Source organism: Mytilus trossulus, chromosome 4 (genome assembly GCF_036588685.1).
Source record: "Mytilus trossulus isolate FHL-02 chromosome 4, PNRI_Mtr1.1.1.hap1, whole genome shotgun sequence".
NCBI lineage: Eukaryota > Metazoa > Mollusca > Bivalvia > Mytilida > Mytilidae > Mytilus > Mytilus trossulus.
In genome coordinates this window covers 37,483,918-37,616,368 of record NC_086376.1, presented here as the reverse complement: position 1 = coordinate 37,616,368, position 132,451 = coordinate 37,483,918, and the positions used below count along the sequence as shown (strand labels likewise).

At 32.5% G+C, this 132,451-nt stretch overlaps 3 protein-coding genes and 1 long non-coding RNA gene across 6 annotated transcripts in view; 1 reads left to right on the top strand and 3 right to left on the bottom strand.

Moving 5' to 3' along the window:
* Window positions 1–6,957, bottom strand: part of LOC134715243 (uncharacterized) — an 8,251-nt gene extending 1,294 nt beyond the window's left edge. The window contains exons 1-2 of the mRNA XM_063577295.1: window positions 6,324–6,957; window positions 4,312–4,602 (exon numbers count right to left, since the gene is read on the bottom strand). Coding sequence (XP_063433365.1) covers window positions 4,312–4,602; window positions 6,324–6,956 — 924 coding nt within the window. The 5' untranslated portion in view covers window position 6,957. The remainder of the gene's footprint in view (window positions 1–4,311; window positions 4,603–6,323) is intronic.
* Window positions 6,958–11,624: 4,667 nt separating this feature from the next.
* On the bottom strand, window positions 11,625–60,277 carry LOC134716589 (uncharacterized). Its single transcript, XM_063579600.1, has 38 exons — window positions 60,271–60,277; window positions 59,491–59,541; window positions 58,803–59,017; window positions 54,678–54,825; window positions 54,230–54,328; window positions 53,519–53,533; window positions 51,856–52,178; window positions 50,270–50,414; window positions 49,542–49,643; window positions 47,671–48,312; window positions 47,379–47,447; window positions 46,448–47,095; window positions 45,721–45,750; window positions 43,968–44,603; window positions 42,137–42,943; window positions 40,692–41,480; window positions 39,233–40,039; window positions 37,711–38,520; window positions 36,166–36,984; window positions 34,172–34,861; window positions 33,663–33,767; window positions 31,852–32,354; window positions 31,293–31,379; window positions 30,020–30,448; window positions 28,746–28,822; window positions 28,419–28,482; window positions 19,761–20,075; window positions 19,405–19,507; window positions 19,054–19,162; window positions 18,454–18,584; window positions 17,657–17,775; window positions 17,032–17,184; window positions 16,214–16,397; window positions 15,411–15,616; window positions 14,527–14,760; window positions 14,058–14,172; window positions 13,388–13,544; window positions 11,625–12,517 (listed from the first exon to the last, which is right to left on the bottom strand). Exons 1-38 carry the CDS (start codon window positions 60,275–60,277, stop codon window positions 12,394–12,396), a joined length of 11,067 nt encoding a protein of 3,688 aa, XP_063435670.1. The 3' UTR covers window positions 11,625–12,393.
* LOC134713896 (uncharacterized) lies at window positions 20,583–22,073 on the top strand. The gene is made up of 3 exons (XR_010106413.1): window positions 20,583–20,866; window positions 21,541–21,629; window positions 21,962–22,073. It is a non-coding gene; the product is annotated as an uncharacterized LOC134713896 (long non-coding RNA).
* Window positions 60,278–90,966: 30,689 nt separating the features above from the next.
* On the bottom strand, window positions 90,967–113,960 carry LOC134715242 (uncharacterized). Of its 3 annotated transcripts, none has more exons than XM_063577291.1 (10): window positions 113,773–113,960; window positions 109,034–109,546; window positions 108,207–108,273; window positions 106,040–106,124; window positions 101,181–104,430; window positions 100,494–100,617; window positions 100,029–100,112; window positions 99,340–99,496; window positions 96,670–96,760; window positions 90,967–96,248 (listed from the first exon to the last, which is right to left on the bottom strand). In XM_063577291.1, exons 2-10 carry the CDS (start codon window positions 109,316–109,318, stop codon window positions 96,126–96,128), a joined length of 4,266 nt encoding a protein of 1,421 aa, XP_063433361.1. In that variant the 5' UTR covers window positions 109,319–109,546; window positions 113,773–113,960; the 3' UTR covers window positions 90,967–96,125. The 3 variants fall into 3 exon arrangements, with proteins under 3 accessions (XP_063433361.1, XP_063433363.1, XP_063433364.1); XM_063577293.1 differs by lacking the exon at window positions 113,773–113,960 and adding an exon at window positions 113,699–113,724; XM_063577294.1 differs by lacking the exon at window positions 100,029–100,112.
* Window positions 113,961–132,451: the final 18,491 nt, after the last annotated feature.

Here is a 132,451-nt window from a genome sequence, read left to right as displayed (position 1 = left end):
AAATTGAAGGCTTTTATTCTATGAAAAATAGCATAAAATAAAATTAAATTAAATAAAATTAAAAAAAAATAAAATAAAATAAATTAAAAATAAAATAAAATAAATAAAATAAAATGTCCCCCACGTTGTTTATATATCCAAAATACAAAGCCAATGACTAAAAAAGCAATTTTGCTTTTGTTTTCTAATTTTTTTCTTTTTATATCTTAAGAAAAATAAAGGTTTCAGGGCAAATGCAGTATGGTTCTCATAATATTTTTTTTTAAAAGAGGCACAACTCATTGACAATACTTGATCACAACTTATTTTCGAAAGTTGCAAAGACATTGCCAATTTAAACACATGATAGAGGATTCATCATGTTCTAGCAAGAATTGAATACATGAAAGCGATATCATTACAATGTTCCATATAATCAATATTTTCAAGGGGCATAACTTTTTAAAACAAAATAATAGATCAACACTGATTTAAAACTCTTCAAGATATTGCTGATATTAATCTCTCATTCAAGATTCATTAATATACAACAAGGATTGTAAACGTGAAACCGTAACAAGATCAAACGCTTGTTTAATCATAATTTCAATGATTGAGGGTTGATACTCATAAGGATTCTTTTAACCCAAAAATCCAAAAAAGTAAATAGTCTAAATTAACATACTCCTGGGGAAGAAAAGCCTTAGTATTTCAAGTATTCAAAAGTTTTGTAAAGTACGAAATACTTATACTAAATATAAAAACGTAAAAAGTAGAATAGACATGATAGAGAATGGTGGTCAAAATAAAAGAAGAATAAAGAAAATGCTTAAAACTTTTCAGAGAATACGAGTTAAAAGACCCCATTTCAGACTCTCATGAACTAATAAAAGGAAAATCTTTAATATTATATTCTATATTTTGAGAAGAGCGGACCACGTCTATTCACATTCCGTTATTTTTTGCCTGGAATGCATTCACAGTGTACTTTATACTTGGTTTTTTTTTAAACATTCACTCATGCTATGTTTAACTTTAATTATGTTTAGTGACAGTTTTTACAGAACATTAAGTTAAGGCGAATGTCCTTTTTCATATTTTGAAAATATTATTAATTCAAATACACAAAACATACGCTGACAATGATGAAAAAACAGGCACGGACATAGGACACGGAACAATTAAAGATTAAAATCACACAATGCAAAACGTAACACATTTATGGTTACCGCTTGATATGCCAATACATTCGAGAAATCGGTACCAAGAGCTGAAGGACTCGGACAAAACAAAGAGATCAAATCTAAGGCTGCAGTATAAAATCGTCAACTAAAACTTTTACCAAAAAAGAATATAACTTTTGCCAACCAGGGTTTGAAAAGAGGTAAAACATATGCGGCGGGTTTTTTTCTTATATAAACGGATCAAAAATATCTCTCTTTGATTGGACAGAGGTGAAATATAAACATACCATTACGATGCATAACAAAACAAGATAGAAGAAAACCGAAGCGTAAATCAACAAAAGGGAAAAAGTTTAAAAACAGAGATGGCCAATTTTCACATATTAGAACAAAGTTATGCTGTATATGAAAACACCGTCTTCGTAAAATTGGGATCAACTCAAGTTCTACGACAGGCCAGGATAAGCAGCTTTAAATTCTTATAACACACTTGACGTGATTCCCATGATATGTATGCCTAGGAATGGATAAATGTATCAAAAACAAAGGAACATGGGATCAATGTCTTATTCTTTCGGACCGAAAACAACTTTTAACAGTCAATTATTACAATAAGTATAGTGAAGATCTGTTGAGAAGTGCATCTTGCACGATGTCAGCAAGTGTGTTTTGAACGCGTTACGGACAGAAAGATAGTCCCGTCACCATGTCCTATCCGTAACTTTGAATCCACAATAGCTATTTTTTTTATTTTTTTTGTTTTTAATTATATCACATTCAAATCAAATATGTAGCGCTTTGTTCATGTTACATGTGTTTTATACCTGGAAGTTTTGGGTTTTTTTTGGTTTTTTTTTATACGACCCTCTTTTTCTTTTGTAGCATGAAGGTGTCATTAGTCGGTGGCGAGTTATTAAAAAGCCTTATATGGTTATGTAATTTATAAATTTTAAAATTATAAAGAAACTAAGGTTTCAACTCCTTCAGGCAAATACAAAAAAGAAGATATGGTATAATTGCCGATGAGACAACTGTCCACATGAGACCAAAATGACACAGACATTAAAAACTATAGGTCACCGTACGGCCTTCAACAATGAGCAAAGCAAAGCAAAGTTGGCTTTAGATGAATTTGGCTATTTATTTCAGGTATTTTTGACATAAAAGAGGGACGAAAGATACGAGAGGGACAGTCAAACTAATAAATCGAAAATAAACTGACAACACAATGGCTAAAAATGAAAATGACAAACAGACAAACAGTAGAGCAAATGACACAACATAGAAAACTAAGGAATAAACAACACGAACCCCACTAAAAACTAGGGGTGATATTAGGTGCTCCGTTAGGGGAAGCAGATCCTGCTCCACATGTGGCACCCGTCGTGTTTTGGACAAATGCTCCAGAAACTAGTTTTCCTCATTGTTGAGAAGACCGTACACTTGCCTTTTATTGCTTACATTCACTTCATTTGAATTTAGTGGATAGTTTTCACATCGGCAATTATACCACATATACTTATTTCTATATTAGTAAACAAGGTGTATTTGGTGTATATATCAATGAGATAGCACATAAACAAAAGGCATGAATTAATGCTACTTTATAACTAGAGGCTCTAAAGAGATTGTATTGTTCACTTGATATTTTTCATTTACTAGTAACTGATACAATATTTTGAAAATAATTCTAAAAGGTAATAGCTACGAAGTAAAAAAAATGCTTCATAGTTGTAATTCAATGTACACAACTCCTACAGAGTCATCTTAGAAAATCCTTCATGTTGATTAATAAGCAGTTATTGTCATGCTGATTTAGAAAATACGGATGTATACAGTAACCGATTGTAAACATATTCTAAACATTTCGCCAAAAAAAGACCTTTACAGGGTTATTATTATATGAGGAAGCCATAAACAGCTCTGTTGGTTTTTGATGTATTTGTCAATCTTATATTTCTGATATTTTGCAGTTTACGGTTTCTTTCTGCTCACTATAATTTCTGCAGGAACACAAAAATAAGAAAATAGTTTTTTAGGGCAATAACTCCTATGTGAAGTCGAATGACAATTTTGCCAAAGCTCGCCTATCTAAAAATCTTTTTCGGATAGAAATATTGTTGTTACAGTGTACATGTACATACTAAAGTTATATATAAATTGGCAATCAATGTATTCCAAGTTCAACAACACATAAAATGATGTGACTCGCCATTTTTACAATGTTTGACTTATTTGTAGTGGATTGGTTATGCTGGTGTAATTATTATTTTTTCTTGGTTTTTTTCGATTCTTTCCAGCTACTATGAGTACCAAAAAAGATAAAAATAGGGTTGAATAATGTTTCAAGGGTAATGACTTCCATTAGGGTTGTCATACCTAAGGAACTTATCCTGCTGATCATTTGTGTCATTTATAGTGTCACGTCATATGTAGACGAAACGCGCGTCCGGCGAACTATACGTATTTAATTATAATCCTGGTACCTTTGACAACTATTTGCTCGTCTATTATCTTGTTCAAGAAAAATTGCCAAACTTGAAAAAAGGTCTGGTAAAAGACGTCAATTAAGGGTAATAATCCTATTATAGTCCAAATGAGTAGTAGGAAATCTTGTTATTCTTAACATTTTAACCACTGTTAGATCTATTGCAGTTTTAAAAACAATGGACGATACTTTCTTCTAATCCGTGTGCTATTGACGGATGGCAAGCAAGAACATGGACCACATTATAAAAATTTAATCAAAAAGAATAATTGTGGCCGAGCTTGGTTCCAATTTACCAAAAGAGGAATTTTTTTTTAAACATTTATCAGACGATGAAGATGAATATCGCCATGTAATGATAAAAAAATACTATATCAACACGCTGAGTGATTTAAAAAGAGGCTTGTATAAAGTGTTTTATATAAAACAGCATGATATCATCCAAAAACACTACGAGCTGCAATGTTCTGAACATGAGACCCCTGCTTCAAAAATATATTGCTTTACAAACTGCTTTGAATAAGAAGTCTACTAGCGCAGCTATGGGAATGCGCTAAACAATCAACTAGGTCAAGGAACGCACCACTACACTTCTCCAACAGCTAGTTTTTAATGAAAAAAAATCTCATTCAATTATTTTGCTTCATGTATAAATATCACCTGTAATGCATCATTTATCAGAGGAATTTCTTGAACAGCTGTTTGTATAGATGAGTTCATTTCTTGAAGAGTGGTCGTTATCCCTTGTACTGATCCACCCATGCCTTGTACGGTAGTGTTAACCAATTGTACTGATCCATCAATGCATTGAAGTCTGTTGTTTACCGCTTGTACTGATCTATCTATTCCATGAATATTCCCTCCTATACCCTGTAATGCAGTACTAATGCCATTGACATCCGTTCTCATCCCTTGTACAGACGTATTTGTCTCTTTGAGGTAAACTTCAAACTGATGGTAGAAAAGACAGATTATTTCTTTAAACTTTGCATAGTATGTGTTACATATGTTTATTGTACAGCTGTCAGTAGAAACACAAAATGACACAGAAATTATACAACTATATGTTACCATACGGTCTTCAAAAAAGAGAAAATTCAAACCGTATAATCAGTGATAAAAGTGAAAAATGTTAAACAATTCAAACGAGTAAAACGGCATAATATATGTACAAAATAATGAACGAAACAGAAATATGTAACATACATGTACATGTAGTTACAAACGACAACCACTGATTGTAATGCAATTTAATTTTGTTTGTAACTAAAAAATATTTTAAAGGAGTGAATTCCACGTTCTACGAATCTGTAACTAATAAAGTCATCATTCTTAATTCTGATATTTATTTAATTTTTTTTTTTTTTTTTTTGGGGGGGGGGGGTATGCTATATCTTACAGAAGTCACATTTTGAGCCTCAAAATATTCTTTTTGTCAATGTTGAATCCATACTGAAGCGTACAAAAGGTATAATAATGTACAGTGTTCATGTGTATATGTTTGACATCGTGAGTATACATATGACATCACATTGTTTCGTTTTAAGACAATCCAACAGTTTCGCCGACTTTTTCATTTATGTCATCAATTTATTTAAGGGCATACGATACAGTTTTGATCCCTTATGTACATTTGATAAAATAAAAATGTCCATATAGACTATTTTTACTTGATTGAATCAAATATGTAATTAAAAATATACCTTCATGTGCTAATTTTTAGTCAGTAGAATCAGGTCGACAAATGTTGTATATTTGCTCAAAATTCGGATTTTTTGCCGTATTTTCTCTTTCGATAGAAAGACATAACTTTTTTGTTTGAAAAGACAAATACAAATTGTTTTTTGTTAAATAATTTGGAATGTCTATATTTTATAGGCATCTTAAAAATTTATACATTTTTTATTCAGAAATAAGTTTTTTTTTATCAAATGTTCATGAATGTAGAAAAAAAAACATATTTTTTTGCTGTATATTTAAAACAAAAAGCACTATTTATGAAAATTGGCACACATAATCTTCTCGCGTAATCAAACTTGCATTTTAAACAAGAGGGTCCATGAACTCGTTTTCAAGTTATATAAGTTTATATGAAAAAATTCAGTTTAAAACTGAATCTTTTCCCGATAAGTCATAGTTTGATGTCGCGAAAATAACATTACAATTTACGTAAGCAACGTCATTACCTCCTCTGTAGATGTATCGTATGCCCTGAAGGGGTCAGCTAAAGCCCATCTGGGGGAGCGAGATTTTCTCGCTGCGTAAAAGACCAATTAATTGGCCGCGCACTAGCGTTAAATTTAATTTGCATACATGGATATCATTTTGGGAATATAAACTTGTATAATTCGAAGTTAAGTATGACGTCCATTGTCACTGAACAAGTGGGATTTTCTCGTTACATTGAAGACCTATTGAGGATCTTCTGCTGTTCTATGATCTGGTTGTTGTCTCTTTGCCACATTCCCTATTTCCATTCTATATTTTATTGAGGTTAAATGTTTGAATACTTTTTTTTAATCGAAATTTTTAAGTATTTGTTAGACAAGAAATAAATATTTTTTGACAGAAAGTTATTGCAATAATTGAAAAAGCTAAGTGAATTTGAGCGCCGAATGCGCTATTAATAAGTAAAAATATGTTTTTATCAACTATTGCATAGTTGTAACTACCTCCTCAAATCTCTTGTTTAAATCTGACAGGTGTATGTAGTATTGTTTACACAGTTGTTCATCAAGAGGTCTGTTCTTCATTTCATCAAGGTCACTCTGTCTGGAGGGGTCAAGCTGAAGGATATGATATGTCAGATCTGGCCACAGTGAGTTGTACTTTGGTTCAGTTATACCGCCGTTTGTGTTATGACTAAGATAATCATTTTTGTACTGCCTAAGAGACCTGACTGCCTGCTCTTCAGCTGGTCTCAAGGTGAAGCAGTTGACAAGGATGAGTGCCATCAAGGTGATATCAAGGTCATCAAGTTGGACAGGTTTAGCTGTATATTTACAGTGACAGTGGTGTTTACCTGGTCCAGGATTCTCTGTATACAATAGGTTCCATTGATAGTTGTTTAGTGGAAGTTTTTGTCTGGCAATACAGTTTGTGCTATCAACACAGCAATACCATGTATATCTGTGATTTAAATGGAACAAAGTGTGAACTACAGGTTGGTTGTTTATGAAATCATGCAAGCAACTGAATGCAGCTTTAGAATAGTTCTTTTCTAGTTGTCTTCTAAACACAGGAGTCACAACTTCTAGAAACACAGACCCAATAACAAAGAATCGTCTACGGTCTTCTCTGTCCATGATTTCTATAATTTACATATATATACAACAATGTATATGCTTTTGCATGATAACAACATAATAAATCATAGATATATATTAGTTATCAAAATTAAATTATCATTTGGGTGTAGTCGTTTCAAGTTATCTCGATAAAAACAAACAAATATTTATATGACAATCAGGATCATCAGATTGATAAATATCAAAAGTATGTCGAATATTGTATTAATAAAATTGAGAATAGAAATGGGGAATGTGTCAAAGAGACAACAACCCGACCATAGAACAAACAACAGTGGAAGGACACCAACAGGTTTTCAATATAGCGAGAAATTCCCGCACCCGGAGGCGTCCTTCAGCTGGCCCCTAAACAAATATATACTAGTTCAGTGATAATGAACGCCATACTAATTTCCAAATTGTACACAAGAAACTAAAATTAAAATAATACAAGACTAACAAAGGCCAGAGGCTCCTGACTTGGGTCAGGCGCAAAAATGCCGCGGCGGGGTTAAATATGTTTATGAGATCTCAACCCTCCCCCTATACCTCTCGTCAATGTAGAAAAGTAAATGCATAACAATACGCACCTTTAAAATTGAATTCAAGAGAAGTCCGAGTCTGATGTCAGAAGATGTAACCAAAAAAAATAAACAAAATGACAATAATACATAAATAACAACAGACTACTAGCAGTTAACTGACATGCCAGCTCCAGACTTCAGTTAAACTGATTGAAAGATTATGATTTCATCATATGAATATCAGGCACAATCCTTCCCGTTAGGGCGTTTAGTGCCATCCTATCATAACATATGTGAGATGAAAAGACCCTTTAAGTGGATCAATAGTAACGCCAAAATATGCAATTTTTAATGACCTTACAACAGTATCGTAACTATATCCCTTCTTGATAAGTCTATTTAAAGGTTTTGTTAGTTTCTGGGGTGAATATTGACGTTTTTGTGCTTTATAAAGAATATTTCCATAAAAAATTGGATGTGAAATACCTGAACGTATAAGAAGTCTGCATGTTGAGCTATATTTAAGAATGATGTCCTTATACCGATGATAAAATTTAGTAAATGTTTTGACTAGTTTGTGATATCGAAAACCCTGGTGTAATAAGTTTTCTGTAATACATAAATTTCTCTCGTTAAAATCTAAAATATTGACCCCTTTGTCATGATTATTGATTTAATTGTCTTACATTTGATATCAGTATTTCATTTGATATCAGTATTAGAATAAATAAAATGAGTTAAGTTCATGGATGAATGGATGGATGGAGAAATATTCAAAAATTGCAGGGCTGATAGAACTTAGCATAGTGAACGTTATTTCCTAAATCAGATTTGCTCAAAATGCTTTTCATTTACACATTAAAAAAACTCTAATAAGTGGTCGTTAAGATATAAGCCACCAACTGCTTTTTATCCCTATTGTCACTTGGAACTCTATAAAAAGTGACCCCGGGGTCAAAATACTATTTTGAAATTTGACCTCGGGATCATAATAACGCATGATATTTTAATCCGGGTGTCATTTTTCCAATATGGTATTTTGAATCCACAATGAAAAATTAAACCCCTCCGTTTTAGATAAACAATATTGTAGTTTATTATATGTACAATATGTTTGCTATGATTTTTTTTCTAAATTGAAGGTCTATAGTTAGGGGGTTCAATGTACCATGGCAGGGAATTCAAATACCATGGCTAAGTATATAAAAAAACATCTATATAGCATGTTAAAAACATACCAACAACCTATTGGAGTATTACTACTATCCATGGTATATTGATCCCTCTTATTTCAAAAGTTCTAACAATATGTATTCCTTTACATTTTTAACAGTCTATTGAATTCGTCGTAATTATGTATGTAAATTCTATGTACTATTATCTACCCGTAATTGGAAATATATTATATCTTATCATAGCAATAATACTCAAACTATGTAACATGCTATGGTATTGTGATCGACCTCCCCTACCATGGTATATTGCCCCCGCCTTTTACACCAGCAATTTCAAAACTTATACAGAGTTATATGCCAATTAGTAGGTGGTGTGAATTTAAAATGTTGGAAAAGATGGTTGAAGAATTTTCTTACGCTATGGTTTTTGACCATGTGCTATGGTGTATTAATCTGCACTTTTATTCTCTTAATTTCAAAAGTTCTAGCTGTTCTAACTCCTTTAAACATTAATAATACTCTAATAAGTGGTTGTATGCCTTTAACAAGCTAGGGAAAATGTTTTGAAAATTTTACTTCACCATGGTATGTTTACCCCCTGCCATGATATATTGAACCCTTTATAGGTATAGATCTCTATTTTTTTTTAAATCTAACTATCAGAACTCTTTACATAGTTATGATACTCCAATATGTAGTTGACATCTTTTAATCATGCTTGGAAAAGATTTTTGAAAATTTTAATTAGCCATGGTATATTGAGTTTTTATTGACCCCCTAGCCATGGTATATTGGCCCCCTACTATAGAACATTCCAAAAACTGTAGATAAAAGTACTCCCTCACACAGTTATTATTCTCCAATAAGTTGTTTGTATGTATTTAATGTGCAGGAAAAGATGTTTGGAAAATCTGACTAAATCATGGTACTTTGACCCCTCTGTCATGGTTTATTGAACCCTCCTACTATTGTTGGAGTATAGACCTCTTATTTCAAAAAAATCTATTATCAACACTCCATTACATTGTTGTAATACTCCAATAAGTAGTTTACATCTATTTAAAATGTTAGAAACATTTTTGTATTTTGACCCCCCCCCCCCCCCCCTTTTTTACCATAGGATACCAAACCCCGTACTATAGACCTCATATTTCTAAAAAAAAAATCTAGCTAAAATAACTCCTTTCCATAGTAATAATACTCCAATAAGTAGTTTGTATGTATTGACCGCGCTGGAAAAGATTTTTGGAAAATTTGACTAAACCATAGTTTTTCTAGTCATAATGCTTCAATAAGTATATTAAATGAAATGTTGTTCTGAGCACTTATACCAAGCCATGGAATTTTGTTCCTCCCATGGAAAATTTACCTCCCAATTTTGTCTGATTTTCAATCTATAATCAGCTTTATAATAATGTATAATGTTCTAATAGTTATCTAGAAGGATAATAATTGAGATGTTAAATTTACCATGGGGGTAAATGTTCCACACATGGTTCAATTTATTATTAGGAGATTTACTTTACTATAGCAGTTTTATGTCCCCTGGGTCAATTTTCCATGAGGTTCAAAATACCATATGACACTCTGATCTATTTTGTTATATGGCGGCCATGTTTTTAGTGAAACAGAGAGATAAACACAATCTTTATTCAAAATACCCTAAGGATCATTCAGCTAAAGTATGGTTGGAATTAGTTTAGTTGTTTCAGAGAAGATGTTTCAAATAATTTACACTGGTCGAACAAAAATGGACAAGGACAGACACAAAGTGATGACAAAAGCTTATTTTTCCTTTTAGGAAGGTGAGCTAAAAACTGCAAATTGTCCTAAAAATTACCAATTTAATGGCAGCAACCAAAAATTGGATTATTATATTGATCTAAAAATGTCAGTGTAATAGAACTTGACCCATTAATAAACTTTTTATCAATGTCAGATTTGCTCTAAATGCTTAAGATTTTGAGATATTAAATAAAAACTTGATTTTACCTCTATATTTTGTCTTTAAGATACTCTAGGAACCATTGAGCTAGAGTTTGGTGGAATATGTTCAGTAGTCTCAGAAGAGAATCAAGATGTTTGAAATAGTTTACACCAGACAACTGACAAAAGGGTGACGAACGATACCAAAGGGATAGTCAAACTCATAAATCGAAAATAAACTGACAATGCCATGGCTAAAATTGAAAAGACAAACAAACAAACAATCGTGCACATGACAGAACATAGAAAGCTAAAGAATAAACAACACAAACCCCACCAAAAAATAGGAGTGATCTCAGGTGCCATGGAAGGGTAAGCAGATCCTGCCCAACATGTGGCACCTGTCGTGTTGCTTATGTGATAACAAATCCAGTAAATATTCTAATTCTGTAGGTCACATTCATAAAAGGGAATGTGATTGTAGTTACAACGTAAGAAACATATCAGATATCATTTGTGAAACAGTGATTCCATAACGGTCAACCAACTCAACAATGGACACCAACAGACATAGTGATGGCAAAAGCTTAAATATCCTTTGGAAAGTTGAGCTGAAAATTAACTAATGAAACTAATAAAACAAAATTCAAATTAACTAGGATGGTGGAAAGAATATTATTTGTATACTAAGAGACATATACACCACACATATGTGTATTTAACATCCAGAGGCAGTCGGTACTCTTGCATCTGAATTTGATAAAGTTTGTAAAAGAAGGTTTGTTGTCCTCTAGATGTTGATTGGATTTTTTTGTGTTGACATTTACTACACGTCTCCTTTGAAACATATTCAAATTTTTTCAAATCATGAATGTAAAATCAAACTTGCTCAGCAGTTATTGATTTTCACACATTTTTCTAGCAGATAAAATAAAGAAATTACATTTATCTGCTACTTCCATGTTAAAAAAAAAAAAAAAAAAAAAACAAGTATAAATGAAAATAATAGTTTATTGTGCCATTTTTATTAAAACATAATCACAGATATTTAGCAAAGAATTGACATCAGATATATTTTTTAACTGTGTACATAAGGGTATAAGACACATAGTCCAGTCCCAAGTTATTTTTATTTAACTTTATTTCATTTTCACTAATAACATCTGACATGTGCTTTTTTAAAAGGTTGTACAACTATATAATATAAAATCATGAATATACTTTTCTGATCAAATACTGTTGACAGTTGATCAGAAACAAACTTATTTGTCCTAAGTTTTCACTATTTTTATCACATAAAGTTTGCATTTTCAATTTATATTTATTCTTTACTAAAAATTTTAAGACTAAATTCTATTTCAAAACAAACATGATATATTGCACATATAAAATTTATTAAGGAGACATCTTTACAAGGTTCATTTGACAATAGTGGAATCAAGACACACATACATGAGGTATTCTTCTTTTTAAATGACACATAAAATCAGAAACAGATATAATAGTAAAAAGATTTTAGCTCTATGATATGGTTGCTTGTTAAGAGGAATATAAGAGACAAAATAATATTGAATATGTTGTACTTGAAAAAATTTTTTTTTAGTATTGTTCAAAAATGTCTCTATTACAAAGTATAAAAATACAAAATTTTTAATTAGGTCAAAAGACCATAAGTTTTTTTATTTGGCACATTATTAAATCATAGAAAATTGAGTTGCAAAGAATAATTAAGTTTTTACAAAAATACATTAAATCACATTATATCAAATATATACTTTAATCTTTTTACATGATAATGAACCAAATCTCTGGATAAACCTTAGTTTGATGTTACATTTTAACATTGTCTGATTGATCGTAAGAATATCCAGGATTTTCATAATTCTTTTTCTGTGGAAGGTTGAAAGCATCATCAGTGGCATATTCCTCTTTACGGTATAGTGACCTTTTGGACCTGAAAACAAAATATAATATATAACACACTGCTTTTTTCTGTGAAGCTAATACAAAAGTTGTAGTATGATTTAAATATACACATGATCAAGCACATGGGAGAGGTGTACACAACGACTTAAAAATATAACTATCAAAACTGTTCCCTGAATAACATTATAAAAAGCTGAAAGAATTCTGGTTTCAACTAATAGAAAAAGATATCTTTTCACATTTTTTGTTGCTACCCTGGTGCGACCTATCACATGCTATCAGTAATATGACAGTTGTTATCCATTTGTTTGATGCGTTTGAGCTTTTGATTTTGCCTTTTCATTAGGGACTTTTCTGTAATTTTGTGGGTTTACTTTGTAAATGTACTAATGCATTATTGACGGCTACATGCTGTTCTTTCAATGTCTTTCAATTTACTTTTATTTTATTTTTTTTGTGCATTTGAAATCTGAATCATTTGTAAATAAGCAACATCCACTATGTATAAAAATTTGTTGTATCCTCAAGTTCTTGTTGTTATTCTGGTTGTTTTTAGCATGGTATTTCTATGCTTCATGGTCCTTTTCTTTTGGATAGTATAACATTTGATGAACCTGAATTTTCCAGAACATTCAATTTTATATTATACAAAATTGCTGTTCATGATTGTATGTAGACATTTTCTCAGTTTTTTTCTGCATATTGAGATAGATGTTTTGTTTGCCCTTTCAGTCCATGTACCTACAAATCCTTCAAAAGTGGCTGATCCAGAAATTTTTATAAATAGCGGCACACTTGTTGCCTAAGATCTAGTCATGCTTTAGTGATTCCCTCTATAATCAATCAAAATTTTCCAGGAGAAAAGGGGGGGCTCTGTTCACAAATTAAGTGATCTTACCTGAGTTTACAGTTGTAGAATAGTGATACCATTGTTATAAAGCACAGGATTCCTATAACAACAGCCAAGATAGTCACAGTCTGTTTATTATATACACTATCTTCCTCAGCTCCTACTTTAGATACTTCAGTTTCACTGCTACATTTACAGGATTTGTCTGTAGGAAACATTTATTTGACTGATAAATAACATGTTCAATTATTTTAAGTACTGTGGATTCATTTGTATTTGCTGGACACCATTTTTCAAAGTATAATAAGATATGGATTACTAGTCTTCTTGTTTGAATTGTTTCTCATTTTGATTGTCAGGGTCTTTTATAACCGACTTTAAAGTATATGTTTCTCATTGATGAGGCCCTACAGTGATTTTTAATAACTTACTGATACATCATTTAAACTCTGGTGCATAGTTTTCTCATTGGCAATCAAACCACATCTCCTTATTTGCAATCATACCAAATCTCTTTATTTTTATATCAAACACAACAAAATAGTTAGATTTATGAAGATGTGGTATGAGTGCCAATGAGACAACTCTCCATCCAAATCATAATTTGTAAAATTCAATATATGTTTTACTGTTATAAATAACAAGCTCATTTGGTGAATATAGGCATAAGGCTGTTATAATTCTACTACATGTAGTTGTAACATTGTGGGTTTCATACCTGAGCTGTCTGTCCATTTGTTGTCACTATTAGATGAATCACATGATTTACACTCGTCATCTGGTTTCTTGTCATTAGCAGCAAAACATTGCCCATTTATTATACAAGTAAAGTTCTGTAAAAATCATTATCAAAATGGTTATTTTTGGCTTAATTGTCAGTCTGGTTGGCTAATTCTCCTAGGCATACATTTTGACAAATTGTTTGGTCATATGACTTGAGCTACATAGATCAGGTATGTGCCTTTAACTGAAAACCCCTTATGAGCACATGAGCAGAGCATGTTACAAAAATACTTTTTTTTTTCTCAAAATGATCCATTAAGTATCAGTTTATAATATACAGCATAATATCTAAAACATGAAATATAAATATTAAACTATCTTTAACGCTTATACATGTACTGCCTTGGTAATAAAACAATTTGATTCAAATTTCCAGTTTTGACCACAAAAATATTGATCTATACCTTTCTATTATATTGTATTGCTGGTGATGTTTGTCCTGATGATACACAGTCAAAGCACACAGAATCATACACAGTGTGCAGATACCAGTCACTACTGTATCCCTGTCCATTGTTACTGATGGATATGTACACCCCATCATTGACCTCTGGTAAAGTACATGTGACCTGGTTAATACTGACATATTGAGCTGTAGCAGATCTACCAAGGGAAGCTGGTTTACCAAAAGCTGGTCCCTGTTAAAAATTCAGTTTTTTGTTAATCATTACAAGTTATTGACTTTTATCTTAATTTTTCAAGGTTTGTTTCAAAGGTATGTTTTGTTAAATTGTTTTACTGTTCTTATTCTCAGACACTTGAAAAAATATACAGTGACAGTATCTAACTTTTGTATATTACTGTTGAAATCATTTGGTATTTTCAGCATTGTATAATGTATACAAGACTGAAATTGTCTTAATATACAAATCTAAGATGAGTTCCACTTGTTAAGCAGGATCTGCTTACCCTTGCACAGCACCTGAGATCATCTTCTTTTTGTTTTGGGGGGGGGGGGGGGGGTTCATGTTTCTCAGTGTTATGTTGTGCTTTATATACTATTGTATGTCTTTCTATCATTTTTGTTTGACACTTTTTGTCATGTTGTTGTCAGTTTGATCAGATTAATGAGTTTGAATTTTCTTTGATATCAATTGCCTTTCTTTTAAAATCAATGAATTACTGGTTGGTCAACAAATACAGAAAAAAAAGGTATTACTTAAAATAAGAATTCTTTGACCAGAAAATCCTAATACTTATCTATGTTGTGAGGTAAATTAGGCCAATCCTTCATAATTTCTAAATACATCTTTGCATACACAATAAAGTGTACACAATTAATTTGTACCTGTGTAAATTCATAATGGCATGTAAGGGTAGTTGACTCCACAAAATTGTCTCCATAAACTGTGACAGTATTACAATCATCTGTGGTCCTTCTGTCACATCCACAACTTCCTGTCCCAGCAGGCTGTATAATCATGGTGGGAACAGTGTCTTCTGCTGATACATCACAGCTAAGACCAGAGTATCCTGCTGCACATCTACATACACCTGAAATTCAGAGTAACATATGAGTAAATCTTATTTGATATCTAATCTCTTTCTCTAATTATACCTAATAAGGCTCAGTTCACTGCAAGGTATTCATGTCTACCTCTTTATCTCAAAAGCTTAGTTTAAAATATCTTTGGTATTTTTGGTATTCATCAGGTCCTCTGTACACTCCAATACCAGAATTTTGAAAAATTCATTTGTTTATGATATTCTCAAAAATCCTTTAATTTCAATTAAAATAGTTACCCCCTTTCATCCCAATTACTCAGCCCCATCACCTCACTCATACCATACCCATAGCCAGAGGGGGTTCGGGGGGTTCGGACGAACCCCCCTTTGAAAACAAATAAGCACTGTTAAAGTTAATGTTCTATTCGAATTGTGACTGTTAAAGTCGAGTTTGTGAGTCCAAAGAACCCCCCTTTGGAAATTCCTGGCTACGGGCCTGAATACTATAAGCCAGTTTCGTGGCAACTAAAAATTAGGGAATTCTTTCATTCCTTCTATCTGCATGCAGTGTTCTCCCTCCCCTCTAGTCTCATTAATCCCTACCCCCTTTTTACACCCCCTTCCCCTGAAGGATGATACATTTACCTTCAATACATTCTCCATGTTGTCCACAGTCTTGTTGACAAAGTTCAGTTGTATCAACAGCTTCAGTGTCATTCGGTTGCTTAACAGTGCCATTAACAATTTCTTGCTGGTTAGCCAGGGTATTTAGACATTCCTCTACAACATCAGTGATATAACCATTGGCCCAAACTTCATCTCCAGAGTCCTATCAGTATAAATAAATATTATTAAAACAGTTTAACTTTAAAATGGTATTATGCTGTAAGCCAAAAGAAAATTGCTATCAATTTAAGTTGTATGTGTATATAGAAAGTTTAGAAAATTGCATCGACAAGAATATGCCCATAGTACATGGCTGCGGAACTTGTATTATTCTTTTCTATGTTCAGTGGACCAAGATATTGGGGTCAAAACACTAATTTAGGGTTACAATTTTAAATAAAAGTCATACCTTAGGGAAGTAAATGAACATGTGCACTTAGTTTCTAGTTGATTGGACTTCAACTTCATCAAAAACTACCTTGTCCAAAAACTTTAACCTGAATCTGGCACTATTATTTTCTATATTCAGTGGACTGTGAAATTTGGGTCAAAACTCTAATTTGGCATTAAAATTTGAAAAATCATATTATAGGGAATAGGTGTACTAAGTTTCAAGCAGATTGGACTTCAACTTCATTAAAAAAATACCTTGACCAAAAATTTTAACATGAAGGGAGACATAGGTCAAACTTTGGAAAGGGCCTAATTTTATGCTTAGAATACTGAAAATATAAGTACTCAACTTGTATACCTGTAATAGATTTCAACAATAAAAAGAAACAAGTAGAAGTATTTACCACTAAATCAGCGGCACAGTTTTCCATACTGGTATTGAAGAGAGTGTTGTTTACAGTACTCCAACACGATTGTACTGCTTTGTTTTGTTCTACCAGTTCTTTGCATCTATTATAGGCTTCAGCAGAGGTATAATTGATGGTTGTGATATTTGTCTACAAAGAAAAGCACCTTAAATAAGTATCACAGATTGCTAATGACTATATACATGGCTAAAGCATTATACAATATTATTTGATAACACACAAACCAAAACAATCTACAACAAATCATTTAGTAACAACTTAAGTTCCTGTTTTCGCCAGATAACAAAATGTGTTATACTAGAAACTATATACTCTGTCCACAACCATTAACGGTAAAATTAAAATTAGAAGTGAATGAAATAAAAAATAATTAACTACTTTTAATGCTTAACTCTTATGACAAGAAACATTTTTATTTTACTTTAAACAAACTAGTGTTTGCGACTTTCATCATGAAAAATTTAAAACCTAGTTCTTTCCTTATCTATTAACTACATTAAGTAAATATGAAAATAGCAAAATTAAATTGCTCTGCAATAGGATAGAAAATGTTAAACCAGAAATAAAGTATCTGCTAAATTAATTTGGTAAAGACACCTACCTGAACAGGCATAACAGTAGTAGTAAGTACTGTTTCATCCTCAGCAACATCTCTTCTGTGTCTGTGACCAATATTTGGTATCTTAGCTTGTCTTAGAATTGTTGAAGTTATGTCATATCCTGATATAAATTAAACAATTTCATTTAATGAGTACAACAAAAGGCAGGAATTGTTGAATGACAGCCGTTATTACACTGATAAAAAAAGTCCAAATGCTAAAATTAATCTTGTAACAACCAGACAAAACCAATGTATGTATTTTTGATTTAGCATATGTAATGATACCATGTCTACTACAGTTGTAGCATTATGTCAAGGGGAGATAACTGTTATTTAACCATGAAACACTAAGACAAAACCAAGCACTTGTCATGATACCATGTCTACTTCAATTGTAGCATCAGGCCAAGGGGAGATAATTATAATTGTAACATGAAACAGCTAGACATGTGGGGTCCTGCTTTAGCTTACATTTTTAACCCTGTCACATTATGAATAAAAATGTATATGTGTCTGGCCTAAGTCAGGAGCCTGTTATTCAGTGGTTGTCGTTTGTTGATGTGCTACATATTTGTTTTTCAGTCATTTTTAGGATATAAATTAGGCTGTTAGTTTTCTCTTTTAAATTGTTTTACATTTGTCATTTACAGCCTTTTATAGCTGACTAAGCACATTGTTGAGGGCCATACAGTGACCTATAGTTGTCAGTTTTTGTGTCATTTGGTCTCTTGTGGAGAGTTGTCTCATTGGCAATCATACCCCATCTTTTTTTCTAATGATAACCAATATATACATACTTGATTTAGCACATGTCATGATACCATGTCCACGGTTACAGAACACTTCCTTGTTTTGTATACAGCTACAGAAAGTATTTATGTAGTTATACTTCTCTGCAGAGACGCCATAAAATATAGTCTTGGGTTCTCTGAAAAATAAATATGCAACTAAAATAAGTTACTGTAAAAGCAAAAAGTTGGGATGTGGTAACTTTCTTGATAAAAGTCTCAACTTAATTCTAATAGCCCTTATTTCTCATTTTTCTGTATAAAATTCAAAAATTTCAATAATAAATGCACAAAGAAATTCCTGAATTATGATAAATCAAAGAGAGAGAATATGAAGACTGAGATATCAAAAACATTTACTGATATTTTATTCATATTTGTAAAGGGTTATCAAACATAACATCTATTAAGAAATGTTCAAACTTATCACTGTCAAGCTGCTGCTCAAAGAGAAATTAAGCCTGTTTAGAAGTCCAAAGTGTGACAGAAAGTTTTAAAAGATGAAAGCCAAAAAAGAAATGTGATACAAATGAGACCCACTCATTGAAGGAGTGTATAAATAAAACAGTATAACATGCAACTAGGCCAGAGAATGGATTTTATACTTACTTCCATTTCATACAGAATGGTGTTGGATTTTTACTATTGTCTGGTCGATTATTATGGAGAGGAAAGTAAACATCGTTGTACCTGTTTCCATCATAAGATCCACACAATCCTAAAATGTTAATGTCATAATAGTACATGTACATTAATTGTAACAATTCTCTTATAAAATCTTACTTTATATTTTCTCCACAAATGGCATTTTATCCCTACTTATGACAGTTTATGTTCATCTGTATCTTGATTAAACTATTTGCCAATTGTGAAAGAAAAAATTGTTAACAAAAGGCTAACTTCATTAATATTTGATACAAAGTAATGTAAAGTTTTTTATATGCCCAAATAACATTTTACCTTCAGTTTGACCTCTATCAACACTTGATGGATTTATCCAAATATTAATGAATTGAGTTCCGCTGGACTGAATGGTTACAACAGTTCCGGTTGGTAAAATCACCTGTAATGACAACCAAGAGATACAGATTAAATTTCAAAATATTTATCAAATTCTAATCCTAATTAATCCAGTTTTGAACAATTTTTTTAAGCCTTAACAAAATTTAATACTTTAAAAAAATTCAATAGATTTAAATACTAAAAATTTAATGCTCTACTTCTTTGATTGAGAAATAACATTCTCTTTTTAACAAAATAGTTATAACTTATTACTTCACTTTTTTATTTTATCAAAATAAGAAGCTCAAACAGACCTGATATTTCTGGCCACACCCTATACGTCGGATCTCAGTACCAGGTGTCAGTTCACCATTTTTATACAGCTCGACAGATATCCTAGCAGGTGTACTGTGATGGTGATGATCATGGCCGTGTCCGTGTCCGTGTCCGTGACCTGTTAGTCCATTGAATAAAAATCCCAAGATACCTCCATGACCATGTCCTTGTCCATTATTTCCACTTCTCTGACAGGTTTGGAAGGTGATGACATCATCACCTGATTTAATGGCTGCTCCACAGTTACAGTAGGCTCGACCTCTGCTTGAACATTTTGTGTAAAAAGCTCTAACCTGAAATTTTACAAGTTGAATTGAAAGTATATATCATACAATCAAGAGCACCATTTAATCTAGTTACCATGGAAACGAATCTGGTGACATGATATCTTCAACTCAATTTTTATAGAGGCCATTGCATAATATATGTATGCAAATTTAAAGAAATATTCAATGGTGAAAAAAAAATTGCTATATCTGTAGGTAATTAGGTATTCAACTAAAGATTATTTTGGAATAATAACATTTAGCTTTTTTACAAAATTGGCCTGAAGCAAACCCATGCAAGCAAACACAGATTTGATTTCATCTAAATCTTTAAAGAAATTTATATTTATCAAATTGGTATAAAAACTAGAGGCTCCAAAGAGCCTGTGTCGCTCACCTTGGTCTATGTGAATATTAAACAAAGGACGCATTTGAATTCATGACAAAATTGTGTTTTGGTGATGGTGATGTGTTTGTATATCTTACTTTACTGAACATTATTGCTGCTTACAATCATTCTATCTATATTTAGTCCAGAGAATCTGGGGTTTAACCTCAAACAAATTGCAACAGAATTATTTTTTCATGAAAAACGAAGATTACAACTATATTATTAACATATCAAAAATCGGCAAAAATCGGATCACGGCAAAGTTGTATAATTTATGAGAATTTAAAAGGTAAAATTCTACTGAATTTCATGCAACGTAATGCGCGCCATACGTCAAAAGGGAAATAACTTGTACACTGCAACTACAATATGTCAACAAGCGGCATTTGTTTTTGACTTGGATTTGACCCAGTGGAACTTAAAACTGGTGAGTAACGCTTGACTATTATAATAAATGTATAAAAATAAATACATTTATCATGTTTTGAATTTTAAAAAAGTATTTGTTTCCCCCCAGTTGCATTATTTTGCCGTATTCCCCCTTCACTTGTCATTTTCAATTCCATCATTTTTACATTGATTTATTACAATAAATCATGTTTCCTAGTCTTGGAAATTGTTTTAAATGTATAATAACTGTTTACCAACGCTTTTCACTGAAAAAACGACATTTCATGGGGAGGTTACGTCAAAAATAAAAAAAGTATGGAACGCCGTTTGTGACACAAAGAATGAACGAGTAAAAACAAGTATTTGTATTTTCATTCCTATAAATGCTTTTGTAGTAATCTTTGTTGTTGTTTTTAAGTATCTTATAATGACCAGCTGTACGCACTGTGGTGTTAGGCGTTCTATTATCCTTGGTTGGCCGCCAGGAGTACAATTTATGGATCATATATAACTTATGTTTAAATTGACCATTTTTTAAAAATTTTAACAGTGTGGATAACATTGTTTTTTACTGTATACTTTGCAAATAAAATATGAAATACCTTTATTGTTTTTAATTAACCTGTTCATTGGCTAATAATGTAATTTTACTTTTAATCAAATTAAATTTTTATATGGTTGTGATAGAAAAATCAACACTTTCTGTTTCAGGATGAAATGGTGATCGAAGAGAAGTCCGAAAAAAGAAAGCAATGGTTATTTATCCGTTTATACCACTAGAGCAGCAAAATTGAGTGATAGTAAGTTTCATGCAAATATATATTTCTTTGAAGTTGAATGATGAAGCTTATTCTTTTTTATATGACCATCCGTATGTTTGCCCACGCGATCATGTTCACTGTTAAGCAATTAGAACATAATATAACCGTCAAACAAATTTTGAAAAACTGCAGAATTGAGTATTAAAACTAGCGAATTCGATTTGCATCCAGTTACGAACTGCAGTGATTAAACATGACATTATTTTAATGATATCAATTGTAAAGTTTTATTAACAATGTGTAGAGCGTGAACTAAACAAATAATTATTTTCTTTGCTTTGAAACTAAATTATATTCCTTATGCATTTCAGATGTCTGGAAGTAACTGTGTGATATGCAACGAACCTTTGGAGAATGGGCAACTTCTGATAACGATAAGAGAAAAAGGTGCAAAAACAATCAATGAAGTAAGCAGCAAACATAGACATCAAAACGTATTTGTTGCAGCCGGCCAAATACTACACCAAGAATGTCGAAAAAAATATACTAATGCTAAAGAGATTCAGAAAATTGGTAAAGAGAATGCTGATAACGATAGATTTGATCGACTCACGCGATCATCACAGTATTTTGATTTTAGAGAACACTGTTTGTTTTGTGGACAGTCAGCGCAAATGTCAGATAGAAAATATGGAATAGAAGTATATCCAGTGAGAACTTTTGAATTCCAACAGAAAATTGATGCAATATGCAAAGACAGAAAAGATTCATGGGCTGCTGACGTTTTGGCAAAACTTGAATATGCACAAGACTTACCTGCAGCAGATGCTATTTACCATCAGAAATGTAGCGTCAACTTCAGGACAGGGAAAAATATACCAATTGGTGGAACACCAGAGCAAAAACGAAAAAAGCAAGGTAGACCAGATCACACTGAAGCAAATACAGCTTTTCTAAAAACCATGGATTACTTGCTAGAAAATGAAGAAGACCAATTGACAGTAAAAGACCTCGTTCATCAAATGACACAGTTTTGTGGAGATTTGGCATACACAACAGTACACATGAAATCAAAGATCAAAACACACTTTGGTGATGAAGCTTTTATTACCGACGTCTGTGGAAAACCAAATGTGGTCACTCTTCGAAAAACGGCATCTGTTCTTCTGCAAGAATTTCATCAGAGTCAAAAAACTTCCGATCCTGAAACAGAAAAAAGAGATATTATCAAAACAGCAGCTAAACTTATCAAATCTGATATAAAATCAATGGAATTTTCAAGGGCGGTGTATCCATCACCAGCTACAATAGCATCTTGTGAGGAAAACATCGCATACTTACCTGACAGTCTTAAACAGCTACTTGGTGGAATATTTTCTGAAAAAGATTGCGATCTTAAAGTGGCAGCCATTGGCCAGTCTATCATGCAAGCCACAAGACCAAGATCTCTGATTGCCCCTTTACAGCTAGGTCTAGGAGTTCAAATGCATCACCATTTTGGTTCAAAATTCCTTCTCGATACCTTATACCAACTTGGCTTTTCATCATCTTATAAGGAAGTTCAAAAACACGGCGTGAATTCTGCTCTTCAAGGTGATGATTCTCCTCAAGACCTTGAAGGGAGATGTATTCAACACGTGGCAGATAATGTGGACCATAACATCAGAACACTTGACGGTCATGGGACATTCCATGGAATGGGGATAATAGCAGGCATCACACCAGGATATAACCACAAAACTATTGTGCAGAGATTAAATGTTTCGCTTGACGATATAAAACAAATAGGGAAAATCGATCTCCATCAATACAACTTTGACCGAACATCAAAACTTAGTTTAAAATTCGAATCACTTGCAGCGCAACAGTCGGGTGCGTTACCTGATAACATCAGTCTTCTCTGTAGTACTCTTTGGCCAAAGAAAAGGATTGGGTGGTCAGCAATGTGTAATTTAGTGCAAGATGGAGCATACCCTGGTAAATCGACAATTGTATTTTTGCCTATGATAGACCTTGAGCCAGGAAACCTTTCATGTATCTTTTCGACCATGAAGTTCGTATGTAACGAAGCGTTTAAGTACAGAGCTAATCCCATGCTTACATTTGACCAACCGCTTTATTGGAAAGCTCTTACAATTATTGACAACGAACCAAAGGACAGCGACTTGAAATCGATAGTTCTAAGATTAGGAGGTTTTCATCTCGAAATGAGCTTTCTTGGTTCCATTGGTAATATTATGAGCGGATCTGGACTTGCAGAGCTCATGGAAACTGTCTATGCACCTAACGCTGTTACGCATATGTTTACCGGAAAGGCAGTTGCGAGAGCAGTGCGTGGTCATTTCTTGATTTACAATGCTTTAACTTCATTATTGTTGTGCGAACAGTTTCATGTATCTTCCACTGTCTTGAAAGATCATGACACAGAAAATGTAGAACATCTTTCTTCTCTTGAAGACTCTGAAATTCACAATGAAAACACTTTTATCCAGGATTTAAATAAATTGAGTTATATTTTTGATGAAATCCTAGAACGACATCTTCCAGTAGACACCCTTGATCAGAATGAGGTATTGAGAAAAATACGCGACAGTATATCAACTTTTAGAAAATCACATATCGAAAACCGGACAGCTCGACTATGGTTTCTATATATGGATATGTTGGACTTGCTGCGTAATTTCATCAAAGCTGAAAGAACTGGAAACTGGATCCTTCATCTTCAAACCATTCAAAAGATGTTACCATACTTTGCTGCTGCAGGACATAACTTATATCTAAAATCTGCGTATGTTTACCTGCAGCAAATGCATGGGTTATCAAGAACAAATCCTGCAATAAACGAAGCTCTCTTGTCAGGCTTCCATGTGATGAGAAGAAGTGATCGGTTTTGGTCAGGTTTATCATTGGATCTGATCATAGAGCAAGTTCTGATGAGATGCATTAAAACAACTGGAGGTCTCACCAGAGGTCGAGGGATGACAGATGCGCAGAGATCATTGTGGATTTTGTCTATGCCACAGTGTATTCAGATGAATGAAGCCATGCAACAAGTAACTGGTGTAAATTTTGAAACGAGCGAACAGCACAAGGAAATGTGCATTCCAAGGAAGGTACGGGATACCAAAGACACAACAACATTTCTTGACTTTCTTGGAGAAAGAAGTCCATTTTCTATCGATAAAAATCTGAGGAACATCGAAACAGGAGCAACTGGCGACAGCAACGTAAATTCTGACAATGCACTGGTCATAGGACACAATATAATATCGTCAATGGAAGGTAAATGTATTGACGAGTTTGTATTCAAAAGAAAAAACCAAGTAACAACTCTATCTTCAAAATTAAATATCAAAGTAGATAATGAAGAAATATCTGTCGATCCACAATTGTTGTTTCAACGACTAGTTACTACTGCTAATACCATGTTTCCAGATGTATCTCAAGTCTTTAAGTACGAACTAAGCGCTGTACCAGCTGCTTTGTTTGAACCGTCTGGTTTGATGCGACAGGCACAGAAATCAACATTGGCAGATGAAATATGGAACACGGGAAGTTGTGTATTTTCAGATGACCTTGGTACCGATGTTCGCCACGTAATCGACGGTGGTTCCCTGATACAGCGAATCCCATGGAAAAAAGGTGCGACATTTGCAGAAATATGTCAGTTATACATCGACCATATTAATAACAGATATCCCATTCCAATAATTGTCTTTGATGGGTATGGTTCCGGACCAACGACAAAAGATCATGTACATGAACGGAGATCGAAAGGTGTGACTGGTACACACATCTCATTCAAAGATAGCACACCGTTTAAATCAAAGAAGGAAATTTTCTTAGCTAATGGAGAAAACAAGCAAAACTTTATCAATATGCTTTGTAATAAAATGGATAATGAAGGATTTATTTCTCTTCAAGCTACTGCTGATGCTGATGTTCTTATTGCATCAACTGCTGTACGATATGCATCTTGTTACCCTACCGTTGTCGTTGGTGAAGACACTGATGTTCTCATTCTACTGCTTTTCCATGCAGAGGAAAATTCTAAACCATTGGTTTTTCAATCCGATAAAATTCGAAAGTCTAAAGTATGGGATATTAAAAAGACTAAAGAGTTGCTTGGAAATGAAATAGTCGATTTGTTACCATTTATTCATGCTATCACAGGGTGTGACACGACATCTAGACTTTACGGTATAGGGAAGAAGGAAGGATTAAAGCGGTTGCGTGAGAATGCCTTTTTTAGAGAGTTGGCTTCAGTATTTTTAAAACAAGATGCAACGTCAGATGATGTTATACAATCAGGACAGTCAGCTCTTGTTATATTATACGGAGGTGAGACAGGAGAAAGCTTAGACCAGTTACGCTACAGAAAATTTAACCATAAAGTTCTTACCAATTCTTTGTCTTGTGTACATGTTCAGTCCTTGCCACCTACCTCAGAAGCAGCGTCTCAGCACTGCAAGCGTGCATATTATCAGATCCAAGAATGGACAAATGACTCTGTCCATATGTTAAGTCCATCAGACTGGGGATGGGTTCTACAAGGTACATCACTTTGTCCAATTAGAACAATTTTGCCTCCAGCTCCAGATAATTTATTGCACGTGATTAGATGTAAATGCAAATCTGGTTGCGATACACGCAGATGCACTTGTAGAAAAAACGGTCTTGACTGTAGCTCAGCATGTAGCGAATGTAAGGGACTAAACTGTTCAAACTGTAAAGTACTTGAGATTCACGAAGACGAGGACGATAGTGACATTTAATTCTAACATATACATGATTGGTTGGTGATGTGACTCTATAACATTTAAGCAAAAACTTTGAACGAAATTTTGTTTTTATAAGATTTGACAATGTGAATTCAGAAATATTGTATTTGGTCTCCCTCTTCTGTAACTGTGTTTTTTATTCAAACTACATTAATGTGTCAAAATAATGAATACGATGTTTCTGTTGAAGTCTAGTCTTTCTTTGAGGGATCAAAATTCTTCAAGTTAATATTCGAGATTTTTTTTTAATTTTTAGGTTTATAAATTTTCCAGTTTTCAGCGATTTTCTATTTAAAATCAGCGTTTTTTCTCAAAAAAAAACTTACGGCTATGCATTTTTAAGATTTCATCACGATAATACATATAATTGCAACGTTTCCGAAAAAAAATAGGGACTTCGAGTTAAAATTTAAAAAAAATATATTTTTTTCCAGTTTTCAGCGATTTTCTATTCAATATCAGCGTTTTTTGAAAAAAAAACCTGAAGACTATGCATTCTTAATATTTGATCACGATGATACATATGATTGAAACGTTTTCTGAAAAAAAATAGGGACTTTGAGTAAAAATTAAAAAAATAAATCATTTTTTCCAGTTTTTAGCGATTTTTACATAAAAATCCCTATTTTACCCCCAAAACACAAATTTCCCGTGGTCTGTGAAACGCCGATTTTTAATATGTCACTAACAGGTATCCAATGAAACAAAATTGATATAAATTATTTCTGTTGCAATTACTTTGAGGTTGAGCCATTTTTCACCTCAGATTCCCTGGACTAATTGAACTTGGCCTAAGAGCTTCAGTGGAAAATGTTAGTTAAAATTTACAAATTTTATGAAAATTGTTAAAAATTGACTATAAAGGGCAATAACTCCTTATGGGGTCAATTGACCATTTAGGTCATGTTGACTTATTTTTAGGTGTTACTTTGCTGTACATTGTTTCCCTTTACAGTTTATCTCTATCTATAATAATATTCAAGATAATAACAAAAAACGGCAAAATTTCCTTAAAATGACTAATTCAGGGGCAGCAACCTAACAGCAGTTTGTCCAATCCATCTGAAAATTTCATGGCAAATAGATCTAGACCTGATTAACAATTTTACTCACTGTTAGATTTGCTCTAAATGCTTTGGTTTTTGAGTTATAAGCAAAAAACTGCATTTTACCCCTATGTTCTATTTTTAGCCATGGCGGCCATCTTTGTTGGTTGGCCGGGTCACGCCACACAATTTTTAAACTAGATACCCCAATGATGATTGCGGCCAAGTTTGTTTAAATTTGGCCTGGTAGTTTCAGAGGAGAAGATTTTTGTAAAAGATTACCAAGATTTACGAAAAATGGTTAAAAATTGACTATAAAGGACAATAACTCCTAAAGTGGTCAACTGACCATTTTGGTTATGTTGACTTATTTGTAGATTTTACTTTGCTGAACATTATTGCTGTTTACAGTTTATCTCTATCTATAATAATATTCAAGATAATAACAAAAAACAGCAAAATTTCCCTAAAATTACCAATTCCGGGGCAGCAACCCAACAACAGGTTGTCCGATTCATCTGAAAATTTCAGGGCAGTTAGATCTTGACCTGATGAACATTTTTACCCCATGTCAGATTTGCTCTAAATGCTTTGGTTTTTGAGTTATAAGCCAAAAACTGCATTTTACCCCTATGTTCTATTTTTAGCCGTGGCGGCCATCTTGGTTGGTTGGCGGGGTCACCGGACACAATTGTTAAACTAGATACCCCAATGATGATTATGGCCAAGTTTGGATTAATTTGGCCCAGCAGTTTCAGAGGAGAAGATTTTTGTAAAAGTTAACGACGACGGACGCCGACGGACGACGACGGACGCCGACGGACGACGACGGACGCCGGACGCCAAGTGATGAGAAAAGCTCACTTGGCCCTTCGGGCCAGGTGAGCTAAAAAATATCTGAGAATCAATGAACTAATACTCTTATATTGCATTTCTTCATCATTCAGCTTTGTATTGTAGAGCTCTGTCTGGAAGAAATTTGGCAAAAATATATATCTTACCTCATAAGGCAAAGAGGTATGCTTGTACAGGGTAAATTCACCACCATTATGGTTGTCATAACGTCTGCAAAATAAAATGATGTATTTAAAAAATAAATGCCATTTTGTGTTAAACTTTCTAGACTGACTACTGTTAATTCAGAAATTATTCCAATGTTTTCATATAAGAGAAAAATGCGATGGGATTACAATCGCAATTATGTAAACTAGCATTTTGATTTCAATTTTAAAGAAAAATTTCAGGAATAAATAATAAATGACACTTTCCATTAAATAATTATAAGTTGTCATGAGGTTATAGCCATTATAACTATCATTGTACTTTACCTTCCATCAAATGTTGTCATGTGTGGGTCATTGAGAGATTTACATTGAGCATGGTGGTCACCATTATTTGCGGTTATCTGAAAAATCAAAATAAACGATGACCATAAGGCAATAACCTGCAACTCAACCTTGCTTTATTATTATGAAAGATTTCTTAAACAAGGGAAAATTGAATAGTCAAAATGACATACACTAATTGAAAAAAGATAACATGAAAAGGAAAGAGTTATTTATAAAGAAACCACTGTCTTTTAAATATTTCCGTTCTAAGAAAGTTGAAATTGAGATTATGAGTATTATGAATTGTTTGGTTAAGATTAATTATTTACAGATAATTCTACAGGTTAAAGAGTTGAAATAGACCTAGTCACTGACACACAAACTTAACATCAAAGTCATTTAGTGAGTGAGTTAATAAGCCGAATATATCCCATAACTATTTAGACAGTAACAGAAGTCTAAAAAAATTTAATATCTAAAAAGATAAACTATGGTTCTTATGAATATCCGGTAAATTAAATACTCAATGAAAGAAATAAAACACACTCTTTTGTAGTTTCACTCATTGTGCATTATCAAATTTCAAGATAAGTGTTATAACAAAGTCACATGCCTTATAAGTACAATTTATCTATTTAGCATCATTTTATCTATCATGACAAAGGAGTAAGTTCGGTAATAGCCATATTTGGCCCCAATTATAAAGTTCATAGTTACAAGACAATAAATGTTTAAAGTTGCCTTACAGACATGGTAGAAAGTTAAATTGAACTGTTTTTGTCAAAGTTTAATTCTAACACCTTGATTTTTACATCCAAAAAGGTCAAGATAAGGGATTTTGGTGAAATTTGACAAAATCAGCTAGATTTCAACCAAATAAAGGACAAGAAAACATAGAGGGCAGGTGTGGACAAGCCTTAGATTCAAATACGACATGTTAAATGTCTTCACAAACATTATTTTAAAAGATTTTTGTTTGTTGTCGACGTATGCGCTCTATGTTTCCTGACACATAATCTATGGAAATTTACCCATTTTCATTGACTTTTTCGTGAAAAGTCAATATGGGTATAACTTGTGACGTCACAATGAAACGCAGAAACGTAAAATTTTCAACAAAATGGTTTATATCCTAGCTAGTCAATGTATTAGCTATAATTTATCGTGATATTGGTCGGTAAATCCGAATTTGAAATTTACGCTAAAAAAGGGGGCCATTTTAGGACCTTATTGAACATACTCCTTTAAACGCAATCATAATTTAGTGACATTACCTGTACTTGTCCAACATTGAGTGTATGTGGTTTAATGGTGATCGATGGCTTAAGCTGGTTAACAACATGGCCCTGTACAGTAAAATGATTGTGTGTGTTCCTGTCAATACGCCCATCCACAGTTGCTTTTACTGGAATTTTTATGATCTGTTGCCATGAGGATATATGTGTTGTCTGGGAAACTGAGGTACCACACTGGTTCTTATTTGGTGACTGTGAAGTCCCCGCCCATCCAATGACTACCTCTGGGATGTACTTATTGGAAGTACATCTTTGGTAAAATCTCTCATGGTTAGCATAGGTTGTTATGGTAACCTTACAGTTTCCTTGGCACCCTTGACAACAGAACATTTGAGGTGGAGCTGTGACATTAACAACAAGATGCTCTGTTTTGTTTCCCTCTGTTAGCACTAAATTACCTGTAACTATCTACAAGTTAAGCAGAACAAATTGCATTGAGTTAACAAGTTTCAAAGTTAATATGTTTTACCCATTTGGGAATTGCTGTACAGACAAAAAGGAAGGTATTTTCATTTACAAGAAATCTTCTGTACTTTTTATATTGTGATTATATTTCACCAAAAAAAGTGACATATTATTAGAATTGATAAACAATAATCATTGAAAAATGGGGTGACCTTGAATGACCTTGTTGGAAGACATCATAAACCTTTTGTTCTTATATATCTGATATGTTTGAGCTTTAAAAAAAATGTTATCAGACAAGTGAGTCATTGTGTCTTTGTTTTGGAAATACCCCATATACAAGTGCTATGTGCACCTTAAAAACAACAGTCTTTAAACAAAGTCATTCAAAGTTACCACATTTCTTAGTGATTCTTGTTCAATAAGTTGGTGAATAGGCCTAGAATAAGTTGTTGTTGTTGTAAAATGATGAATAAATCATTGTATGAATAAAGTTAAAACTTAAGTTTACATCATTTTTAGTTACATAATTAATCTTACATCAATCACTGTAATTAGCATGCATTGTTTAATTTTATTATCATTTGTGATATATGTCAAAAATAAGAATGGCCATTTCAAATTTCTTTATATATAAAAAGTTACAAATTGTAACAAATGGGAAATGCACTATTTCATTTTCAATAGGAATACAATGTTGTTGCTAAAGATATTAGCAATGAAAGCATAAAAATCCTGAAGTAGCCAGTTCAAACAATTTTTTGTAAGTTATAATAAAATATATTTAACAGTGGCAAAAGTCTTGATAAAAAATTTCACATATGACAACATTGTATTTATTATATACCTTTATATCTGGAGTTATGCTATTACTAGTCTTGATTGGAGTGAGTAGACTATGACCTTTCCATTTGGCCTGTACTGTGCAGGTTATCTGTGGGAGAGAATAAAAACTGAAAATAACTATTATGTCACTAATCTTAAATTACACTTGAAATCAGCTAATATAAGAAAGACTTTCATCTTTTTTCGGTTTTCTAATGTTCTTACTTTTTGGTGACATTCTAGACATCATCACTGGTCCATGCTTCATTTGCTAGGCCAACATATTACAAGGTTTTATATCATTCATCGTAAATTCAATTTTCTTATACCTTTCACAAGTGTTTGTTTTAAAATCCCTTTCATTTACAGTTTCAAATTGTAACTCTTGGTATCTCGAAACTTTTCATATCTTCTCTAGCCAAGGGTATATTATACAAATCAGATATCAGATATCAGAATGCTTGTTCTTATCATTGCGATTCTCACCTTATACAATTAATAAAATCTTCCAATACATGTAATTTCTAAATTTAAGTATGTCAATTCCTGATTAGATTTTACAAGTAAAAGAATAAACCAACCTGTTTCCTAAACAAGTTCTGGTTGATTTCTACAATGGTGAATTTTACTTCCTGGTATGATCCATCTACTAGCACCGGTTTCGGACATTTCCCATTAATCTGGAGACAAACTACAAACTCAACGTTTGGCTGTTTAGACTTTTCAAACTGACAACTAAAATAGGCTACTCCTGTATTGCTGACCCCTGGTCTCAAATGTGGAATGGTGACATAACTTGGTCTGGATGGTCTTGGTGTTGTAGGTTTAGGAGTGGTTGGTCTTGTAGTTGGTTTAGTTGGTTTTGGAGTGGTTGGTTTTGGTGTGGTTGGTTTTGGTGTGGTGGGTTTTTTAGTTGCTTTAGGAGTGGTTGGTCCTGCAGTTGGTTTTGGTGTGGTGGGTTTAGTTGGTTTAGTTGGTCTAGTTGGTTTCTTTGTGGGTGAATTGGTTGGTTGAGTCTGTTTCAGTGTAGTGGGTTTTTTGCTTGGACTGGTTGGTTTCCATGTTGGATGGGTTGTCAAATCATCTGGAAGATATCAATCAAGAAATATACTAACAGTAAGAAATTTTAATTGAAAGACAGACAAAAAACATGAAGTAACAAGAATGTGTCCCAAGTACACGAATGCCCCACTCAAACTATAATTTTCTATGTTCAGTGGACCGTGAAATTAGGGTCAAAGCTTTAATTTGGAATTAAAATTAGAAAGATCATATCATAGGGAACATGTGTACTAAGTTTCAAGTTGATTAGACTTCATCTTCTTCAAAAACTACCTTGACCAAAAACTTTAACCTGAAGCGAACGGACGCACAGACGGACGGACGAACGGACGCACGGACGGACAAACAGACACACAGACCGACGAACAGAGGCACAGACCAGAAAACATAATGCCCCTCTACTATCATAGGTGGGGCATAAAAAGTGCTACTGTGAATACCTCATACTTTTTTAATGTGAATTGACTATAGGTATTGTCACTTTTCAATTTTTATTTTCCAATTGTATTGTCAGTTTTACAATCTAGTTGAACAATAGATGTAGGTAAAGGGAACTACCTACAGACATGTCGAGATGTAATTTTGCTTTATTTTATCGCCCTTGATTTTATTGGGATTTTGTTGGTTAACATTTTTGACCACTTGGAACAGTTTGGTTTGATAAATTGCAATTGGATCAGAATGTTGAATAAACTGCAATAGGTGCATGATAAGCAACACCTTCAGACTAGTCATATGAAATTATGAGTAAATAAAATAAAATTCAGTGGAATTTCATGAATGATCTTGAGGCATTAATGTCATGGCAAAACATGACATCATATGAATGATAAACTATCAAGCTAAAGTCTTCAGTGATTTTTAAGCCTCAAATTTTGATATATCTCTTTAAACTTAAGTTTTTAAGGTTGGTGTTAATTCTTTTTAGATTCTATTGTATCAATTAAAAGTTAAAGGATTCCAAAAAGTAAAGTCTTAGTTCTGACATGCCAATTATGCATTTGATGGTAAATATAAAGGTGCCAATAAACATGTAATTGTTAATTGGAAATTGCAAATGTTTGAGTTAAGAATTATAAGAATAAAACAACTTTTTTCTAGAGGTTATTGATGTGTATATTAGGTCCCTTACTCACAAACTAAACATAAAGTTCTTTAAACTTTTATTATTCCATTTGTGAGTTAAACTTTCCAGATTACACATCAATAACCTCTAGAAAAAAGGTGTTTAATCTTATTATAAAAATCATTTAAAGCTTTTGGTTTTTAAACTAAAAAATCATGAAAAAATCATAAACAAGCTATGTTCTTACAAAAACATTTGTCTCACCTTTACAAACATATCCTGTTTGACAGAACTGTGTAGTGAGAGCTGGAGCAGGTGAAGTAGGGGGCACTGTCTTCACTGGAGTTGTCACTGGTACCTTTGTGGTTTCTTAAAAGAGTACAAAATATAAATATTGCAATACTCAATGAAATTACCATCCATAACAAAATATTGCCTAAAATAGATATAAGTACCATTTACCATAAGGAAATCTGTATCAAAAGTTGAAAATTGATGTCAATAATTCAAAATCTCAACAAAAAATAAAAGTTCCCATATATTAAATATTTTTCGGATACTTGAGAGGTATTGAGTCAACATTATTAACCTTAACAAATATCTTCAAATAATATAAATTAGTTTAACCATATACAAGGTATAATAGTTGTCTCGAATCACTAAGAACATCAGTTTTTTTTTTTTATTTAAACCCATTCTTATTCTAATAATTCTATATAGATGAAAGCTTATTGTATATTGACTTTGAAACTACATGTGAGGGTAAAATTTACCTGGTATAGGTGTAGTTAGCTCCCCTTCTCCAACTATATTATCTATCCAACAATGCCAAATAGTAACTGAAGACATGAAATAATTGCAGGAAGTTAATGACTTGACGGTTGGTGTATTTCCAATATACATGTGCTCTGTGAAAGATTTTATAGCTCGATGTTTAATGGATTTGGTCACAGAGCTGATCACATAATTGTTAATAATGACCTTTAACCCATGAGCAGGGGACCATGTTATAATCACTTGGTGAACCTGGTGATAAATAAACCTTTCACGGCTGAATTCAGTAAACCATGAATCTGTTGCCGTGGATACCATACAATGGATTTGTCCATAACGATAAACCATGGCTAATCCTGTTCCAGTAGCTTGCTCAGCCCCACTAGATATAATAACAGTATTTTCTTCTAGTTTGGTAAACATAATCGTGATCTTGATTGTCAGTCCACACGAACAGAGACTCAGGTTTCCAAAACATAAATCACTATGTACTCCAAGATCAATGTACTGGTTTGTATTATTGAAGTTAAATCCTAAGGAAGCATTTACATTGACAGATCCATGTACAGTGGCATTGAACATCGACCCAATGATGGTTTGACTGTGTGGTATTTTCACAAAGTTCCATTCAAATTTAGGAATGTCCATTTTGGTTGTAGTTGGTGCTAATGTAGTAGTTGTTGGCATGGCTGTGAAAAAATATCAACATAGTTTAATGGCAACATAATTATACATATTTACAAAGCAATCAAATTTGATGTGTCCATATCTTGACTTTTTTCATTAATTTATCAAAATTATTCATATAATTTGTCCAAATAGAAACGTAAAAAATTTCATCCTTTTTTTCTTTTTCTTTTTTAAAGTTTCAACACTTTTAAATTTCATATATTCTAATTGCAGTAAACTCAAGTTTTCTCTATAAACATATGTTGAGTTGCTCCTGTTAACAAGGCTACAGTAGATAATCTAATTGTTTATAAACATAGGTTATTTTTCACTTCACAATGGTAAATCTATAATGTCACTACAATTTTATTTTAATTTTTCAAAACATTGTATGTCAAATAATGCATTAAGCAGCAATGAATAAAGCACCTGTTAGGGAGCAAACAAGGCAACTAGTTTAAAATATTTAAAACAAAATAAATAAAATCTGAAATAAAATTGAGTGCATATGGTACTTGAACAATTATATCAACAAATATGTATAAACTGTTTCATTTGCCCTTTATTAAATTCTGTATTAGGTTGGCAATGATTATATAAAATAATGGAAGTATTTAATACAAAATAATGATACAAAAGAAATGAAAGTAAGTACATAAACACAGCTGTTACATAATAGCAATACTATTTCAAACCATGCTAAGATTAGAGTAGCTAAATATATAAAAGTTTAACAGTGCAGTTAAAAGGAAAACTGGTCAAAACATTCTGTTCAAAGATACCATATTTTCAAAATAATTACTTTTGCATGTAGAGTAAAAAATATATTAAAACATTGCATTTCAACACTCATGGCCTTGTGTCCCACTGGTTTGTCAACACTTGATCTGTCAGCATATGTTTGTTCTGCCTAACAGAAGATCCCCCTTATAGAAACTTTTGTTATAAACAATGATATAATATCTGCACCCATTTGAACACTCTACACCCTGCACTCTATAAGGAATAAATACCTAAATACTTTATCCAGAAATAATAAAACAGATATTTCTTCCACTTGGAACTTAAATTATAAAAGACTTTCATTTCATGAAAAAATCAACTATCTTATCATAAAAGTAGCTTTTCTACATGATAAATTTCTTCTTCTTTGCATTAATTCTATAGATAAATCAATAAACAAACAATCAATTTCATGATTTTATTTCATTCAATATCAGGAATATAGTATCAAAATGATTGTAGCTAAAAAGCAAAAACACAATTCTTCTAAGTATAAATATTCATACTGCTTATATATGAGGAAGCATTCACACCTCAATACCTGTAGTATGAATTCCATGCTGTATGAGGACTTGATGAGATGCCTGCCAGATCGTTAGTCCTGTCAATTTCATTGATGTTGTGTAAGACACTGAATGTAGTTTTCCTATTGTCAAGGTATGATGAATAAATGTGTATTTGTGGGTTGTGGCATGTGTGGTAGTTACCACCTGGTGGCCATCAATAAATAGTGTCAAACCATGAGCCACACTCCATGATATCTGGTATTTATGCCACAAAGTGAGGTCTACTTTATATTTGTACTCCACTTTCCAAGTTTGGTTGTGAGTACTCATGTACCCATATAGGTGTCCATTAAAGAAGTACAGTGCCATACCAGTTCCATTCAGATATTGGTTGCTATTGGAGATAATAACTGTCTTCTGCTGTTGGTTGATCTTGATCAGACTGACATTGACCTTGATAGTAAATCCTGTCTGACAGACAACCAGGTTGTTCAGACATCCAATGTTTGAATTATTACTAAATTCTACAAATTGGTTGCTTCCATTCAGGACAAGAACAGAATGATGCTCCAAATGTGGACTTCCATGGACAGATAAATTAAAGGAAGATGTTGTTAAAATATTATGGCTGATAGATATAAAACCAAAATGATGTGTCTTGATGACCTCTGAACTTGTTGTTTCTATGGTACTTGGTATTGTCATTTTGATGGGAGTTGTAGAAGAAGAGGATGTTAGCGTAGATGTTATACTTGACGATGATGTTATGATCTTCTTTGTGACAGAACTTATTGGCAGTGTAGACCCTAGTGTTGTTGTAGGAGTTGTAGTTGGTGTAGAATCAGTAGTATCAACTGTAGATACACAATTATTGAAGTGAGTTCTTTTTAAAAAAGAAATTCAATGAAGGTAAGCATTCAAATTAGAATAAAACAAATACTATTAAAATTATTCTTTACAATTTTTTTTCTTTTAAAAAGAACTTCTTGTTACTGTTTCTCTCAATCATTTCAAAAGCATAAAGGAGAATGACAACATGAATTAATTTGAATAATTAATTTTGAGTAACTTCTAGTTATTAATTTTCCAGAAGTAACAATGTTAAGAAAAAGAAGAGCATTGATGTTACGACTATACATACACTAGTTAGTATCTAACATGCAATTTGTATTTACAACTGGCTAAAACTCAAAGGTAGATAAAGGCTCCAAAACAGACAAGCCAAAAAAATTAAATATTTAACCATCATAAGGAAATTTGCTTATACAAAATGATAAAAGAACATATACTGTTTTTGTACAGATCAGTAAGTTTTATTATTTCTTATTTTTACTTGTTAAGATTTCAAGTCCTATTAAATGAAAAGAGATCTTGATTAAATGTGATTAACTGTACAGTTTATAGATCACAGTCCTTTGTTCTAAAATTCCACAAAGTAAAGAGGTTTACAAATACTGAACTAGCAAAATTGAGCTGGCCTTTTTGACTGCCATTTTAGAGCCAAATACCACCTCAAAATCAAAAGCACTTCTATGTATGTTTTTTTAAATGCATATATTGAAGCAATCACACCTCAGTACCTGTAGTAAGTATTCCCTGTTGTATGAGGACTTGATAAGATGCCTGCCAGATCGTTAATCCTGTCAATTTCATTGATGTTGTGTAAGACACTGAATGTAGTTTTCCTATTGTCAAGGTATGATGAATTAATGTGTACTTGTGGGTAGTGGCATGTGTGGTAGTTACCACCTGGTGGCCATCAATAAATAGTGTCAAACCATGAGCCACACTCCATGATATCTGGTATTTATGCCACAAAGTGAGGTCTACTTTATATTTGTACTCCACTTTCCATGTTTGGTTGCGAGTACTCATGTACCCATATAGGTGTCCATTAAAGAAGTACAGTGCCATACCAGTTCCATTCAGGTATTGGTTGCTATTGGAGATAATCACTGTCTTTTGCTGTTGATTGACCTTGGTCAGACTGACATTAACCTTGATAGTAAATCCTGTTTGACAGACAACCAGGTTGTTCAGACAGCCAATGTTTGAATTATTACTGAATTCTACAAACTGATTGCTTCCATTGAGGACAAGAATTGAATGTTGCTCCAAATGTGGACTGCCATGGACAGATAAAGTATATGAAGATGTTTTTAAAATATTATGGCTGATAGCTATAAAACTGAAATGGTGAGTCTTAATGACTTCTGAACTTATTGTTGCTATCGTACTTGGTATTGTTGTTTTTATGGGAGTTGTAGAAGTTGTTCCAGAAGTGGTTGTTGGTGGTGATGTTGTCATCTGTGTTGCTTTTAATCTTGATGTCTGTGTAGAACTTAGTGTTGTTGTTGAAGTAATAGTTGGTTTAGAATCAGTAGTACTAACTGTAGATAAATATTATTGAAATAAGATTTTTTTCAAAATGAAAAAAGTGGACACAAACATAACTATTATTTAATTAGATTTAGATAAAACAATGAAATTAATTACTATTCTTTACATATTTTTCATTTAGCCTATACTTTGTCTTTTGGACTAATTCAGTCATATTATAATTATTTCCAGTTTAAAGTTTCATTGAAATGTGAATTAATTAGAAAAAAAAACATCTTTCATTTACATTATGTAATTAAACATGAGTGGTATAAATCATGTAAAGTTGAATCAGATCATTCTTTTCTAACATGCAATGTAAGATTACAAATAGCAAACACTCAATAGTAGGGAAAAGCTCATAAACAGACAACATGCAAACATCTTAAATGTATACATCATGTGGAAATATGCTTACATTAAAAATGAGAAAAAAGCACTGGTTTTGGTTTAGCAATTTAGTATGTTTTCTTTTGTTTTCTCTCATGAAGATATCAGGTCAACAACAAGTGCTTTTCACAAAAACAAACATTTTTTACAATTATCTTTGCAGTTTAAAGATCATTGCCCATAGTTATAAAATTATCTCAAAGTATAGGGACTTGACAAATTAAGCTAGCATTTTGACTGCCATTTTGGAGCTAATTATCACCTTAAAAGCAAAAACACTTCTACATATATAAAATATTTACTGCCTATATTGAAGCAATCACACCTCAGTACCTGTAGTAAGTATTCCCTGTTGTATGAGGACTTGGTGAGATGCCTGCCAGATCGTTAGTCCTGTCAATTTCATTGATGTTGTGTAAGACACTGAATGTAGTTTTCCTATTGTTAAGGAATGTTGAATTAAGGTATATTGGTGGGTAGTGGCATGTGTGGTAGTTACCACCTGGTGACCATCAATAAATATTGTCAAACCATGAGTCACACTCCATGATATTTGGTATTTATGCCACATAGTGACATCTACTTTATATTTGTAATTCACTTTCCATGTTTGGTTGTGAGTACTCATGTATCCATACAGGTGTCCATTATGGAAGTACAGTGCCATACCAGTTCCATTCAGGTATTGGTTGCTATTGGAGATAATCACTGTCTTCTGCTGCTGAATGACCTTTGTAAGACTAACATTGACCTTGATAGTAAATCCTGTCTGACAAACAGCTACATTGTTCAAACATCCTAGGTTTGAACTATTACTGAATTCTACAAACTGATTGCTTCCATTTAATACAAGAACTGAATGATGCTCCAAATGTGGACCTCCATGTACAGATAAGTTATAGGAAGATGTTGTTAAAATGTTATGGCTGATAGCAATAAAAGTGAAATGGTGTGTCTTGATGACTTCTGAAGTAGTTGTTGATACGGTACTTGGTATTGTTGCTTCTATGGGAGTTGTAGGAGTTGTTCCAGAAGTTGTTGTTGATGTTGATGTCAAACTTGGTGATGGTGGTATCTTTATTGTGGTAGAACTTGTTGGTAGTTTAGAACTTAATGTTGTTGGAGAAACAGTAGAACCAGCTGAAGATACACAATTTTTGATGTAAGATCTTTTACAAAAATAAAACTAGAAGACAAACTTCACAACTTTTCAAATTTAAATAAAAAAATATGAAATATATCATTATTCCATAATTATTTTTTTGGTTAAAAGAAGACCTTTATTTCTCTATTTCTCTTGAACATTTCAGTATGCATAAAGGATCATGGAAATTTGTATTAATTAGAAAAAATACATTTTTTCATTAACATTAAGTAATATATCAGAAAAGTTAATTTACAACTATAAAAAACTTTTTGTCTAACATGCAGTTTATGATTATAATTTGCTTAACACTCAAAGGCAGGGGAAAGTTCCAAAACAGACAACTATATACTAATAAAAATGTTCATCATGTGACAAAGTTGTAACAATACACATTTTTTTTTAGCAGCTTAGTAAATTTCATATTTTAATCATAAATGTACCAATTGCTTTTTAATGAGACAACCATTTAAAATAACTATTTACTGCTGAGTTACAGTTCTGAAATTTCAATAAAGTATAGATGTTTGCAAAATTAAACTAGTACTTTACTGCTGTTTTGGAACCAGATATTTCTTACAAAGCAAAACCATTTCTATGTATATTTATATATTTAATGCATATATTGAAGCAATCACACCTCAGTACCTGTACTAAGTATTCCATGTTGTATGAGGACTTGATGAGATGCCTGCCAGATTGTTAATCCTGTCAATTTCATTGATGTTGTGTAAGACACTGAATGTAGTTTTCCTATTGTCAAGGAATGTTGAATTAAGATATATTTGTGGGTAGTGGCATGTGTGGTGGTTACCACCTGGTGGCCATCAATAAATATTGTCAAACCATCAACCACACTCCATGATATTTGGTATTTATGCCATATAGTGACATCTGCTTTATATTTGTAATTCACTTTCCATGTTTGGTTGTGAGTACTCATGTATCCATACAGGTGTCCATGATAGAAGTACAGTGCCATACCAGTTCCATTCAGATATTGGTTGCTATTGGAGATGATAACGGTCTTCTGCTCCTGATTAACCATGATCAGACTGACATTGACCTTGATAGTAAATCCTGTTTGACAAACAGCCAGGTTGTTCAGACAGCCTTGGTTTGAATTATTACTGAATTCTACAAACTGATTGCTTCCATTTAGGACAAGAACTGAATTCTGCTCCAAATGTGGACTTCCATGAACAGATAAGTTATAGGAAGATGTTGTTAAAACATTATGGCTGATAGCTATAAAACCGAAATGGTGTGTCTTGATGACTTCTGAACTTGTTGATGCTATGGTACTTGGTATTGTTGCTTCTATGGGAGATGTTGGAGTTGTTCCAGAAGTGGTTGTTGATGTAGATGTTATCTTAGTTGTGGTAGAACTTGTTGGTAGTTTAGAACTTAATGTTGTTGGAGAAACAGAAGTACCAGCTGTAGATACACAATTTTTGATGTAAGATCTTTTACAAAAATAAAACTAGAAGACAAACTTCACAACTTTTCAAATTTAAATAAAAAAATATGGAATATATCATCATTCCATAATTTTTATTTTGGTTAAAAGAAGACCTTCATTTCTCTATTTCTCTTGAACATTTCATTATACATAGAGGATCATGGAAATTTGTATTAATTAGAAAAAATACATTTTTTCATTAACATTAAGTAATGTATCAGAAAAGTTAATTTACAACTATAAAAAACTTTTTGTCTAACATGCAGTTTATGATTATAATTTGCTTAACACTCAAAGGCAAGGGAAAGTTCCAAAACAGACAACTATATACTTATAAAAATGTTCATCATGTGACAAAGTTATAACAATACACTTTTTTTTTGGCAGTTAAGTAAATTTCACATTTTAATCATAAATGGACCAATTGCTTTTTAATAAGACAACCAATTAAAAAAACTATTTACTGCTGAGTTACAGTTCTGAAATTTCAATAAAGTATAGATGTTTGCAAAATTAAACTAGTACTTATGTTTACTGCTGTTTTGGAACCATATATTTCTTACAAAGCAAAACCACTTCTATGTATATTTATATATTTACTGCCTATATTCAAGTAATCACACCTCAGTACCTGTAGTAAGTATTCCATGTTGTATGAGGACTTGGTGAGATGCCTGCCAGATCGTTAGTCCTGTCAATTTCATTGATGTTGTGTAAGACACTAAATGTAGTTTTCCTATAGTCAAGGAATGCTGAATTAAGGTAAATTTGTGGGTAGTGGCATGTGTGGTGGTTACCACCTGGTGGCCATCAATAAATATTGTCAAACCATGAACCAGGCTCCATGATATTTGGTATTTATGCCACATAGTGACATCTACTTTATATTTGTACTCCACTTTCCATGTTTGGTTGTGAGTACTCATGTATCCATACAGGTGTCCATTATGGAAGTACAGTGCCATACCAGTTCCATTCAGGTATTGGTTGCTATTTGAGATAATCACTGTCTTCTGCTGCTGATTGACCTTGGTCAGACTGACATTGACCTTGATAGTAAATCCTGTCTGACAAACAGCCAGGTTGTTCAGACAGCCTAGGTTTGAATTATTACTGAATTCTACAAACTGATTGCTTCCATTTAGGACAAGAACTGAATTCTGCTCCAAATGTGGACTTCCATGAACAGATAAGTTATAGGAAGATGTTGTTAAAACGTTATGGCTGATAGCTATAAAACCAAAATGGTGTTTCTTTATCACTTCTGAACTTGTTGTTGCTATGGTGCTTGGTATTGTTACTTCTATGGGAGATGTAGGAGTTGTTCCAGAGGTTGTTGTTGATGTTGATGTCAAACTTGGTGATGGTGGTATCTTTATTGTGGTAGAACTTGCTGGTACTTTAGAACTTAATGTTGTTGGAGAATCAGTAGTACCAGCTGTAGATACACAATTTTTGAGGTAAGATCTTTTTATATAAAACTAGAAGACAAACTTTTTAACTATTTCGATTTAAATAAAATATGAAATATATAATTAATCTTTGATTTATATTTCACCAAAAATAAAACCTACTTTTCTATATTGTTTCTCTGATATACTGTGGATTCATTATTATTTGTTGGATACCAATTTTTCGTGGGTTTAGTTGGTACAGGTGAACCACTAATTCAAATATTCAACAAATATCAAATTTTAATAGGCTTAATATACATATATTATCAAAACCATGAAAACAAACATCCACGAACATGCAAGTTTTCAGCAATCCACAAAAATTGATACCAACGAAAATTAATGAATCCACAGTATTTCAGTAAGCATTTATAATCATGGAAATGTGAATAATTAATTAAATAAAAATCAACTTTTATTTACATTAATTTAATATTGAAACATCAACAGTCATTGTCTCAAGTTTATTTGAGAACTATACAGTCATTACTGTCTAACATGCAATTTAAGATTATTAATAATAGCTATAAACTCAAAGGTAGAGAAAGGTTCCAAAACAGAAAACACTGATGCCTAAAAAATAACATGTGAAAATGTGCTTACAGACAAAATAATTAAAGTCTAGATTCTGTTGGTTTAATGCAGTGCAGTAAGTTTTCCCAAGTTTAAGTTTTCACTTATTCTGATTTTTTTCTTCATGCTTGAAGTTCATGACATGTGCTGTTTACGGAGACACTTGTCACATCAATGTGAAGAACTATGCAGTTTACAGATAAATATCCACAGTTCTTCAAATTTCTCTATAAAGTTAAGCAAGTATTTTTGACTGCTATTTTGGAAACAAAAAATCAAAATCACATCTATTGATATATGTACACTGCCTATAATTTAGAAAGCAATCACAGTATATCTTTCATACTGCTTTGAAACAAAATTTCACCTACAAAGCAGTCAAATCTAATTATATATATTATGCATACATGGTAAAAAGCAACCACACCTCTATACCTGTAGTAAGTGTTCCCTGTTGTATGAGGACTTGATGAGATGCCTGCCAGATCGTTAGTCCTGTCAATTTCATTGATGTTGTGTAAGACACTGAATGTAATTTTCCTATTGTCAAGGAATGCTGAATTAATGTGTACTTGTGGGTAGTGGCATATGTGGTAGATGCCACTTGATGGCCATCAATAAATAGTGTCAATCCATGAGTCACACTCCATGATATCTGGTAGTTATGATACTTATTCAAATCTACTTTATAATTGTACTCCACTTTCCATGTTTGGTGGCTAGTACTGACATATCCATACAATAGTCCATTGAAGAAGTATAGTGCCATTCCAGTTTCGTTCAGATATTGGTTGCTATTGGAGATAATCACAGTCTTCTGCTGCTGATCGACCTTGGTCAGACTAACATCGACCTCAATGGTAAATCCTGACTGACAGACAGCCAGGTTGTTCAGACATCCAATGTTTGAATTGTTACTGAATTCTACATACTGATTGCTCCCATTAAGTACCAATATTGGGTTCCTAGTGAAAGAGTGATGCTCCAACTGTGGATTTCCATGTACAGATAAATTGAAAGCAGTTGTAGTCATAATATTGTGACCAATTTTTATAAAGGTGAAATGGTATGCTGTATAGAAGATAAAATTACATTTGATTTTAATGCAATTGTTTTTTAATAAACAAGTTTTTATTAAACAAAACAACAAAACAACAAATTAATAATGAAATAATACTCACCATATGAGAATTATATTAAAAATAATAAATGCATCCTGAAGTAAAGTGCAACCAATAAAGTGAAACCAATGGGTATCTAAGTTTTAACAACTGCAAGACAACCTGTATACTTCTTTGTTGTGAAAATTTAGTGCATTATTATGTATTGATGTTGGCATTGTGCAGGTTGAGAATATATACATCATGCAGAATATATTGAATTAAATGACAATATTACAGAAGTAAAGTTGTGTGTTGTGATGTAGTTCTATTATGCTACCGATAATATTATTCTATTGGGTTACAACACAAATATACTCCTAACCATCTAAACAGTTTTGTTATTTATTTAAAAACCAAAGAAATGAGAAAATAAATTGTATCAGAAGAACAGATATTTTACTTTTGAATTTGATTTGAGTTTGTATTTGTAAATATTTTTGGAGCTCATATTTGTACTTTTTTGGTAAAGTTCTCAATGTTAGTTAATTTGTGACTGATTATCATTTTAAATATTATTATATTTGAGATATAGCCTGTTTTAACAAATTCAAATTGAAAAGGAAATCTGTAAATTATTTACATGAAACATAATCTATTTTTTTTATCTTTAAATAGCTTCATAAATTTTCAACATCACTTATTCTTTCCTTTCTCTAGAGATTTGATAGATTAATTTAAGCTTTGAATAAAAAATTTCAGCTCCTTTTTTAATTATAATTTGATCAAACAAACAAAAAATAATAGGTACTTGAAAGATGACTATACAAAGAGGATGTCTTCAAAGAGAAAGTTTTAAAACTTATTGTTCTGTAAAGTTGATTTTGGAGAAAACAGAAAATAAATTGTTTTAAAAACATATTGAAGAATAACAGATAATTGATATTTTCCCTTGTAAAATAGAACCAAGACTACCATATGCTACTGTGAAGTAGAATTTAGCTTGTGTGCCCACTACAGTGTAGAGATGTAAAATATTTTACAGTGAGAAAATAAACATGCCATGCTTTATTATAATAAAATCTTACCAGTTGTTGTAGGTGGCACTGTTGGAAATTCTGGAGAAGAAGAAAAATAGATTATCAACCAACTCAACTAGGGGAGATAATTATTTCTTTAGCTCTTAGACTACAAAATAATATCGAAATTATCTCCCTTTGTTAACTGGTTCAGACAAGATAATTGAATTGCACACCTACAAATATACTAAATTTTTACAAGTGATATGAAAGCAAAGACATACAAACTTATTCAAAGCATGAGACACCCTGATTTTTGGGCAAATTGGCCTGTTTATTGCAAAAACTTACAAAATTTGTGGATACATAATTTAAGTTTTACTTTTCTTTCTTATCCTGGTTTTAGTCTTTAATGCCCTTTAAATTTGTAGTATATTGCGCATTTAATTTATTATTCCAGCATCACTGTTGACTCTTTTGTTGATGAAATATGTGTCTGGCATTTGAAACTTGAGACCTGATATATTTTGTGAGTTAATTTCCTTGTTTTACTTAACAGCTTGGTTTCTAGTCCCAGTAATGAGTCTTGTATACAAAGTGTGCAGTTAACCAGTTAACAGTTTCTAATAAAGTTGTGAAGAAACTATTATTTCTAATACAATAAACCTAACAAATTCTTTGTGAATTAATGTTTAAGAGGTTGGAATGGAAGTTGGCTATGTTTGATTACAAAAGTTCTACTGGAAACTCAATCTATCTGAAATAATTTCATTATACTATAAATAGCTATACATACCTGTTATACAGGTGTTGTTAATTAAAACATCCCTGGAAGCAGTCCAGGTGTACAGGTTTCTTACTTCCATCAATGATGTCTCATTATAACCTGGAGTTGTAGCAATAAGTAGCGGAAATGTCCCAGGTTGTGCTGGATTAGGGAACTTACGAGTGTGCTTCATGAAGATATGTCCATCTAAATAAACCACGAACCCATCTTTCTTGTTCCAGGATACCTGATAGGAGTGCCAATCTCCTTCTTTCACATTCAGCTTTTCTTTGGCTGTCCAAATTATGTTATCCTTCTTTGCAGCACAATAGAGTTCTCCGTGCCACAAATAGAGAGCTATGCCAGAGTTGTTGACCTTATCCGCCCCACTGGAGAAAATGTACCTTTTATTGGTAGAATTCATATCCAGCCATTTAATTTCCAAACTAAGTGTAAATCCACTCTCACACTTAGTCATGTCTTGTATACATTCTATACCTTTGTTGGGTAGTTCTACATATTGACCTGTTGTGTTCAGAATGAGTACAGCATGTCCATTATTTTCTGGTCGTATTGTCGGGTTTTTGTACACAGTAAAGTTATACTCAGGTGTTACAAGAACATTATCTTTAATTGCCATGAAGTCAAATTTTACTTCCTTAGCTCCACATGAAAACTCTGTCAGAAAAATGGCAAGAAAAAAGTATATAAGATGAAGAAGAGATATTTATTGATAATTACAATATGTTTAACAGAGTGTTAATCTTATGGTGCATAAAGATATATATATGTATTGTAAAATTTTCACCTAAGATCAAATGTTAAGTTATTTCAACTTTTTACTACACATATGATTTCACTGCAAAAATGTAGAACATGAAAAAATCCATTGCAAAAGTTTGTCCCTTTTATTTATGATCTATTCCATTTATTAGTTAATACTGTATGTATGTGAGTATACCTGTTGTCATTTGGTCAGTTGTTGCTGTAGTGGCTGGTTCTTCAGTTGTCATGGAAACCATAGGTGCAGCTGCAAATACAATTCAAAAACATTATAAGAAAGAGAAAAATCAGTCTGGTTCATTGCTGTTAGAATATATAGACTTCAAATGTCTTAATGGTTTTTTTTGTGCTGTTGGTTTGCTGTCTAACTGACAATTAATAGCTTTTATTCATCTTTGTTCAATTACTAAAAGATCAATATACAAAAAAATACTCAATTAAAATCTAACTGTCATTAATGTGTATCTTACGCGTGACTATTCCTGCTACAACTAAACTAGCTCTGTTAGCATCAACAGTTTTAAATCCCTCCACCTTCATTGAGATATGAGTTGTTGACTGTGTATACCCATGTCCAATGGCTATCTGTTGTACAAGTGTGGCATGGTGAGGGACTGGCTGAGTTACTGATCCTACCAATTTACCATTGTCTACCAGTTCACAGCCGAGATTTTGATTCCAGGAGAGTTCTAAATGATGCCATACATTCAGAGTTATTTTGTGTGGTATAACCAAATGCCATATTTTAGCAGATGTACTAACAACAAAGTGAATATTTCCACTTAGGTAGTATAGTGCTATTCCCTTAGTGTTTGGCAAGTTCCCACCACTGGATATTATGTATGTGTTGTCTGTTATCGTAGAGTTAAAATGGACATTGGTTGTTATTGTAAAACCATTTGTACATTTATCCAAATTACTCAAACAAGAAGTGAAGCCAGTTTTGTCAATGATTAGGTATTGGTTGCTACTAGTTATGTGAATAGCTTGACCAGTTGCAGTGGTTACCAGTGCTGGGTTTCCATGGACAGTAAACTTGATAGTGGTTGTTGTCTGCAGGACCTGATGTACAATTGTCTGGAATCCAGCATTCAATGTCAGTAACTGGTTGGCTGAAATAAAAGGGATTTCAATGAATTCTAAATTATTGTTTATACTTAAATTAAAAACATAAAGTTAAACTGAAATCTTGATTTTCAAAGCCTTGCCTAATTTTCACTAATTCTCTAAAAATCGAGATAGCCCCAATAAAATCTTGATTTGCAAGATTCATTCATTCATCACATGTTTAAGATTTGAAAAAGAATAAAAAAATTCTGCAGCTTATGGCCATACAAAGTTTATCTTTTCCATTAATCTAGTTTGTGGGAGAGAGCTCAGTTCTTTATTTGTCCCACATTGGGAACCTTATCAATGACTGTCCTTATTAGGGGGTGGGGGTAGGAGAGGTCCTGATCCCCAAATCCCAAGGTCCCAAATTTAATTCATTTTAAATCCCGACATCCTGAAATTCTAAAAAAAAGAGTTCCTTAATCCTGAAAGGGTCAATCCCAAAATCCTAAGCATAAAAACACCTGATCCTGTAGTCCTGATAAAGGTCCTATCTCCCTCTTAGTAATTTTTTGTCCTTCTGAACATCTGGTACTGAAAACTGATCCTTAAAAGTCTGTTACATTCATTTGCAACTTTCAATATTTTATCATCCTGAATATGCATGAAGTATTTTCCACTGGTCAATCAATTAATCTAGGCTTTGAGCAATTTAGGGCTTGACACATTGTATGTTGACAGTTGACAGTTTTATTGGTTAAGATTTTATTAATTTTGTGCTGTTGTTTTTGGTTAATAATTACATTAGATGTAAGTTTCATTATAATACGTTATTCTGATTGGCTAACATGTTATTCCGTAAACAATTGCATCAGACAATAACATTTATCATGCATGATGACACGAGGTCCGACAAAAAAGTGCACAGGTGAATTAAATAAAACTGGATAAAACTCGTGTTTTCATGATTTAAGCTAAAAAAATGTAATTATAAGTATTGAATACTTCTTTTTGAAACTTTATAGGGTTGTAAAAGCGTTGACCGTGCGTACATTTTTAAAATGAAGCGCTTCCGCGCTTCATACAAAATGTACTTCGGACAACGCTTTTACCACCCAATAAATTTACAAAAAGAAGCATTCAATTCTTAAATATCCCCCTACCCCCATCTTCTTTTATTTACAACCAAAGTAATCCTGTGTGAATAGACAGTTATAGTAGTATATGTTTACACTGGTTGCCATAATACCTTGTTTACAAACACCCTTTGCACAATTGACCTGTATTTTACCTGTATGTTCACATCGAGCTCCATAGTAACCATGTGTGCAGAGACATATATTTTCTCCCATGCAAAATCCACCATTCTGACAATAACCAGCTGAACAAAGTCCTGTAAAATACAAAGATGAAGTTATAATTGTGTATAGCACACTTTATTTGGTTGTGAACTTCATCCAACTTTTTGATAAAACTCTGATTCAGCAAACCTCTTGTCTAAAACTTCATTTCAGTTTAAAAAGGGCACTATTCTTTTTATTTAAATTATGTAAAGGGAATCCACATTTTTTGCATAACTCATTCTACTGCTTAATCAATAATTCCAATACCAAAGTTTTTTACACCTTTTCCTCAATTGTGACTCTACATACATCCCCAAAAACAAATAATCACAAAATGTGTATCTGTCAAGATCAAATCAATTGGTGCCATGAGTAGAATGTCAACCAGCCCACCATCTAAGAAGCACCTGATATCACTCAGATTTAGGTTGAGGTTTGCATTGATCAATCTTTCTATGGTGTATTTTAAACTTGTATTTCTGTTGTATTTTTTTTTAAATATTGTATGTTTGTTTTTCCTGGATTTATGACTTTTGAATTGTCCCTTTGGTGTCTTAGATTTACTGCCTCTTTTCACAGTGATGATATACCATACACCATCATTTTCGTCACAATTTGAAAGACAATTTTTTTTCTTGTTATTGATTATAATTAAGAATATTCATTTTCTACATACCCTTTGGATCACATCCTAAAACTTCAAATCTAATGCAAGGTTCCTTCTTGTATGCCAATGGTAAGATACGTATAGCATTAACTACAATTGATGGCTGCAGACTGATTGAGTAGTACAGAGTGTCATTGTAAATAGAAGGAACATCCTAAAACCAAAGAGAATGAGTTTGTATTAGCCAAAGAAATAACTAATTGTTTTGCTTAATACTTAAAATACTGCAAAAACAATAGGCAAGATTGTATGATTTGAGCATATCAAAATCAGAATACTGCTTCTAAAGAAGTGAAAAAAAATATATGCTGTAATTTGAATTAATATCATATGAACAAAGGAAGTCACAGGTTATCTTAAAATAAAAAATAAACATTTACCATTAATGTAAATGGATAAAGATAGTAAATAAGTGATTTTAATGGTGCCTTTTGACACCACCCCCTAACTCCATTAATAATGAACCCTTTTGAGGCCTGTGTAGAACTTCGGGTGAAACACTTTGACTTCGAAATGTCTGCTTCATACTTGACAAAACTTGTATCCAATATGAAAAGGATATTCATAAGAATATCTCACTCTAATTTATTTGATGAATTTTTTTTTTTTGCAATGCCTCAAAACTTTAAAGTGTATTTTGAGAATTTTATAAACAAATCCTAAGTGAAAGAAGGATGCAAAAAATAAAATCTGTTGAGGAAAGGGTAAACATTCAGTGGCAGATAATTAATACAAATCTTTAAGTATTAGAAAAAATAAAACCAGCATTAATTAGTTTGGTTGGAAAAGAGAGTCTAGATCAAAATTGCACCTTTAAACAAGGGAACTACTGACCCACAATAGAGTCGATGCAGTTTGCGATGGCATGGCATCATCATACCATTACCACAATAAAGGCCACGTCCACTTGTATTTTTTGTCTATCAGATGAGTTAAGCCTTTTTCAACTGATTTTTATAGTTGGTTCTTATGTTGTACTGTTATACCACTGTCCCAGGTTAGGGGGAGGGTTGGTATCCCGCTAACATGTTTAACCCCGCTACATTATTTATGTATGTGCCTGTCCCAAGTCAAGAGCCTGTAATTCAGTGGTTGTCGTTTGTTTATGTGTTACATATTTTTTTTTCGTTCATGTTTTTACATAAATAAGGCTGTAAGTTTTCTCGTTTGAATTGTTTTACATTGTCTTATCGGGGCCTTTTATAGCTGACTATGCAGTATGGGCTTTTCTCATTGTTGAAGGCCGTATGGTGACCTATAGTTGTTAATGTTTGTGTCATTTTGGTCTTTTTGTGGATAGTTGTCTCATTGGCAATCATAAACATCTTCTTTTTTGTAATGTTTCAATTCATACCAGTATCATATCAAATGTTTCATTTTATTAGATGTGGCTCTGTGTTTATACATCCAAAGCAACACAGCCAAACAAACTAGCACATAATAAGGTTCATACTGCTGAACTAGTGAAGTCAGATAACATTACTTCTATTTCTGATTTACTTCTTGAGGTCCACATTGAATAATTTATGCTGAAATATATATTAGTACATATAAATTTGAGGAAATGATAATCTAAATTTCTCACAAATGTATACCTTTGCAAAAGTCCTCCATGACTTAACAGGATCAAGAGCTGACCAGAATTGTAATTCAAAAGACTTCATATATTCTGTTGCAATAGTTCCTCGTGGATACCATGGGAAGATAAAGTCAAGAGCAGAAACTGTTTGTGGTTTAACAAAACTGACTTCATACCAAGGATTTGTATCCCCAACAGCAGGACACCAGGCTCCGCCATTTTGTCCTGAACAACAACCATACCTGGCTTTCTCTTTACCATGACCTGGTTTACTGGAGGACGCAGATAATGCACTGTCTGGTATTCCACTATTAGCCATACCAAGTGGAGACATACATGCTTTAAAGTAAAATTTAAATCATTTAAAAATCTGTGGAATGTGATTCTAATAGATAAACTCATCATAGATATCAGGACAAAATTTTGTATATACGCCAGATGCGTGTTTCGTCTATAAAAGACTCATCAGTGACGCTCAAATCCCAAAAAGTTAAAAAAAAAAAAAGCCAAATAAAGTATGAAGTTGAAAAGCATTAAGGACTTAAATTCCTAAACGTTTTGCCAAACACAGCTAAGTTAATTTATGCTTGAGGTAGAAAAGCCTTAGTATTTCAAAAATTCTAAATTTTGTAAACAGTTAATTTATAAATATAACCATATCAATGATAAATCATGTCAATTCAATTTTACAAAAAACAGGCAAACCAAAAGTTTAACCTACTAATAATTGACATGCAGAGTACAGTAGATATCTGTAAATAAAAGTAATTAAGACATTTTAACACTTCCTCAGGAAAAGATTTAAGTCAAACAATAAAAGTACCTGATATAAATTCAACCAAGGTTTAAAATTCAATATCATGAAAATAATTGATTTTCTTTATTAAATCAAGGTATTATCTCTTATCTCAGTAATAAATATATGTCAAGAAAAATTGATATGTTCATCTTGACTGGTACTTGCATATAAGTATCTTGAAAAGACTTAAAGCATTTACAACACAAGACATTTGAATAAATCACATTTATTACTTGCAATACTTATATGCATACTGGAATAATCCAGGTTTAAAGCAATCTTTTAAGGAAGTATCCTGTGTCACTTTGCTAATGATACCTTTATAGATATAAATTATCAATTCTACTAAATTATCAATCGCTTTCCTTGACAACTCAAAATAAATAAGAATTTTAAGCTGCTTTTGGGGTTTTTACTCTATCATGTATATGGTAGTATTGTTTTCTTTTTATATTCATATACAATATCAAAATACCATGTTTGTGGTTAATACAGTCTGTTAAACTCCATGTATATTATACATGTAAATATGAATACAATATTTTGGGTGATTCCTTTTATTATCCCTCCTTATGTATTGCTACCATGAAATATTATCACTCAGCAGTAAATCTTGATAGATATCATTTCATTGTGTTCAAAACCATTTTTGCAAAGTTCATGCCACTTAAAACTTATCCTTGTGTATGGGTCAGTGCCAAAAGTCACTGTGCAACACTACATTTTGTTGATTTTTGCTTTGTGAATGACTTTGGTAAATTTCAGCTTCACTTCTTTTCACAAAAGGTAATTACCAGTAATCATATATATAGGACAGGTTTATAGATTCAAATTTAATCCAACATAAATTAACGATTTCAAACCTTAATTAAATATTTACCTCCACTGTGAGAAACTGAAAAGAAATCATTTGATTGATTACTATCCTGATAATGCAGCTAACACCATCTTGTCATAAAGAAGACAGTATGTCCATGTTGGATTCATATACTGTGGATTCATTTATTTTCATGGGTATCAATTTTCGTGGATTGCTTAAAACTTGCATTTCTGTGGATATTTGATTTTGTGGTTTTGCCAATCTCTGTATACAAAGATCTACAAAGCCTATTGAAAATATGTTAATCATTGAACATTTGAATTCGTGGTTCACCTGTAGCCCACGAAACCCACTAAAATTGGTATCCAGTGAACATGGTGAATAATAATGAATCCACAGTATCATTGATGATTTATTTCAAAATTATAGTTTACAATAAATCGTCAATGATTTTGAGTAATAAATAAAATGAAACGGAGGGTGATTTATAAGGTCTAGGTGACTATTATTACAGAAATTGTTCGTTCTGAGACTGTTTTCAGAAAAAATGTCCTACTTTCAGATATATACTACCATGGGCTCTTTCTTACAATAATGAAGTTTGTCCCTAACAAAAACATTCCAAATCTAACCAATCAAAAAATAGTCTAGATCTTATAATATACAAAACGACAGTGTAAATTGTCTTATTCCCAAGCATGTAAATTCTTATTCATAAAATTCAAGAGAAATAGAGTGGTAAACCTAATACAAAGTGTATACAAAACTTACTGGCTTTCTCACATAACTGTCCTTCAAAACCTCTGGCACAGGCACAAATCTCTTCATAAACACATGCACCTCCATTCTGGCATCCTGGAGGACACAACTCTACAAAGATTAGGTAATTAATGATATACAACTAGTAGTATGTGCTGAATCAAAATTTCAGGCATTCAAAATTTACTTAATGTATTTTATACATCATTGAGATAGGAGCCATCTCTGTGTTAAACTTATTCCCCAATTGGCAACAACAAAATATCAACCTAATTAAATGATGAAGTAAATTATAGTTTGCATATTTATCAAAGAAAATAATTACCTCAGGCAGGTCATTATTTTATACCTTGAAGCCTATTTTATTGATACATGGTACAATGTCGGGGTTAATTCATCGAAAGAATGACCTTTCGTTCTGAAAAAAAAATCTCCATCTAGGTATATAATAAATACTTACCTTCAGAATTAGTACATCCATGTAGGTTGATTTTGATACATGGTTGTTTGCTGTAATTTACAATGTTGATTCTAAACTTTGAAACAGCAACACCAGTTAATGATATTGTTGAACTGCCAACTTGGTCATTTAGTCCTGTTTTGATTACCTGTAAAAAAAAAAATGCACCATATATTTAGCTTAATAAATAAACAAGAGTCGCAAAAAGACTTTATCACAGCAAGAGCTTATTCAAATATTTTTGAAATACCTTATTCTTTTATGTTTTCATAAAAAAAAAAAAAATCTCTTTTGGCACTTTGGTATTCCACTCTTACATTAAAGACCCTTACACACCACATGAAACCTAAACAATATTGGAAACTGTTACATTTACCTATGCAATATTATATAAAAATATATGAAAAGGTATACATTTTTTTTTTAAATCTCAATATGAAACGGTGGGGTAACAGAACCCCATGGGCATCCCCTATCAATTAAGTATTGAAGTAGCCCCCCCCCCCCCCCCCCCACCCCACTTGAGCATCTCATGATAACCACTGATTACAAGATCCTGAAATGGCCAGGTGGATACAGAATATGGTGAAGTTAAACATGTTTGTGCATGCTCACATCTCCCCCACTTTAGTAACAATCAAGGCTTATGGATGGAAACCCTTTTTTTTAAATTGTCAGATCAGCAAGAGAATATACAAAATATTATTATGTACAGTCCTCCAAAATTAAGCACCACCTAAATATAACTGTCAATATTTTTTAAACTGCTGCGAAAATATTTATAATTGGTGTTATGAATTATCTAGATACCATGATCTACCATACACAAAGATAATTCTCTACGACCAAAAAATAATACTCTGATAAACATGCAAAGCAATTGTTTTTACTTTTACAAATACACTATTTTATGGCTTTTCAATCATCTTCATACTGTACTGTGTACAGATGAAATTTGACCTTCACCAACTCACTGTGAAATATGGCAAGGGCATAAGTTATCTGTGGCTGAACGTTGACAAGCAATTGACATGTCAAATGCCAGTAGGAACACTAGGAGCATAGATAACTGTTTCAATGTCATTGTCAGTTTTTTACAACGTCGTGTTGACATAGGAACTGTAAATGATAGAACACGGTCTGGAAAAACCCTGTTTAGCTACCTATCCTGATAACAGACTGCTAATTGGTCATGCTAAAGCCAACCCATTTACTCCTACCCCACAGCTTATACACCACTGGCCTCCTGGTTGGCGTTTGAGTGTTCGAACATTGCTTCGTTGACTTCATGGAGGCTAAATGTACATAAGAGCACTTTGCGGTTTCAAGTGAACTGCCCTAACAGCCACAGCAAGGTACTTAAATCAGGTTTCAATGGGCTTATGACCATCTACGCAAATACTTCACTGGAACATGAGAAGCTGACAAAATGTCCATTGGTCAGATGAGAGTCGGTTTTTGTTACAACCAATCATTATTGAACCAATAGACCATGTAGACAGCAGAATATGAGTTTGGCAAGAATAAAACTGCCCATGACCAAAAACAACATTTGCCCATCGACTGCATTCATTGCTGGTTTGTTACACTATAGGGATTCCCCTCATACTGTTATAAGCTGTGTATGCATATTTTGCTAGGTAACATAAACAGACAAGACAGACATACATGCAGAATTTGGTGCTAAGAAACATTGCTGTCCCTCAGTTTAATATTCATCCACTTGCGTCAAGTCCCTTGTGGACATGGATGACAACACCGGGCAAGGATTATAACAAAGTACAAAGAGCAAGAAGCTATTGAGTCGACACTATCCTTCTGCATTCCATATCTCCAGACATGAACCCTATTGAACATGTCTTGAATACCATTGGCAGAAATCTCAGTTGCAAAGATCCACCTTTGCAAAATCTGAGTGATTAAAGTCATTAAAGAGGGACCATTGTTAATAATTGGAATATATTTGCTCAACTAAGGCTCTGGATCAGCACATGTAATGTATGCACATCAAATCAGGTTAATCCATGGCAATATAATTAGTTTTTTTGCCACTTTCTTACAGAAGCAGAAGCCAGAGACATACAAACATGTCTCCAGTTGTGCTTAGACACAGTGTACTATCAGGCCTAAATTGAGCGGTACCACGATTTCCCGAGAACTACGAGAACAACATAATATCCCGAAAACAAGATTATGTAGCCCGAGAACAATTTTATTTTATGTTATAGGTGTTTTTATTGTGTTTTTACTACTTTTTACAATAATAAAGAATACTAATAAGAGATAATACTCGTTTTTATTCAATACAAATGCAATTTTAGGTCAAAAATTCGATCTCTATGTCTTGCATGTCTTGTATGCAAAATCCTTGTTGAACACAATATGGCGGACATTCTTAAAAACAACTTAAGAAAATCAAAGTATTAGAAGATCTTAGAAGAACTGACAGAAAAGAAAAGTATCAAATGTACTGAAAGAATAGATTTTATTAAAAAAAAATGTTAAAAATTCATATAAAAACTGACAAAATATAACGTCCGCCATATTGTTTTAAGGAATAAGGAATTTGCCTCATACAAATCTATTTTCTGAAGATTGCGTGTACTTTTATTAATTATGAACGCCATAAACCTTAATCATTGTACGCTGTTACACTTATTTAAGCAAAAAACACATATAACACCATAAAAAATCTTGTTCTCGGGATATATAATCTTGTTTTCGGGATATTATGTTGTTCTCGTAGTTCTCGGGAAATCGTGGTACCCTAAATTGAGCAGCATCCCCGACCCGTATTCTTTTATTTTAGTAAATTTTCTTTGATACGTTATTTTCAACTATCAATGTGTTCCCGTCCTTACCCATAGTTTTTCCCTAGACTAATCTGTAGCGTGTTATTGTTTTCGGTAGGGTCCATATGCTTCAATGAATCGACTTTCAAACCAACCGCACAGGGGAGATCCGAGACAGGGAAAAGCAATTCGATGTTCGTTGTTAAATTATCCTTGTTAAAATATGTATGGCACCTGGGACTATATTTAAGAATTGAATGCTTCAATTTGTAACTTCATTGGGGTGTAAAAGCGTTGATCGCTGTACATTTTGTATGAAATATTTAATTTCAAAGCATCAATATAAACTCAATTACAACATTTTACTTTATTATGCAAAACATTTTATATTTTTTAATTTTCGTAATTTTTAAAAATTGTACATTTTTCAATCTATGTCTTGTTGTAAGTTTCCTCCTGTGACATAATCTTCAATTTGTTAGAGGCAGTCACTATATGGTAGAATAGAATAGAATAGAAGCGCAGAATACTAAAATTGTCACGGCTGATAGGGTCCTACTAAAATGCGCCCGGGAGCGCCCGGGTAAAGAAAAAGCGCCCGGAGAAGAAAATATAGCGCCCGGGGAACAGAAAAAGCGCCCGGGCAAAATATTTAGATATTTTATTGACATGAGACAACTTTGGAAATTATGGACATTGATTTTTTTTTTAATTTTAGACAAGTAATTTGCAAATTCAGATAATAGACATTTTTAATAAAGCACAAAAGCAAGTATGAATATTTCTATTTTAACAATAATATATGAATACTATTTCGAAAGACTGATAATAATATTAATGGATCACAGTTTATGCGGAAGATTTATAACATGTAAGACATCAAAAGACATGTTTCAACATGCAGTTTCGAAAATTATAGACCTCAGGCACCGAATATTTTTAGTAACCGGCAAAATATACATTTTGATCGGGGACAATGTCTTTAATGATTCTTCTATATACTCTTATTTATATTTATTTACTTACTTATATACAATTTTGAAATCTAAAATGTAAAAGTACAACAACAATTTAGATGTAGCATCGTACATATCCCCATTTTTATTAAGGACAAAACAAGCAATGATTAGTAATTTTTTAAGGAAAAAAATATTATTATGAATTATTATTATTTTCTTCTCCCGGGCGCTTTTTCTGTTCCCCGGGCGCTATATTTTCTTCTCCGGGCGCTTTTTCTTTTCCCCGGGCGCTTTTTCTTCACCCGGGCGCTCCCGGGCGCATTTTAGTAGGACCGGGCTGATATGTGACTTGTCATATATACAACTGAACTCACCGCTGCTTTATTCGTGTTATTAGGATCACTCCCGTAGTTTTGTAGAGTCTGACTCTGTGGTCCAACGTAGTGGATATTGAAGTCCGTTACATAGCCTTGCATAGAATTTGCTGATTTTCCAATCACTACTTCTCTGATCCCTACATATGTTTCGAAATCAAATTCGACCCAGTTGGCCTGACCTTGTTGTCCACACCATTCACCATTGTTGACAACTTATAAATTACCAGAGATATACAATTACATGAAGACGGACGGAAATTATTAATTTAATCATTAACAATTGCAAAACAAATTACAGAAACGAATTAGCGAAAAAAGATGAATGATTGAATTCATAAATGAGGGATTTAGATATTGCAACTTGGAACATTCATATCTAAAAACCATTTTATGTCAAGCATATGTTTTTCTACTAGGACAGATGGCTTGTAATTTAAAACAACTGGCAATTATAAATCTTATGATACTAATTACTGAGGGTCAGTCTCAAATTCAAAGAGAGCAAGTTTTATCTATTAAGTCAAGAGATCCAAATTTGATTTTCCTGTACCAATGTAACGTAAATTATCAAAATCTCATGTTTTCTTGATTTTTCAAGGTTCTTTCTATTCTATTCGATGTATTCATTTTTCGTTAAGAAAAATAAAAGGGGTCTGACACTGCAGCTAAATTTAATTTATCTTACCTTGAGAATTTGAAGTTAACGTTGTTTTTGCTGTTAGCGGCAACTTACATACTGCAAATAACATCAAAGAAAACAAGCATAATAATTCAGTAAAGGACGCCTGAATTTCTATATATATAACTATCAATAATTACTCAATTACTTTCACCTCAGATTTTCACTGAAAAATTATTGAAGGCAATTCAAAATTAAGACGGTGATGCTTATGTTTATCAGCTTGCAAAATAGTATCTGCAAACTCTCCCATCATTAATGAACACCAAGTAAACTTGTCTTGAATTTTGAAATATAGCTAGTACTGCATTCATTTACTCAACAAAAAAATCCGACCAAGGGTTAATTTTTATCTCTGGTTTTATATGATAATACAGTTACTTGTTTTTTGTCGAGCCAGCGACGACGGAGGCGTTACCAAACTTCTAAAAGCTGAGAATTTCAGTTTGTAGAAGACCAGGGTTCCTTAAACTTTGTAACTAGATACCTTATTCTATGAAGTTTCCGTCTGTCGTATTTGTATGAAAATATTTTATGATGCACATGTCAGTCATGCAATGATATTCTTAACATGACCTCATTTTCATGGTTCATTGGTCAATCTTAAGTTTTCCTGCATGGTTAAATTTGTTTCTTATAGACTATATGCTTTTCTTGTATATTATGTGATACTAGTAGTTATAGTAAAGCTTTATTTGGGACTATCAACATAAAATCAATCATCAGTAAAGGGGAGACATTTCAGCGTGTGTACTCTTGTTATTAAACATTAAATATAGAATTTACTGTGCATTACTCTAATATTTTAGTTTTGAAACAAATGGGAGTGCTTTTTGGGGAGGAGGCGGAGGGAGCAATTAAATCCAGCTAGAAACACATCAGAATAAGTCGGAAGGGAATAGAATTCTGTATACTGATATAACTCGCTCTCATACAGTCGGAAACCCGGTTGAAATAGAACAAAAGAATCGAAGCTCTTTGTAAGAGAAGGCGGCGATAAATGCTTACTGTAATGTTTGCTATAGTAACAAAAATTTTAAAAGTTAATAGAAAAAATAAAATGACAGTTTTCTTCCCAATAACGAAGTGTTTTATTTCAAAACACCATTTGCATAAGTTTTTAATTTATTAATTTATCTATTACATAGTTATCAAGTTGACGACATGGTTATCTATCAATGGATGAAGAAAATGCATAACCTCCGATTTAAAAAAAAATACCAAGGACGGAGAACATATCAATCTATTTGTGTCGTGTCTGCCCTTCCATTATGTGGCTCAAACTAAAAAATCCAAAAAATGGGTAACAATTATATCGAAAAAAGAAAAACCTTTTTATGTTATGGCATGTTTGAGTTGAATATTTTATCTTGAAATCGTACAAAGCAAGAATATTTGATACATCATCTCGCTTCAGATTATATCATTTTTATACTAGTATTTCAAAGATACAGGTTGATTTTATAACTTAAAAAAATCACAGTACTAAAAGATGAAATATATATATATATATGGGTTAAGTGAAATACCTATTAAATGAATCACAAGCACAAAGTAGGTGTGTTCGAATAGCTATTTTTTTTACTAAAAGTACTTGACGACAGTCTTTCAAGTTGGATGATGAAAATGCATATCTTCGAAGAAAAAAAATCGAGTGTGATAACTAGGGTTATAGTCTTCAACCACTTAAAAAATCTAGTCTGTCCTTCCACGAAATGATTAATTAGAATTTTTTTTTAAATGTTTATGAACTTTTGAAAATTCCACCTGACAACCGATCAGACAATAGTTTTAAGTTGAACCAATGAAGATAAGATCATTAACTGATGCTCATTAGCTAGTAGATACATTTGTCTTTTAAAATACAACTGACATTTAAGGATCGTAATGGTGCTATGCGGATAAATTTATCGGTTTTCAAGAGCAAAATTGGCAGCACGTATAATCCTTACAATGGCTTCCATTTTAACAAAAATAAGAAGATGTGATATGATGGCAAATAAGACAACTAATCATCCGACTGAAGTATGCTGTTTCCTTAAGCTTTTGTTTATTTGTATTTTAATCTACATTAATAAAAAATACTAAGTCTACAAATGTGAATTAGTTATAACACTTGGTTAGAAAGTCAACATGATGATAAGCTCGTCACCTTCACGAGGGCACCTTAGGATAAAAAGATTAACATACATGTAGTTAGTTGTCAAGGATCTTTGTTTCAAGTCAAACCTATTAATAATTCTAATATTATAAATTACTTTACGTCACTAGCGGCAGATTCGGTGGTTGGTCCCAGACTAGGCATTTCACCATGCTAATATGTGTACATAAAGTCAAATTAAATGAGAAGATTAACCAAACTAATCAAAATTTCACCTTGAGTGAAATAATCTAGGCGTGAGTGAAGCATATTAAGCTTTTACCAAAAAAATGAAGATAAATTAAAATCTAACTGGCTCGGCAAATATTGACAATTGTTTGTTTATTCATATCAGCGCCATTTAAAACCATTCTACTTTCTTTCCAATTATCTACTGAGGTAATAACAATTTTAAATTCCAAAGATTAGAATATATTGAGCTCCTGTCACCAAGACTTGCTTTGAGATTTTAGATTCATTTAAAGGGGCGTTGTCATGAAACATCGTTTAATAGATAAAATTTTGATAAGATTTATATCTATATAAATGCAGAAGTACACATACATAAATCTAACTATAAACAAATAGAAATATAAAGGTTCCTGGGCAGAGTTATATAAGCCTACTCTTTAACTTTGTATTTGATCTGGCTTTCCAAATGTTTTGATTCGAGCGTTATTGGTGAGTCTTATAAATACGAATCGCGCGTCTGCTTGACATATGATACAAAATCATAAGCATAGTATCTTTGAATAGTTTGAATCAAGACATCACACAAAAATACAACATAAATAAAATACCAAGTAGGTTGTCTCTTAACATTTAGGCAACCACTACAAAGCCTTGATCAGAAATGTCGCAAAATGTTAATGCATTCTGTTAAGCATTTTATGACAAGATGTCGACAGTATTCATATTGCAGAGTAAGTGAGGTTGGATAAATTTCGCTGACAGTTTATTTCACTCCATGTAGGATCATTTATAAAAAGTCTTCTGATCTTTACTGAAATTCAAAATATTATTAAAGCTCTGATCCATATCAACTTGTGTGATCGTATATATGAACTCATATGAGTATACATCTTCGCTAGCTAAGAGTTACGATCCACTCCCGTTCTCTTAGCAATTGCCAAAGATGGGGAGTTTAACCGGAAATCTTCAGACAATTATATATGAATTAGATTGTAACATTCACAGTATCCCAGTTGCCGCAGGTTTGCTTTCTTGGATTTTCACAACAATAAAACATATTCTAAAGATATAACAATATTCAAAGCACATAACTTAAATAAATGGTTAGATTTTGGCAAAAAAGAAATTATTGAATTAATAATGGTCAAAGTGTTAAATCTGAGTTAAAGAAAAAAAATTAAGAACATATGGCTGACCCGTGTTAAGAGAGCGCCATATCTCTTGCACGTTAAAAACATCCTTGTAGATTTCGAAAAAAGGAGTAGGCTAATGCCGCTATACAAGGCAGCACTCACACCCGCAAAGTGGAAAGGGATTATTATAAGTTTCAAAACTTGTTTCCCAATACACTATAAATAAATAATATGTTTAAACTAAACTCATACCACATCTCCTTATATTTATATATATATAGTTTTGCATGTCACAATAATTTCAATTTGTTAGGTTTTCTATGAAAATAAAGATTTTTGTTATTACTCTGAATGACTTGAATATGTTTTTTTTTCTCGATAATATCAATATCTGGAAATATTTCTCTGCTTGTTTTAGATATCGATTTCAGTTGTTTGTACTGGAACTCAGTGAAATATAAAAAGAGATCTTATTTTGTAAAGAAAACACTTTTAAAAGACTTCTGGATGTAACAAACGAGATCTCTGTTTACAATTATTCTGAGTGCGTGCCTTATTGTCTTCGATTCTTAGAACCCAATAAGACTTTACGTCAGTTTTATTCCCAGAAATCAATTAACAAACCGTCCATATTCTTAGAAAACAACATAAGTCCTTACACGTTTTTATTTATCAATTTTAAACCGCAAGAATTAACCTTTACATTTGCATACATTTATGTTTTTTTCTCTTTTTCAATTTCACATTTAACAATTATATGACCTCAATTTGAATAGTTCTCAAGTCCGACGTCGGAGTAAGAAATTGAAAACAACAACTTAGTAATTTCAATGCGTTCGAAGCATATCCCGCGTTCGGCATTCGGACAACTTAGTGGAAGTACGTAAACACCATAAAAACACTGTCAAACACATCTTTTCTGATTTTATTTGTGCCCCATGGTAACTTGACACGATATCATGGCCCTTTATTCATAAATTCAATTTCAAAATACATGATCTCTTCGTATGAAACCGGGATTTTAAAGAAAAGGACTTAAGCCAACAACTTTTTTCTTTTTTAGTCAAAAAGGACAACGACAAAAAAAGCCAACAAAGTACAAATTATTAAGTACTCGTAGTTACTGAAAGCTAGTTCAAACATACACCTTCACGGTACCACAATTTGTCGATCCTGTTTTTTGGCATTGCATGCAGTTCATGCACTTAATCTATAGGATGTTTGATGTGAACTGATTGATATTTGTCTTAGAAAAATGATTTTTTTTTATTAAGTTTTCATTGGCTTTGCACGATCTGTGAGCAATTGCGAGTAGTCTAATATCAGTACTTTGTGTCATTTTTGTCGTTAGGATATATAAATACCCTGCTACGTCCAGTCAGTCTGTTTGTAAGATACATGGTGAACTCATCTCAATAATGTCGGCTACCCCTATTCTTGCATTTTTATGCCCCACCTACGATAGTACAGTGGCATTATGTTTTCTGGTCTGTGTTCCGAACGTTCATCTTTCCGTTTGTTCGTCCGTCTGTCCTGCTTCAGGTTAAAGTTTTCGGTCAAGGTAGTTTTTGATGAAGTTGAAGTCCAATCAACTTTAAACTTAGTACGCGTGTTTTTTATGATATGATCTTTCTAATTTTAATGCAAAATTAGATTTTCTACCCTTATTTCACGGTCCATTGTACACGTAAAATGATAGTACGAGTGGGGCATCCGTGTACTTGGGACACATTCTTGTTTAGTACACCAATAATTTCAATGATGAAGCAGTTTACCTATTTATTTCGTTGGTTTGTTTAAGAACGGTCATTGGTTAAAAATGACACAAAAAACAATTACATTTCACGACTTTGCTTTTCATATTGTATAGGGCAAAAATGCTTTAATATCACCATTTCGCCCTAAAGAATAGGAATGGAGAAAACGCAAAAACGCAAACAATGGATTAAACCGACCAACACAGCTGGTTGTTTCATTTGTGTTCAACCCCACCCATGATCCCTGCTTAAACAAGAACAGCAACATATAACTATATGACCTTCATTTAGTTGTCAGTAACAACATATCAAAATTTCAAAAGCTTTGGTTGAACGGTTCATGAGTATAATGCACGGACAACATTTGATTGCCACCCGCCCGCCCGACCGACCGACCGCTCGGCCGCCCGCCGTACATCCCCAAATCAATAACCGACTTTTTTGTCCCAAAAATCCGGTTAAAAAGGTGTGACATGTCCTGTATGAATGCATAAGAATTGATCAATACATGTATGCGTTATTAATGTACTTTGATATTAATCTTACTAGACCTCCCAGTGAGAATTATTACGCTTAAAGCTTATAATTGTAGAGAATGGATGATACACAATCTTAAATCAACAATTAAAAGGACATATAGTTTTATCAACATTACACCAGAACATCTTTTTTTCTTCAATTTTTATCAAATATTGAATAACCGCTCCTATCACAGGTGTTGTAAACTACTGCATGACATTGTTGTTGGTTAACGCCCAACTCTAAGACTGGGATGTTGCAACTGCCTAAGTCAAAGTTTTACCAATTCGGAATAGTCCATGAACTAAAGTTGCAACTGACTTAGACAAATTAAATTTACTTTTATACAGTCTTTTGCAGGTTCTATTTAGGACCAATTTTCGACATAATACATACTCCCGTACGTTTAATATGTTAGTGTTGACCTTATCTGAAGAAAAACTCAAGCCCAGCTGCTTAAGAAACCCATTGCCAAAGAAACTACGTATACATTGTCGAATAAAATAAAATTATTGGTCTGACCTTAAGTGGGTTATATGAATATATATACGCAAACATAACGCTTATAAATCCTAGTAGAATGAGTGAAATGAGTAGGTACACTATTTTCTATTGGTTTCATGGAAAACCTTTAAAAATGAGAATTTTTTTTTCTCATTAAATTTATAAAACTATACCTGTGCGGTAACAGAGCAGGATAATATTTTAAACTTGTTTATAAAAAGTAAAAACAAAAAAATACCGAACTCCGAGGAAAATTCAAAAAGGAAAATGCAAAATCAAAAGGCAAAATCAAAAGTTCAAACACATCAAACGTATGGATAATAACTGTCATATTCCTGACTTGGTACAGGCATTTTCTAATGTAGAAAATCGTGGATTGAACCTGGTTTTATAGCTAGCTAAACCTCTCACTTGTATGACAGTCGCGTCAAATTGCGTTACATTGTCAACGATGTATGAACAAAACAAACATACTCAAAGAGTAAAAATGTCAAAAATAGGGGCACAGCAGTCAATATTGTGTTATCATCTTAATATCATTATAAAAACAACAATTTAAATGTAACGAAAAAGCACAAAAAGGCTTACATAAAATTTAACATACTCATTTTGCTTTTCTTATACGACTTAATTTATCTATGTAAAGTCTACCCGTAAAGTTTTTTTTTTCGTTTGTGCTTGTATCATATTTTCACTCCGGTTTATATGATCCATTCATCCTATATTGACTCTTAAGAATCAAGAGTCTATCTTAAATTGAGGGAAAATATTGGCCTTCTAAATACCACTTCGATCCCTAACATCACTGAAGAGACATTTATTGTCGAAATCCGGATCTGGTATACAAAAAAGATATTAGCCCCTTATGTTTGTGGCATAACATCTTGGCCACAAGTTTATATTTTTCTGTTTAGTATAAGATATGAATTAAGATCAATTTGTTTCATCTTATGATCAATTTTATTTGGCTATCGCCAATGGCAGTCAGCCGGGTTAAAGAACATTAGTTGTTCGACCTGTTGATCAATATATACATTTACCATCTGTAGACATATTCTGCTGTTTTTTCACATACTGGAGTCTGCAGATTGGCCAAGTATTTTTATGAAAACTTGTTAAAATTATAATCTGCTGGTGTTACTTCATACAAAAGACACTACTAAAAATAATGACCAACAACGACTAGTTGAAAAATCCTTTTGATTATAATGTTTAGTCAAGTATTTTAAGGAAATTTTGGGAGACGATTTCATATTCCTATACCAAAACGTCCCAGTTGTCCGGGGGGGGGGGGGGGGACTGTGTGTGCTTTTGTTACTATATATGCAACATCTACCCTAATTTGGAATTGCCAAATAAGCATTTATTGTATCCTTTACGTCTAAAGAGGTTGTTTGATACACAATCGAACATAATTTTAAATGTCTTCATAAATAATAAGAAATTCGTAGAAACACGTTTCATTTTTATATTTTCTATGTCATTCAAAAAAGAAGTTTTCAGTAAATAATATTATATATTTTTTACAATGGTATCTCTAATACGTCCAATAAACTTTTATATATTTTCAATGACACAAATTAATTTCCTCAAATGATTAAAACTGATATCATTTACTTCTGATTTTATAAAATTACGATTAAACGTTGCCCAACATGGTTGAATTTCCACTGTTTCTCAGACATTTTGTTTAAAAAATAAATTATTCAAATAATTATGACCACACCCGTATATGTCCGTTTTTCTGCGTTCCGGTATTTTAATTTAAAAATATATTACAGTTTATTTTCTTTAACGTAAAGTGTTCTTGCTATTGCTTACATCTAAATGTAGCAAACAGAGGCCGTGCATATAAACCTAGTCTATATATGATCCATAGTAACTATTACGTTGAAGCAAGCTGGTACAATGAACTATTCAAGCTACAAAAGAAAAGGGAGAAAAGGGTGGCCCACCAAGGGAATAAATCGCTTTATTCGTAATTAGATATCGGAAGATGTGGTATGAGTGCCAATGAGACAACTCTCATAAATTCACTATTAACATGAGATTATAAATTATAAATGTAACAACCGGACCAATATGTAAAAAGCCTGAAGTTAAAAACTTACATACAATTTTTTTCTTCTTACCACTTGGATCCAATGCAGAAGAGGCTAATCCGAAAACAATATGCAGCAGCACGAGTACTAACAGGGACGGAACCATTCCTTAAATATGAAGAAGGAATTAATATACAATTATTAAGTTATGATATTGTATATTTAGGAGTACTCATGATAGATGAATGCATAACAACTAAATAAAGAAAGAAGATAAACTTTTAAAGTAATTCTTGAACCTCGCAAGGATCGTTTGACACCAAAGCCGTGTGTTTACATAACATGACAGTTTAGTTTCCTTTTAATTGCTATCAAGGGTAAAGTAATCAGCAATCAATGAAAAAACAAAAATTCAAGAAACTAATCAGATGGCGACTTTGTTAAAAAATATATACATGAGAATTTTTTTTGTATTTTTTTTTCATTTTATCTTTTTTTTTATTAGACTTATTCTATTCAAAATCATTTTTGACCTTATGGGAATAAACATACCTGATATTTCTGTTGTTAAAGTCAGAGTGGACGAATGGATTTTTATCAATTTTATTTTATTTAGGATTTATCACAACCCCGCCTACGCCATCACCTTGTCTAGTTCCTAAGTTTGACCTGAAATTACCCGTTCACCAGGACTTACAATGAAAGGGGCTTAAGATATATAGTGTACATATTGTAAATCAGGTGCTGTCTGATATCATAATATGCACATATACGTGGGCTGCATGAATGCGAGTTATCACAGTACATGATGAGGCACAGTTATATAACTGTTTGCATGTGGTCAACAGTTGCGTTGGGTGTTGATAAAGCAGAGGGATACTCCCTAAAATGAAACTTTAGTGTCAGATGGTGATCGTTTTAAACGAAATTCTCAGTCATAATGTAGAATTTGTGAAAACTGGAAAAAGGGGGATGAAAAGCGAGCACCTTTCTGCTGGTACAATCGGAAGGATGAATAAGATTTAGTATTCACGAACGAATTTCACAAAGCGCTAGTATTTAAAACACACAAAACATTATACCAGTTCTTATCCATCAATCAAATAACTGAATTGGACTTGAAAAGATGTTTGATTCATTTATTTTCTGCGCCCCACCCCCTCTTTTGCTTTTCATAAATCATGGAGTGTGCCATCCATGAGTTTTTATTAAATTATCTTTTGTGTCCAGTTTTCAGTCGACTTTTGAAATCTTCTTTACAGTATTCACAAATTTCTATTCAATATAATAGTCCTGTGTCTATAAAAGTAACGTTTACAATACACAGTAACTATCAAGACCCGTCATCGACAAAGAGCCAAGGATGCAGCACCCTAAGCAATTTACAGCATACCGTCACTCGCTGAATACAGATATCTTTCTAATTTGAAATAGCCAAATTCTGTAGATATCACTTTTAGAATATTTAAAAAAACAAAATTGATTTGATTAGGATAGTCAGCAGACATGGGAATTACAGCATACACAGACATTTCTGTTTACTAGTAGATACCATGGGAATTACAGCATACACATACATTCCTGTTTACTAGTAGATAACATTTCAAAGACTTTTGGAACTAATGAACAATTGAAAACAAATATGATAGAAAAAAACGGTACTTTTGAAGTTCTAGTTCTATGGTTGGAATCTGCTATCTAACATTAAACATAGCAGCAACACAGTTCAGTTTAGATCTAATTATTTAATCCTTTTAATATGTAATACTAGTACATGTAAACTTGTGAACTTTGTGCCTATTATCATTTACAATTTGTATTTATTTGAGAATTCAATGAATTCTTTGGATTTTTTATTAGCGTATTGAATCATTTTTAAAGCTATCATCGATACCAATGTCCCTAAATAAAAAAAAACCAACACATTTAGATATTCTAAAACAATCACTGACAAAGGGTTCTGTGTGAGTAAGAAGAGACACACGAACAACCTAACGATACATAAACCCCCTGTTTCCACACAATATCAATTGTGTTGTCTTTAAACTGGTTTGACATACGTCATACCGGCATTACATTTTACTTACAGTGAACAATATCTTATTGATCAAATACAGTATGTATTAGTACACATATTTCAATTTGATTAAGAACTGACATTCAATAAACATAGTTTTGGGCGGATGCATGGAAGTATTTAATATATAGGCCGATAAAATGGTCATACATACTTCATGTTAAATTGACATCAAAGAATATTTGGTACTTCGTTCAAATTTTAGTTAATATAACGCAAAATAAATTCAAAGAATCATAAATCGTTATCGAACGAAATTGGATGTTGCGATGGACAAATAATTTAAATATTTACCCTTCATGAATAAATATGTACATTGTATATGATTGTAGATTACCGATGAATGGCCATGAATTGCATTTATGCAGCATGAATTATTGCATGAGTTACTAAAATAGTATGGTCTCAATTATTATATAGTTAAAACTAGTTTAGCTCGGATAAATTGTCTAATTTCTCAGTGACGAGGAACAAAATATATATAGTGTTGCGCAATTTTATGATCATACCAATTTTTATTTTTTTCATATTTAAAAAAATATATTTAAGTTCATTTAGATTAGTTTTATCTTTTTATTCTATAGGGTGAAAACGCGAAATTGCGAAAACGTGATTTTTTTGTTTCCGACATCAAATATGCCTTGAAAATCAGTCTAATCGGTGAACATACTGCTAATACCCCTTCAAGACATGTGTTCTTGTCTCGGGAAATAATCAAATATAAATGTGTTATGTCTCTGATGGACCGGGATCATGACGCCTACCGAGCTAGACTCTCATGGGTAGTCCATGTTGTCAAACACCCGTTCATAGTAGTGATTATGGTTACTTAAAACACACGTTTCCAACTTTGTCAGATTTATGATGTTTATAACTTCTTTTGTTGTCAAAAGACAGTCATCAACTATGACTAGAAGATTTGATTGTAATATGAGTCCGATGCTGATTGTTTTATTATGTCTATAAATGTACTGCATATCAAGAATTACACGAACATTTGAAGCCATTACTAAAATGAGTCAGTTTACTGTACATCTCCAAATATTACTTTTTGTAATTTCGAGTCAGATTGCTGATTATAGTATCATTATAAGATTATTACCTGTCAAATCTGTTGTATCGAAGTTTAAGTATCTTATAGATACTCACGGTTTTTAAAGTGGAAAGACAGAATTTTCAGGTTTTTGTCAGGCCTCTGACTTTTGTCGCAGAAAGCTGTACGTAGGGATAGTGATCCGGCGGATGAGGCGTTAGCTAACCTCTTAAAACCTTAATACTTCAGAAGGTAGAAGACCTGGATCCTTCATACTTTGTTTATAGATGGTTACTGTTATAAAGTGTTCATGTCCTACGTCCATTGTCCTTGAACTCATTTTCACAATTAAGCGACTACTAGGAAAAAAATTGAGATGTAAAACTCTCCTTTAATGAGTAATAGGATAACTATACTTGGTGTGTGCGTACTTTGCAAGGTCCTCATGCCAGTCAGAGTGTTCATTTGACCTCGACTTCAGTTCATTGATCAGTGAACAAGGGTAAGTTTTCGTGGTTAAGTCCATATCTCAGATACTACAAGCAATATGTTTCGTATATTTGGTGTATGGAATTATTGAAAGGTGAACATGTCCAACTGGCAGGTGTCGTCTGACATTGATCTCATTTTCAGGGTTCAGTGGTTAAAGTTAAGTTTATATGAAAAAGGTCAACTATATTTGGTGTAAGAAAACATTTTCTGGTGTACATGTCAGTCTGGTATGTTTTATTTAACCTTGACGTAATTTTTATGGTTCATTGGTTAATTTTATGTCTTCCTGGTTTAGTTTGTTTCTTAGATACTCTATGCAAAAGGTGAACTATTTTTAAAACATGTAATGATTGTAAGATGTACATGTCTGTCTGGCAGCGTTTATCTGACCATGGCCTCATTTTCATATTCATTGATCATTTTAAGTTTCCCTGGTTTAATTTGTTTCTTTAATGTGCAAGAGGTCAACTTGATTTTAAGCATATTTGGTGTATGACCTTGACCTCATTTTCTTGGATCATGTTAAATTGATATGATAGTTGTAGTACAGCTATGGAACGCGGGAAGCACATTAATAGATAATCACAGTTTATCGGCGACAATGATAGATTATCGGTCGACCATTATAGATGTACGGCGTAAAGTATACTTTACGGTCGACCATCATAGATGGTCTAATTAATGTGACTCGCGCGCAGACAATGGTAGTTACTTCTTTGATAATGCATTAACAGTCGATAAGGTGAATTGTTTCGACAATGATAGTTAACCTCGACCAAGTGAATTAAAACACAAGTCGTAAATTTGATAATTTTAGATAAAATCGGAATTGCTAGCCATTTGTAAAATCGATTTTGATTGGCGGTCAACTTTTTTCTTTGGAAGTTAATTCCTTGAAGTTAATTCCTGAAAGCAAAAGTTACCCTTTCTAAAACATGTTCAACAGGTGTTTAAAAATAATAAATTTCGGACAAATTGAGACATCCTTGTATTAACTATGATGGTAAAGTGCATCGGACTATTCGTGCAACAAAATGGACACAAGAGAAACATATTTTCCAATTTTCAATCCACGAATATTGAAGCTTCTTGAAGAATAAATTGTAAAATTTAAAAGTTCCACACTTAAACAAGTTTTGTTTTCTCTATCGTTTACAAAGTAAAATACCGTTTATTATCATATACATGTATATTTGTATTTTTTCTCTAAAAGGTTTGATTTTACAGGTAAATGCATATTACAGGTGTCTAGATTATCACAGGTTTACCTGTTATATTGCTAAAAGGTGTCAGAAGTTAAATTTCTATAACAACTGGCCCCAATAAACGTTGACATATCAGGGGAAAAGAAATAAAAGTTTTTTTTAAGAATGTTATAATCAATAATTAATTCGTGACTGTTCAACAGTAAGAAACAAATTTTCAACATTCATAAACAAGAAATCTTTAAAGATTTATTTTCTATGGTTCTTTTTTGTGTGTGTAATTATTTGGGTTTTTCTTATTTATAGAAATCTATGTATCATTTCATATATTATTTTATGAAGTTAGTGTGCCTTAACACTGATTAGGACTCCTAAGTGCACTAAGGACTTATACTATGACACTCTTGCCAAGAAGGAGTACTATTACATGTAAAAAATATCGTGTTATGTTAGAGATTAATATTTAATGCATAAACTCAAAATAATAAAATAAACAGAATAAAAAATATTTAAAATGAAGTATTTAACAATGTTAAACGTGCCGGTTTTGCTATGATTTTACCGAAAATCGATGAACCGCAAGACATGGGTCAAATAACATATCTGATTACTCTATTCTCTTAAATTTTTTTTTTTTAAATATTTGAATAAGAAAGTATCTCGGACATTATATATGTTTACCATAGAAAATACTTTGAGATTCTGTGATTATTATTTTTAATAAGACATCAATCGATAAAAGCTTAAGGAAACCTTGGTGAATTCAATGTTGTGATGTCACAGCAGATCTGAGAATACAGAAAGGTGTTACATGTACTTATAACGATATTTTTATGAATTGACAAAAACAAAATTTGTACCGAGTAACCGCCCCTCCCCCCTCTGTGATTTGGTATTGCCGAAGTGGGAGGCTAACGTTTAAAAAAACCTGCGACCTAACAGACTATGGAACAACAGACAGTGGATACAACATTTTCTATGTTTAAAGACACCGTTGGACACAAAGTGATTGCAATGGACAATTTCAACTACCACATGATACTCTATGAATTAATTGACATACTTGAACTCGTCTTAGGAATACATTCTCAGTGAACAAAAACGAATTCAGTAAATGTTTACTATACAAACAGGCTTTTATTATTTAATTCATTGTTAAAGCAACATTTGATCGATTGTTGGTGGCTTTACGTCCAGTGGCAAACATTGCATGCTAATTCTAGACGAGAAGTAGTTTCAGAAATTATTAGGTTTAATAAAATTAAAATGCTCTCATCATTTTGCAAAAGGATATTTTCTAAGCTATTAGAATTGATACGTCATATATTTCTCTGACAGAATTACATATTTTGCTCCAAATCAACACATACGGTTTTGATCATGGACGTCAAGTTGGTTACTTATTCCCTATTCCCTATTCATTACTTATTCCCTATTCCTTATTCGTTACCTATTCGTTACTTATTCCCTATTCCCTATTCGCTACCTATATATTCGTTACTTATTCCTTATTCCCTATTCTCTACCTATTCGTTACTTATTCCCTATTCCCTATTCGTTACTTATTCCCTATTCCCTATTCTTTACCTATTCGTTACTTATTCATTATTACCTATTCGTTATCTATTCGTTACTTATTACTTGTTTCTTATTCGGTACTTATTCGAATTTTGATATCCTTCCCCCTTTTAAGCTCACCTGGCCCGAAGGGCCAAGTGAGCTTTTCTCATCACTTGGCGTCCGTCGTCCGTCGTCGTCCGTCGTCTTCCGTCGTCGTCGTCGTCGTCCGTCGTCGTTAACTTTTACAAAAATCTTCTCCTCTGAAACTACTGGGCCAAATCAAACCAAACTTGGCCACAATCATCATTGGGGTATCTAGTTTAAAAAATGTGTGGCGTGACCCGGTCAACCAACCAAGATGGCCGCCACGGCTAAAAATAGAACATAGGGGTAAAATGCAGTTTTTGGCTTATAACTAAAAAAACAAAGCATTTAGAGCAAATCTGACATGGGGGTTAAAATGTTTATCAGGTCAAGATCTATCTGCCCTGAAATTTTCAGATGAATCGGTCAATCGGTTGTTGGGTTGCTGCCCCTGAATTGGTAATTTTGAAGAAATTTTGCTGTTTTTGGTTATTATCTTGAATATTATTATAGTTAGAGATAAACTGTAAACAGCAATAATGTTCAGCAAAGTAAGATCTACAAATAAGTCAACATGACCAAAATGGTCAGTTGATTCGTTTAGGAGTTATTGCCCTTTATAGTCAATTTTTAACCATTTTTCGTTAATTAAAGTAATCTTTTACAAAAATCTTCTCCTCTGAAACTACTTGGCCAAATTAATCCAAACTTGGCCACAATCATCTTTGGGGTATCTAGTTTAAAAAATGTGTGGCGTGACCTGGTCAACCAACCAAGATGGCCGCCACGGCTAAAAATAGAACAAAGGGGTAAAATGCAGTTTTTGGCTTATAACTCAAAAACCAAAGCATTTTGAGGAAATCTGACATGAGATAAAAATGTTTATCAGGTCAAGATCTATCTGCCCTAAAATTTTCAGATAAATCGGTCAATCGGTTGTTGGGTTGCTGCCCCTGAATTGGTAATTTTGAGGAAATTTTGCTGTTTTTGGTTATTATCTTGAATATTATTATAGATAGAGATAAACTATAAACAGCAATAATGTTCAGCAAAGTAAGATCTACAAATAAGTCAACATGACCAAAATGGTCAGTTGACCCGTTTAGGAGTTATTGCCCTTTATAGTCAATTTTTAACCATTTTTCGTAAATTAAAGTAATCTTTTACAAAAATCTTCTCCTCTGAAACTACTTGGCCAAATTAATCCAAACTTGGCCACAATCATCTTTGGGGTATCTAGTTTAAAAAATGTTCGGCGTGACCTGGTCAACCAACCAAGATGGCCGCCACCGCTAAAAATAGAACATAGGGGTAAAATGCAGTTTTTGGCTTATAACTCAAAAACCAAAGCATTTTGAGGAAATCTGACAGGGATAAAAATGTTTATCAGGTCAAGAACTATCTGCCCTGAAATTTTCAGATGAATCGGTCAATCGGTTGTTGGGTTGCTGCCCCTGAATTGGTAATTTTGAGGAAATTTTGCTGTTTTTGGTTATTATCTTGAATATTATTATAGATAAAGATAAATTGTAAACAGCAATAATGTTCAGCAAAGTAAGATCTACAAATAAGTCAACATGACCAAAATGGTCAGTTGACCCCTTTATGAGTTATTGCCCTTTATAGTCAATCTTTAACCATTTTTCATAAATCTAAGTAATCTTTTACAAAATCTCCACTGAAACTACTAGGCCACAATCATCTTTGGGGTATCTAGTTTGAAAAATGTGTCCGATGACCTGGCCATTCAACCAAGATGGCCACCACGGCTAAAAATAGAACATAGGGGTAAAATGCAGTTTTTTGCTTATAACTATGAAACCAAAGCATCTAGAGCAAATCTGACAAGAAGTTAAATTGTTAATCAAGTCAATATCTATCTGCCCTGAATTTTTCAGATGAATTGGACAACTGGTTGTTGGGTTGCTGCCCTCCAATTGGTAATTTTTAAAGAAATTTTGCCGTTTTTGGTTATCTTGAATACTATTATAGATAGCGATAAACTGTAAACAGCAATAATGTTCAGCAAAGTAAGATCTACAAATAAGTCAACATGACCTAAATGGTCAATTGACCCCTTAAGGAGTTTTTGCCCTTTATAGTCAATTTTTAACAATTTTCATTAATTTGGTAAATTTATGTAAATTTTTACCAAATATAGTTCTCTGTTACTAATGGGCAAAGTTCATGATAGATATAATTGTAAGAAGCAAAATCGTTCAGTAAAGTAAGAACTTCAAACACATCACCATCACCAAAATACAATTTTGTCATGAATCCATTTGTGTCCTTTGTTTAATATGCACATAGACCAAGGTGAGCGACACAGGCTCTTTAGAGCCTCTAGTTAGTTGTTTATATTCTTATATCTGGTAATAGTTCTAAATTTGTTGAGGTAAAATGACCTTTTTATGACCTATTTATATGTGTTTGTGCTCAACCGACCCTGTTGCTTTATGTTAGATACTTTTTTGTTTCTTATTTTATTTGTATACGTTCTACCTTTTAAATGTTTTATATTGGTATGTTTGAAGATCTGGTTTTTGGTTCGAAGAGGTGAAATCACCTTTTAGCGCTTGTATAAAAATGAAGATGTGGTATGATCGCCAATGACACAATAGACCAAAATGACACAGACATTTACAACTATAGGTAACGAAACGGCCTTCAACAATTAGCAAAGCCCATACCGCATGGTCAGCTATAAAACATGTTAATAGAGGGGTGTACATCGTTTCGGAGCTTGACTAATACCTTGTTTAAAACACTCGTATTATACGTTGCACAATTTAGAAAATGATTTTCAATTGTGTTCTTGTCGCTGGTGGTTACTATGTGTTCTTTGAGATGAAATAACCCTATTAGCGCGTATGTACCCGTTCCAGCGCTCGGTTTATACCCTATTACCTATTCGTTCCTTTATCGCGTTTAATACGAGTGGTATACGTTGGACCTTTAAAAAAAGGATTTAAATTGTTTTCCTGTTTCTAGTGGTAGATTTCGTTTCTAAGAGGTGATATAACCCTATCAGCGCTTATGTAGCAGTTTCAGCGCTCGACTGATTCCCTGTTACTTATTCGTTCCTTATTCGCGTCTAATACGTGTATTATACGTTGCACATTTAAAAAATGATTTTCAATTGTTTTCTTGTCACTGGTGTTAAATTTTGGTTCTAAGGGGTAATTTACCCCTATAAGCGCGTATGTACCCGTTCAGCGCTTGACTGTTACCCTGTTACTTATTCGTTTCTTATTCGCGTCTCATACGTTTGTTACACGTTGCACCTTTTAGAACATGATTTTATATTGTTTTCTTGCATATGTCTCTGGTAGTACCTATGTGTTCTAAGAGGGGGGAAAAACCTATTAGCGCTTTGACTACAGGATATTCATCAAGTATCTGCTTTGACTATAGAATATTCACCAAGTACCTGCTTTGACTATAGGATATTCATCAAGTACCTGCTTTGATTAAAGGATATTCATCAAGTATCTGCTTTGACTATAGGATATTCACCAAGTACCTGCTTTGACTATTTGATATTCATCAAGTACCTGCTTTGACTATTGTATATTCATCAAGTACCTGCTTTGACCTGCTTTGACTATTGGATATTCATCAAGTACCTGCTTTGACTATAGGATATTCATCAAGTCCCTGCTTTGACTATTGGATATTCATCAAGTACCTGCTTTGACTACAGGATATTCATCAAGTATCTGCTTTGACTATAGGATATTCATCAAGTTACTGATTTGACTATAGGATATTTCTCAAGTACCTACTTTGACTACAGGATATTCATCAAGTACCTGCTTTGACTATAGGATAGTCATCAAGTATCTGCTTTGACTATATGATAGTCATCAAGTACCTGCTTTGACTATAGGATATTCACCAAGTACCTGCCTTGACTATAGGATATTCATCAAGTACCTGCTTTGACTATAGGATATTCATCAAGTACCTGCTTTGACTACAGGATAGTCATGAAGTAACTGCTTTGACTATAGGATATTCATCAAGTACCTGCTTTGACTATAGGATATTCATCAAGTTACTGCTTTGATAACAGGATATTCATCAAGTACCTGCTTTGACTATAGGATATTCATCAAGTTACTGCTTTGATAACAGGATATTCATCAATTACCTGCTTTGACTATAGGATATTCATCAAGTACCTGCCTTGACTATAGGATAGTCATCAAGTACCTGCTTTGACTACAGGATAGTCATGAAGTAACTGCTTTGACTATAGGATATTCATCAAGTACCTGTTTTGACTATAGGATATTCATCAAGTTACTGCTTTGATTACAGGATATTCATCAAGTACCTGCTTTGACTATAGGATATTCATCAAGTACCTGCTTTGACTACAGGATATTCATCAAGTTACTGCTTTGATAACAGGATATTCATCAATTACCTGCTTTGACTATAGGATATTCACCAAGTACCTGCCTTGACTATATGATATTCATCAAGTACCTGCTTTGACTATAGGATATTCATCAAGTACCTGCTTTGACTACAGGATAGTCATGAAGTACCTGCTTTGACTATAGGATATTCATCAAGTACCTGCTTTGACTACATGATATTCATCAAGTTACTGCTTTGATAATAGGATATTCATCAATTACCTGCTTTGACTATAGGATATTCATCAAGTACCTGCTTTGACTATAGGATATTCACCAAGTACCTGCTTTGACTATAGGATATTCATCAAGTTACTGCTTTGATAACAGGATATTCATCAAGTACCTGCTTTGACTATAGGATATTCATCAAGTACCTGCTTTGACTACAGGATATTCATCAAGTTACTGCTTTCATTACAGGATATTCATCAAGTACCTGCTTTGACTATAGGATATTCATCAAGTACCTGCTTTGACTACAGGATATTCATCAAGTTACTGCTTTGATAACAGGATATTCATCAATTATCTGCTTTGACTATAGGATATTCATCAAGTACCTGCTTTGACTATAGGATATTCACCAAGTACCTGCTTTGACTATAGGATATTCATCAAGTTACTGCTTTGATAACAGGATATTCATCAATTACCTGCTTTGAATATAGGATATTCACCAAGTACCTGCTTTGACTATAGGATATTCATCAAGTACCTGCTTTGATAACATGATATTCATCAAGTTACTGCTTTGATAACAGGATATTCATCAATTACCTGCTTTGACTATAGGATATTCATCAAGTACCTGCCTTGACTATAGGATAGTCATCAAGTACCTGCTTTGACTACAGGATAGTCATGAAGTAACTGCTTTGACTATAGGATATTCATCAAGTACCTGTTTTGACTATAGGATATTCATCAAGTTACTGCTTTGATTACAGGATATTCATCAAGTACCTGCTTTGACTATAGGATATTCATCAAGTACCTGCTTTGACTACAGGATATTCATCAAGTTACTGCTTTGATAACAGGATATTCATCAATTACCTGCTTTGACTATAGGATATTCACCAAGTACCTGCCTTGACTATATGATATTCATCAAGTACCTGCTTTGACTATAGGATATTCATCAAGTACCTGCTTTGACTACAGGATAGTCATGAAGTACCTGCTTTGACTATAGGATATTCATCAAGTACCTGCTTTGACTACATGATATTCATCAAGTTACTGCTTTGATAATAGGATATTCATCAATTACCTGCTTTGACTATAGGATATTCATCAAGTACCTGCTTTGACTATAGGATATTCACCAAGTACCTGCTTTGACTATAGGATATTCATCAAGTTACTGCTTTGATAACAGGATATTCATCAAGTACCTGCTTTGACTATAGGATATTCATCAAGTACCTGCTTTGACTACAGGATATTCATCAAGTTACTGCTTTCATTACAGGATATTCATCAAGTACCTGCTTTGACTATAGGATATTCATCAAGTACCTGCTTTGACTACAGGATATTCATCAAGTTACTGCTTTGATAACAGGATATTCATCAATTATCTGCTTTGACTATAGGATATTCATCAAGTACCTGCTTTGACTATAGGATATTCACCAAGTACCTGCTTTGACTATAGGATATTCATCAAGTTACTGCTTTGATAACAGGATATTCATCAATTACCTGCTTTGAATATAGGATATTCATCAAGTACCTGCTTTGACTATAGGATATTCACCAAGTACCTGCTTTGACTATAGGATATTCATCAAGTTACTGCTTTGATAACAGGATATTCATCAATTACCTGCTTTGAATATAGGATATTCATCAAGTACCTGCCTTGACTACGGGATATTCATCAAGTTACTGCTTTGATAACATGATATTCATCAATTACCTGCTTTGACTATAGGATATTCAACAAGTACCTGCTTTGACTATAGGATATTCACCAAGTACCTGCTTTGACTATAGGATATTCATCAAGTACCTGCTTTGATAACATGATATTCATCAAGTTACTGCTTTGATAACAGGATATTCATCAATTACCTGCTTTGAATATAGGATATTCATCAAGTACCTGCTTTGACTACAGGATATTCATCAAGTTACTGCTTTGATAACAGGATATTCATCAATTACCTGCTTTAACTATAGGATTTTCATCAAGTACCTGCTTTGACTCTAGGATATTCACCAAGTTCCTGCTTTGACTATAGGATATTCATCAAGTACCTGCTTTGACTATAGGATATTCACCAAGTACCTGCTTTGACTATTGGATATTCATCAAGTACCTGCTTTGACTATAGGATATTCACCAAAGACCTGCTTTGACTATAGGATATTCACAAAAGACCGGCTTTGATTATAGGATATTTATCAAGTACCTGCTTTGACTATAGGATATTCACCAAAGACCGGCTTTGATTATAGGATATTTATCAAGTACCTGCTTTGATTATATGATATTCATCAAGTACCTGCTTTGACTATATGATATTCATCAAGTACCTACTTTGAATACAGGATATTCATCAAGTACCTGCTTTGACTATAGGATATTCACCAAGTACCTGCTTTGACTATAGGATATTCATCAAGTTACTGCTTTGATAACAGGATATTCATCAATTACCTGCTTTGAATATAGGATATTCATCAAGTACCTGCTTTGACTATAGGATATTCACCAAGTACCTGCCTTGACTATAGGATATTTATCAAGTACCTGCTTTGACTATAGGATATTCATCAAGTACCTGCTTTGACTACAGGATAGTCATGAAGTAACTGCTTTGACTATAGGATATTCATCAAGTACCTGCTTTGACTATAGGATATTCATCAAGTTACTGCTTTGATTACAGGATATTCATCAAGTACCTGCTTTGACTTTAGGATATTCATCAAGTACCTGCTTTGACTACAGGATATTCATCAAGTTGCTGCTTTGATAACAGGATATTCATCAATTACCTGCTTTGACTATAGGATATTCACCAAGTACCTGCCTTGACTATGGGATATTCACCAAGTACCTGCTTTGACTATAGGATATTCATCAAGTACCTGCTTTGACTACATGATAGTCATGAAGTAACTGCTTTGACTATAGGATATTCATCAAGTACCTGCTTTGACTATAGGATATTCATCAAGTTACTGCTTTGATTACAGGATATTCATCAAGTACCTGCTTTGACTATAGGATATTCATCAAGTACCTGCTTTGATAACAGGATATTCATCAAGTTCCTGCTTTGACTATAGGATATTCATCAAGTACCTGCTTTGATAACAGGATATTCATCAAGTACCTGCTTTGACTATAGGATATTCATCAAGTTACTGCTTTGATTACAGGATATTCATCAAGTACCTGCTTTGACTTTAGGATATTCATCAAGTACCTGCTTTGACTACAGGATATTCATCAAGTTGCTGCTTTGATAACAGGATATTCATCAATTACCTGCTTTGACTATAGGATATTCATCAAGTTACTGCTTTGATAACAGGATATTCATCAAGTACCTGCTTTGACTATAGGATATTCATCAAGTAAATGCTTTGACTACAGGATAGTCATGAAGTAACTGCTTTGACTATAGGATATTCATCAAGTACCTGCTTTGACTATAGTATATTCATCAAGTTACTGCTTTGATTACAGGATATTCATCAAGTACCTGCTTTGACTATAGGATATTCATCAAGTACCTGCTTTGACTACAGGATATTCATCAAGTTACTGCTTTGACAACAGGATAGTCATGAAGTAACTGCTTTGACTATAGGATATTCATCAAGTACCTGCTTTGACTATAGGATATTCATCAAGTTACTGCTTTGATTACAGGATATTCATCAAGTACCTGCTTTGACTATAGGATATTCATCAAGTACCTGCTTTGACTACAGGATATTCATCAAGTTACTGCTTTGATAACAGGATATTCATCAATTACCTGCTTTGACTATATGATATTCATCAAGTACCTGCTTTGACTATAGGATATTCACCAAGTACCTGCTTTGACTATAGGATATTCATCAAGTTACTGCTTTGATAACAGGATATTCATCAATTACCTGCTTTGAATATAGGATATTCATCAAGTACCTGCTTTGACTACAGGATATTCATCAAGTTACTGCTTTGATAACAGGATATTCATCAATTACCTGCTTTAACTATAGGATATTCATTAAGTACCTGCTTTGATTATATGATATTCATCAAGTACCTGCTTTGACTATATGATATTCATCAAGTACCTGCTTTGACTATAGGATATTCATCAAGTTACTGCTTTGACTACAGTATATTCACAAAGTACCTGCTTTGACTACAGGATAGTCATGAAGAACCTGCTTTGACTATAGGATATTCATCAAGTACCTGCTTTGACTATATGATATTCTTCAAGTACCTGCTTTGACTATTGGATATTCATCAAGTACCTGCTATGACTACAGGGTAGTCATGAAGTACCTACTTTGACTATAGGATATTCATCAAGTACCTGCTTTGACTATGCATACATGTACATGATTTGGAGCAGATTTTATTTTGCAGGAATAGAGTTGTATTTCAGAAAGAAATTTATTCATAAATAGAATAAATAGAAATTGGATTTCTAAAAAAAAAGGGGGGATAGATGGGTAGTTGTGGGCATTGGATGATTTACAAGGATAAATTGCATGTACGCATCATGGGGAGAGATCCGTTTGCGCCAAAATTACGTTCTTTTGCGCCACAATATTTTTTCTCCAATTCTACCTTTGCGCTACCTGTTTTCAAAATTGCATGGTATCATTTTCGCCAATTAGAAGAAAAATGACTTTCCTCCTCCTTTGTTCGGACTTGGAACCAGCAGTTAACACGGCAACTGATTTTTTCTTTTTCTGAAACATACATTTGTACAAACATTGAAGGATGAAATGCATAAAACAGTTCATAATAATCCCTGTGTTATGCTTCTGCTTCGTTACTGTTACGTCTTGTGGTAGATAGAGTTTCAGCCCATACGGATGGTGGAAACAAAGCACTGTGTCAACATATGTGGATAAAATATAATCAGCAAAAGCTTCTTTTTCCTTCTCTTTTGGCATATCTTGTAATAAATATTCAGCAAAGCAAAAAGTTTTTTTCGCTTTCATTTCAAGTCATTTCATTATTTCCAGATGCTCATCTGCATATCTCCGAACATATGACACTTTTAAGCCAAAAATAAAAATTATTATTAATCATTAATATTAATGGTAGATATCTGTACGGGTAAATTGGCGCAAATGAGTTCCGAATATTGGCGCAATTGATACATTTTGGAAAACAAAATTTGGCGCAAATGATAGCCCTAAAAAACAGTAATTGGCGCAAAGGACTGCTGACCGCATCATGAGAGCTGCAAAGTCTGAAGCTATAATTAGTTAATTTGTTAGTTTGTCAATCACAATCAATAATTCATCGTTAATTTAAGTCAAACCTTAGTTGGAAACATGGAAAATAAATACAAACTAATATGATTGTCGATGAAATATAGATGTTATACTACTATACTAGCAAATAACCTTAGTTCATCACTATATATATATAGCTATATCATCGTCCTAAACAGACATGAAATATGTTCCACTGAACGTTAAGATACAGTTATAGGGAAGGTGATGACGTTGCTAACGTAATTTGTTATTTTCGCGACGTCAAACTGTGACATATCGGGAAAACATGCATTTTTCGACTGATTTTCATCATTCAAACTGATTTAATTTTAAAAAACGAGTTCATGGACCCCTATTTTTCAAAACGGCATTTGGTTTCATTTTGCAGGGAGATTGTGTGACCCAAATTTTATAAAACTGTAAATAGAGGATTTTTTTTTATTTTAATAAGCATGCAGTAAAAAATTACGTTTTTTCCTCAATTCATGAACATTTGATAAATATGAGTAATTTCTGTTTTAAAAATTGCATATTTTTTTAAAGATATTTATAAAATACAGAAATTACCGATTATTTAACAAAAAACAAATTGTTTTTATCTTTTATAACAAAAAAGTTATGCCTTTCTTTCGAAAAAGAAATTACGGTCACAAATCTAAATTTCGAGCAAATATACAAAATTTCGACCTCATTTTACTCAAAAAGTAGCACATGAAGGTATATTTTTTATTACATATTTGATTTAATCAGGTAAAAAATAGCCTATATGCAAATTTTCATGAACTTGTAAATATAGGATCAAAACTATCGTATGCCCTTAAGCAACCAACAATCAATATTTCATCACTATTTCAAACCCTTGAAGGTAACATGGAAACTAATATGATTGTCAGTGAACTATAGAAGTTATACTACTATAATAGCAAACAACATTAGATCATTACTATATCATCATCCTACACATAAATGAGATACTTGCCACTGTGATTTAAGCACCCAACAGTATTTAATTCTTCGCCAATCGTATCAAACCTTAGAAGGTAACATGCAACCTGATTACAAATAATATGATTGTCAATGAGCTACCTATGGAAGTAATGCTCTTATTATACAACAGATCGTTGACGTTTTAATGGGTGAAGTTGCCTTCCTGCAAATATCTGATGTTGCTATATTTGACAATGACCATAATAATAAACAATGAAATAAAGCAATATCTTACAAAAATAATATCAAATTGCAAAAAAGAACGAGAAATGATGGATTTAATATATTCAAAGAAGACGGTGAACAAAATGTACAACTTTTTGAATTTAATTCCTTTACTCATTACGAGAATTATTAGAAACAATAGCAACTAGTACAAAATTTGTTTTTGGATATATTCTGTCTACAGATATTCATTGATTATAATTCTTCAAAATTAAAATAGTTTGATTCTTTCGAGTTAAAGTTGTGAGGCTTACTTTCTTTAAAAGTGTTTCATCGTGTACATGAATTGATCTCATTTTTTTCTCTTGATTTAATTATGTACAATTAGATATTCACTAGACAGTACCTGTCGGCCTCTGATGAGGGTTTACCTGGGGAAATTCCTGAAAGAACCCGAAACATTGCACATTAATTTCTATAGAATAAAGCAATAAAAAGTACGTAGTGTCAGGTCAGAAATATTGATCCCATACCATGAGTAAGTGGATTTATGGTCATTTTATACACCAAAAAAATAAAAAGTTACTTTCTCGGCTTTTCTTTTAATTTAAAAATTAAAATCTTGTAATGATCAGTTGATATTGCAAGAAACTTTTCTGTACCGTATTTATTTGCTAAGGTTTGCTACTTAATTACACAGTGAAATTATATGTGTCCGATTTTCCAATAATTAGTTCTGTAGCCCGAGTTGTGACTGGATTTACAGGTGTGCGATTGCGCAATTTATTGCCCTCCAATCACCTGAAATTAAGCTGGAGGTGAAGTTCTAAATGGATTATCACTTGGTAATTGTTTTTACAACTAAACAAATGCTAAACAAATTACTTTATTTAAACAGAAGCACTGGGCAATACTATGTTATTCCATTCGGTAAAACAATATATGTCACGGTACATATATATTTATGTCTCTGTTAATATAAAAAAAAAATGCTTCTTTAGTATTAAATATTTGATATAAAAAAAAATATTTTGTTATATTAAAAGTGATAAATGATGCATTTATATTGATAAATAGAAAGTAAATTATTCTACAACGACTTGCCATGTATATGAAATTAGTGCCAGTTATAACTTATTAACTTTGTAAAATTATTATAAGTATAATAATTAATATTCCCAGGATTCCTGTCTGTTGTTCTCTGTTGCAAACGTAAAAAAAATAATAACTGCAAACTTGCATGTAATTAATTTCGTCTCAATTTTTACAGATTAACAGTATTCAAATCTTTTAAAATACTATTAATTGTCGGTTGTTGAGATCTAACTACACGATCAATTTGACTTAAATGTGTTGTCATTTGAATTGATGAATATGATTGGACGAAATTAATTAGCATTGTCGATAACCTATTGTGATTGGGTACATATGAATTGCTATCGAAAACAGGGCGTAAATGCATTTACGAATCGCCCGTTAAACTGTTCTTATCCAATAATGTGGTTCCCGCGTTGCTTTATTATAGATTGTCGACTGTTAATGCATTTATCATCGATAATGATAGATTGTCGACGATAATTCCGTAAATGCATTTACAACCGTAAAGTATACTTTACGCCGTACATCTATAATGGTCGACCGATAATCTATCATTATCCCCGATAAATTGTGATTATCTCATTTATGTGGTTCCCGCGTGCCATATACAGCTTTATATTTAGGATGGTCAACATGATATCAATGTATAAGTACCCTGCCATGTCCACTTTATTTTTTGTCTATCTGATGAGTTAAGCCTTTTTCAACTGATTTTTATAGTTCGTTCTTATGTTGTACTGTTATACCACTGTCCCAGGTTAGGGAGGGTTGGGGTCCCGCTCACATGTTTAACTCCGCCACATTATTTATGTATGTGCCTGTCCCAAGTCAGGAGCCTGTAATTCAGTGGTTGTCGTTTATTTATGTATTATTTATTTGTTTTTCATTCATTTTTTACATAAATGAGGCGGCTAGTTTTCTCGTTGAATTGTTTTACATTGTCTTATCGGGGCCTTTTATAGCTGACTATGCAGTATGAGCTTTGCTCATTGTTGAAGGCCGTAAGGTGACCTATAGTTGTTAATGTTTGTGTCATTTTGGTCTCTTGTGGATAGTTGTCTCATTGGCAGTCATACCACATCTTCTTTTTTATATTAGTAAAGAATGGCAAGACATTACAGCTTGTGCACTCTTGTTTTTAGATAAATTCTAGATTTGCATACATATTAAACAAGTATAGCTGGCTTTTGGTTTTCCCATTTGAATTGATTTGAATTTTGTCATGTGGGGCCTCTATTAGCTTCCTACATGGGATGTTTATTTTCTCAGTATTGATTGCCATATAGTGATCTAATAGCTGCTCACATGGGGAACAGTTGTCTCAATGACAATCATACCACATCTTATCTTTATATTCATATTAATTTAAAATGTTCTATTCTGATTTACTTGTGAACAACAATCCTTCAGCATCATCATCACCACCACTATAAACTGATCCAAGTCTCAAAAGAATATCAATTCAGGGTCTGGAAATGAAGTCATGGTTGAATGATCCCTCCCAAAATAGAAGAGTTAATCATTTAAAAATAATCTTTTTGACCAAATATAGATCCTGGTTAAATATTGTTTTTAAAGAGCTGACTAATTTATTACTAAACCATAAGAATTAAATAAGTGTTGGGCATCTCCTGCAGACAGGAATTACAACGTAAATTTTATCTACAAAATATAGCTGAACCTCAGGAACTGATTTTATCACAAAAATTGACCGAGATATTAAAGGAGTTTAGTTAAGGTGTCACCCTGACAATCAATTTTCTAAACCTGATATAGAACCATTAGTATTCTAATAATGGAAACATTCCATACAGAGCTATAAACCCTACTGTATCTTCTTTTGATCATGGTAGGTGTTGACAATGGGGAAATATTTCTTCATCTGAGACCATTGCACTCTCAAACATTCTTTTGAAAACAGAAAGTTAATAATAAAACACAAATCACTCTTCAAACTTTTATTGTTTTTGTAACATACCATTTTCTGGAATATTTTTTAATGGTTTGTACTTTTTTCAGCTTTTTCCTGTTTTTATCTCCTTCCTCTTTATACACAGTACATGTAATAGTCCATTTGTTCTGAGTATAATATGTTCAACATGAAACTTCAAAACTAGATCAACAAAGAAGTAATTTAGCTAAAAGTTCCTCTATAATTAACTTCAAAACAGAACAAAATGGTTATTTCATGTACATTTATAGCCGAGTGGTATTAACTTCAAACATTAATGACTTAAAATCATTTCAAAATTTACAGACTTAACTTTTTTTTTTACAATTTAAAGATGGTTGAACTACTTTGTCTGTAAATAACATTGTCATTTTTTTTTTTATATGAACAATATTTGTAATAAAATTATGACCCCCAAATTGGAGCATTCTTTTTCACTTTTTTGGTTAAGAAGCATTTCAATACTTTCTCATCCAAATTTTTAACCATAGCAAACTAGACATGAGCATTTTAAAAACATAAATTATGTGACATATGACACGAAATTTGCAAACATTCACAGCTGATTTTTGATTAATTTTAAGTTTGAATAATAAATTAATTTCTAATTAGCTTTCACATACACCGATAACAAAAAAACTATTTTTTCATATGTAAACTATTACTTGGAACTACGAAATTATTTTTTTCTGCATTTTCTCAACTTTATAAAAAAGGAACTATGTAGATATTCAAACTTTGGAATAATTTTTCTCCAAATTGTGTTTTTTTTCTATTTTTTTTGTCAATAATAATAAAGCAGAATTCTGTAAGCAACATAAAGGCAATTTACTAAACAATTAAATGTACAACAAATATGCATTTTTAAAAAATTCATAACATAACATTGTTATAAATTAGAGGAGTTTCATTAAATCGGTCGGTCAGTAACTGGTACTAAATTTATAATATACTTATTTGGTCTTGCACAGCAAAATATTTCTTTTGCAATCCAAAAGTGGGAAAGATTTTTCTTGAGAAATGAGCATATTGAATAAAATCACTCAAATTTTAAACCAAGTATTTAGAATTGACTGCATACTAAAAATAATAATTAAATGTAAATGCATATTAAAGCAAAATGATGGACTTGCATTAATGTGTGTTAATTTCTAATGTATTCCCTCTAACAGTCTACATAATAATTTCTAGATCTAATGGCCAAATGTCTTGAGCAGAATTTCTTCCAAAAATTCAAAGTTTTTTTTAAATCGGTGACTGTTCCATATGTTGACCTTAATATATAACACAGTTAAATCTCATTTCTTCAAGTGACTATCCACCAAGCTATCAAAGCCTATTTTAACATCACATTTATACATAAGTGTTCACTGAACACAAAATGAGATAATTACCAAAAAAAGAATGCTATGCGGGAAAATCCACTATACAAAATTAAGGTTTATACTACAATGAATATACATTCAGATAACTTCATATATGAACCCAATGTGCGAAATAGATGGTACGAAACCATCCAACGAAAAATAATATTTGTGTTTATAAAACTTTCCTCTATTCATAAACACAAAACAAGAATCAGTATTTTTCTGTAACAGAAGAATCTATCAGTTGCAAGTGACCTCTTGACCTTAAGGTCATCAAGTAACACTGAAAAAGTTATAAACAAAATTTTGTTTTAGAAATTCAAATTAATCCATAATAAATTCTGTTGCACAAAAATTTAATCAATCTTTTAATACATTGCTTGTATGACATTCTGGACAAATTTAAAAAAAACACTTCCAAAAATTTCCAATCTGCCAAAACAAATATTTCATTGTCCATGACAATCTTTCAAAATTTACCAAAAAATATGATCATAAAAAATTATCTCTGAAAATTTTAGCAAATGAAAACCAACACTGATTCTGACTACTCTGTGACGGAACAATACTGATTCTTGTAATAACTTCTCAAACATAAAACATGACAACAAATTTTGTGCCTTTATCAATGAAGTGAGAGACATTTCTTATCCTCTATAGCTTTAACACCGAAGAAGATTGAAAGATAATTTCTCTGTATGCATCAATGAATTTTTTTTTATAACACATCAACAATATAGATGTGCATAGATTTCTAAATGTCGGCACCAATATCTATCAACAACATTAAATAACATTTTTTTTTACATGTTAAACATTAATATTTTACTTTTTAATGAAAAATAATGGAATATGGATTTTATGGGTGTAACATTACAATGAAAAACAAATGAATAATGTACATACACACATACTCCAAACTTTCTTACATCAACTTAAACAATGAACACAAAAAATTGTTCTGTGTAAACTATAACAGATGTTTTCTCCATTCATACAAAGAAACCATATTGATGGCAAACACTAAATTTTTTCTTTTTACATATTTTTTAAAAACAAATTATGACATTTTCAGGAACACAGCACACTGAAAATATTTACATTTTGTAACAAAAAATGCAATTTTAAATTCTATCATTTTCTATGGGCCCATTTTCTAAATATTTTGTTTACATTTCACTGTCTTACATTCTTTGAAAAAGGAATACTTAACAAGAATTGACGAGAGACTTTATTCTGTCTCCTTTTTTTTTGTGAAGAAAAAAATCCATTCATTTCAGCGTTATAAAAACAATCATGCAAGTTATTTCTGTATGAAGAATGTAAAATGCTTTATGATTATTGAGGATAAAAGATGAAGGAATCTACTGGGACTTATAGGACTATATGGCTGTATGATTTTTAGATGAAATCTAGTGATAAATTCATGTACTAAAATAAACAAATAAATGAATGATTCTTTTTTTTCCATTTTTTTCTTCTTTTCAGATTATGGATTTACAATCAAAATTCATGACTTCTTCTAACGTAAAGCATGAATGATCTGCTTTGATATAACCTGTTCAAAACACCCAACATTCAGTGTAAATATGTACATATATTTCTGTACAGGCTTATATCATAGACATTTAATCATATAGTTTCACAAAAAAGAATAGCAATGAAAGATAAAACAAATTATCCCTGTATCAATGTAACTTTATGTTGGCAAAATTCAATGCTATTCCATAAATACAAGTTTCATCCCCTTCCAAAAAAAAGTTCATACAACTTGCAATCAGTCCTACTAAACTATTGAAATAATGTCCAGTCATAATTCCTTATAACTTTATATAAAACAAAATATTTAGCTTGTCCCTCCATTGAAAATAAATAATAAAAAAGAAGCTCGATTTGCTTCTTTTCTCCCCACCATATCCCTTCTTTAGAGGAAAAAATGGTGAGCATTGTAAAACAAGTACCGACAAAAACTCATGCTTTATAAAATTGAATGCATGTTTCTAACTAACTTTGATGATGGAATAACAACTTTTGTTACTTGACTGAGTCAACATCTCCTTCTAACAAACAACATAGATAATATATTCTCTGACTTTGTCATTATAAAGAACAAACATTCATATAATCAAAGGGAACACCAACAAACTAAAATCCATCTTATTTTAATATCTCAAGAAACATGCAGCCAACTTTGTTTTAGGTTCTATTGATTTACAGTAACACAACTACTTACAAAGAAAACAAATAAAAATTTAGATACAATCCTAAAAATTATGTAAATCCATACAAGCCACTTTTTTACTAAGCATTAATATTTTAAAGTAAGCTTTTTTTTTAACTGGTTGTTTATTTTTAGCAGTTTTAACCTGTTACATTATACGTAATCGTAGCCAGTTTTGGTTAAAAATTTGTCATTTCAAATCTGTCTATTTATCCACGTCTGATTATCGTTTACATCTGGTTATATCAAAGCAACATCTGTCTATTAATGACTAGAATCAACTTGACTTGGTCTAATTCATTTCTTACATGCTTTCTTTTTGCTTTAAAGCTTTCATTTTTTAATGGTTAGTTTATATAAAAATAAAAAATACAAAAACAATGGACTATTAATTTTAGTTCTTTTATGTACACTTAACATTAAGACGAGAAATCTAATATACGATCTCCATTCATGCAGATTAACACTTCTTAAACACGTTTTGTTCATTTTCAATGCAATTTTTGTCCCTGTAAAACATATGTGATCGGGATTTGTTCATTGCGAACTGCATCATTTTTTTTTTATCTAACCAGAGATATCATATTAAACAAGTGATGCAGATACTTAACATAACCTATGGATAGTTTTTATATTTACTAAATACTTAAATTACTGAGATTGTCAAGAGAAGTGTGGCTAGTTTTTCATCGTGACTTTGGAGAATAGCAAAAGTAACAGCAAACTTTTGTTTGAATTGGATTTGGTCAAGTGTGTTTGGATTTTGCATCATGAAATAAAACATCATATGCCCTAATTCTTTTTTTTATTTTCTTTGTGCCTTAACATTCAAAAAATAATAAATAACCTTGAAGGTGTTTTAGATAACTATCCTTTCCTCCATGAGAACATTAGAATTGTCCTCTTTCTGGTTTGGTTTCCCATTTTTTTTTTTATTATAATAAAATGACAAGCTGACACTATTTTCATGATCACTACAACCAACTTGCTCCAGTCATGCTTCAGTGATTCCCTATGTAATCAACCAATTTTTTCCCACAAAAGGAATCCTAGATCCCCCTATTTTTAACCTTAGATCCTAGATATTCTAACCTAGATTTAATTAAAAACCTTCAATAATGTAAAAAAGAAATCAATTTTTCTAACTTGTTGACAATATAAATGAGAACCATTTAACAGATAAAGCAAGACTTGAATATTTTTATGTTAAGTAAACATCACTCATTTTAACATGATAAATCTGCATTAGTATAAGAGCTAAAAATAGATAACTTTCCAATGTTTTCCTTTTTTGCAGATATAGCTCTTACTTGGAAAACAAAATAAAAAACTTTTACAAACTTAACAATCTTCTGACAACAGAAACAATTAATAAATAAATTAAATCACAACCCCACATTCAAACATCAAACATTCAAAAACAATTACACAAACCCCAACACTCGTACGTCGCACACAAAACATTTACACACAACATTTACCATGTTAAAGATTATTTCTAATTCTATCTAATACTACTTATCAACGGATATTCATTTTACTGATTTAAACAGCAATGCCAACCTTATTTTATGACTAAGTCTTTTAATGGGTAAAGTTTTCTTTTATATAGAACATTTACAATATCTTTAAAATTTTGACATAACTTCAAATGTAAACAATGTTACTACTTTTAAATGACATTTTGTAAGTCTGTTTTCTACCACAGTTATACAATTTTATATACTATTTTATCAAACTACACTAATTGAAAGTGTTATGGTACCAACACCATGAAATTTTAATGATCTAGTATAACCTAACTGAACTTAACTTTTACTAATCCTAAGATTGGGTAACATTATTCAGCGATTTCTAAATGAAATTTACCTCAGAAATGGTGGTCATCTTTGATTTCAATAAGGAGAAAAAATATCACCTGTTAAAAGTATTACAACGAATCAGTCAATATTTTTTTCAAGAGGCATGTTTTTTTGTGGTTCCTTCATAGCAATATAAGTAAAAGATTGTTCAAATTGAAAACCATCCTTTTGCTCTAGTTTTATATTACTTTTGATTGTATTTGAAACTTTTTAATGGTTCTACTTTGAATTAAGCATCAATAATAGAAGGCCATTTGAAAAAGGCAGCAATCATGGAACAAAGATTAATAGCAACAATAAGAAAGAATTAAGAAAGTATAGAGAAGAGAAAGAACAAAGAAATGTGTAGAAGAGAAATTTCTGATGCTTTTGAGTATGTATCTAATCAAAAAATAAGGTTGGCATCACATCATTTGACCACACTCACTGGATATGAAAGTAGACCCTGGTGTGTAAGCTGTTTAAATCTTTTAAACTATATACAACATATAACTTTACTTTAAATTTCAACTATGCTATCCTAATATTCTTTTTTTAATTTTCAGGCATTCTTATTTATTGTAAATACAAAGTTTTAAAAATTTGATTTTAAATTTTAACAATGTAATCTTGTCATTGCTTTTTTTAGTTTTCAGGTATATTTATTATTCAATACCAGAATTTTTAACAATTAAACTGAAACTGAGTAGCTATCCTTTTTATGCATATCTTGGATCAACAACTTTTTAATTTGCCTAATTAGTACAGTTTTACTGTTTTATTTCGTTATTTTCCCTTAATTGTTTAACAATTATTAGAAAGTAAAACCACAACAGCAAAGAAAGTGGCTTGATTTGGATTATCCAGTAAACAAATCAAGATGAAAAAAAATTGTCACAAAAATATTTTTTGTTTTTCCTGAATAAACCTTGTTTAGGTTGTAATTTTTTAGAGAAAAAATTTCTGATTTCTTGTATCATCATTGCTTATGGTGATTCCAGAATCTCATAGTCCCAAATACTTTAAGTTACCTTTGAGAATTTACAAATAAATTTTCAAAATTTTAAATGAGTGCTGAAAAATTGTTGAACAACACAAACAAAAATTGAACATATCACCACATGTCATCCAATAAAATGGTGCATAGCTATAATGGCACGCTTGTTATTAATATTATTTCTCAGTATTCTTTGAACACTTTGAACACTGATAGCATTAAATAAAACATTGAAAATCAAATCCTATTAACTGAAAATAACAATTATGAAAATCAAAAGAGTATTAATAATAAAAATCTACCCACACACATATATATTTTTTCATTCTGTAACAGAATTTCGCTCTACATAAACTTGGCAACAATTGTACTCATGGCCATATAATAATGAGCACTAAAACTATTCTAGAAAATTTAAGGTTCCGAGAGTTTAAAATGGAATACTTTATTTAAACAATTTCAATTTTTAATCCAAAAGATTTTTTTCCTTTTCTATTTTATCTAATTTGCGAAACTTTCTTAAGAACAAGAATCTAGCCATTTCAAACTCTATATTTTCATTAATGACATCTTAAGACAAATATCAAATAAGTTTTCTTTTGGCAAAAAACATATTTCTTATTTTCTATTTGTCTATTGAACAAAAATGTGCCAAACTTGCACTATAGTACTATACATTTAGTTTTAAAAATCTTAATAAACTTCAATATAATACAAACATTTGTTTAAAAACAATTTTATATACATACTCTCCTGCAGAAAGTGTTTTTAAATATTTCCAATAACTATCTATGAGCAAGGCAATTTACAGTCCCGCACAGATTAGCATTTCTTTTTCCTGATAGAACTTGTTTTCCAGAAACAAGAGCTTGTAATTTTTTTTGCCATTTAATTTCTACTGTAAATTTACAAAATATTTAACCCTTTACAGAGATAACAAGCATACATTTATAAATCTGGTCTTTAAACAGGAGAGTTTTATTTTTTATACTATTATACATGCAAAAACCAAGAACAGGCTGTATCAAATATCTTATATGGAAATGAAAGTTATCTGCAAATGATAAACAGGGTTAAAAATATTTCAAAATGACTGGATACACAAAATATTTTATATATAAAACATTGCTGAATGGTTAGAACAAGCTATAAGCAGCTAGTTTTTTTTATATAACAAAGCGTAAATTTTAAAACCTTGTTCCAAATTATGCATTTTTTCAAGGAATATTTTAAGATGCCTCTTTTAACTAAATTTAAAAAAAATTGTGCCTTGGCGATTTTGATTGATTAAAACATTAAAGAAAAACATAGGTTAAAGTTCAAAATATTATATCACTGATGTAGATATGTAAATATTATGTACACAACTTAATTTTCATTTTTTTCTGTTAATTTTACGGATTTCTGCTTTGCTCCAGTTGTCCTGTAAATTTTCCTTGAATCAACAAATGTATTTGACTTCTCAGATTTAGGTATCTTTTGTTTCTGTCTCTGCAAAACAGGGTAAAAGAATATAATGAATATGAGGGGATTTTTTTTCTTCATACATATATAGATCTGGAAAAGGTCAATATGAACAGACTGATGTTTAATTAAATTCCTGTCCATAAATACATGGAATTTATCATGTTCCGTAGTTGTCATTTGTTGATATGAGTCATAAGTGTTTTTGTTTTCTTGTTTTTTTTTATATAGATTAGACTGTTAGTTTTCCTGTTTGAATGGTTTTACACTTTTCATTTTTGAGGCCCTTGAAAGCTTGCTGTTCGGTGTGAGCCAAGGCTCTGTGTTGAAGACAATCCATCGACCTATACTGGTTTACTTTTACAAATTGTGACCTGGACAGAGTGTTGTCTCATTGGCACTCATACCACATCTTCTGATATCTATTAACAATAATTTAAGGCATTACCTTTATTTGATTAGAAAGCTGTGGAAACTCATCTTCTTGAAATTCAAAATAATCATCCACATTTTCCTTGATATCAACTGGTATATCAGAGCTGCAACATAAAATAGGAAAAATAAATATCCATGATTGGTCCATTCAAAAGTTTAATGGTCAGCAGAAACAAACAACCAGCTAACAATATTAAATTACTTGGCTACCAGTGGCAGGTTCATGTTTCAGCGCTTTGGCTTAGGGCTGTTCCAGAAAAAAATGTATGGGGGGGGGGGGGGTTTGGAAGGCACATTGTATTAATAATATATGGGTGATGGGCATCAAAGCAACTTTTCACACTATAATGCACTACAATTCTCAATTACAAATGTCTGGGTGGTGGGTGCTGACAAAAACTGCCTTCCAACCCCTCCATACATTTTTTTCTGGAATAGCCCTTATAAATTTTGCTTTGAGATTTTCTTACGAGGTAAATTCAGAGAAATAAACATAAACAGATTTATAAAAAAAAATTATTATCATTTTCAAAATTAAATTACATCAAAATAACACATTCCAAAAACAAAGAATTTGGAGTTATCATCTAGAACACAGAAATCAAAGGAACAGCACTTGTGATAATTGATTTTTTTTGGTTCAAGATACTAAGATTGTACAGCAATAAATAAAATAAAATTTTGGTCAATTTCCTTAATTTTTAGCTCACCTGGCCCGAAGGGCCAAGTGAGCTTTTCCCATCACTTGGCGTCCGGCGTCCGTCATCGGCGTCCGTCGTCGTTAGCTTTTAGAAAAATCTTCTCCTCTGAAACTACTGGGCCAAATTAAACCAAACTTGGCCACAATCATAATTGGAGTATCTAGTTTAAAAAATGTGTGGCGTGACCCGGTCAACAAACCAAGATGGCCGCCATGGCTAAAAATAGAACATAGGGGTAAAATGCAGTTTTTGGCTTATAACTCAAAAACCAAAGCATTTAGAGCAAATCTGACATGAGGTTTAATTGTTTATCAGGTCAAGATCTATCTGCCCTGAAATTTTCAGACGAATCAGACAACCCTTTGTTGGGTTGCTGCCCCTGAATTGGTAATTTTAAGGAAATTTTGCTGTTTTTGGTTATTATCTTGAATATTATTATAGATAGAGATAAACTGTAAACAGGAATAATGTTCATCAAAGTAAGATTAACAAATAAGTCAATATGACCGAAATGGTCAAGTGACCCCTTTAGGAGTTATTGCCCTTTATAGTCAATTTTTTTACCATTTTTCGTAAATCTAAGTTATCTTTTACAAAAATCTTCTCCTCTGAAATTTTTGAGCCAAATTAATCCAAACTTGGCCACAATCATTATTGGGGTATTTAGTTTAAAAAATGTGTGGCGTGAATCAGTCAACCAACCAAGATGGCCGCCATGGCTAAAAATAGAACATAGGGGTAAAATGCAGTTTTTGGCTTATAACTCAAAAACCAAAACATTTAGAGCAAATCTGACAGGGGTTTAATTGTTTATCAGGTCAAGATCTATCTGCCCTGATATTTTCAGACGAATCGGACAACCCTTTGTTGGGTTGCTGCCCCTGAATTGGTAATTTTAAAGAAATTTTGCTGTTTTTTGTTATTATCTTGAATATTATTATAGATAGAGATAAACTGTAAACATCAATAATGTTCAGCAAAGTAGGATTGACAAATAAGTCAACATAACCAAAATGGTCAATTGACCCCCTAATGAGTAATTGTCCTTTATAGTCAATTTTTAACACTTTTCATAAAATTGGTAAATATTTATTAACATTTTCCACTGAAACTACTGGGCCAAGTTCATTATAGATAGAGATAATTGTAAGCAGCAAGACAGTTTATTACAGTAAGATTTACAAACACATCACCATCACCAAAACACAATTTTGTCATGAATCCATCTGCTTCCTTTGTTTAATATTCACATAAACCAAGGTGAGCGACACAGGCTCTTAAGAGCCTCTAGTTTTGGTACTTATAAAATGATTAAAAGTTGTTGACTTGTATGATACATGCTGTTAAATAAATGTAAATCGTGCTGGCGAGAAAATGTGTACATATTTGATTATATTCAGTTAAACATATATACAAATGGACTACAACCTTAAGTGTATATGGCATATTGGAAAATGGTTGTTTCCTTAACCTTCTCAACAAAAAAATGTCAATAAAATAATCAGGGTAGGCAAAAGGCATATAAAAAACAAAATAGATGTTAATATCATACAATGTATATCACATAGTTAAAAAACTTCGTTCTATCTGAGTTTTCATCTATAACAACATTTGGAGAGTGATTCATGTTGTATAAAACTTTTTTATGCCCCACCTACGATAGTAGAGGGGCATTATGTTTTCTGTTCTGTGCGTCCGTTTGTTTGTTCGTCCATCCGTCTGTCCCACTTCAGGTTGAAGTTTTTGGTCAAGATAGTTTTTGATGAAGTTGAAGTCCAATTGACTTCAAACTTGGTACACATGTTCCCTATGATATGATCTTTCTAATTTTAATGCCAAATTAGAGATTTTACCCCAATTTCACTGTCTGCTGAACATAGAAAATGATAGTGCGAGTGGGGCATTTGTGTACTGAGGACACATTCTTGTTTCTTTCTATTTTATCTCAATATGCATTTCACAACAGTTAAGTAATTACTTACACATAATAACTATGTAGGAATGGACAGAGATCACCTTTAAAGCAATCTCCCTCTGACCAGAATCTACAAGTGATGTTGGACAAATCGTGGGAAAATTTACAGTCACTACGTTTGCAGCTTCCTTCCATAAAAAATGTACATGGTTTTCTTCCTGAACCTGTTAAGATAAAAACAACTCTTACGTAAATTAATATGAGGCAAGTATAACCTGTGAAAGTGTACCAAGTGTGTTAACTAGCTATGTAAAACAGTCTCACTTATCTTTATCAACTATTTTTTTTTCTGTGTGCAATATGATTTCAAAATCATATAATACACAATAATCATAAACATATACATATGAAGAAGTCGGAAATGGTGATTGAGTCCTGAACAATACAATAACCAGTTATACCAATTTTCTGTGTTAGTCATGCTATATTTTTGACATTACTGTCAATGTAAACAAAGATATTCGGTTCTCAGGTGATGTTTTCATCTTTTTAGTGTATTATCTAATTCAAGTAAGAATGGTTCCTATTTGGAATCCGAATAGACATATTGACATGTTTTAATCTTAGTTTCCAAAAGTTTCTCATTATTTATCAGGTGATTTGCCCTCAAAACTCATTTGCATTTTGTTTTATGTCGTATGAAAATGTATGTTGGATACACATTAAAGAAATAAAAAATATTTTAACAATTCATACGATATGAAGATCCAAGTTCATCCTCAGGCAATCCTGAAAAATCTGCACAGACCATAGATGCGTAATGCATACATCTGTGAAGTACTAAAAGAAATAGTTTAATAAATATTTATAATCTCTCTTCAAAATCAAATATCTGCAGATTTGATGGCCTATCTTTGAATATTATATTTATTTATATGATTTTAGAACTTGACATATCATTTAGACATGTCTTTTGTTTAAGAATGTATCTTGCATCGTGATAACTTGTGTGATTGGGTTGCTGTTTCATTATTGTATACCCTACATTGTGTAAATCCTTTATTAATCCTTTATATTCTCATTTGACACTGACAAGTATATTTCTAGCAGCCATTTTTTTTTAATTGTTTCTGAATGTAGTATGTGTAAGAACTTTTTTCAGTATTCAACCACATTAAAATCTTGAAATCTGAAATATAAGTTCCATAGATTAATACTTACATTTGGCGAACTTAGAAGACTTTCCATTAGGATTTGGGGACTCTTTATCTAGCCATTCTTTTTCAAGTTCACAGGAATAAACAGCAACTCTTGGCATAGGCATGTAACCCTTCACATAAATTGGCTGCAAAACAAAATTGAATGATCTTTTGTTTCACTATGTATATCTTGCATATCTTTTGTTTCACTATGTGTATGGTGTATCTTGCATATCTAATTTTTCCCAATATGTATATTGCACATCTTTTTTTCTCACTATGTGTATTGCATGGTGTTTTTTCACTACATGTCTTGTATATATACATAAAAAAAATCATTCATATTTTTTTTTCAAACACCTCATCTCATTTGTGCCTGTCCTGTGTGCATGTGGACAAAACTTTTAGATGTTTGGTCTTATTACCAGTTTTGCATGACAGCTTCAAGAATATTTAGACCCTTTGAATAAGTATTTTTTTTCCTGCATACTTTTAAAATAGTTTTTTTTTTGGGGGGTATAAATTCCTGATAATAGTTTTATACATAAATATACATGTACTGCTTTTACCTATTTTGTTTTTGACAAAACTTTTTTCTTTCTCAGAAGTAAATAGTTTTTCTCATATTAGTCTGTTTTGTTCTCTGAAAACTTTAATACATCATCTGATAAGTGTTAAAATCGGGGTAATAAAAATCTATAATTCTTACCTCAGAAACAGAGTTATCTCGAGGACAGTTTTCTATATCTTGGAGAACTTTCTTTCCTTTTCCAATGACCAGATGGACTTTAGTAACATCATTATCTTTTGATGGTATTTCTCCACATTTCTCTGATTCAGAATGAACAGCATCAAACAAATAGCATGGCGGAGCATGAACAGCTGTGGTTTCCGGTGGTTTAAGATCATCACAGTCTTCGGTGAAGAAAGAAAACATGTCTGGGAAATTGTTATCATCAGTGCTGCTCCATACACTTTCCTGGATACTACAGCCTGTTTCTCCATCATGTTCTGATTCATTTACTCCCCACAAATCTGGATTATCTTGTGGTGCATCATCTTCATTTTTCTGTTGTGGAGGCCATTCCTCTGCCCAAACATCTTTATTATTTGTTAAATCTTCATTGTTCTGTTGTTGAGACCATTTCTCATAACCAAAATCTTGGTTTTCCACCAGTTCTTCATTTTTCTGCAGCTCAGAACATTGCTCTGCCCAAAAATCTTGGTTCCCAGTTGGTTCTTCATTTTTCTTCAATTGAGACCATTTCTCTGTCCATAAATCTTGGTTCTCTGTGGGTTCTTCTTTTTTCTGAGGCTGAGACCATTTCTCTCCCCATAAATCTTGGTTCTCTGTTGATGTTTCATTTTGCTGTGGCTGAGACCATTTTTCTGTCCATAAATCTTGGTTCTCTGTTGATGCTTTATTTTGCTGTGGCTGAGACCATTTTTCTGTCCATAAATCTTGGTTCTCTGATGGTTCTTCAACTTTCTGTGGCTGAGACCACTTCTCTGCCCATAAATTTTGGTTCTCCATAGGTTCTTCATTTTTCTGTGACTGAGACCATTTTTCTGCCCATAAATCTTGGTTTTCCGTTGGTTCTTCATTTTTCTGTGTTTGAGACCATTTCTCTGTCCATAGATCTTGGTTCTCTGTCCGTTCTTCATTTTTTTGTGGCTGAGACCATTTTTCTCCCCATAAATCTTGGTTATCTGCTTGAACCTTCTCTTCCTTTTTCTCTGGGTGGTGCCATTCCATGGTTTTAACTTTTCTGAGTCTATGACTTTCATTAACAGTAAGCCAGTTACTTTTTTCTTCTTGAACTTTTTCATCATCATTAGCCTCTTCATATCCCGAGTCAAAGCATGTGTTACAAGCCACGTCCAATACATTTTGAGGAGTATTTTGTGCTGATGCTGTTAAACTGTCTACATAGCCATACACATCAAAGTCTTGAATGAATTCTGGGTCCTCTTCCTCTTCTTCTTCCACAACTTCAGGTGGTCTCCCTTTGTCAACACAGGACATTTTCTCATTGTTTGCTGGTTGATCATCAAAACTTGAACCTGTCTGTATGTTTTTATCATGTTGTCTACAAACTTTGAACATTGGAATAAATGATTCTTCATCTCCAGAGTCAGTAACTTCTACAAACTTTTGATATGGAGTTGTAGTGGAAGAATAACCACCAAATAGATCTCTCAGATGTAAGTCGGATAAATCCTCTTCCACCTTTGCCGAAATTGGACGAAAATGGGTCTTAGGTGACAAATATAAGTTCTCGTTTTTTTCTTCATTTTGAACTTTAGGCACATTGTCTTCAAAATCAATCAAGGTAGAGTAGTTAAAATAACAAATATTGGAGTCACTCTGCACATGGGTCATTTTTCTTGGAATAACATCTTTAAAAGCCGAGTTATTCGATGGAATCAACTCAAAACTTTTGGATAATTTATCTGAAGAAGCTAACTGATTATCTCTCAAAGATTTCAGCAAATGTACATCTGTCAAAGAAATACTGCGATCATATGTTCGCGGAAAATTCTGTTGATCTTCATCCTTAAGTTCATTGGTCGGTTCATCAAGGTCATCGGGTTCAAAGGTTATCTTTGGAATTAAAGTATTTATATTGTCCCCTTCCAATAGATCAAATGACTCCATGCCTTCATTTATCAAGTTGATGTTGAATACTCCACTATTTCTATTACCTTTGTCTGGTAGTTGGTTCAATCCAGATTTAAAATCGTCAAAAGTAGAGTTGAATCCATCTAGAAACATGCCATTATCTCTCTGCTGCTTATTCCATATGTTTATATCCCAAAGTTGAGAATAGTTTTCATTATCTTGACCTGCTGTATCATCACATCTGAAACCATCCATTTCTGTTTTATTGGCAGAAAACATCCATGAAGGCAAAGAAACTTCATCAGCATTACCTATTTGGTTTTCAAGACTTTGGAAAACTGGACAATCATATAAATTCTGATGTTCCATCTGAGATATATGTTCATCTTTCCAATTCCTTCCAGGCTTACAGGTTAGGTTGTTCTCACTTTGATTTACAAGTGTTGACCACAGATCTTCATGCTCATTTAAACCAATGACAGGAAAGTCTCCTTGGTTGTCATACGGAGATGTAATTGGCTGTAAGATTTCCCCGTCTAAGAGTAATAATCCCCCAATATCTTTGTGCATATCGTATGGATCTTCAGCTTGAACTTCTAGCACATCTTCTTTCTTTGAAAAATCTTCATCTACATTCTGAAGGACACTTTCTGCTACAGTTTGTAACTCTTGGTTTTTCATCAAGTCCTGCAATCCAAACTGATCTTCCTGTGGAACCTGTTCAGTTTCATCCTTGACTGATACTTTATCCGGATCTATAAATACATCATCGTTATGGAAGAATGGGCAGCTGTGTCTTTCATATAATCGTTGACCGGAGTCGATTGGTGTTATCAACTCAGCAAACTGCTTAGTGTACCAAAAGGCATTTTCCTGAAGTTCTGGACTGATGAATCCGTCAATATCAAATCTTTCTAGGAATTTCTTATCATGACCATGGAGGAGCATTTCTTTGAGGATATTTTCTACTTGTTGACAAAGCTTCTTTTCTTCATTTGTTTGTTTATCTAAAATATTGACTGGAGCGAATTCTGATTGAGGCCAGCTCATAAATCTTGCATGGAAATTTTCATTTGGTTTATATTTTGGCTTTGGAATAGGTTTTTCTGGGGTTTGCTTTTTTAAGTTAGCAGAGTTTGGCGACGACTTTTTCCTTTGTTTCCGTTCATATCTTTGTTTAGGCGCCTTCTTGTATTTAATCATTTTAGTAAGTTGTTTATCTGGTGGTTCTTTGGTCCATGGGTTATCTCTCCAAATACTCGACATCTGTAGACAGTTTTCAAAAAATGGTGACTTTTCATTTTGACCAGTAAGGGCAGGAAATGCTGCATAATATCTGAAAATATACAACAATACATTACTGCAATTTACTTTGATATGATTATAGATCTATTCAGTAAAACTATTTCTCTAATTCTTCTTCAATTTATCCCTTTCTGCACCCATTGTATAAAAAAAAAATTCAAAATGTGGTTTGTTTGATCTCAGTACTTCATTGGTTAAAATCTGATTGTGACATCGAATTTTCTTGCTTTCCTCTGAATTTCCTATTGTGACGGCATGAAAAAAGGCGACCATGCCTGACGACGTCGCATAGAAAGAACACATCTTTTTGCAGACCATTCGAAAAGAAGGAGTAAGGTTGCCTGCATGATGATAGAAAATCATTAGAGAAACAGATTCCACCACCAATTCTCGTGTAATATGATATTTATCCACTTTCAACAATTAAATTATCAATTTTAAAGTCCTTGCCAAGGCGGCTCGGACTTTAAATTTTAAAATTTAACTGTCTCGAGTGGATAAATATTGTTTTACATTCGATGCAGTGGTAGAATCTATATTTAACTGATAGTATCTCTTATGGTGGACCTAGGTTTAGGGAAATAACTCTTAAAATCATCAACTGATACGTTTGTGTCAACCATTTTCATAAATATATTCTAAGCTTCTATGTTACATAGATTATTTTCAATCTGTTTCAGGTAAATGCTTAAAATACGTTGATGAAACTTGACTTTTACAAACACATAACTGATTTAAAGAGTTATTTCCCTGAACCAACGTCTACCACCTTAAATCATAAATTCTACATTTGTACATTTTTAATGTTTTTCACATTCACCTGCAGTTCAACAAGTTCTCTAGCTTAAAAATCTTAAATACTGACCAATTTTGCATACTTTAACTTAAACCAGGGTTGATAAAACATTACTGAGGCCTATGGTGCAAAAAGGTTGCACAATGATATTGTAAGTATTAAATACATAGTGTTGTAATTGGCAAACATGAATAATCTTGATTACTAAAAATATTCTACTTTATTTGAATATATAACAAAAATGTGATATAGTTGCAATTGAGAACTGTAATTAATTGTTGCAAACACACTTCTGTTTTGGGGAATATGGTATGCTCTTGTCGTAGACAGAAGATAAACACGCTAATTCATAATATAGAACAGGTGGACTGCTTTTAATGAATACTGAATGCAGATTGATTGAAAATATTAGATCATGATCTTCATTTTAGATACATGACATGTCAGTATTACAGAAAATCCTGAGTTTTGTCCATATTTCTCACTGGGCTAGATTAAACCAGCACTGTCTTCATCGGTATACTTTATATTAACCTTGGTATTTCTGTGGTAATTTAAACCATGCATGTAATACTTGATCTGTCATTGAAACATCAGAAGAAATATATATAACATCAAAAGATATTTTTTACTATATTTTGCATATAAAAGTAACCCTTCCCAGTAAATCCATTCCCATCCAGTTTTTTTTGCCACACATGAACATTGGTCCTTTTTATTTCATTCAAAATGTTCTCGATTTTAAAACTTCATGGCTTGTCTAATGTCTATACTTTTTTTTTCAACTAGTAGGATATGAGGTTCATACTTACTATTGTTTTTCTATTTTTTGTACTATATTTACCTTTCAGCTGGATCTTCCAATTCAGTAGAACTTCCATCACTAAGGGAAGGGGTACTACTGTCTCCTTGATCTGTGTCATCAGAACCTGAAATATATAATTTCAGATTGACCATGGATTTACACAACAATACCTTAGTCGTCTGAATCAGATCTTATAATTATAATTCATCTCAAATTTAGTCCCAACGATATTAGATCTTAAAAAATTTGCTTTAGCAATTTTTTAATTTTCCCCTCATATAGATTCAAACCCTTCCTTGAAGTTCCTTCCATATTATGTGTGCAACACTGCCAGCACTGTGTCCAGTTCTCTATACAATGGACCACCTAGGCTACATTAAAATATAGCTTTTGGTGGTCTATGAAATGCCTTTCCTTGTCAGTTTTATCTAGGGTTACATCATAACACATAATGTAAATTGTCAAGTAGATGGTGTACCTTTCAGATCAGCTTTTTCTCTTTTTGTAAAGGTTGATAATGTTATTTACACTAAGCAACATCAAATTTTATATAATCACACCTTTAGTTGATTAGCATGTTCTCTAACATTAAATGGAAGTGTGACTTAATTTTGCTGATCCTTGTTTCAATCTTCTATTTAAGCATCACACAAGTTAAAACTTGCCATGACTTCCTACATTTGTAGCATGCCCAATGACTTTAAGATCCTGGTCATTGAAGTACTTGATCATATCTATAAGGCCACGTTTTTTTTTAATTTGTTGGTTTACGGATTTTCTCCATGAAAAAGTCGGGTCGGTCGGTCGTAAAAAAGAAAGAAAAAAAAGATCTTTCAAGACAGAAAACTGATATGCAAAATAAAAATATATTTCACCTTTCTAATATATGTTTGTCATACTATTTTTTCATCGTTCTTAAATTTTAGTTTGATAATTATTATTGCTCAGCTGTAAACATCGCATGACATTGTCTAATAATTTCCCGTAAAAATAGAGGGGGGGGGGGGGCACTGACAAAGACAAAATTAAATCGTCAATTCACAAACAAGAAAAACAGATTCACGTCAGTTATTTGACTTAGCTTTTAATCAAAACTTGGTGAAAAATAATAAGCACGAAAACTAATAAAGAAAAAAAAAGTAAAAACGTCATACGAAAATAAGTTTCAACACACGTGTCAAAAACGTAATAGACTCGTCCATTGGAAAAACGAGAATATCAGGTTAAATAATCTGTTGTCATGCATTCCCGTTTATTATCCAAATGGACGATATTTTTTTATTATCTATGAAACAAGAAAATATCAAATGATTTGTTAAAATTTAGTATTTTAACTTGATGTCTTGAACTTCCACCTGTCCACATTTGGACAAGTCTATTTATATGAGAACATGCATCTTACGGACTGGTGACAAATAAGGAAAACGAACTTATTGTGTAATTGGTTTTAAACACAGGTTTCGTTCCGCAAAATTATTTGGGCAAACAACCTTTCAAGGTCATTAATAATTGATTTGTCTATTTTTAGAAACGTAAACTGAAAGTTTCATTTTTCAAAACAGAAAGTGTCATCACTTCTGTTAGTGATTAATGCATTTTATTTCATAAAAAAGGATACTTTATTTTTCAGGGATAATGCATTTCTTAGGGTCGGCGAGAATAAAAAAAAGCCTGAAAATTCGATTTTATTTTTATTTTGGAAATCGGCAAAATCGGGTCGGCGGATCCGTAAACCAACAAATTAAAAAATCCTGGCCTCACTAGTGATATATATGTCAATGATGCCTTGCTGTTATCCAAAATAAGGCTGATTTTCATCTTACCTAAAAGTGACTAAAACTCCTAGCTGAAACCTCTGCTGTTTAAATAAGACAATATTTGACATGGTTTTTTTTAATTATCAATTTGCGTGCTAAACTTACCTTCTTATAATTGGCTACATAACCTGACTTTTAAAATCCTACCTGGAACACTGATATTCAGTAAATCTAGCACATGTTTTGATAAAAAAGGATGCCAAGTAATAGCCACAGCTAGCATACATGTGGCAGATATGCTCAAGTGATCCAAAAATAAACATTTGGTACCACTTGTCACTGTATTTTACAAACACGAATGTATACTTTTACTTTAAATTAAAACAACACTGAAACTTAAAATCAAATAAGAATACAAGTTAAATATCATCAACTTAAATATATCTTACCTGATGACTGACTTAATTCTTTTAATTTAATGCAAAGCTCTTCTACAAGTTGTTCAATGCCACAATTCTACAATGATAGAACACATACATGTAGCTTGAGATATCATATATTTACATTTTGTTAAACATGTTTACATTCAATTCAAAACACAAGTGAAAACTAAAGAAAAGAAGGATTCATTGAGACAATTCAAGATTTTTAAACAATTGTTATACATTTTAACTTATTTCATAGTAATTCACAAGATTGGTGTGTCATGTGATACTCCATACCCCTTGCTATACTTTTACTTTCAATGTTTGAAAATTTTCAAATAAATCTGTTAATCCAATTAGAGTTGTGAGACATTTACCAGGTGCTCTAATCCATCAACAGGTGAAAATTACTTATGTTAATGTAATTAAACTTTATGTCATTATGTTAACCATTTCTGTTCCAAGAGAAATAACTCAATCTCATTAAAAATAACGCTTTTGGATATTAAAAAGGAAGATAACTCAACAAGGAGAAAAGCTTAAATCATGAAAATTGAACTTGACCTTCATTTAGTCACAGGTAATAACATATAAAAATTTGAAAACAATTTGCCAAAGTGTTTTCATGTTATTGAGGAGACACTGTTTGACAGTTACCTGCCTGTCTACAGCCCACCATACATCCCCAAATCAATAACTGATATATCCTCAAAAATCCAGATTCAAATGATAAAACACATCCTTGTTAATTCAAGACTAGATTAAAGAGACGTATTACCATATGACAATAAAATAAAATTCCTTTGACAACTACAATGTACATATATAATGCAAACCACCTCAAATATTACCTCATCTGAGACAGCCTGAAGACATTCAATGGCAGCCTTTTTTTTCTTTTCTTCTAGGCTACGTCTTCGTCTTTTCACTTTGCTTTTGACATTAAGTCTTGGATTGAAGAAAAGTTCCAAATACTCCATGCATTCTTCATCATGATCTTCAAGAAGCAGGTGAATTATGTAGCGTGAGTAAATAACAGAGTCAATACCTCTTATCTCCAGTTCATTCCCGAGCCAACTTTGTACCGATGACGGCAAAGCCGTTTCCATTGACAACTTATGCTCTGGATACTTCATGAGATAAAAAGCTTGACTTTGTTTCTCCTTCAACAAACAAGTGGCATGTCTATTTTATCAATATATAAATTTTGTGGATATGATGACACAGATTCCAAGAAAACTCCATCTCCTTTTATTTTACTCTGCTGACATTTTACCAGCAGGTATATGTATTTAAACCCTTTCAATATCAGTTAACAGCAAACTTCTAGATTCCACTGGAATTAAAGGCATTCCCGCCATTTTCTGAAAAATATAAAGTGATATAAGAATAAATAATGCTACACAAAGTCTTCACTATGAACTGTTAAATCTACAGGCCCACAGCTCAGTTTTTGAAAAATTTGTAATTAGATCCTGTTGGCGTGTAAAAATGATTTTTACAGGTCCGATAACAATTTTACAATCCTAGGCTGCCTGGGCTACCACTCGAGTGAAGACTGTACACATGTCATTGTAAATCAGGATTGCATATTACTTGTCATGCTTGTTGTCAATCATTTTTGTCAATGGTGGTCACAACTGATAATAATTCAAATCCATGTTTTCTAAAGGAGTAATGCATAGTGGGTGACCCTGTCCTGTAATTTTTTTTATCCCTTGTTTCAGTATATATAAGTTCACATTCAACTAGCTAGATATAACTTCAGTCTTCACGCTGAGTGGCAGCCCAGGCTTGTAAAATTGCTCTAGGGCCTGTAAAAATCATATCTACTGGCCAACAGAATCTAACTAAAAATTTTCAAAAATTGAGCTCCAGGCCTGTAGATTTAGCAGTGAATATTTGTGGACGCCGACAGAATGTAAGATTGCTTTGTGTCACTTTTTCGACTAAAGTAAAAAAAATTGGTATTCCAGTATCACGCTTAGACCCAAATAAGACCCACATTTGATAAGTTAATATAAGCATTTTTCAACTGATTTTTATAGCTTATGTTGTACTGTTACACATGTTTCATTGATCTATTTCAATATTTGACATAAATTAGGCCGTCAGTTTTCTTGTTTGAATTGTATTACAGTGGTCTCGTTAGCCCAAAATAGAAGGGCGCTACGCCCTGGGTGCCTTCATCAGCGCCCTTCTGCCCTGACGTCTTTTTCTAAAATTCTCTTGTGCCGTTTTGGTGAAATTTTGTTTTATCGATTTCTGATCTCCAAGTTAATTACATATATAACACCTCTGTGATCGCCCCCAGGTTAATCATTTCATTACAATCAATTACAATGGTAGACTTCAAAGGTGTTAATTACTAGGTAAATTAATTAGGACAATGTATCTTTTTGTCATACTTTTGATGAATGTGTCAGCGAGTGTGTTTAGCTTGGGTCGTTTAGCTTGGGTCGGCATTTTCGATCTCCAAGTCACAATGGAGAAGTGTATAAATGAAGACTTTCATGACTTTAGAATTGAATTTAAGTCATCAAAATAAAACTATGCCTTTACAGAAATGCCTTCCATCTCAACTTGTTAACGACAAACACAGTTTTTAATTATCACAAACGTGGTGGAAATTGATTTTGGAGTTACTTCCCCTGTTTTAGCTTATTACAAATTTGTGCTCTAAAAAAATTATCTAGTATCAAAACAAGAGGCTCTCAAGAGCCTGAATCGCTCACCTGAATTTTTTTGGTTTAATCTCTCATCAATGATTACTTTGGCTTTTCAATTTATTTAAATGTTCTTTGAATCGTCCTATTCTCTTCAAAAGCAAAAAAAAAAAAATGTTCTCCTATGTTCTATTTTAGCCATAGGAGCTATGTTTCTTGACATACAAGGAAATGAAATATAAAATGTATACTAGATACTCTGAAACTCTGAAACTCATTTAGCTTAAGTTTGGCTGAAATTGATACAGCAGTTTCAAAGGAGAAGATTTTTTAAAGTAAGTCAACATGATGAACAAATTGTGAAAAAAGTCTTTAAAGAGCAATAACTCCTTAAGAGGTCAATTGACAATTTTGGTCAAATTGACTTTTTTGTAGATCTTACTTTGCTGATCATTTTTGCTGTTTACAGTTTATCTTTATCTATAATAATATTCAAGATAATGACCAAAAACTGCAAAATTTCCTTAAAATTACCAATTAAGTGGCAGCAACCCAACAATGGTTTGTTTGATTCATCTGAAAATTTCAGGGCTGATAGATCTTGACCTAATGAACATTTTTACCCCATGTCAGATTTGCTCTAAATGCTTTCGTTTTTGAGATATTAGCCAAAAACTGCATTTGACCCCTGTGTTCTATTTAAAGTAACGGCGGCCATGTTTTTTGACGGATCAAAAATCCAAGCACACACTTTGTGCAGGATACTCTAAGGAACAATCATGCTAAGTTTCATTCAAATCCATTCAGTAGTTTCAGAGGAGAAGATGTTTGAAAAATTGTTAACGACGACGACGGACGCCAAGTCTAAAAAGGAATAAATTACCAATTGAATATATAATAACATAATAATGTTACCTGAAAGATATTAACTGTCTTTGAACATATTGAAAAAAAAATATTGCAATTTCTACTTGATAATTATACTTTTTATTAGCAATCCATGTTCTAAAAGTTGTAATTCCCATATTGATATAATCAAACCATATTCTTTAATAATGGGTAGAGTGAAGTTAAACTATAAAAGCATAATAATAAATTGTATGTTGATGAAGATGTACTATATCATACATAACTACACAAACAATGAAATAAAGACTATAGTTGAAATGCATCTTTATTTAAAAAAAAACCAAACATATACAGTAAAAAAAAGAGATTCGTTAACTCGTGATACACACAGAAACGTAGACAAAAAAATTAGCAGTGCCTTTTCTTATCATAAAAAGTGCCCTGCCCTCCACTGGCACCCTGCCCCTTTTGATTTCTAGCTAGAGCACTGTATTACATTGTCTTTTCGGAGCTTTTAATAGCTGACTATGCGGTGTTGGCTCTGCTTATTGTTGAAGGCAGTGCAGAGTCCTATAGTTGTTAATTTCTGTATCATTTGGTCTCTTGTGGGGAGTTGTCTCATCAGCAATCATATTACATCTTTATGTATAAAGTTGGAGAACTTAAACAATAAATTCGTCATTTTTTTCCATTTCTAATCAAATTGGCAAAACTCTAGATTGGTTAAAGTATATTCACAAAAATTCAAACTTGATTTGTGTTTTGAGTTAATCAGCATTTTGTATAGATTTCATAACATTTAGTTGAGGCTAATTTCAGTATGTGAACAGAAACAAAAATTCAGTAATTTTCCTTTAGTATAAATAGGGCATATGCAATAACTAAAGAAGTTTGAGTGACACCACAAAGATCTGTGATATGTACATGTGCAATTCTGGTAATAAGCATTGTGTAGAAGTTTCATACCATTTGGTTGAGGCAACCTTAAGTTAGGGAACGGAAAAACTGAATTTCTCCATTTGTAAATGGGCGTTAACTCTACATGTATAACACCACAGTCGCCTGAAGATTTCATAATTATAGGGAAAAAATGGGGGAAATAAAATATTTTTAATCTTCAGGCAACTGTGATAACACTCAAAGTGACACAACCATAATTCAAACTTGATCTGTATTTTGTTGAAATAAGCGCTAGCATGGTATAAGTTTCATAACATTTGGTTGAGACAAACTTACGTAAAATAACAGAAAAAAAAAAAATAGCAAGTATTCCATTGGTAAAGGGGCATAACATATGAACAACATCAACGACGCCTCTGAAATTTTTAAAAGGTTACTCTTGATATTGCAGTGATGCCACTCATGGTCCTTTGAGGGAGAATGTTTGATCCATGGACATGAGCAAGGTGAGAAAATATATTCATTATTGAAACCCAAATTTCATATCTTTATCACTGAAAATTTATTATACTAGTTTTGGGGTAAAGCACAATACCTATAAATGGGATACATGTAGAAGTGTATTAATAGTATCCATTTTTGACATTTTTAATGTTTCTCCCTTTACCTAGTCCAAATAATTTTAACGTCTTGTAACATCGATGTATGGCGTCAAAGAAAAAAATATAATAGCCTTTCAAGACGTCATAAATTGATAATTATTTGGACTACCAAGAACTTCCCTAACCTGTGCAATGTTAACTCTGACAACTGTGAATGTCTGGAATGTGAAAAATGACTGAAATATGACATAAGGCAAACAACAACCAACTAGTTCATAAGATTTGCTGATGTATATTCAAATAACAGTGCTTTCTGCCAATTTCTGGTACATCATAATTTGATATAGGAAAATGACAAATGTACGCCATTTGCGGTTTGAAAATGCTCACGAAATTTTCGGACTTTGAAGTATCAGATCTCTTCCTTGGGGGAGTAAATTTAATCTTTGGGCTTCAAGTGAAGTAACAGACGAGTTTAAGAAGAAATTTAAGGTCATACAAGTGCCAAGGCCATCATTTGAGTCTACTAGGACATGCATCTCTTCCTCAATGTCGCTCAATGTGCGTAAATACCTATTGCATTTTCATGTAGATCATCCTTTTTAAAAAGCGGTGGGGTTTCCCATTGTATTATCTGTGTCTGTAATGATTATGGCATTGATCAAATGGTAATCAATCAGACATTCTGAATGACACCAATGTTAATCGTAACACCAAAACATTAGAATCGTCGAAATTCTATATCTTGATCATACCCGGAAGTGACGTTAAGGTCAAATAGTTCTTAAAATATAGTGATTTTATTCATTTAATTAACTCTAAATTGAAATAAAATCGATTCCTAACCAGTAAATTATACTGATGGATTTCAATTTTGCTTAAAAGTAGTAAACTGCATTCCGTATGAATCATGTGCATGAATATTTTATTTTAAGTAATACGGTTGTGAGGTTTCCAGGAACTACATCCAGTGTCTGCGCAGACATGTCAAATTCCTCATTCCAAAGGGAAATGACATTTTGGCGGCAAGTTTGAATAGATACTATTACGGAGACCGCTGCTTTTCCGGCGGCGTGGCTTGAAAGTTAGAAATTTATCTGAGACTATGCAGAAAATATAAGACTTAGATAGAGCTCACATTTTGAGGAAAATATTTTTGTTAGTTCAAACTGGGCGTGTGACTATGTTTCCAGAGGCGGATTTAGGGGGGGGGGGGGGGGGTAGGGCAGGGGGCAGTCCCCCTTTTTGGAAAAAAAATTGGTTGCTTACAGAGGGAATCACTGAAACGTGACTGAAGTTGGCCCTCTCTTAGGTACTGGGCCCCCGCCCCAACTTATGAAAATTCCTGGATCCGCCACTGGTTTCATCTCACGGTCTGTCCGTCAACAGATCACTGACAAATTAAAAGCTAGATATATTTAGTAATATGATATATTTATACTTTATGAAACTTGTATAGAATTTCTATTTTTTTGTAGATTTTTTTGTCTTGCAAGAGTTATATTTTGTGGCTTGGATTTCGACTCGAGCAGTGTCAGGCCTACCGTCCCTTATAAGTTAAACCAATTGTATTTTAATAATTTTGCACATTTCTTACACTATTATACTTCAGTTTATGCATGCTGTAAGTAAGTAAGTAAGTAAGTAAGTAATTTTTATTGTCGTTATACCCTGACATTGGGCTGTAATCGTCATATTTAAGTGACATTTAAGGGAACTTTTTTTTTATTACACATCATGCATAACCCGAAGTACGTTTGGGTCGGCAATTTACTTCTTACTTCATTATATATATATTCTGCTGTTGAGATTGGTGAAATATAAGTGCGTAGGTAGACTTATGATGATGTACACGCAGAAGTCGCCAAACTAGGTGTTTGCCGAGCGGAGCGATGCGAAACAAATTTTGATCCTTTTTTGCCAAAAAATAATTCATTTTTTTTCCGATCTAAGATGGTTAAACAGAAGTAACTCAAAGTTCTTATACTAGTTATTCATATATACAAAACTATTCAATGATGGTTGGACTGTTGGCCGACTCGTTCGTAAGTCAGGGTTCATCGGACACAAACAAATAACTTTATATGCCTATCAATCATGCAATATTCATGGTAAGATTGTTGTTTCTATTCCATATACTAGTGAGCGCCTTGATCTCTTTTGATTTAGGCAAATCATGGTAAATTAAATGCATAATTGTAATGTCAAAATCAGAATGAACGTGCATCAATACAAGTGAAGAAAGTCTTTCTTTTCCCATGGTCAGTTACGTTTTTATGCTTTTCAGAGCTCTGAAAACGCGTTCAGCAGTAGCGGTGGAAGGGTTGCATGGTGAGAATTATTTGCAGATTACATAATATATTCGGATAAACTGTTCTTTCGGCGTCATCTCCAATGTTGCAGACTTGGTCTGGTTTATTAGATGGATCTTCTTATTGAGGAAAGAACGGACTCGTAGGCGCGAAATATGCGAATTTGATGATCCCGAAACTTTTCAGATTGTTTGGAAGAAGCATCTGGGCTAGAAAACGTTCTTCCAAATTGACAAGACGATCTCGTATAGGTCGTTTATAGTAGCGGGATCCCAACCATTTCCTAACCAGGGACAGTGATTTAATAGTACAACAACTAGTTTGTGAGCGCTCGATCCTCCTCGAAGCTGAAACAGTAGTGTAGTAGTACAATATAAGAACAACCTGTGCAAATCAGTTGCAATTTGATTAACTGGAAAGATCGGTACGAGATACTCAAAATTAAACCGGCCAACTAACAGTAATACCATAGACTCAAAACATTGAACTAAGAGTATTTGCAATTACTGGAAGTTTGTTCAAAGCTAGTTGGAACTAGTTCTTAAATAATTTTTGTTCTCCCAGACTGAAGTATCAATCAGTACACAACCAACTGATAAAATTTATTAAAAAGAAAAGTAAAGGAAACGTCTGGTTTATGTTGCATTCTAACATATGGATCGATATATAATGAAAGCATTTGAAAAATGGTAGTCCGAAGGCTTTGATCATCAAAATTTTGCATTAAAAATTATAGTTAGGACCTGAGAAGATTTTCTTCAAGGACCACCAGAAAAAAATGATTTTGAGAACTTTCTGAAAGCTTTGCTTTATACAAAAATAATCCAGGTCGGTTACTTTAAAAAATGAATAAATAGACTACAATGTCCTTTTTGTAAATTGATCCGAGTCATATTTCAGACAAATATTAACAAATTCTTGTGCAGGATCAGATTATTCTTAAAAATCAAATAGAGGGGGATGATACGGAAGCGTATTAGCGACACACATTTTTTATTTTTTATTTTTCTTCCTATGTTTGCATTATAACGCAAACCTTTGCGTTGTAACGCAAACCTTTGCGATATAACGCAAACCTTTGCGATATAACGCAAACCTTTGCGTTATAACGCAAACATTTGTTTTATCTTATTTCTTATTTAAGATTCGAGGAAACAGTAGTTTTTAATGGAGGAGGCTGGATATAATAAAATTGATCACCTTTGTAGTAATTGCAAAGTAAACTGCTTGAATAATTAGATCATATCAATGACTAATAATGAGCAGAATAATATAAGAAGATGTGGTATTAGTGCCAATAAGAAAACTCTCAATCTAAGTCACTATTCGTAAAAGTAAACCATCATAGGCCGAATTACGGTCTTCAACACGTAAACACTAAACTATAAAGGTCCCCAAAAACGATATCCAAGTTACTACTTGTATATATGATTACAAAGAAAATTGAGTAAATTGAGGTTATACCTAAGAAAAAAATCAACCCTGCTAATATAGCTATAACCGAATATAAATATACTTCCAATGTAAGCTCTCGTTTGAGAACTGTGTAAAGTAGGTTACATTCAAACAAGCTACCCTTTGGCAATAAATGTATAGAATGAAGATGTTTTATTAATAAAATTATGTTCTCTCTATTCAAATTGCTACCCAAGCATCTTAAAAATACTTCATTATATTGAAATGAAAATTCAATGACTTTCTATCAAAGAATCTTGATCATATTCTGAGTTTTAAAAAAAATGTTTCCTTATTAATAATTCATTTTAAAGCAGAAAGATCATTTTGTCTATTTGACTTGGAGGTTTCACAATTGTATGACATTATTTTTGATCTTTCAATTTTAATATGACTATAAACTATATCTATTTTCTTGTTAAATTATATACTTTTCTGATGCACAAATCAGTCTTAATTTATGTATAATTGCACTTCAATTATTCCATTATTCCTATGCATATTTATTATAATGATTTGGCCTTGTATGTATGTTTCTTTTTTTATCTACTAGTAAATCACATCCGAAATGAATGACAGACGGACATATATACAAAACTTAATGAATAACTGAAATAAAGATGTTTGCGTTATAACGCAAAGGTTTGCGTTATATCGCAAAGGTTTGCGTTAGAACGCAAAGGTTTGCGTTATAACGCAAACATAAGAAGAAAAATAAAAAAAAAAATGTGTGGCGCTAATACGCTTCCGTATGATGAATCCTGATTTGTTTAGCAACATTTAATTGAAGAAAATCATAAAGGAAATTGTAACGAACAGAGCACAATTTTACAGTCATGTCTACTGGACGTATGTTAATTTTCTAAAAAAAATTCGTTAACTTAATTTAATTCATCCAACATAACAAGAACCTGCTGTATTCGACGGCCATTTAATTTTTTATTTTATTGATCTTCCGCAGAATATCTTCAGAAGAGGATCCATATTCATTTTTTTTAACTCTTCACCAGAAGACATTCTGGTGATGTACAGAAGAGACCAATAAATCACGCCCCTGCGATTGTGTAGATCGCAGTATTGTCGTGGTACGGTCTTGAGGTCTTGCAGTTCGTATTGAGAGTAGCCAACATGTTCAAAACAATCGTAATATATCGTTGCGAAATCATGTCTAAGTAGGAGCGCGTTAATGTCAAATATTTTGTCAAATAACAAATATTGCTGTGCCATCGTATCTTGAGCGCGATTCAAGTCGCAGACACATGTACTTCGCTACGATATAACGTCGATGTTACTATACTACCTTAATAGAAACACAAATACCTTAATAATGCGACACAACAACTACGACCATTCTACGGTTATGCCTAGCTGTTCAAGACCGTATCCTTTACAAAAGTCGATTCTAGTACGACCAAGCCCGGTGTCCTCATCACGGTCTTCTTAAGACCTGACTGAGATCATATTACTACGACGATTTCCAGCTCTATAGTCGTGCTCATTGTCATTTTCACATTAAGATATAAAAGCTCTCCGAGGTTTTGTATGCATGTATTTTGGACCTAGTGTCTCTTTTTTCCAATGAGCCCAACCATGCATTACACATTTCATTGTGTCGTTTCCACTATCTTTCATTAAAACATCGTTATCTAATCTACATTGACCAGCAATATGTTGTGATTCAGGTTGGATTGGTTGGTCCAACATTTTTACTGGATCAGGCGGATAACGCCCGAGGACCTCTGTCTCTACCACTATAATATCATGTACTGTAGTACGCCGCTAGATTAAAACTGACGTGGAAAGGTAACATACGGCCAGCAAAAGCTCTTTTTTTGAGAGCCCAGCTGGTCGTGTGGTCTAGCGGGACGGCTGCAGTGCAGGCGATTTGGTGTCACGATATCACAGTAGCATGGGTTCGAATCCCGGCGAGGGAAGAACCAAAAATTTGCGAAAGCAAATTTACAGATCTAACATTGTTGGGTTGATGTTTAGACGAGTTGTATATACATTATGTACACAGCCATGTATCACCATCATTGATGGCGATCCAATGGATACATCTGTTGTAGAGTTGTCACTGACTCAGACGTACTTATAAATATAATTATTTTCTGTGACTGTATATTACATTAATTTGTAGGATCCTTTACTATAGATAATTTAGCTGATCTGTAACCATAACATCTTCATGCCTTATATATCATGTACTGTAGTACGCCGCTAGATTAAAACTGACGTGGAAAGGTAACATACGGCCAGCAAAAGCTCTTTTTTTGAGAGCCCAGCTGGTCGTGTGGTCTAGCGGGACGGCTGCAGTGCAGGCGATTTGGTGTCACGATATCACAGTAGCATGGGTTCGAATCCCGGCGAGGGTAGAACCAAAAATTTGCGAAAACAAATTTACAGATCTAACATTGTTGGGTTGATGTTTAGACGAGTTGTATATATATATATATATATATTACTACTACTACTTCTGCTAGTATGTTTTTGTTCCAATGATACAGAAAAAGGCTAAACATATGTGTGTGTGTCTATGCTTAGCATGCAAGTTCTGCTTAAAACTGTGGCCACACTTTACCAGATAGCTCGAACGGACACCGAAAGGATGGACAACATTTTCAATTTACACCATTTTCATCCTTTAGGAGTCCGTGATGTAATGAACAAATTAAACGGACGTGTAGTATGCCGAGAAATGGTAGGGGTGAAAAAGAAATAAGACAAAAAATGTCAGAATGAAAAGCCAATAAATTTGCCTGATCATGATTTAGAAGATCATATAAAAAAGAAGATGTGGTATGATTACTAATGAGATAACTATCCACAAGAGACCAACATGACACAGAAATTAACAACTATAGGTAACCATACAGTCTTCATCAAGGAGCAAAGCCCATACAGCATACATGTACATTTTTAACATGCTCATTTTTTTTCCGCCGGACCAACCGGACGTCGGATGATAAAGTGGATACTGAACGAAATGAAACAGATATGGACGGACGTCTAACGGATAACAACACTCGTTTCACGGAACGGACGGATTGAAAAAAATATTATCCGTTCGGCGTCCGTTTCGCGCTATCTGGTAGGGTGTGACTGGAGATTTAAGCACGTGTTACACCTTAACGGATAGCGCAAACGGATGTCGAACGGATTACTTTTTACAATCTGTTCATGTCCGTAAGACGTCCGTTAATTTTCGTTTCATGTCCGTTCAACATCCGTGATATCCATCAATGTCCCTTCAACATCTGTGATATCCATCAATGTCCCTTCTGTCCGGTGGACAATTTCGAGCATGTTCAAAAAGAAACCAAAAGAAGAAGACGGACATTCAACGGATGAAGTTACCGTTGTACATCCGGTAGTCGTCTTGCGGATGTGCATGCGTTCTTAAAAAGTGACAAATCATAACTGCGGGATAATACCTTGTATACTATAAATATATATATAAATGAAGCATGATTGCCAATGAGACAACTCTTCACGAGAGACCGAAATGACACAGAGATTAACAACTATAGGTCACAATACGGCGTTCAACAATGAGCAAAGCCCATACTGCATATAAAAGACCCCAAAATGACAATTGTAACGAAAAAACTTACGGCCTTATTTATATATAAAAAAAATGAACGAAAAACAAATATGTAACACCTGAGACTACTATAACACATTTAGTAGTCTCAGGTAACACATAAACAAACGACAACCACTGAATTACAGGCTCTTAACTTGGTACAGGCACATACATACATAATATAGCGGGGTTAAACATGTTAGCGGGATCCCAACCCTCCCCTAACATTGGACAGTAAAATAACAGTACAACATAGGAATCATAATCAAAGTACTGAAGTACTGAACATCAGAGGACCTCAAGTTGTGTTGAATTATTGATAAATGACAGGTGTTTATATTATACTTGCCGGACAGATATGTTCACCTTACAATATAGTACAAATAATATATAATTTGCTATATATATCATATCTGAGATACTGACTTGAACTAGAATACTTAACCTTGTGAATTATCAATGATTATTTATATGTGGTCAAATGAGAACTATTAGATTGGCATTATGACCATATAGTTGCACACATACAAAAATAGTAAGCATATAACTTATAATAGAGAATCAACATAGCAAACTCTTCTTCGAGTAGCTATATAGTCACTCACCAATGCTCACTGAACTATGATAAACAGAGGTTTAAGACAATCATATTAAAACAGACAAATTGTAATATTGGAGCTAAAGATACCAGATAAACAGCAAACTCATAAACCGAAAATAAACTTACAATCCATGACTAAAACTAAAAAAGACATGCAGACAAATAAAAGTACACTATATATAACAATAACATTTTCATGCCTTATATATCATGTACTGTAGTACGCCGCTAGATTAAAACTGACGAGGAAAGGTAACACATGCCCACCGATAGCTCTTTATTGAGAGCCCAGGTGGTCGTGTGGTCTAGCGGGACGGCTGCAGTGCAGGCGATTTGGTGTCATGATATCACAGTAGCATGGGTTCGATTCCCGGCGAGGGAAGAACCAAAAATTTGCGAAAGCAAATTTACAGATCTAACATTGTTGGGTTGATGTTTAGACGAGTGGGAACTTTCCACGTCAGTTTAATCTAGCGGCGTACTACAGTACATGCTATATAAGGCATGAAGATGTTATTGTTACAGATCAGCTAAATTATCTATAGTAAAGGATCCTACAAATTAATGTAAGATACAGTCACAGAAAATAATTATATATATATATTATAAAAACAACAAAGAAAACTAAAGACTGAGAAACAAGAACTCCACCAAAACTTCGGGGGGTGATCTCAGGTACTCTGGATGGGTAAGCAGATCCTGCTCTATAAATGACATTTATTAACAATGTTTGTTCATGTAGTATCCATGGCCAGGTCTTCTACTTTCTGGAACATTTAGCTTTTGGATCAATTACTAATGGAGTTGATGTTAACACAGCAATATTATTATCCCTTATTCTAGATTTTTGTTGCAGTCATCAAAAACTTTTTTAATGTTCATAAATAGCTTCACTGAGTTATCTTGGTTTTATTACAACACAGTCAATCATTTATCCATTATATTTAAAAAAAAAAAAAAAAAAAAGAATCTGCAGCTATACATGTACATTGTAGGTTCTGTTTTCTAATTATTAAATGATTTATTGTAAATATTACAATGTATGTAGATATCCTTTCGCCAATGATGGGGTTTTTGTTAATGGAATTTCACAACATCTCATTCTGGATAGTTTTTCAGCTGTTAGTCTTTTTTTACTTTGTTCTGGATTTAATACTTTGAATACCACTGGTTTAAGCAATGGATATTTTGCACCACACATATAGAACACAACTACCATATGCATGTGTTGGTCCTTAGTAAGAAGCATGTAAAACAGGGCTTGTAATTTTTTGGTGTTGATTTTTCGTTTGTACATTGATGTGGCCATTAGTTTTCTTGTATGTATTGTTTAACATTTGTCATTTCATGGCTATTTCTTACTGATGTATGTACATGTATAGTTTTTTTCTGATTGTAAAAGTGTTGTATGGTAAGCTTTATTTCTTTTTTGTCATTTTGTATATTAGGGCTGGTGTCTGATTACCAGATTACCCTTTTCATTTCTTTTTTTTATGAATTATGACAACGGCTGGTGTTAATTTTCATTTATGTATGTACTGTACATGTAACAACATAAAACAGTATATATACATGTATAATCTCATTCCATCATTAATATTAGTCATTGTTGGTATAAATTTATCTTAAGTTTAACAATGTACCGTGAAAGAGCCATCTTCTAACAGATACTTAGTATATAGTATGGTTATTAGTGTGAAACCACTGATTCAAAGGACAAGTTTCACTTCTTGTCCAAAATGGCCTAAAATATAAACTTTAACATAAAGCTCCAAAAAGTTCACAATTTGGTTTCTCAAATGGGTATATTTCTAAAATCTTAACGCTCAATAAATCAGTTCTTTTCATAAAAGTACATTTTATGTTCCAAATTTTGTCAAAACATGATGAGTTTGGGCAATTTTCAGACCCGAAAGCTTGAAGGATAAAGATTTGGCCACCACCTACCATCCAAAATGTTTTGTGACCAAAAGAATCCAAACCTGATATTTATAATTCATCAATATAAAAACTTTTTTGATCTTGGATGGCAGCCAAGTTTAATTATGCCAACAACAATTAAAGTTTTACCATAGTTATCTGTGGTATAATTTTCACAATTATTCGATAGTTTTGTTGTGTATGATTTACAAAAAGAAAAATAGAGATGGCAAGACCTGAAGAAGGCCGCCTGATTTTTTTAAGTGACATATGAACAACAGAGTCAGTGTGGGGCCACTAAGCTAAACTGCCCGCTTTGCACCAGCCAATATAAATGAATGCCTAGGGTGGGAATCGAACCCACATACACCAACTCTGTTGTCCCTATATTTTTAAATGAACAAAAAAATGACAAAAACAAATTTAAAAAAAATTATAAATTGGTTAAAATTTAATTATCAATTTATGCATGAAAATATCTATAGGTTGATTTTCTGTGATTCAGATGGCCACTCAGATTGTAGTCTCATAGGCTCCAATGTACAGCTAACAGCGTAAGAGTGTTAAAAATTGCTAAGGCAGACTTTTGGGGGGAGGAAGGAGCTGAAGGCAACCACTTTTCGAGGAGCTCCATGTATGGTAAATGCATAGTCCTTTCTTATTTAGTTTTACCCAAAATGTTGACTTGCTAGACCCCTTTAAAACTCCTGGATTCTCATCCAATTTGATAGAAATCTAAACTGTTTTCAAACAAGGTTGTTTAAGTAATAACAATTATGTTTGGGAATTAAAAATAGAAAGGTTCCTTTAAATGTTGCTGAACATTTTGTTTGAATTATCTAGAATATACATGTCATTTTGGTCTTTTGTGGATAGTTGTCTCATTGGCAATCATACCACATCTTCTCTTTTATATGTACATGTGGTTTTAATCGTGGACATTTTAAATCCATGTTAACTTATGCCTGACTCGGGCTTCTGGTACAAATTAGAACATGGAATTATTCATGCAAACTCACAGAAAGATTCTTGAGATTTAAATTTCCACAGAATAATATAAATAATCAAAAACATAAAACATTTTAAACATTTAACATACTAAAATTTATGATAAAAGAGATGATTTTTCCTTTCCTATCGTTAACAATCCATTTTTACATCGTGACGTTCCCTTGTCACTATCTTATGGTGTTTAAATATCTCAACTTGTACGATTCTCTCGTGTTTGTAACAATGTTTTAGATTTTAACGAGAGAAATTTATGTATTACTCAAAAATTATTACACCAGGGTTTTCCATATCACAAACTAGTCAAAACATTTACTAAATTTTATCAGCGGTATAAGGACATTATTCGTAAATATAGCTCAACATGCACTTCTTATACGTTCAGGTATTTCACATCCAATCTTTTATGGAAATATTCTTTATAAAGCACAAAGGTGTCAGTATTCACCTCAGAAACTAACAAAACCTTTGAATAGACTTATTAAGAAGGGATATAGTAACGATACTGTTTTCAGGTTGTCAGATTGCATATTTTGGCGTTAATATTGATTCACTTATAGGGTCTTTGCATTGGAACTAAACACATTTATTCATTTATTACATTTTTTTGCTGTCGTATACAAATTGTCATTTGACCAACAGAAAAACCTAATTACATATTTATGTATGTCCAATGCATTATTGGAACTGATTTAAGCAAATGACTCTTAGATTCAAGTCACTTAATATCACTTACTATTGTCGGCTGACTAGATGATCGGTCGCACTTTAACTATTGATGTCATACAACAATCCCGTTTCCATTGTGGCATCAGTTATTTTGTATCATTGTGAAGTCAAAATTTTACAGGAACCTTGGTGATGTCCAGTCGTGGCAGACAAATAGCAATAAGATGTTTAGGAAAACATGACCTAAAACCTCCTTCCAATACAAATACACAAAGACACAAATACATGGAAACCGAATAAAAATCACAAAACAGCTGGTACTGTAAATGAACCAAAAAGTATATGACTTTTTAAGAAATGTAGAGGAAAATGAAGGGGAAGGGGCCAAATAGAGTTCAAGGGGAGCAAATAAGATCGAAATTTTAAAGTTCAGTCATCTTTAAAGGTTTTTATATGAACTTTCTTGATTTGTGTGAATAACTGTTTGCTCGAACATTATAATTAAGATTTACATTGCACTCAAAATATAGGTGGGGCTGCAGCTTGTCACAAAGTTCATGTTATTTGATGATTGAGTAAAAGCAATCTAAGCCAATCAAACCTTTAAACTACATGCTTTAGGAAAAAGCTCTAACTGCTTCAAACAAGAAAGCTACCGTCAAACATAATTACATTCGTCGCAGTCATACTGTATAAAATCATCTCTTCATCATACTATCTTGATATTACTCTTCAACCTGATTTAAAATGGACTTTATCAACACACAAACAATATTATTGCAAATGCCAACAAAAGCATAGACTGTCAACGGTCAAAGAAATATAAACATCTATCCCAAACATAAAGGATGTCATTAAATCTCAGGAATACCTTCTTACGACACTTGTAGTGCTCGACCAAAACTAGAGTATGCGACTTGCTTGGTTTGGAACCCTCTCATACTGGTGAACAATACAATAAACTTGAGATGACCCGGAGTTCGACTAGGTATGACTGTTTATCATAAAGGCATGCTATAATACTCTTAAATGGCCATCCTTTATTACAACAACGCATACTTAAAAAAAAAACCCAACTAAACTCATAATGTACTTAATAAACTGAGATTACTATAAATTGAATGTGTTATAGTACTAGTCTCAGACATAATTAAGATCAATTAAGGCCTTTAGTTTTCTCGTTTGCCTGAATTGTTCACGTGACCATATTGTCGCAGTGCCAAAAAAATTACTGTTAGAGTTATTCCTTTTTTCCTTTAACAATTACTCAATGGAATTAACTGCTTCCAAATATGACCTCCTCCTCCACGCCCCCCCCCCCTTCTCACGTTAATTTCCGCAACACTAAATATATTTTAGAGAAAAGTTGACACTAACAATTATCTGCAATATAGAACAATAAACCTTAGTAGGTATGTAAATAGTTTTAACCACATGTCATGTTAGGATTTATTTATTTTTTGCTGGTACTATTCTTTTATAAATATTTTTTTTATCCTAGTACGCATGCGCAGTAGTTAGTAAACACCAAACAATCTGAGTGATAACTGGATACCACAAAAAGAAGAAGAACGAAGTTTAAGTATATTTAGGGACTTTAACCTGTATTTTGCTAAGCAGACTTTTCATATCCCTTCTGTTAATGGCTAGATTAATGTCTTTTATTGTTACCTTCGATCCACTATATTCATTTCAAAATCCAAATTTCTCATGCCAACAAAAGTTGACAAATTTAAATGAGTCGAGTAGACCGGTAAATACTACGATTAAAGTTAACCGATTAATATAAAAACACAGTACCCCCCAATCCACTCTGTTGTCATTTTTTTTTTAATTATTAACATTATTAAAAGACTGTTTAAGATGTTGCACAATTTTATATATTAATAAATGAATGAAATGAATGAAAAGATCTGAAATGTATGAGGCATATATATGTATCATATGACAAAGCTGAATCAAATTTTTAAATTTTTTGGGAGAGGGGTGGTGTGATATGCACACCAAAACCATGGCAGTATAAACAGTTCGTTGATTATGGCTATTATCTGACAGAAGCAGAAGCAATAGGAAAGAAGGTTCATCTTTCATCAATTATGAGATGACAAAAAGATAGTTAATCACTTAGGCATTTAAATTCAACTAATAGATTTTTTTTCAATAGAAGTGAACATAATTCAGTTCTGGTCAATAACACCTGGAGCATGTAGCTTGATCAATTGATTTCTAAATAAAAAGATTTGCATTTTTTTAGTTGTAGAAAAAAACAATGCTTCAGTTAATCATGCATTGTTGTTTCTGAAATGCTTCAAGTATTTACAAATACAACTGATATGTAGTTGAAAATGCTCATAGGTACATTTCATACCATAAATTTTAGAAAAGGAAGTCCCTGTATACCTTTTCTAAACACTTGTACACTCTTAAACAGGGAATACCCCACTTTTTATACCCACGTCAAAGTTTTGACGTGACATATAATGGTATACAAATGTCTGGCTTCCCTCTGTCCATCTGTCCCTTACTGTATTACTATTTTGTCTGTCCAGAATCCACATGTCGCACTGTAACTTGAGAAACCCTTGTCCAAATTTCATGAAACTGAAGATAGTTGTTTCTTATGATGGTCAAACAATCTTTATACTTTTTGGTGAAAATAGGATTTAAACTTTTTGAGTAACGGGACTCTATAACTAAAACAGGGGTGTGTTTTTTTCACATGTTGCGCTGTATCTCAAAAATGATTTCTTATTATTGCTTTAAACTTTACACACTTCTTAATTATTCTAATAAAAAAATCTGTATACTTTTTGGTGATGATTTAAAATTTTATTTTAGAGTAATTGAGTTTTTTGTATAAAAGGGGGGGTTGGTTATTTAATGTCACTTTGTATCTCATAAATGATTTATAATTATTGCTTAAAACTTAACACACTTCTTAGTTATATCAATCTAAAGATCTGTATACTTTTTGGTGATTCAAAATTTTACTTTAGAGTTATTGAGTTTTTTGTAAAAAGAAGGGGGACTTTCACATGTTTCATCATATCTTAAAAACCATTAATGACTATTGCTTAAAACTTTACACACTTCTTAGTTATATTAATCTAAAGATCTGTATATTTTTTGGTGATGATTCAAAATTTTATTTTAGAGTTATTGAGTTTCCTTTTTTCATATGTCGTGCTGTATCTCAGAAACTATTTCTGCTTATTGCATAAAACTTCTTACACAAGACAAAGGGCATATCATGCACTCGTGGCACAGCTATTTATTCTGACTTGACTATGTATTACTGGTAAATTATTAAACCAGGGATATCTATACCATAAATTACTTAAAACCTTTACTATTTCAAACAGGATAGCACATCCTCATTTTTACGGAAATGTTGTTAACCGTGCCCGGAAATTTAGAAATGATCCATGTAAACTTGTCGCTCCTTTAAATAAACTTATTCTAAAAGGTTACCTATTCAACACTGTAATGAGATCATTAAATATTGTTTTATTGGTATAAATATTGATTTTGTTATCAGTAAATTAAAAGCTAACTAAATATTCCTAGTATGTTGTATGTAAATACATATTCATGGATCTACAATCTGTTGATACCTGTAACTTGGCATTGCACAAGGTCATGTTTTTCTCTGGCTGTTTATGACGTCTTTACTCTAAATCCATTGGATGTTGGATGTGTACGGATTGATAGTTTAGTCTTAGTTGCATGATTTTTTTATTAGTTGTTAGTGGCTTTGAACTAGCTGTCAGATAACTGAGTACTCTCAGATCTGTTTATTGTGTCTTTTTTGTGTCGGGATGTATAAGTTCCAGGCCACGTCCACTTGAATTTTTGTCCATCTGATGAGTTAAGTCTTTTTCAACTGATTTTTATAGTTCGTTCTTATGTTGTACTGTTATACCACTGTCCCAGGTTATGGGGAGGGTTGGGATCCCACTAACATGTTTAACCCCGCCACATTATTTATGTATGTGCCTGTCCCAAGTCAGGAGCCTGTAATTCAGTGGTTGTCGTTTGTTTATGTGTTACATATTTGTTTTTCGTTCAATTTTTTACATAAATAAGGCCATTAGTTTTCTCGTTTGAATTGTTTTACATTGTCTTATCGGGGCCTTTTATAGCTCACTATGCGGTATGGACTTTGCTCATTGTTGAAGGCCGTACAGTGACCTATAGTTGTTAATGTCTAAGTCATTTTGGTCTTTTGTGGATATATAGTTGTCTCATTGGCAATCATACCACATCTTCTTTTTTATATTGACCCCAACTTGTTACATCTAAACAAAAGGTAGGGTACATTGTAGATAGGTAGGGATTTTTTATTTTTTATTTTACATTGAGTCTATAGGAGCAAATTATTTCGACTTAATGAAAAATCCCCTCATTAAATCTTTAGGGTAGGCTCTAAGATTAGACTAAAATGTAAAATAGGTAGGGTAACTGGAACCACACAGATTTTAATTTGGCTTCATGCAGTAATATGTTTCATTCTTAAAACATCATTCTTACTAAATTTTTAACTTCACTGTCTTTCATGATAATTTTCATCTCACTTCAGTTTTTGAATTTTAAGTACTTTATGAGACTTGCTGTTCCCTTATATAAGAGGATAGAAATGTTTTTTAACTCAGTTGTCAAGCATTCATTTTCTGCCACTACATACAAATGAGTAAATGTCAAGATGGTTAAAATTTGATCGTGATTTGTCAAAATATCCTAATCACAAATCATCAGAGATCTCAAATAACTAGGGTTACTGTTATTTTCTATAATGGTGGCCAATCAACTTTTTTGAAGAGAGTTATACCCCTTGGAAATTACAAATTTATGGAAAATGGCTGCATTAGCGCTCTTACAGCAATTTTTTGGACAGATTGTTATATATGACAGCAAACAATTTTGGTATAACATTGTAGCTGTCTGTGTTTTCCAAAGACTTTTAGTTTCCAGACAATAACTTAAGTTTAAGTGAATGATTTTATGGGTTATGTTCACAACAATTTTGGAATTAAGGGCCTAAAAAGGGGTCCAAATAAGCATTTTTCCAGTTTCCAGACAATAACTTGTGTGTAAGTGTACAGATCTTTCTGAAATTGAACCACAAGGTATCATACCAAAAATGGAAGGTTGGGATTAATTTTTGGTGTTACAGCCCAAACTGTTTAGGAATTATAGGGGCCAAAAACAATACTTTTCTAATATTTTGTATAAATTTCTTGGTTCTTGACTAATTTCAATGGGGTTTTATTCTTGAATTCTTGGGGTTCTTTAATATGCTGAATCTAATCGTATATTAAGTTTTTGGAATTTGGGCCCCGTTTTAAATTGGTCCACATGAGGTTAAAAGGGTCCAAAATTAAACTATGTTTGATTTCATAAAAAAATAAAATTATTTTAGTCAAAGCTTTTACTTAGATTTTTAATTTTGGGTCCCGTTTTCAATTTGGTCTACCTTCACGTCTTTTAAGTGTTCAAAACTAAACTTAGTTTGATTTCAATAAAAGTTGAATTCTTGGAACATTTTTTAGATTTTTTATTATGGACCCAGTTTTCAAGTTGGTCCAAATTGGGGTCCAAAAATTAAACTTTGTTTGATTTCATTAAAAATTAAATTATTTGAGTCAAAGCTTTTACTAAGATTTTTAATTTTGGGTCCCGTTTTCAATTTGGTCTACATTAAAGTCTTAAGGGTCCATTGATTTCATTAAAAGTTGAATTCTAGGGGTTCTTTGATATGCTGAATCTAAAACATGTTTTTAGATTTTTTATTATGAACCCAGTTTTCAGGTTGGTCTAAATTGGGGTCAAAAATTAAACTTTGTTTGATTTCATTTAAAATGAAATTATTTGAGTTCTTTGATATGCTGAGTCAAAGCTTTTACTTAGATTTTTAATTTTGGGTCCCGTTTTCAATTTGGTCTACATTAAGGTCTTAAGTGTCCAAAGCTAAACTTAGTTTGATTTCAATAAAAGTTGAATTCTTGGAGTTCTTTGATATGCTGAATGCTGAATCTAAATATTTTTTTAGATTTTTTATTTTGGACCAAGTTTTCAAGTTGGTCCAAATTGGGGTCCCATATTAAACTTTGTTTGAATTTCATAAAAAAATTGAATTAAAATGTATTTGGTTCTTTGATATGCCAAATCTACCTTGTACATGGATATGGATTCTTACTTTTTGGTGCCATATTAAAATTGGTCTACACTAAGGTCCAAAGGATCTAGAATAAAACTTTAGTTTTGATTTTAACAAAAAATGATTTCTTGGGGTTCTTAGATATGCTGAATCTAAACATGTACTTATATTTTTGACTATTGGCCTAGTTTTCAAGTTGGTCCAAATCGGGATCCAAAATTGAATTTTGTTTTATTTCAACAAAAACTGAATATAGGCTGAGTCTTGCAATGTATTTAGTTATTGATATTTGGGCCCCTTTATTAAATTGGTCCCCATTGAGGTCAAAAGGGTCCATAATTTCAACTTTGTTTGATTTATTAAAAATTGAATTATTGGTGTTCTTTGATATGCTGAATCTAACTGTATTTAGATTTTTAATCTTGGGCCCAGGGTCCTGTTTAAAATTGATCTACTTTAAAGTCCAAAGGATCCAAAATTTAATTAAGAGTAATTCTTTAAAAAAATGAATTTTTGGGGTTCTTTGATATGCTAAATCTCACCGTGTATTTTAATTTTAGATTTTTGTTTTTTGGGCCCCATTATTAAATTGGTCCACAACATTAAACCTTGTTGGATGTCATCAAAAAAATAATTCTTGGGATTCTTTGATATACTGAAACTTACCATATATATATTAAGTTTTGGGTATTGGACCATAATAGGTTAATTTTTTTTTTTAAGTTCAATTGGAACACATTCATTTTGTGTCAAAAACCTATGTTGTGTAAAATATTTAATCACAGTACGAATTCAGAGCTGTATAACGCTTGAATGTTGTCGATAGTTCATTAAGGACAATTTTTACACAATTTCTTTATCATGTGTTCTAACTTTTAAAAATCTTCTCTAAAACTACTAAACCAATTCCAACCAAATTGAAGAAGTATGACAAAAAACTACATTTTCAAACACTTATCAATGTATATTAAAAAAAAAAAAAAAACTATGATGAAATTGGACACTTACACTCTTAAACGGAAGATAAATGCCAAAAAATAAAGGTGAGCGATTCAGGCTCTTGAGAGCCGCTTGGTTTTTTTTACAAGCTCTTTAATTGGGGCCGATAAACAATTTTTAAAAGTGTTATGTCCCTTGGAAATATTGAATTTGTGGAAAATGGCCTCGTTAGTGCTCTCATGGATCCAATATTTGCCAGATTTTTATAAAATTTATACTTTGTAATTATCAGCAATATCAAACTATTTCTAAAATGGTGGTTGATCAACTTTTTAGCTCACCTGGCCTGAAGGGCCAAGTGAGCTTTTCTCATCATTTTGCATCCGGTGTCGTCCGCCGTTGTTGATCGGACAACCCGTTGTTAGGTTGCTGCCCTTGAAGTGGTAATTTTAAGGAAATTATACTGTTTTTTGGCTATTATCTTGAATATTATAATAGAGATAAACTGTAAACAGCAATAATGTTCAGCAAAGTAAGATCTACAAATATGTTAATATGACTAAAATGGTCAGTTGACCCCTTAAGGAGTTATTGCCCTTTATAGT

Bases quoted from the DNA above. Each gene is read 5' to 3' on its own strand.
- LOC134715242 (XM_063577291.1), bottom strand. From the start codon at position 109,318: ATGAAGTATCCAGAGCATAAGTTGTCAATGGAAACGGCTTTGCCGTCA. The intron at 104,431-106,039 runs GTAAATATAGTA...GTATATTTTCAG, and splicing joins TTGGAAGATCCAGCTGAAAG to ATATTATGCAGCATTTCCTG. The intron at 96,761-99,339 runs GTAAGTAATTAC...TTTATGTTGCAG, and splicing joins TTCCTACATAGTTATTATGT to CTCTGATATACCAGTTGATA.
- LOC134716589 (XM_063579600.1), bottom strand. The intron at 49,644-50,269 runs GTATGTAGAAAA...TGTATTTTACAG, and splicing joins TTTAGGATGTGATCCAAAGG to GACTTTGTTCAGCTGGTTAT. The intron at 47,448-47,670 runs GTAAGATACACA...TTGTATTTGCAG, and splicing joins TGTAGCAGGAATAGTCACGC to CTGCACCTATGGTTTCCATG.